Raw genomic sequence first — 143,820 nt, 5'->3', positions numbered from 1 at the left:
GGCTGAATTGGGCGCAAGGAAAGATACCAAATTGCTGTCATCCCATAGAGACTCACTCTGTCCTCCATGGCAGCTACCATTCCTGCAAGATGCATTAGAAACCTGGGGCCAGAGCCTCAGCTGGTGGTAATCAGTTTAGATTAATTGAGTTCAATGGCTGTGCCAGTTTACACCAGTTGAAGATCTGTTCTCTGGCCTCCATTACATCAACAGTGCAACTGATGAGATGTTTATGGCCATGTTCTATAAGATAGATAAGTATATCTCCATATTATATGGAATCTATCTCATAGAGCTGGAAGGGAGTTTGAAAGGTCATCAAGTCCAGTCCCCTGCCTTCACAGCAGAATTAAGTACCATCCCTGACAGATTTTTGCCCCAGGTCCCTAAATGACTCCCTTAAAGCTTGAATTCACAACCCTGGGTTTAGTAGGCCAATGCTCAAACCACTGAACTATCTAATAAGACTAATAAGACAGGAAAGAAAAGAGAACTGGGAACTATGGGGAAAATACAGGTCTGTCGCATCTTAAGCGCATTTAACATGCGCAATTTCAGCTTTATGCGATAGGCAAAAGTCAAAACAAAGAGAAAAATAACAATTTAAATGCTGTTTCTGAAGTGCAGGTGATTCTGCCCGCCATTCAACTCAATGTAATTTTGACTATACACGGTTTTCGCTTTACACGCTAACTGCGGAACGGAACCCCCGCATAAGATGAGACTCGCCTGTAGTCTTAAAAGTGTTTGTTTAAATGACAGCAGTGGATGAGTCCTATGAAAAGAGTACTATAACTCATGTGAAAGGTGTGGTATAATGAGATAAGATAGCCACCCAGAGAAAAGGATAGGAAAGGATCAGCTAATGGACACTAGAGGTAGAAGATGATGAGGTGTGGAGAAGGGGTAGCTATATTGCGTAACAACTGTGGGCCAGATTTTGAAATCAATGGGAGTTAGTCACCTGGGAACAGATGTTAAAGGTACTTAGGGACCTTATGGAACTTTCAGAAGTATCTAGGCACCTAACTCCCATTGATTTAAATGGGCATTGGCTCCTGTGTGCTTTTCGAAATCATAATAGGCTCTTAAAATCCTTTAAAAATCTGTCCCTGACTGCCTATCTGTTCAACTATGTGGAAAGATAGAGTGTGGGATTTTCAAAGCTATTTAGGACAGGGGGAGGTCGATTTCCTATTATTTCTATTTCATTTGTCAGGGTAGGAAGTTAGTAAAAATCCCATCAGGGAGCAGATTTAAAATAGTCCAATTGAGTTTGAGCTCAACAAGGCAAACACGTTAATAAATCCCTTTGAAATTATAATCCACAAAACTATAAAAGGCATTATACAGTGGGTGACTGGGAAGTGAGAGGAAATTGGGAGACACTGAGAAATAGCCTGTGCCTTTCTGGTCTCAAACCAAAGAAAAATAAATGGTATTAATGAGTTTATCTTGTTACTGATAGGACAATGTCCTAAAAGACCCAAAGGATATGAGAGTGTGCAGCCACTCAAAAGATATGTATCTTGATAGATAGATAGATAGATGCTAACAGAAGGTTTCATGTCAGAAGAAATATCATACAAACTTCTACATCAGGTAACATTTTCATTCTTTTTGTTAGTGTAAATTGATTGTTTTTCACCTGTTTTCAATCTGCACTCAAGAAGTCAAGCAACAGAAAATTAGGAATGGATTTATTGTATATCCAATGACAATGATTCAGTGACACGTGGTTCACCATCACACAAAGGTGATTTGTCAAGACAAGAGTTGTGTTCCTTTTAACAACAATTAACCTAGATGAACATGCACAGTTGTAAATGTCTAGACACTCACAAACGTTTGGGCTAGGACAACATTGGTGCCTTGTAACAAACATTTTTGTGGGGTAGCTAGACTGATTGGTGATCACTTGACTTGAGTTAAAAGATCCTACTCTCATTAATGTTGACTTCTGATTTATATCAGTGCAATAATCAACCCCATTCACTTTAATTTACACCTGGGTGAGTTGATAATCAGACCCATTGCATTTAATAGTTAATCATGCTTTGCAATGGTACAAGTGAGATAAGAAACAGGCACTAACGTCTTCAAGGCTAAGAGGAGGGCAGGCTGAAAATTTTCCACCAAAACTGCTTTTTTGATGTAAAGTTGGATTTTCAATTAAACTTTTTCTCTCCCACAAAAAATGACCAATTTCAATTTCTTTGTCCAAAAAACAAACCTGTGAAAGTGGAAAAGCTTTTGATTTTTCAGCCATTTGTGGCCCAAAACTGAAGAAATCTGATTTGGAAGTGCCACCATGGTGCTTCATGGGAGTTGTATTGCTGTGTCTTGTGTGCCCATTCTGCTTCATGCATGGCATTCCTCAGCCAAGGCGTCAGTAGCACAGCCAGGAATGCAACAGAAATGTATGCCTTTCACTGCTATCTGGAGTAAGGTGACATATCCTGGTTATGCCAGCTGAGAAGCTAGCCCGATTGTTCTGATCTGATAGTGTTTTACAAAGGTGTAAATGATGACACAAGGTGTAACACTGCTGATCTCTCTATGCCGCAGTTCCTGATTTATGTTGGTGGTGTGAGGATAAAGGAATTAGGGTTTGTGAAGCACTCATTACACTGTTGGTTTCCTGTAAGTACCTAGGTAGACAGAACCACTAGATCATATTGGCATCACAAGCAGTAAAGCACTTCTGAGCTTTCCAATGTGTTCGTAAGATTATGGAAATGTTGGAATGAAAAGGTTTAAGAGCAGGTGAGATAGTAGAAAAATTGGGGGCATCTTTTATGGCTAAAGATTAAAAGTCCAGTTGGACAGCTGCTTCACAGGTGATTGGGGGTAGTATGTTGGGAAGAGAACTGAGTTTGGGGGGTCAGGGATTATCTGATTACTAACTAGTGATGGTTGCTTTTAGTATAATTGATAGAAATCTGTAACCTTGGAGCTAAAGGGCCAGGATTCTAATCCTACTCTCTGCAGTGTGTGTGTTATTGTGTCTGTGTTCCACAGTACATTAATTATTTACAACACAACATTGTTTTTCTCTAGACAACAAATGGCTGGGCTAGAGAAGGTGAACCAAACCACTATCACAGAATTTCTGTTGGTTGGATTTGAGACCCGTCCCGAGCTGCAGATAACCCTCTTTGTGATGTTCTTCACTATCTACCTGTCAACCGTTGCTGGGAACATTCTCCTCATTCTCACAGTTTGGACTGACCATCATCTCCACACTCCCATGTACTTCTTCCTCAGCAACTTGTCCTTCCTGGAAACCGGCTATGTTTCCAATGTCATCCCCAGGCTGCTGGTGAGTTTTCTGACGCAGGACAAGACCATCTCTCTGCCAGGTTGTTGCATCCAGTTGTATGTTTTTAGCTTCCTGGGCACTACTGAATGTTTTCTCCTGACTGGGATGTCCTATGACCGGTACTTGGCAATATGCAGACCGTTACATTATGTAACTCTGATGAGCCCCAGGACTTGCCTTCTCTTGGCAGTTGCTTCTTGGACATGTGGATTTGTGGCTCCTTCCTTCACAGTAATTACGACGTCTAAGCTGGCATTTTGCAGCCAGGGTGAAATTAACCACTTCTTTTGTGATTTAACAGCAGTGTTGAGACTTTCCTGTGAAGACACCAGCATCGTTAAGGTAACATCCCTGATCTTAGCTTCCATCATTACCCTGGTCCCATTTGTCCTGACCATTACATCCTACATCTATGTCATCCTAACCATCCTCGGAATCCCATCCACTGCTGGGAGGAAAAAGGCCTTTTCCACTTGTTCCTCTCACCTCATTGTTGTGTCAACTTTCTATGGGGCTCTGATCATCATGTATGTGGTGCCCTCAGGAAACCAGTCTCTGGATTTCAACAAGGTGTTCTCCCTGCTCTACACAGTGGTGACTCCCATGTTCAACCCCATTGTCTACAGCCTGAGGAACAAAGAGGTGAGAGATGCCTTGGGAAGAGTAATCCATAAAATGTTGCTTTCTCTCTTGATGTAGCAAAGTTCTATGCCCGCATTTTCAAGTGAAATCACAAGGGAAGAAAATTCAGCAGAGAAATTCTAATGTCAAACACTCCAACAACAACATCCTAGGTTCTTGAATGCCAATGATTCTGTTTCACCAATGGTTTTATAATTCAAAGGTTACCTGAAAAGTGTGCAAGTGTGTGGATGTGGGTGGGTATGAAAGAAAAAGAGAGATGATGAGCTATTTTGTTCATTTTTCCTTCTTCTATGATGTAGCTATCCGAAATTCACATCTAGGGTAACCTGGATGTTTCTACAGACGGAGGTTTATGATTTCAGAGACACCAAGGAAATTCAACCCGGTTAACTGAGAATGCCTGGCACACATTAAAACTCCCTCCAGGAGAAATTTTCCAGGCTGCTGTGTTGGGTCCAAATCCACTGGACCTGTGTGCTTTACATTTCCTGAAATCTGAGCAGGCTACAGAACTGTCTCTTCCAGGGCACCTCAAGCACATATCCTGGGTGTAGGTGGTCCATCTGTTACCATTTTACCATATCCCAACTGCCCTAAACCCCCACCAGGAGCAAAAATAACCCCTTCAGCCTCCCGAGTTGCCTAAGTACATCCTCTTCCAGAACTCTCCATGGTATAGGTATACTGGGTTTATAGTTTAACTCTGCTGGGAAGTGCCTTGATGCTAATATCCAATTATATAAGTTAGGATAGACCACTGTCGGAGAAAAACTCAGTTCTCACTTGTTGGTTGGGTGCAGCAGAGTCAGATACTTTATTTATTCTCAAGCAATTGCAAAGAGGGAGAGAGTGCCCTAAGACACAGGGTTTCCCCCTCTTAGGCAGGTCTCTCTCCAAGTAAACAATTACAGCAAGCATTTATACTTTTTGTTACCTACAATAATGAGCAACAGCTGCATTTTGTTTATACATAGGCTATCTTGTTATCTTATTTTTCTCACTTCTATTTAGATGCCAATTTACATTCCTCATTATCGACACAAGGTCGCAATGACTTCTCCCACAGTTCTTTCCCACTCGCTTCACACAATCCTATCGACACAAGATTGCAACGACTTCTCCCACAGTTATTTTCCAGTCGCTTCACACAATCCTCGCTTCTACAAATCTCGCGTTATTAGGGTTAAAGCTAGCCTAACTCTTGCTAACAGAGACTGTCTTGCATTAAGATCCCCTATAAATCCCTGTCAGTTCTTTCTTTACTTCCACACCACAGTGATATTTATTCTGCCTTGGCTGCCTTTCAGCCAAGACTTTGTTTGGCATGGTTGTTGCTTTTCTGACTTGTTTTAATGTAAACTTGCTTAAATGACATTTATAAGCCACTGTGCAGGACAAGGGTGATATGTGCGGAGAAGAGATGATAGAGAAGACACCTGAACAAACTGCCAAAACCTGCTTGAGGAAAAAGAGGAAAATCCCTATATGGAGTAAAGGTTAAAAAGAGAAATAACAAAATGAAAATAGCATGGACAGCAAATATTATGCAAGCTGAAACATATGCATGCACATTGTATGAGTTGGACAAGACACATAATACTTCATCTTGATTGGAAAAGAGTAATGAATATGTAAATTGGAAGATGTGACTTCTGGAAAGTTACATGGCAGGCAGTGGTAGAACCCCTTATGGGTCTGAGTGATTCCCTATGACATCATGGATGGGTATATCTGTATTAGAATGTAAGGGGGTCGGTAGTGTGTTAGGAGAATGTCATTGCGACCCACCTACACCCCAGGAGAGGGTGACTGATGCCTGTCTTTTTCCGTACATCTGTTATTTCTCACTCTAATAGGAACTGCCATCACAAGGTGCGCTTTTGGTTCAAATAAAGATTTGAATGAAGAAACCTGAGTATCTCAGACCAAGAGTGTGTCATTCTCACACAACAGCTCTTATGAAGCACATGACAGTGACACAAACAGACACACAGGCAGGCTCTGCATAGGGTTGTTGAACTCTTCATGTATCACAGAAAATATGTAGATCCAGGCAGAAATAATAAACACACCAACATGCATTTCCTTGCCTCAGTTTCCTCATTATTCTGGAACATTCTCTGGGCTTATGACAGAGTCTTCTGGGGTGTCCAGGATCTACTGCACATCCACATGGCTGCATCTCTGAATCATGCAGTCTCTCTTTCTCTCTCTAAGTCAGCTAGCTTTCTTCTTCCTCAGTAGTCCCAGAGTTAAACAAGGACACCCTGGTAGGGAAGCAAGCCTGTCTCATCTTCTCTCCTGCCCAACATTTTCTGTGTGTCTCCTCCTGACTCACTGAGCCTCCATGGTTTCTAAAGGCTCGCACCACTGCCTGGATTTCTTTGTTCTGCTGCAGGGCATTTTCCACACTCCAGAGCCCTGCAGAGAAACTTGGGCCATGTCTATACATACAGGACTGTATCAGTACAGCTGCCCCACTGCAGGGCACATGTGGTGAAGATGCTCTGTGCCGACGGGAGAAAGCTCTCTGGTCGGCATAAAACCCCACCTCTGCGAGCGGCATAAGCTGTGTCGGGAGGAGAAACTCTCCCTCTGACATAGTGCTGTGCACACAAGCGCTTATGTTGGTGTAACTTATATCACTCGGGGGATGGGTGGAATAGTCACATCCCTGAGCAACGTAATTTTTACCAGCAGAGGATGTAGCATAGACAGGCTTGGCTGAACTGGTTTCCCAGTTCCTTCTGAATGGGTGAACATTACAATTTAATGACCCACCCTTGTACCCTGTCTGAAAGGGATGTGCTACAGTCCTGTCAACCATCTGCTCTGAGGCATTCCATGAGGCATTCCACTGAGGCATTCCATGATTCAACAATTTCATAACATCCACCAGGATTCATAAGCTGTGCATAGACAGATTCCCTGAATTGTGCGATTTTCAGAGTCATATTTTGAAGATTTAAGAGGGACTTAAGTACATGGGCTTTGTGTGATTCTGGTCATCTTTACAAGGATAAATTTACCCCAGCCCCAAGCATTCACTAAATTATTAGGCCACAATCATCTCTTGTTTTCATTGAAAGAAGCAGCATTAGCAATGTCTACATAAACAGCTGGAGTGCTGTATCCAGTTCTGTGCGCCAAATTGACAAATTGGAGCAAGTCTAGAGCAGAGCAACAAAAGTGATCAAAGGTTTAGAAAACCTGACCTGTGAGAAAGGATAAAACAGCTGGGCATGTTTAATATTGAGAAAATAAGTCTGAGGGGGGACCTGATAACAATCTACACATATGTTAAATGTTGTTATAAAGAGGAAGGTGATCAATTGTTCTCGATGTCCACTGTAGGGATGACAAGAATGGGATTAATCTGCAGCCAGGGAGATTTAGGTTAGGTATTAGGAAAAACATTTTAAGTCTCAGGGTACCTGAGCTCTGGAACAAGCTCCCAAGGGGGGTTGTGGAATCCCCATCATTGGAGAATTTTAAGAACAGGTTGGGCAAACACCTGTCAGGGATGGTCTATGTTTACTCAGTCCGGCCTCAGCACATGGGCTGGACTTGATGACTTCTCAAGGTACCTTCCAGCCCAACATTTCTCTGATTCTATGATCTGGTATTTCAGACAAATGTGAAACAATAAACCATGGTTTACATAGAAGATAAATCAAAATGAGCAAAACCTGTTATGACAAAAGTGGGGGAAGGGAACTCAGTGGTGAACCTTGATCTCTTTCCCAAAATATGGTTTATGTACTAGATTTCACAGTTGTCATATTGAAATGTAAGGGGGAGGATACAGTTACAGCACATCTCCCCCCACCAATCGCAAGAGCGATGATTGTAACCCATTAAGGCTGAATGAGTCTAATCACCAAACAACTGAGCAACCATCTGGCAGCAGCACGTTTGGCTGGCTGACTGTGAGAAACAGGTCTGAGACAGAAGAAAAGATTTTACACCTCAGGCCTGTAACACAGATCACTGAACAATATTGTAATTGGTGGCCAGAGAGACGTACTGAGGGTGTTTAAAAAAACAAAAAACAAAAAAACAAAAAAAACCCATAGCTTTTCTGAAAGACAGACTAGGGGGAGTCATGCTCTGGAAGACAAAATAGGACAAAAGCTCCTTGACTTACTAAGAGAAGGTGAACTGGTTCTGTTCTATTCCTGTAACTTAAGTGGAAAGACCATTGGACTTAGCTTTAGTGAAATGTAAGATTAGAGGAGTCAAAACATGCATGTGGTCTGGTTGTAGTTTTGAAATGATTTAATCTAAAGCTTTGTTCTGTTTGCTAATAACTGAACTTGTTTTCAAAAGGATGTTTATCACCATATCAGTGGTCATAGGCCCCCAAAGAGAGGAAACACACATGTCCAGTTGAACCTATTCAGTAATAAGAGGTTGGCATTTGATTAGGGGTTTGTACCCAGGTCCTGATCCAAGAGTAGAAGGAACATAAGATTCTACGGGCAAGAGACCAAACGCGTGAGCCAGTAGACTCGGAGAGACCACACGGTGGTTGGAGGTGCAATTAGCACTGTAACCATCTTCAGTGCTAATTGTGCCTTTTTGGACTGCCCACATCTTGGTTTTCCTGCTATGACAGACCACATGTTTGTAATCAAGGCAACTGTTTCATTGCTCCTTAGGTTGGTGCTCATGACAGAAGCTGGTTGAATGCTGCAAATGCCAACCAGAAAACCAAACAAAAAATAGGTTGATACAACAGTTAACCAAACTGTGGACTATGATCCATGGGACACTTGCTGTTGACATGCCTCAGGTTCCTCTGTAGTGCCATCATCTGGCAGAAAAAAAAACATTGGGTGGGTGAGGCCGTAGGTAGATCTGGGAAAAAAGTAGTGGTGATACTCTTCTGAGCTCCACCCATCAAATGAGCTCGGCACATGTGAGTCACCAAGTAGATTGTGGTCTCCGGGTAAAATGTACCTAGTGAAATTTGGCTGCTGCTTTGTTTGGGTCTGTCAGGCTCCAAGGGCTTGGCTCTTTCTTGAGTCGGGAGAAGGGAACATGGATGATACTTCCCTAAATGCCCTTGGGGGCAGCAGAGGGTAACGGATGGGAGTCAGATAGTTTGGAATCTAATCCTCAGATTTAACTATTCCATCCTGTCTGCCTACAATATACAAAAGCCATGCTGATATCTTAAAAGGTGGGGGGTTTTTTTGAGATCATGTCACTAGCTGCACACAACTAAAGGCTGACTTCAGATACCTCTAGAGAATTTGGCCATAAACTCTGAAAATAACCCAATCTCTAGATGACTCTGCTTCAAAGTTTCAAAGAAAGATAAAAGTGGCTTGGTCAAAAGAGATCTCATTTATGACATGAGATTAAATAGCCAGATTGTCTCCTCTGGAGTGACATGAGTAAAATTGCCTATGATCGCAGCTACTTAAACATGTTAATAGATCCCTTTTGTAGCACATGCCACAATATTTGTAAAATCCATGAAACAGGAAGGAGTGGGAAGTGGGAGGAGAGAGAGAGAGAGAGAGAGAGAGAGAGAGAGAGAGAGAGAATTCCCTGGGTCTTAGTGATCTGAAATAAACAATAAAAAGCCAAGGGATCTCAAAGCCAAAGAGTCTTTCGTGAATGAATGTTGTCAGTGGACCATTCTGAGGATTTACCTCGTTCTGTCTGATATAATCGTTTCAGACATGGCTGGGTGCATGCTGGATGGATGGAGGCTGTGTTTTATATGAGAGAGAGAGAGAGAGAGAGGTGGCCAATGGAATATGTCTGATTACTGTTCAAGACAGAATGGATGAAGTGTCAAGATTCACAACAGGTAATTTTTTCTTTCTTTTAGTTCTTTGTTTAGTCAAAATTGATATTCTTTTTTTTTTTGCAAAAATTTCTTTAGATGGGAAATAGCTTTTTGAGGAAACAGAAATTTCAACAAAATAAATTGTTTTAATAAAAAAAAGTGTTTTCACCGAAAAAAGAAAATAAAAAAGCGGTAAGTTTGTTTATTTGTTTGTTTTTGACAACCAATCTCTCCATCCCCCAAAATTGTGTGTGTGTGTTTTTTTTTCAGTGAAAACTCCAAACATTTCAATACAATTTTAGGTTTTTCTTTTTTTTTTTAATTTTCATTAAAATTGTTCATCGGGTAGAAAATAACTTCCCTGCTAGCTCCATTTACCAGTCCCTTTTGTTTCCATCTATCTTTTCAATAAATATTGTTTTCATTCTTTCAATCCTTTTTTTTCCCCCTGTCCAGATCTGAACTCCCTCTATTTCTGCTCTATCCTATTATGGGATGGGGAGATCAGTACCAGAACACAATATTCTAGAAGAAGACATTTATTAATTGATGGAATGGCACAGGAGTATTTTCAGTGTTATTCTCCATCACAATTCTTATTCATCATGGCTGAGGGTTTTTTTTCAACTGAGCTTAATTTTCTGGCTCCCACTGAAAGTTATAGCTTGTCCCTTTGAAAATAACAGACAGTAGGACACTTGAGTAGTAACTTTCCATTCCTGGGTAAAATATCTTATAGAATCATAGCTTCATAGACCATTGTGATCATCTACTCTGACATCCTGTATAACACAGGCCAGAGACCTTCCCCAAATTCCCACAGGCCCTACAATTTCCCCAACCTCCCTTCATGTCTCAGTTCCCCGTCTATGAAAAAGAGAGAAAAAAACACTGCCCTTTCAGCTGTGTTACACGTGGGGAGAATGAACTAATCAATGTTTGTCAGTGACATGGTGACAGGTCAGCTGCCCATTTCCCTTTTTCTGGTCTCTCTGAGCACACACTTCTTGCCTCTTCCCTGTCTTGGGATGGAATCTTCTTGCCGGTCTTCCACTCTTGGTGATGAGGATGTGGCCACACTGCCCTGTGTACCAACAACATATCAGCCTGCAGCTCCATCTGGGTTTCAGATAGACAATAAATATCTTTTATCGGATCAACTTCTGTTGGTGAGAGAGACAAGCTTTCAAGCCACACAGAGCTCTTCTGAAAGTCTGGGAAAGGTATTTCAAGGGTCACCACAAAATGCAAGGTAGAACAGATTGTTTACTATATGTAGTTAGCACATATTCTAAGGGCCCATTCAAGGTAGAGTGGCCCATTAACACCTCTGCAATCGCAGGACAAAAAGAAGGGTTAGTACACTACACATCTTTGTAATAAGCCATAAATCTAAGGTCTCTGTTCAATCCAGGATTTTTAGGGTTTAGCAAAGTTATGAATTTAAGCTCCCAGGCTTATCTTTCGAAAGTGTTGTGCAGGTCTCCTTGCAGGATAAGGATCATAAGTCAGCTATAGAGTGATAGCTTTGTGTAAAGGGTTTACTCACAGGTGACATGGTGTTTTTGTCTTCTATCATTTTCCTGTGTGAGTGTATCTGAGTGTGTAGTGATTGTCGATATCACCCACATAGCTGTTAGTGGGTCACTTAGTGCACGGGATGAGGTGCACCACGTGTTGTGATAGGCATGTGTAGGACCCATGGATCTTGAAAGGTGTGTTCTGGGGAGTGTTGATCATTGTAGCAGTGGAGATATGTCTGCGGGTTTTGCATCTGTTAAGTCAGGGTCTCTTGCTCCTTTGAGTTGGTGTGTCATAGAATCATAGACTTTAAGGTCAGAAGGGACCATTATGATCGTCTAGTCTGACCTCCTGCACAATGCAGGCCACAGAATCTCACCCATCCACTCTTGTAACAAACCCCTAACCTATGTCTGAGTTATTGAAGTCCTCAAATTGTGGTTTAAAGACTTCAAGGTGCAGAGAATCCTCTGGCAAGTGACCCATGCCCCACGCTACAGAGGAAGGTGAAAAATCCCCAGGGCCTCTGCCAATCTGCCCTGGAGGAAAAATTCCTTCCCAACCCAGGGCTGCCCAGAGGATTCAGGGAGCCTGGGGCAAAGCAATTTCAGGGGCCCCTTCCATAAACAAAAAAGTTGCAATACTGTAAAATACTATATTCTCGTGGGGGCCTCTGTGGGGCCTGGAGAAAATTGCCCCACTTGCCCCCCACAGACCGCCCTGCGGAAAATAAACATTTAAAAACCTTCTGCATCTCGGCACAAACCCAGAATTGAGAAAACTTCTTTTCAAGTCACCTTTACAAGGTATCACTGGTTCTCAGCATCAGCTAGTGCTAAAAGGCACTAAATCTCATTAAAAGGGTTGGACAAATATTTTCCGTCAAAACATTTTTTTGGATTGAAAACTAGGGTTTTTTTAAAAAGCAGAAAAAATCACGGACAATGTCTGCTTTCCTTCAAAATTTGTTGTGTTTTTGCTAAACCTGCTCAGAGGGTGCTCCAGTAGAGCAACCAGCAGGAGGCGCCACAGGGGTGACTTGACCAGTTTACACCTGCTAAAAATTAATCTGCTAAAACCTGAACATGGTTTGGGGTTTCAGAAGTGTGTCGCCAAATATTTGCTACCTGCTGTGTTTGATTGTTTAAAGAAACAATAAAAAAATTCTGCTTAAAAAAAATTCAAAATTTTTGAACCACCTCAGCTTGTGACCAAACGCCTGAGCCCATCCAGTCAGAGATTTTTTCCAGGTTTCTGATACTCTGCTGGCTTCCTTAACTCATATCTGTCTCCATAACTTTGGGTTCATTTAGGTCAGCCCCCACCTTAAACCTGCTTTGCCTCCAGCATTTATAATAGTGTTAAATATATAAAAAAAGTGTTTTTAATTTATAAGGGGGGTCGCACTCAGAGGTTTGCTATGTGAAAGGGGTCACCAGTACAAAAGTTTGAGAACCACTGAATCTGACCCCCACCCACTTCCTGCCCCCCCGACTGCCCCCCTCAGAATCCCCGACCCATCTTGCAACTTGTCTCCTGACTGCCCCAACCCCTATTCACCCCCTCTCTGAGTCCTGAAAGACCCCCGGAACGCCCACAATCCAACCCCCGTTCCCCATCCCCTGACCACCCCCCCACAGAACCTCTGCCCCCTCCCTGTGCCCTGACTGTCCCCGGAACTCCCTGCCCCTTATCCAACCCCCCCGACCCCATTACTATGCCTCTTACCCCTGCCTCCCCCCTCTCCCGGAGCCTCAGCGGCTGCATCCAGGAATGACCCTGGACAGCGCTGCAGCAGCGTGTCTCCGGCGGGACCTGAGCTCCCTCCGCTTGGCTGCAGCTCGCAGCCTCTCCTGCTTACCACGGGGCTCTGAGCGGGAGGTGCTCAGGCCTCACTGGAGCGACGCCACTGCAGCGCTGTCCAGGGCCGCTCCTGGATGAGGCGCGCTGAGACGCCAGGGGCTGGGGGGAGGCAGGGGAGAGCCTCTGACATTCTCATGGGGGCCCCTCTGGGGCCCGGGCCTGGGGCAAATTGCCCCACTTGCCCCCTTCCCGGGCAGCCCTGTCCCAACCCGGACCCCAAATATGGCAATCAGCTAACGCTGAGCATGTGGGCAAGACTCACGAGTCAGCACTAAGGAAAGAATTATCTGTAGTAACTCAGATCCCACCCCATCTAACATCCCATCACAGACCACTGGGCATATTTACCGCTAATAGTCAAAGATCAATTAATTGCCAAAATTAGGCTATCCCATCATACCATCCCCTACATAAACTTATCAAGCTTAGTCTTGAAGCCAGATATGTCTTTTGCCCCCACTGCTCCGCTTGGAAGGCTGTTCCAGAACTTCACTCCTCTGATGGTTAGAAACCTTCATCTAATTTCAAGTCTAAACTTGCTGATGTCCAGTTTATATCCATTTATTCTTGTGTCCACATTGGTACTGAGTTTAAATAATTCCTCTCCCTTCCTGATACTTATCCCTCTGATATATTTATAAAGAGCAATCATATGTCTCCTCAGCCTTCTTTTGGTTAAACAAGCCAAACTCTTTGAGTCTCCTTTCATAAGACAGGTTTTCCATTCCTCAGATCATCCTAGTAGCCCTTCTCTGTACCTGTTCCAGTTTGAATTCATCCTTCTTAAACATGAGAGACCAGAACTGTACACAATATCCCAGATGAGGTCTCACCAGTGCCTTGTATAATGGTACTAACATTAGCTTTTTTTCACTACTTTCTCCTTCAATTTTTTTCCCAAGACCTTGCATACTACAGATGTCAAACTAACAGGCCTGTAGTTGCCAGGATCAGTTTTCTTTCCTTTCTTAAAAATAGGAACTATGTTAGCAATTCTCCAGTCATACGGTACAACCCCTGAGTTTACCAATTCATTACAAATTCTTGCTAATGTGCTAGCACATTCTTGTGCCAGTTCCTTTAATATACTTGGATGAAGATTATCTGGGCCCCCCCAATTTAGTCCATTAAGCTGTTTGAGTTTGGCTTCCACCTCGGATATGGTAATATCTACCTCCATATCCTCATTCCCATTTGTCATCCTACCATTATCCCTAAGCTCCTCATTAGACTCATTAAAAACTGAGGCAAAGTATTTGTTTAGATATTGAGCTATGCCTAGGTTACCCTTAACCTCCACTCAATCCCTCTTCTTCGTTTTCTTCTTATTTATATGGCTATAGAACCTTTTACTAATGGTTTTAATTCCCTGTGAAAGGTCCAACTCTACATGGCTTTTGGCCTTTCTCACTTTATCCCTACATGTTCTGACCTCAGTAAGGTAGCTTTACCTTGTTGATCACTCCCATCTTCCACTCTTTGTAGGTTTTCATAGAAACATAGAATATCAGGGTTGGAAGGGACCTCAGGAGGTCATCTAGTCCAACCCCTGGCTCAAAGCAGGACCAATCCCCAGACAGATTTTTGCCCCAGATCCCTGAATGGTCCCTTCAAGAGCTGAACTCACAACCCTGAGTTTAGCAGGCCAATGTTCAAACCACTGAGCTATTCCTCCCCTCTTTCTGCTTTTTCTTAATCACCTCTCTGAGATGCTTGCTCATCCAGCTTGGTCTACGACTTCTGACTATGAATGTTTTCCCCTTTCTTGGAATGCAGGCTTCTGATAGTTTCTGCAACTTTGACTTTAAGTAATTCCTGGCCTCTTCTGCCTTTAGATCCACGTGGTCTTTAGTCCAAACCACTTCCCTAACTAATTTCCTTAATTTTTTAAAGTTAGCCCTTTTGAAATCAAACACCCTAGTCACAGATCTATATTTTGTTTATCCTTCCATTTAGTTTGAACTGAATTAGCTCATGATCGCTCAAACCAAGGTTGTCCCCTACAACCATTTCTTCTATAAGGTCCTCTCTACTCACCAAAACCAAATCTAAAATGGCATCCCCGCTTGTTGGTTCTTCAACTACTTGGTGAAGGAATCCATCAGCTATCACATTCAGGAAAATCTTAGTCCTATTATTACCATTAGCACTTGTCTTCCAGTCTATATCTGGGAAGTCCTGGTCTGTGGGGAGCTTGCTTCTGATGATGAGCTTGGAGAGGTTGGGGGGAGTTGCATGAAGGCCAGAAGTGGGAGTTCAGGAAAGATTTATTTCAGGATCGGGTCCCATTGAATATAGGTCATAGTTGTTTGATGATACCCTCTATGGATTCCACTGCGGAATGGTCTGTGACAACTATTGGTGTGCGGTCAGAGGGGGTGGTTATTTCTGTGTTGAAGCAGGTTGTCTCGGTGTATTTGGGTGGCCCGTTCCATGATGCAATCTACTTCTCTGGTGAAGTATCTGCCCACCACACTTTCAAAAGGTGAGTCTGGAAGCTTAAATTCATAACTCTGGTAGACACTAAAAATCCTGGACTGAACAGAGACACTGGATTTATGGCTTGGCTTATTACAACAATATGCAATGCACTAACCCCCTGTTTTTGCCAAATGACTGCAGAAGGGTTAATGGGCCACTTTACCTTGAATGGTCCTTTTTGATATGTGCTAATTACTTATGCTATACAATCAGTTCCACCTTGCATTTAGCTGTGACACTTTACCAGATCTGAATCCAGCACAAAACTCCTAGTTGAATCTGAACATTTGGAAGAGACATCCAATCTCATTTTAAAGACTAAAATCCACCACATCCCTGGGTAAGTTGTTCCAATGATATTTACTCTCACTTTAAAAAAAAAAAGTGCTCTCTTACTTCAAATCTGAATTTGTCTAGCTTCAGGTTCTAACCATTGAATTCTTTATCTGCTAGATCAAACCGAGTTCCACAGTCAGAACTCTTCTCCCTGTTTAGGAACATACAGACTGTGATCAAGTTGCTTGTTAACATTCTCTTGTGTAAGCTAAATAAATTTAGCTTCTTGAGTGCCTCACTGTAAGGCAGATTTTTCAAACCCATGATCATTCTCACAGCTCTTTTTTTAACACTTCCCAATTTTTCAAGATCCCTTTTGAAGTGTGGACACCAGCACTGGAAACAGTATTGCAGTCACGAACACAGTAATGCTGTATATGTATGCAATACCACCTCTCTATTCCTACTTGATATTCCTTTTAGATACATCCAGAGATTGATTAACTCTCTTAGCCACATCGTCACACTGGGATCAGAAATTCAATTGGTTATCTACCATAACCCCCAAGCCCTTTTCAGAGTAACTGCTTTTGATGGTACAGTCCTCAATCCTGTATATGCGACCTACTTTCTTCCAGATATATGACACTGCATTAATTAAAATTAATTAATTAATCAGAATGCCATGCAGTACTAAGTCAAATACCTCACAGAACTTTATGATATCAACACAGTTATCTTTATCAACTGATCTTGGAAATTCACCAAAAAATAAAAAAAGTATCAAGTTTGAAGTCTCCAAATCAAAATTTGAATCTCTCTCCAAGATATGTGCTCTCATTCAACCATAAGATATGGGTGTGATGCAAGAATCACTTGGGGAAATTCTCTAACCTGTGTTATGCAGGAGGTCAGACTAGATGATCACATTGGTCTCTTCTTGCCTTAAATTATATGAATTTTTATCAACCCTATTTATTCCCCTTTAGATAATCAATGGCTGGACTAGAGAAAGGAAACCATACACTCATTACAGAGTTCCTGCTTGTAGGATTTGAGACTCTTCCCGAGCTGCAGATAACCCTTTTTGTGGTGTTCTTTGTCATCTACCTAGCAACCATTGCTGGGAACCTTCTCCTCATTCTGACCGTGTGGACTGATCACCACCTACACACCCCCATGTATTTCTTCCTCAGCAATTTATCCTTCCTGGAGACTGGCTATGTCTCCAATATCATCCCCAGGCTGCTGGTGAGTCTTGCAACAGGTGACAAGACCATTTCTCTCCTGGGCTGTTTCCTTCAGTTGTTTGTCTTTAGCTTTCTGGGAGCTACTGAGTGTTTCCTCCTGACTGGAATGTCCTATGACCGGTACTTGGCAATATGTAATCCACTGCATTATGCAAGCAATATGAGCCCCAGGTTTTCCTTTCTGCTGGCCTTTGCTTCTTGGGCATTAGGCTTTGTGGCTCCTTCCTTCACAGTAATTATGGCATCCCTGTTGCCCTTCTGCGGTCCTCGTGAGATCAACCACTTCTTCTGTGATTTAACAGCTGTGTTGAAGCTTCCATGTACCAGCACCAGCCTGATAGAGATAACAGCTCTAATCTCTGCCTCTACTATATCAATGATCCCATTTGTCCTGACCATCACATCCTACATCTATGTCATCCTGACCATCCTGAGAATCCCATCCACCACTGGGAGGAAAAAGGCCTTTTCCACCTGCTCCTCCCACCTCATTGTGGTTTCAACATTCTACGGGGCTCTGATCATCATGTATGTGGCACCATCAGGAAACCAGTCTCTGGATTTCAACAAAGTGTTCTCCCTGCTCTACACTGTGGTAACTCCCATGTTCAACCCCATTGTCTACAGCCTGAGGAACCAGGAGGTGAAGGTTGCCTTGAGGAGAGCTATCAGTAAAATGTGGCCTTCCATCAAAATGTAGCTGACACTAAGTTTCTCTTTTTGAATGAACTTATAAGGGAGAAAATTTAGGAGTTAAATTTACATGTCAGACAGTCCAACAATGTCTTTCTTTCCCTCAAATTCTTTTTTCCTCTTCTTCCATGGTTTCGGTTGCCGTCTTAAATGTGATCTGAACATGGTCTAGAGAAGGGAGTTTTATTAATCATGCAGAACGAAGACCTAAATCGTTTTTGTAACTGCTCTTAGCTGTGATTTTAAAAGGGGCCTAGTGGAGTTAGGTACCCAACTCTTATTGAAAGTCCACGCAATCGTCCTGTCTCCAACAATACCAGCTACTTCAGAGGAAAGAACCAATACCATGGTGATCATGGCTGGGATTCTTTTAAGATGTCACAAGTAACACTGGTCTACAATTTTTGAGAAGTCGTCTGCTTCAGAGATAAAATGTGCTATTTATTATGTATTTTGATGTGCTGAATTCAAGTATGACAATTAAGACAACTGATTGGCTACTGTTTCTAAGATATTTAAGTTTTTACATTTTATGTCTATGTATATTGTGTAGATAGTAGAGTTTTAATCATAAATTGTAAACCTAGGTCTTTTCATGTGTTTATGGTTGCTTTACATGATAATATTTCACCTGTCCTGTTTATGTAACACTTTAAAAATCAGCAAAAGGGTTATATAAGTAAAATTTATTATGAAACAAAAGGCAAAAAACTATTATGTACGTAGTTTAGTCCTATTCAGTGTCTACTCGGCGCTTCTTGGCTTGTCTCTTGTATTCATTAAATGGAGCATCTCTTGTCACTGTCCAGCAATAGTCTGCAAGCTTTGATGGGCTCCATTTGCCCTGATAGCATTTCTCCATTATTGCAACGTCCTGGTGAAATTGCTTGCCGTGCTCGTCGCTCACTGCTCTGCAGTTCGGTGGAAAAAAATCTAGGTGAGTGCAAAAAATGTCTCTTTAGTGACATGTTGCAACCAAGGCTTTTGTATGCCTTGAAGAGGTTTTCCACCAACAACCTGTAGTTGTCTGCCTTGTTGTTTCCGAGAAAATTTATTGCCACTAACTGGAAGGCTTTCCATGCCGTCTTTTCCTTGCCACGCAGTGCATGGTCAAATGCATCATCTCGAAGTTCACGAATCTGAGGACCAACAAAGACACCTTCCTTTATCTTAGCTTCACTTAACCTTGCAAATTTTCCATGGAGGTACTTGAAAGCTGCTTGTGTTTTGTCAATGGCCTTGACAAAGTTCTTCATCAGACCCAGCTTGATGTGTAAGGGTGGTAACAAAATCTTCCTTGATTCAACAAGTGGTGGATGCTGAACACTTTTCCTCCCAGGCTCCAATGACTGTCGGAGTGGCCAATCTTTCTTGACGTAGTGGGAATCTCTTGCACGACTATCCCATTCACAGAGAAAACAGCAGTACTTTGTGTATCCAGTCTGGAGACCAAGCAAGAGATCAACAACCTTCAAATCGCCACACAGCTGCCACTGATGTTGGTCATAGTTTATGCACCTCAAAAGTTGTTTCATGTTGTCATAGGTTTCCTTCATATGGACTGCATGACCAACTGGAATTGATGGCAAAACATTGCCATTATGCAGTAAAACAGCTTTAAGACTCGTCTTCGATGAATCAATGAACAGTCTCCACTCATCTGGATCGTGAACGATGTTGAGGGCTGCCATCACACCATCGATGTTGTTGCAGGCTACAAGATCACCTTCCATGAAGAAGAATGGGACAAGATCCTTTGGACGGTCATGGAACATGGAAACCCTAACATCACCTGCCAGGAGATTCCACTGCTGTAGTCTGGAGCCCAACAGCTCTGCCTTACTCTTGGGTAGTTCCAAATCCCTGACAAGGTCATTCAGTTCACCTTGTGTTATGAGGTGTGGTTCAGAGGAGGAGGATGGGAGAAAATGTGGGTCCTGGGACATTGATGGTTCAGGACCAGAAGTTTCATCCTCTTCCTCTTCCTCGTCTGACTCAAGTGAGAATGATTCTGGTGCATCAGGAACCGGCAGTCCTTCTCCGTGGGGTACTGGGCGTATAGCTGATGGAATGTTTGGATAATGCACAGTCTACTTTTTCTTCTTTTGACACACCTTTCCCAACTGGAGGCACCATGCAGAAGTAACAATTGCTGGTATGATCTGTTGGCTCTCTCCAAATCATTGGCACTGCAAAAGGCAGAGATTTCCTTTTCCTGTTCAACCACTGGCGAAGATTTGTTGCACAAGTGTTGCAGCATATGTGTGGGGCCCACCTCTTGTCCTGATCTCCAATTTTGCAGCCAAAATAAAGGTGATAGGCTTTCTTAACCATAGTGGTTATACTGAGCTTTTGTGATGCAAAAGTCACTTCACCACAAACATAGCAGAAGTTATCTGCACTGTTCACACAAGTACGAGGCATCTCTGCTCACTTTGGCTAAACAGAAATGTGTCCCTTTGCAAAATCAAACACTGACAAAGAAGAGAGCACGACACTGTATGATTTCTAGAGCTGATATAGGGCAATTTGTTCAGCAGAGTGATGTAAGCTTTGTTATGATTATATCATCCATGACTTCTAGGAATAACATGATGCAATTCATATCATGTATGACGCAATACCAGCTTCAGATTGCATCATTCATTGTTTTGCCTAAAAAGCAAGTACTGTCCAAACCCAGTCATAGATTTATTCATAGATCCAGTCAAAGATGTATTTTAGTCATTTCTGGTTTAAAGTGAGATCTCTTCCCTTTATAACTCACTTATCCTCTACTATTCCCAAGTCAAGGGTCGTATATACTGACCTTATAGCATAACTTGAAAACTAGAGCCAATCAACAATTTTAAGCATCATTTTCGTTCTCAGTGACCCAGAATTAGTAAAGTTTGACTACATTTATTTCAGAAGCATTTTGCCTGTAGAGCAGTGTAATTAGGCACTCAAATTATTCTGACATTCAACAAGAATTTGGCACTTAGTCCTTTTAGCTTCCCTTGAAAATCCTAGGCCAAGTTTTCAATGTAGTGCACCATATTGAGTTGTGGTCGGGGTAATCTCCCTTGAGCACTTGTTTCTTAACACTTAGATCTCTTGAACATCAAGTGCTGACAAGATAATGTGCATTTCTAAGAATCAGAGTCATACTTTCATGATAGGTCTCATGCCTGCTGCTGTTGATACATTAAAGGACCATGGGAATGTGATCAAGCCCATATATTTTAGATTCTTAGGGAAACACCAGCCTCAATGGAAGTGGGCAAAGAAAGGTATTCCATTTCATGGAGGAGTTTTTGAGCTTCATTTCGACTAAGAGCAAAAACCACAATATTAAAACTTCTCCATGAAGGGGGATGGAGATGTAACTCCAGGGCAGTCTAACCAGCTCTCAGCATGAGCTGCAGGTATTTCAAACAGAAGTGAAATAATAATCAGTAATGCATGTGAAAAATAAAATGAGTTGTTCAAACCCTTTTCAGGGTTGTGGGAAATCATGGGACGTTCACACAACAGGGGGATGTCAGACAATAGTTGTTTAATGGCAGTAAATGTTGAGATTTAAAGAGTTAACGTTTTATAATCATTAAAACAAATTGTCAACATAATGTCAAAATATACAAAGTCAGTATCCTTAAATCAAAAACTATTAAGTTCTCAAGCAGCATTTTTCTTACTTTGCCTAGCTGTAACTTTTCATAGAATTTCATAGAAATAACTTTTGGTTATTATTGATAGAAATATTTTTCATTGCTTTGTGTGCGCACATTGAAATCAATATTTGCCAACATTTACCAATAAAAATCTAATCCTTCCAAGGCCAATTATAATTAGAGCTGGTCAGGGAAAAAAATCTCTGTGGGGAAATATATTTTCTTTTAAATCATTCAGATTTTAATAGAAATACCAAAAGCCTGCAAAGATTAAAAAAACCAAACAAACAGGTTTTGGTTTCCATTTTTGTTTTGTTTTATTTTTTTCTATAAACCCCCCAAATAATTTGATGAGAATTGATTTTCTTCCCCAAGAAAATTTCTGTTTTCTTGAAAACTTCTTTCATTCCAGTAAAGATTTCAACAGAAAGTTTTCAATGCACAGCAAGATTTTCAAAGGATCTAACTAGGGAGCTAGGCACTTAGAAAGATTTCCAAAACTGCCAAAGTGAGTTAGTCACCTCATTGTTTACAATGGGAGATAGCTTCATAGCTTAGGTGCTTTTAAAACTCCCACCTTTGTAATTCTGACCTCAGGTCTAGTGATGATAAACTCTGGTCAAACACAGATTCTAAGAGGCTCATTTCAGCCTTCTTGTTAGTTGAAATACTCACTTCTGTAGCAAAACAACTACCATTGAGGTCAACACATTTTCTTGCCCAGTGTTTTCCTCAGGGGCCTTCACCTTGTTCTTCTTCAGGCGGTAGATCATGTGATTTAGCATGGGCATGAGGATGGTGTAGGTGAAAGATAGCAGCTTTTTGGTATCTGGGGAGTAGCTGGACTTAGGTCATAAGTAGGTCAAGCTGTCCTTACTGTAGAAGAGAGTCACTACAATGAAGTGTGGAAAGCATGTAGGGAAGGCTTTCTGCCTGCTGCCTCCTGACGATTAGGCTAAGGGCCTATTTCTCAGTGAAGGCCTATTATCAGGTGATCCAAACGCCCAGCAACATTTAAGAATAATTTGTAGTAATAATGCTAAATTGTATCACCTTTATTCAGAGCAGAAAAATTGAATTTAGTGAGAATGAGAAGTTTAGTCATTTAATGTTTAGTGCAATATTCTCTTTAACAGAAAGAGTGTTCTGAATGCAAGACGGACTAGTCGTGTTAGTATGGGAAGAATGGCTATTGCAATATCTGTATCAGAGAAAGCAGATTATAAGTAATTATCCTGAGGGTAAAAAGGGAATGTATAGACTGTCAACACATCTAACTATAAAAGAGTGTATGTTTGGGTTATTAATTGGATCAGACCGAATTGGGATTAGATTGCCTTGGGCTGCAGCCTTTGGTTCCATTAGGATTGGGTATTACAGGTCTCCCTTTGTTATGCACTATTCTTAAATAATAAAGGTAACTTTATTAATAAAGGCAACCAAGCTTGACTACTCCTGTCTCACTATTTTATTGTTACCTTCTAAGACTGGACCACTAATCAATTTTCTATATAAAGGTAAGAGCCAGGATGGTGTAGATGATATGAATGTAAGAGATGAGGATCAGCATAAAGGGGGACAATATTAATGGAGCCCATCAGGGCATACATCTGAGAAAAGCTTTAGCATGAGGGGGACGGAGGCTGTTGCTGAAGTAATAGTATTGATGTACTATATTTAATAGTCTGTAAGGCGTTTGACTTAATACCACACAACATTTTATGTGTGTTGTAGTGCGGATGCCTCACACTTCCATTCTCATTTGACCAGAATTCCTGATCAGGACTACAACTCCCTTATCACCCCTCTTGTAGATTCCCTCTGTCCACTGGTATATCATGGGAGATGTAGTACAGCTTGGTGCATGGCCCATAAAGGAAAATGGCCCATGAGGCAATTGAACTACAACTTCCACAAGTCACTGAGGAACGATATCCAAATTTAAATATTTCAGACTTCAGCTTAATATACTTGTTTGGGACTGAAATATGTCCAATTTTTTTATTTAAAAAATCGAAATTTTCTGCATAGAACAGACTCTTTTTGTGAAAACCTTTAACTGAAAACCCAGGTTTCACTGGAAAATTTTCAATAAGCCTTACTTTTTTTGGTCAAAACTAGTACTGGAATAGATTTTCCAAATTTCAGTTTAAATTAAAAACAATTGATAGAATTCTCTCTCTCTCTCTCCCTCCCTCCTCTAGTGGGTCTGAATGAATGCTTCCCTGACAGCTAGCTGGGAGGGGGAGAGACTTTGGGTGTGTTTATGTAAATACAATTTGCTCCTGCTCTGGTTACATATTCAGCAGATAGAGCCATGTCAAAGTTATCAACTTTGGCAGGTGTTGGGTTACAAATCACCTTAGTAATGAATGCAGGGGTAGTGAAATATGGTTACCAATGTTGTAATTATTTTAGGAATACAGAGAAGCAAGTCTATGCTTAACCTGTCCCAAATGAGGGAGTAACACTCAGTTGTAAAAACCTCATTAAGCCAGGGACTTGAATGCCAGGACCCTGTGACAGTAACAGGGGTGGGGACAGGCTTCTTAGCTAGGAGGCTGCACCCCTGCACCAAGGGTCCTCCCTGGACTGGTTTAACCAGTTCCTCACCACTCTTTAAAGAACAAGCTAAGTGAACTTCATTAGGAGTCTCTTTGTTATTTTAAATAGAATCATAGAATCATAGAATCTCAGGGTTGGAAGGGACCTCAGGAGGTCATCTAGTCCAACCCCCTGCTCAAAGCAGGACCAAACCCAACTAAATCATCCCAGCCAGGGCTTTGTCAAGCCTGACCTTAAAAACCTCTAAGGAAGGAGATTCCACTACCTCCCTAGGTAACCCATTCCAGTGCTTCACCACCCTACTAGTGAAAAAGTTTTTCCTACTGTCCAACCTAAACCTCCCCCTCTGCAACTTGAGACCATTACTCCTTGTTCTGTCATCTTCTACCACTGAGAACAGTCTAGATCCATCCTCTTTGGAACCCCCTTTCAGGTAGTTGAAAGCAGCTATCAAATCCCCCCTCATTCTTCTCTTCTGCAGACTAAACAATCCCAGTTCCCTCAGCCTCTCCTCATAAGTCATGTGCTCCAGCCCCCTAATCATTTTTTGTTGCCCTCTGCTGGACTCTCTCCAATTTATCGACATCCTTCTTGTAGTGTGGGGCCCAAAACTGGACACAGTACTCCAAATGAGGCCTCACCAGTGCTGAGTAGAGGGGAATGATCAGATCCCTCGATCTGCTGGAAATGCCCCTCATGATGGCTCTCCCTTTTCTCTGTTCCACCCACTTATAGATCTTTTGCATAAGGCGGGAATTGTGTGTCCCTCTGGATCCCCTCCCCCACCCCAATGGAAAAGCACCAGGTTAAAGATGGTTCCAGTTCAGGTGACATGATCACATGCTACTGTAAGACTTCATTACCCACTTGCCAGCACACAGGTATACAGGAAGACTTACAGGTAAAACATACCCATCTGCAGTCAATTGTCCCAGTTAATGGGAGTCATCAAGATTCCAAACCACCATTAATGGCCCACACTTTGCATAATTACAATTGGCTCTCAGTTATATTTTTATTTTCAGATATGAGTGGTACATTTATACAAATAGGATGATCACACCCAGTAGATTATAAACTTATAAACCCTCAGCAAGAGAGGGTGCTTGGGTCCCGAGCTGGCAGGGAAAGCAGGAGCAGAGGTAGTCTTGGCACATCACTTGGCAGTTCCCAAGGGGGTTTCTGTGATTCAACCTGTCACACTGTGTTTCTGCCCAGAGCTGAAAATCACTGAGAGCTGAAATCACTCAAGTTGGAGTGTTTCTGCCCAGCCTGCAAAGAGCTGAAAATCGCTATGAGACTTATGTGCAGAGGTCACAGCAGAGAGGCAGGTGGCAGCAGAAGGTGACTGACAATCAGCTGGTGATGAACAGCTGGTGAGGTGGCCAGGTGGCACAGCGAGCGAGCGGTTGGCAAGGTGGCCAGGAAGCACAGTGAGTGGCTGGTGGAGAGGTGCAGCAAGTGGCCAGCAGGGCGGCTGGCAGAGAGGGGCCATGGAGCAAGTAAGGTGCCTCCTTACTTCCACCCAGGGTGGGAGGTGAACTCTGCCGATGCACCTATGAACTCTGGGTCTGCACTGACCAAGGACAGCAACTGTGAGTGGGGTGCAGAGAAGGGATGGGCACATTAAAGGGACTTAAACTTATTTGGGGGTGGGTCTTTTGCTTAGAGTTTATGTTTTATTAATCCTGTTTGCGGTGTTTTCCCAAATTAACATCAAGTTACTTCACTACTTTCATTAAAATTTTCTTTTCTACACCAAGACTCTCTGCTTGTGAGTGGGGAAGTAATGCCTCTCAGGGGTGGTGTGTAATCTTCCTAGGTTACTGGGTGGGGGCTTGAGACGGTTGTGTGTTATATCAATAGAAAGGAATGCCTAGATGTTGAACCCGGCCCTGATTGCTGATGGCTCTGCCTGGCAGAATGGTTTATATATATATATACACATTTGGCAGAATGGTTTATATATATATATACACATTTTCAGCAATCAGAAAATGTTATTGATTTTTTTTTTTAATTTTTAAAATTTTGATAAACCAGTAAAAATTTCCCTGTGAAATATTTTACTGTTTTTACTGTTAGACAAAACCAACATCTTAAAACAAACCAAGAAACCAGTATATAGCCAGTGGAGATTATTTCATATGGCATGTGTTTAATACAGCCCTGAAAAGAAGTGACATCTAGGCAGTTTAGAAACACGACTGCAGACAGGAAGTCAGGACTTGTCTAGATGACTAGTTAGTGGGTGTCAAGCTGGGGTGAAAATGCACAGCGCTGTGTATTAACTTTCAGTGTGGACACTGCTACCATGCACTAACATTTCTCCAGTGTGCATTGACCTACTCCTGTTTCAAAGAAGAGTATAACAGAACACAATAGGGAACCTTTAGAGCTCAAAACCAGGGTCCACATGGACTGGTAGCATGTGGTACATTTTCATCCCAGCTTGCTGCACACTAACTGTTCATTTAGACAAGCCCTTGGATTCTGATCTTGGTAACAGCAGGGTAAATCAGGAGTTAGTCACCATAAGTGAGGCTGGAATACGATCCCGATTCCCTTCTTTGAAGGCTGACATACATAACAAACAGAATTGTGTTCATTTTATGATTTCAGATCAAGGAGACATCATAATATCAGAGTTTCAGCTACCTAAAATATTCACCTCCTTATCAAAACACATTTCTTTGGTCCAAAATTCTCTGGAGGGCCCCTCATTGTTCCTCAGGCTATAGATAATGAGATTTAACATGGGTGTGAAGACTGTGTAGGAAAGAGAGAGCAGCTTCTTGGTATTTGTGGAGTAGATGGATTTGGGTCGGAGATAGATCAAACTGGCCGTGCCATAGAATAGTCACCACAATGAAGTGAGAGGAGCAGGTGGAAAAGATTTTGGGCCTGCCTCTGGCTGTTGGCATCTTTAGGATGGTGAAGATGATATGGACATAGGAAAAGAGGATAATCAGAAAGGGTGGAGAGGTAAGTATAGTGGAGGCAATTAATGCATACATACAAAAAGGTAGGAGTCTGCACAGATGAACTCTAGAACTTGTGGATGCATCACAGAAGAAGTGGTTCAATTCACTGGACCTGCAGAATGGGAAACTAAATAACTACGTTGTTTGCAGAGTTCCCACGGGAATCCCTGAGATCCAAGAAGTCACTGCCAGCTTTTACAAAATGTCTTGTTCATGATGGTGGTGGAATGAAGTGGGCCACATATAGTTGCATAGCCATGGCGGACAGGAGGAAGGACTCTGTGATGTCAAAGAAGAAGAAATACATATATGTCATGTCACCAGAGAAGCAGATGTCTTTATTCTTATAGAGGAGGTTCATCAGCATCTTTGGTACAGTGACTAAATCGAGTAAGATGTCCACAAAGGACAAGTTCTGGAGGAAGAAATACATGGGGCAGTGAAGGGCAGGGTCCACTAGGGTGATAAAGATGATGAGAAAGTTTGCCATCAGTGTTAGCAGATAAATAACCAGAAATGCCACAAAAAAGCAGAAGCTGGATCTGGGGCAGATCAGAGAACCGCAGGAGAATGAACTCAGTGACCACGATCTCATGCCATTTTTAAAAAAAAAAAGCATTTCTAATCTGGAGTCATAATAAAGAAAGATCTAGGAATAAATTCTGCCCTGTGTTTTTTCTTGAACAATATCAGAGCTTCTGTATATATGTAACTGAGAGCATAGCCTGGGTCTTCTTGAATTCGATCTGTTGGGGAGGTGGGGTTTGCTGTCTCCAGGATTCTAGTATAAGAATACGTTATTTCAATTCCTCTTCAAAAATGTTTTTCTCCAGTTCCCAGTTCAAGTTAGACAACAGTGGGTATGGCTAAGACTTGGCAAAGATCCACAGTGTCTCAAAACATCATCAAAATGCAGCGTGATGCTCGTTCTCTTTTACACTTTTCGGGTAATAATGGAGGAAAGGAGAAGATACCACCCAGAAGTATGTGTTCTGCATGAGAGAAGCAAGCACAGAAATGGGAGAGGGGGGAGACTATCTTTCATATAATTCCCACCAGCAAACTTAATTCAGTTGATGTTGCTTAAATGTGTAACACACATCTTTGTCCCCCTGTCATACTTGCTCCACTTAAACGGAAAAGAGTCTACAACTGCTGACTGGCAGAGGCACATGTAGAAATTAAATACTCTTCTTTATTTGTTTTCAAAAATTACAACATGCTACTAGGTTGACAAGTCAGGATTGCTGGTGTCAGGCCCTAGAAAGAAAAAGAAACAAACAACACCCCCCACCTCCACCCCAAAAAAACAGGATGGTGAAAAAAACAAAAAAATAAAATAATGAATGATACAACCATAGAGCAATAGATTTCATGGCCTGAAGGTCCCATCAGATCATCTAGTGAGAACTCCTCTCTAACACAGCCCTGCAACATCAGCCATCACCTGCCCATCTAACCCAACAATGACTGGAGTCTGAAAAAAACACAAAATACAAAGAAAACAGTGAAACAAAACAGAAAAGGAGGGAAAGAGGTTCAGTGTTACAACACACACAGAAACATGCACACCGCCCACACCGCCCCTGCCCCATCCACACCCACGCACACCCACACACTCATTGGGAAGACAAAAGCGTTATGAAGAACATGAAACGCACAAAAATAAAGAGAATGACAATGAAGACCCAGGGCCGGCTCTAGGTTTTTTGCTGCCCCAAGCAAAAAAAATGTTGGCTGCCCCCCGCCCCAGCCCTGGGCTCCCCACCGCACCTCCCTGCTGCCCCAGCCCTGGGCTCTCCCCCCCGCAACCCACACCCCCTGCTGCCTCAGCGCTGGGCTCTCCCCTTTCCCCCCCACCAGTGCCCTCCCCCAACCCTACTGCTGCCCCAGCCCTGGGCTCATCCCTTCCCCCCCACCAATGCCCCACACACACACCTCTTGCCGCCCCAGCCCTGGGCTCTCCCCACCACCACCTGCACCCTCCTTCCGCCGCAGCCCTGGGTCACTGGTAACTCGTTCCCAGGGCGAGTCATTCAGCAGGAATTTTGGATGTGCACAGAACACAGACAGGATTGGTTCCCATATGGTTACAGAGCTGCAGTAAAGTGGAACAATTTTCAGCTTGTGTGATTGGAGGATATCTGGATGTATATTATAAGACTGTCCTCCATAAATGAGGAAAAGTTGAGGTGCCTTTATTATTCTTTTGTTCCACTCTTTCTTTCTATGGGGAATTTGCCAATGCAGTATCACTGTCTTCCTTTTAAACAAACAAACAAAAAGGCAATGGCTGTTGAAAATAGCAACAGTAGCAATTTTATCCTACTTTTTCTACAGCAAGTTACAGTGGATCAGTATATTTGATTTGGGAGAAATGAAGTAACAGCTGCCGAAACTGAGCTTGAGCACTCCTGAATTTTGAGGTGTTAAAATCTGGAAGGCAGGTGCTGGGTGTGTGTGTGGGGGGGGGCTGTGGGCTCCGTGGGGGAGCACAGCAGCATGTATGCAGCAGGGTGTCTGGGGCTGCGTGGAGCCAGACACGCTGGTCTGAGTGGCATGATCAGGGGGCTGGAGAGTTGGAGAAGGGGTAGGGGGTTCCGGGGGGCAATCAAGGGACAGGGAGCAGGGGGGTTGGATGGGGTGGAGGTTCGGGGGGCAGTCAGGGGACAGGCAGCGGTTGGATAGGCATGGGAGTCCCAGGGGTTTGTCAGGGGACAGGTAGGGGGTGAGGTCCTGGGGGGACATTGGGGGGAGGTCTCAGGAGATGGCAGTTGGGGACAAGGAGAAGGGAGGCTTAGATAGGGGGTGGGGTCCCAAGGGGCAGTTAGGGGCAGGGGTCCCAGGAGGGGGTGATCAGGGGATAGGGAGCAGGGGGGAGTTGGATGGGTTGGGGTTTCTGTGGTGGGCAGTTGGAGGGAGTGGATGGTGTCAGGATGGGGCTTCCCTCCCCCTGGAGTGTCCTGTTTTTTGAATGTTAAAATATGGTCTCCCTACCACTCTCCGCTCACAGCAGGCAGCCGCATGAGGTCCACCTCCTTCCTTTCCAGTTGGTAGTGGCCAAGGGAATGCTGGGAAATGTAGTTCTTTCCCTGCTCCAGGGCTGGCTCTATAGGCAGAGAGCTAACTAAGGAACTACAGCTCCCAGAGCCCCCTGTTGGTTCTCAGCTCCCATGCCGCCCCTGCAAATGGGCTGCCCCAAGCAGGTGCTTCCTTTGCTGGTGCCTAGAGCCGCCCCTGCTGAAGACCAAGGACTAATCATCATGAAGAGCAGTAAAAATGAAAACATGAAATAAAACACAAAATAGATAATTTCCCCCCATCAAATGAATAATTAAAAAACAAATTAAAAGAGCCCAGCTGATGGAACAAGTCTCATTGTCTCATTGCTTCCTTGCACTCCTCCTTTTGTCTCTCTGTCTCCAGCTGTTGTCGCTTGTCTTATATTGTAAGATCTTTTTTGTTCTGAGCTTGTACAATACCTAGCACAATGGGGTCCTGGTCACAGGCTAGGGCCTCAACCTATTATGGTGATACAAAGAAATAACAATAAAAACAAGTGGGGCGGGATGTGGGAGTTGTTATAGGTTCGACATGAAGTCAGCATAATCCCTTAACAAGAAAGAAATTACCAGTTCAGGATAAATTCACTAACTTAACAGCTACACAAAGAGCTGGGCAGGACCTGAAATTTCTGTTTGGAAATTCTTGGGAGGTGGACAGGCTGGTGGGAAACCAGAGAAGCAGATTCAGAGCAAGCCTGCCTTATTACCATTGAAACCTTAGAAAGAATCAATATATTCCTGTAGAACAATTTGATTCTGTCAAATCAGCATTTCCCAATGGAAAACGGTTCAGGGCAGGAAAAGCTATAATTAATTTAAAACAGGAGGGAATAACTCAGGGCCTCTGGCTCCCATCCAGGACACTCTCCACTGGTCCACTCCAGACAAACCATCAGTGACTGCATCGCTGAAGCAAATCAGTTTTCAAAGGTACCTAAGGGAATGTGTCATCCAACTCCCATTGAAAGTCAATGAGACCTGGTTGCCTGACTCCATCTGGTGCCTGTGAAAATCTCTGTCTAAATGTACAAGGAGCCTAATTCTTAGCTGTGTAGCTCAGGGCAGCTCCACTTATTTTCAGTTTTCATCATCTGGAGATTGAGATCACACGCTGCCATTTTTGGAGGCAGGAGAGGGATAAACTTTCCTGTCCACCTAAAAGTTGGCATGCTTACTGTTAGGCAATGGGTTTAAAACAAAGGGAAGTATTTTTTCACACAACGCACAGTCAACCTGTGGAACTCCTTGCCAGAGGCTGTTGTGAAGGCCAAGACTATAACAGGGTTAAAAAAAGAACTAGATAAGTTCATGGAGGATAGGTCCATCAATGGCTATTAGCCAGGATGGACCGGGATGGTGTCCCTAGCCTCTGTTTGCCAGAAGATGGGAATGGGCAACAGGGGATGGCTCACTTGATGATTGCCTGTTCTGTTCATTCCCTCTGGGGCACCTGGCATTGACCACTGTCAGAAGACAGAATACTGGGATAGATGGACCTTTGGTCTGACCCAGTATGGCCACTCTTATGTTCTTATCTTCGTCTGGAGGACAGTTTGGGGAAACAGCTGGAGAATAGTCAGATAAAGCAATTTGGAGTTAAAAAAAATGTATTTCATCTTTTTTTTAACTTGTTTAAAAGTCCTCACTTTCTTTCTCATCTAGGCATGTGTCACAACAGGTTTGGTCTATACACACTATTTTTGTATGCATTGTTCTGCACTGACCAATCGATGGGATCAGGGCACATAAACCCATCAGGATCCTTTCAGAATTCCAGCCATCCACTTTGCTACAGTGCCTAGCCCCATAGAATGAAATGTGACCACTCTTGCTACCAAATGAGTGACAACATTTACAGGATTAGTCACTAAAGAATTGCTGCTCTCAGATATAGTTCTTCAGTGTCAGAGGCTTAAAGCCTGATCTTTCAAAGTTGGAGTTTGTCACTCAAAAAAAAAATCCTTCATGGGAAAATTATTCATTTGAACGAGAATTACTCATTGGATTAGGCCCAGACTTGTATGATCATTGCAGACATGAATTATTATGATTAATAATAATAATTTAAGTAAAGAAGAAGATAGAGGCTTAGAAGGAATGTGGAGTGGCAGGGAAGCCAACAAAGAGATAGAGCAGTGAGCAAAGTGTCTATATTGCTCAGGGAAGCTGGCACATCAGGAAGGATGAGAGTAAAGGCAGCATCAATTGTATTTAGCTATAAAGAGGTTATTAGAGTCTTCAGTGAGGAGAAACTGGGTCCAAACTGGAGGAAGTCAGTTAAAGGTAAGGGGATAAAAGAGCTGTTGTTCCTGTTTCAATAGAACACAACAGCTGGGAGTATCAGCTGACAAAAAGCCTCCTCCCATAGACCAATGAGGCTCCAGCTCCGTTACTTCCACTGACTTTAACTGTGGCAGAGGGTAACCTATGGATCTATTTGATAGAGTTTTATGGCAGGGAATCTGAGTTGGTTAAAGGAGTAAGGTGCCTAAATACCCTTGGAACTCAGTCAGAGCTGGATGCCTAACTTCCAGCCCACATGTCAAAATGGTCATCTTAGAATCAACCTGGAAGCCAGCAGAGAGCTCATGTAGAAGAGAGAAACAAGATATGGTCATGGGAAAAAACATCACATGGACACTTTACAGGTACACCAGGAAAGAAGAAGCTTCGTTCTCATCTCATTTTGAGCAGTATAAATCTGGAGTTACTCTAGATATTCAGAGGTGTATCTGAGCTCAGACTCCCATTCATGGTCCTTGTTTAAAATATAAGCTGAGGTTTTTAAAGGGGACTAAGAGACTTGGGCACCCAAATGTCCATTGAAATTGGATCCATGATGCGCGATGTATTTATATTAAAACTAAGTGTAGGATTTGCAATGGACATAAGGAATTTGGGGACCTATCTCCTGTTGACCCCCGTTACACTTTTGAAAGTTCCAACAAAAACAATACAGTTTGAGATCTGTATTCTCTCCATGTACAATACCAAAGGCCACATGGTAACAGCCTTTGAGTTATCTGAAACATTCACCTGCCTGGGGAGAAAAAAAATCACAATTGCCTTGAATATATTTGCCAGCCCAGCATTTTCCTGAGGGCCCCCTTCACCTCTTTGTTCCTCAGGCTGTAGATGATGGGGTTTAACATGGGTGTAAAGACCGTGTAGGAGAGAGAGAGCAGCTTCTTGGTGTCTGGAGAGTAGCTGGATTTAGGTCGGAAATAGGTCAAGCCAGCTGTGCTGTAGAACAGAGTCACCACCATGAGATGAGAGGAGCAGGTGGAGAAGGTCTTGAGTCTGCCTTCAGCCGAGGGTATCCTCAGGATGGTGGAGATGATGCAGATGTAGGAGACCAGGATGAGGATGAAGGGGAACAATACAATTACAATGGTGCCAGTCACAGCATACATCTCAAAAAGGTAGGTGTCCCCGCACACCAGTTTCAACACTGGGGGGCTGTCACAGAAGAAGTGGTTGATTTCAGTGGGACCACAGAAGGGGAAACTGAACAGCCAAGCCGTCTGCACTGTCCCTACAGGAATCCCTGAGACCCATGAAGTCACTGCCAGCTGGATGCAAATCCTTCTGTTCATGACGACTGTATAGCGCAGCGGGTTGCATATTGCCACATAGCGGTCGTAGGCCATGGCGGCCAGGAGGAAGCACTCTGTGCTGCCAAAGAAGAAGAAGAAATACATCTGCAAGATGCAGCCATGGAAGGAGATGGTTTGATTGGCAGACAGGAGGTTCGCCAGCAGCTTAGGGACGATGACTGAGATGAAACAGATCTCCAGGCAGGACAAGTTCCGGAGGAAGAAGTACATAGGACTATGAAGAGCAGGATCCGCTGTTGTGATGAGCATGATGAGAATGTTACCCATCAGGGTTATCACGTAAGCAGCCAGGAATACTGCAAAGAGCAGGCACCAGAGCTGGGGGAGATTGGAGAACCCTAGGAGAATTAACTCAGAGACCACAGTCTGGTTGGCCCAGGTCATTCTGTCACCATTCAGGGCAACTTCATCTATATTTCCCCTCTTTTGTTCCACCAAGGGCACCCACTCTACGCTCTCAGTTCCTCAGTTGTCACCTCTCCGGGGTAGAGACTCATGTCTCTCCCTCTTTACCAGAGGGTTTTGAGCCCTGCCTACCTTCTGATTTCCTCAGTAAGCCTTAGCAGGCCTACGTCTGTGCTTTCTTTTCTCTTCCAAGCCTACAAACGGATTCATTCCCCCCCCCAGCTATCTGTTATCATGCAATTCTTTCCAAGCAAGAACGTTTACTCTTAAGCTGAAAGCTTTACAGAGAAAACATATTAAAATAATAAAAGAACCTATATGCATGCTCATAAGATAACCAGAGATCACCTCAACTCCAGCAAGGGCTCTGCTAGGAGTTGATCCTTCCAAACCCACCAAAGGGTTTTTCCCAGGTTACAAGTTCATAACAGCATTAGCTCAGAACTCACACATTCATGAAAACTTTTGCCTCTCCTTTATACAGCCTGGACCTTTGCTTTTCAGATTCCAGGAATAGGTAATCAGCCGAGAATAGCTCTCTCCTCAGGACATAGCTTCAAATGGCTGGAGCTTTCAGGAAGGCACTTATCAGTGTATGTTCTAAAAGTATATTCTTGTCTGGCCCATTCCTAAGTACAATCCTTTGAAGCTCATACTACTGCTAAGGGTTCACCACCCCTCTCCCACTCTGGACAGGTTATAGATAATTCTGGCCCACAATAAAGTATAAACCATTAATTTAATACAATGGACTCCAAAGATACTTAAACTTAATTCAATAAGGGTTTTCAAGGATATTGCAGGAAATTGCCATATCTGCAACACATTCTTCTAAACATTCTTAATCTGAGTCTGAATGACGTTATGAAGAGAGTAATCCAGTTCTCCTGAAGCCTTCAGATTTCCTGTCCTCTTTGGTAAGTTTAATTATGTTCAGTGGAATTCACGCTGCAGGCAAGGTAGTATTTCCTCTCAGTCTGATTGTCATGGAAAGTGGTCAGAAGTGTCACCTTCTGGAATACCCTATTTATGATCCACCTTCTGTTCCTGAGGCAGCCACTGACTATGAGCAAGATAGTAAAATCTCTGAGAAATATAGTGTGATGGAAACTCTCTGTTATTTCAAGCCAGTGTCAGAGTACAAGTGGAAGCCAGTAGAAGTCTGTGATCTGCAAAACATACACAAATGAAAAAAAAAACACAAAAGTAACTAGGAAATTGTTTGGACTATGGTTCTCACAGCCTCTAACTGGGGCTGGGTGTGAAATGATTTTCCCATCCAGCAAGAATTTTTGAGATTTCAGAAAAAAATATTCCCATCTTGAATCAGGCCAAAAAATATTTTGAGAACCAACAGATCAAATAATTCAATTAATGAATGAATTGATCAACCAATCAAACAGTTTGAGGCAATAAAAATGTTTTGTTTTGATAATTTTGAAAAATGCTTCATTTGAATTTACCTTTTTATTCTTTCTAAATAAAGTTTAATTTTGAAATAAAAAAGTCATTTTCAACTGATCTGTTTTGTTTAGAAGATGTCCATTTTTTGAGCAGAGAAATTCATTGAAACCCATCAGAAATGCATTCATTTTCCCATGTATGCATTCAGTTTACACAAATCAGCATTTTTCAGCAAAAAATATTTTGTAGAAAAATTTGCAGAGAACTCTATTTCAAAGGGAATTAGGTGCCCAAGATCCATTGAAAGGCAATAGAAGTTGGGTCTCTAAACCCTTGTCAAATTCTATCCATACTTGAAATATAAATATTGTATTAGCTAAAGCAAGAGGATGGCTGAAAATGCTACTCATATACACATTGTGCCTGCTTCACTACTGTGTTGTTCCATGCAGCTCCAGGGAAACCTATGGAGTTTCTCCAGAATAATGGAACCAGAGTAGTGAAACCAGCCTCTTGACTCCAATGGGTTGTCTGCTGGTATAATTAAGAGCAGAACTTGTCAATCGTCTTTATCCATTTCCCACATGACCTCCAAATCAGATCAATTGTGATCCATTTTTCTCTGTTTTATCACAGAGGTCTGAACATTATAGATGTTAATCTTACAGTTCCTTGCCATTCGTAACATCTTGTGATACTGAGGGGAGAGTTTCAAAGGCAAAAAGGAGAATTAATTGATTACTTCTCATGTCTTGCTTAGTGCTCCTGCTAATAAATCCCAGAATGATGTTCATCTTTTTGCAACAGTGTTACACTGTTGACTCATATTTTGCTTGTCATCCACAATATGTAACTCCCAGATCCCTTTCCGCAGCACTCCTTCTTAGGCAGTCATTTCCCATTTTGTATGTGTGCAACTGATTGTTCCTTCCTAAGTGAAGTACTTTGCATTTGTCCTTTAAATTATATATTTAGAAAATGAATTTTTACCAAACCTAGTTATACAGGAGGCCAGAGGAAAGCACTGAAGAGCTAGTGATGCACCATGTGGAAGGCTGTTGACAAATCAGGAAGAGTAAGCCTAAAGAAACACCTCTTGGATGAAGCTGGAAAAATATTCATCAGAGTCCTTTAGTAAAGGATAGTTTCAGGGGGAGTGAAGGGAGGAGAACTCACTGTGGAGGCAACCAATGGGGTGGGAAGGAAGACAAGACAACAAAAATGAAGAGTGCATGAGACACCAAAGGTGTTAAAAGTTTCTCTTAATCTTTCAACAGTGCACTACAAAAATATAATAGATTAGATAGATAGAACAGTAACCAGGATTAATAATGAAGCAGGTTTCACATCTCTGGAAATATGAACCTGCTAGATATTTCATCAGTTTAAGAAAGTAAATTACCGACAATGGTGTGTAAAGTTTGCCTTTTGGAGCAACACAGAAATAGGTGAAAGAATGTCAACATCTGGAGGGAGAGAATACTGCTAAACTCATCTCATGAAAACCTTTACCTTCCTCTGCCAGAGTGAGGGTTTCCTACTGACAGCGAAACAGGGTTGGTTTAGTCTTCTTATCTGGATTTACGCATCAGCACTGGGACATTTCAACAGAGCCATCTGATGATAGCAATTACAGGCAAACTGACTGTTTACACATTACCTTAATCATACCATAAAACTTGCTAGTATAGCTTTAGTATTGGGATTAAGTTAGTTGATGTGATCTGGCAATTTTTCATTCCCCAATGCTGTCCTTCTCTGAGTTGTCTGGTAACATATTTATGGCATCATGAGATGTTTATGTGGCCTTCTCCCCAAGGGGCTTGTTTCCCGGGGACTCATTATTACCTAGTGCAACTATACACACATAGTTGGCTTGACAACTATTACCTCATTTATTGGTGGGGTGTTCTGAATGGTGATGGGCCTGAGCCAACCCTGCAGGATAGAGTGCTCCTACATTTAGGAGAGTTTAGAACCCAAAAACCTGATAATGATGATGATGATGATGATGATGAAGAAGAAGAAGAAGAAGAAGAAGAAGAAGAAGAAGCTGCTGAAATATCACCTATCAGGGATGGTCTAGATCAGAGGTCCTCAAACTGGAGAAATGTTCAGGGGTGCATGGCTGGGGCTCAGGACAGCACCCACAGGGGGTGGGAAGGGAGCACCACCCAGATTCGGTCCTGGCCCTGGCCCTGGCTGCTGGCCCTAGTTACCAGCCCCATGCCTGGGGACCTGCCAGCCCAACACCTAGGGTCCCTGCCGCCAGCCCCATGCCAGGGGCCCCAGCTCCTGGCCTGGTGGAGACACTGCTCCCAGCCCTGCCCCCAGCTGTGGCCCAAGTCTAAGCCTCCTTACCCCGTCTGCATCTCCCTTCCCAGAATTGAGGCCCCACTCCTGGTCCTGGCTCTGGATTAGGTGGGAGGATAGAGGCAAGGGTGTGTGTGAAGTAAAGGGCTTTGGGACTACTGGTCTAGATGATAGTTAGTTGTGCCACGAGTGCAGGGGACTGGACTAGATGACTTCTCGAGGTCCCTTCCAGTCTTTTGAGTCTATAATTCTATGACTTATATTACATCAGTGGCTCAAGGTCTCAGTAGAGATCAGGTTCCATTATGCCAGGCACTGGACAAACACACAGTGTGGATCAGTTCTTGCCTGGAAGAGCTCAAGGTCTAAATAGACAAGAGAGAAATTTCAGGAGGGAAAGCGTAAGAGAGCAGTATGACTGCTCAGAGCTCTGATATGAAACTGCAGAAAAACCTGAGAGTCTCTGGATTAAATTTAGAAGTATGAACAACAAGGGTAATGTCGTGGTGGGAGTCTGCTACAGACCACCGGACCAGGGGAATGAGGTGGAGAGGCTTTCTTCCAGCAACTAACAGAAGTTGCTAGATCACAGGCCCTGGTTCTCATGGGTGACTTTAATCACCCTGATATCTGCTGGGAGAGCAATACAGCAGTGCATAGACAATCTAGGAAGTTTCTGGAAAGTGTAGGGGACAATTTCCTGGTGCAAGTGCTGGAGGAACCAATTAGGGGAAAAGCTCTTCTTGACCTGCTGCTCACAAACAGGGAAGAAATAGTAGAGGAAGCAATAGTGGATGGGAACCTGGTAGGCAGTGACCATGAGATGGTCGAATTCAGGATCCTGACACAAGGAAAAAGGGAAAGCAGTAGAACAGAGACCCTGGACTTCAGAAAAGCAGACTTCGACTCCCTCAGGGAACTGATGGGCAAGGTCCCCTGGGAGAATAACATGATGGGGAAAGGAGTCGAGGAAAGCTGGCTGTATTTCAAAGAAACCTTATTGAGGTTGCAGGAACAAACCATCCCGATGTGTAGGAAGAAAAGTAAATATGGCAGGCGACCAGCTTGGCTTAACAGTGAAATCCTTGCTCGTCTTAAACACAAAAGAACAGCTTACAAGAAGTGGAAGATTGGACAAATAACCAGGGAGGAGTATAAAAGTACTGTTCAGGCATGCAGGTGTGAAATCAGGAAGGCCAAATCACACTTGGAGTTGCAGCTAGCCGGAGATGTTAGGAGTAACAAGAAGGGTTTCTTTAGGTATGTTAGCAACAGGAAGAAAGTCAAGGAAAGTGTGGGCCCCTTGCTGAATGAGGGAGGGAACCTAGTGACAGAGGATGTGGAGAAAGCTAGTGTACTCAATGCTTTTTTTGCCTCTGTCTTCACAGACAAGGTCAGCTCCCAGACAGCTGCACTCTGCAGCACGGTATGGGGAGGAGGTGACCAGCTCTCTGTGGAGAAAGAAGTAGTTCGGGGCTATTTAGGAAAGCTGGACGAGCACAAGTCCATGGGGCCGGATGCGCTGCATCCGAGGGTGCTAAAGGAGTTGGCTGATGAGATTGCAGAGCCATTGGCCATTATCTTTGAAAAATCATGGCGATCGGGGGAGGTCCCAGATGACTGGAAAAAAGCTTATGTAGTGCCCATCTTTAAAAAAGGGAAGAAGGAAGATCCAGGGAACTACAGGCCAGTCAGTCTCACCTCAGTCCCTGGAAAAATCATGGAACAGGTCCTCAAGGAATCAATCCTGAACCACTTAAAGGAGGGGAAAGTGATCAGGAACAGTAAGCATGGATTCACCAAGGGCAAGTCATGCCTGACTAACCTAATTGCCTTCTATGACGAGATAACCGGCTCTGTGGATGAGGGGAAAGCAGTGGATGTGCTATTTCTGGACTTTAGCAAAGCTTTTGATATAGTTTCCCACAGTATTCTTGCCAGCAAGTTAAAGAAGTCTGGGCTGGATGAATGGACGGTAAGGTGGATAGAAAACTGGCTAGATGGTCGGGCTCAACGGGTAGTGATCAATGGTTCCATGTCTAGTTGGCAGCCGGTATCAAGTGGAGTGCCCCAAGGGTCGGTGCTGGGGCCGGTTTTATTCAATATCTTCATTAACGATCTGGAGGATGGTGTGGACTGCACCCTTGGCAAGTTTGCAGATGACACTAAACTGGGAGGAGTGGTTGATACGCTGGAGGGTAGGGCTAGGATACAGAGGGACCTAGACAAATTAGAGGATTGGGCCAAAAGAAATCTGATGAGGTTCAACAAGGACAAGTGCAGAGTCCTGCACTTAGGACGGAAGAATCCCATGCACTGCTACAGACTAGGGACCGAATGGCTGGGCAGCAGTTCTGCAGAAAAGGACCTAGGGGTTACGGTGGACGAAAAGCTGAATATGAGTCAACAGTGTGCCCTTGTTGCCAAGAAGGCTAATGGCATTTTGGGTTGTATAAGTAGGGGCATTTCCAGCAGATCGAGGGATCTGATCATTCCCCTCTACTCAGCACTGGTGAGGCCTCATTTGGAGTACTGTGTCCAGTTTTGGGCCCCACACTACAAGAAGGATGTGGATAAATTGGAGAGAGTCCAGCGGAGGGCAACAAAAATGATTAGGGGGCTGGAGCACATGACTTATGAGGAGAGGCTGAGGGAACTGTTTAGTCTGCAGAAGAGAAGAATGAGGGGGGATTTGATAGCTGGTTTCAACTACCTGAAAGGGGGCTCCAAAGAGGATGGATCTAGACTGTTCTCAGTGGTAGAAGATGACAGAACAAGGAGTAATGGTCTCAAGTTGCATAGGGGGAGGTTTAGGTTGGACATTAGGAAAAACTTTTTCACTAGTAGGGTGGTGAAAAACTGGAATGGGTTACCTAGGGAGGTAGTGGAATCTCCTTCCTTAGAGGTTTTTAAGGTCAGGCTTGACAAAGCCCTGGCTGGGATGATTTAGTTGGGTTTGGTCCTGCTTTGAGCAGGGGGTTGGACTAGATGACCTCCTGAGGTCCCTTCCAACCCTGAGATTCTATGATTCTATGAAAGCAGAGACCTGGAGGAGAAATGAAGTGAATTGTCCAAGTTCACAAAGTAGGTCAGTGCCAGAGCTGGCAATGGTTTCCAAATGTCCTAAATCCTATTCAAGAACACCTACAGCAATGAAGGCTAGGGTTGTAAAATTAGCCTAAACTAAGGCACCCTACTGGCGCACCTAACTCCCTTGGGTTCCCTTGAAACATGCAAATGAAGAACTGAGGAGTAGATAGGTAGATCAATAGGAAGAGGAGGTTATTGGATAATTATGTGGATGGATGGAAGGATACAGTAGATAGAGGGACTGATACTTAGAGCAGCTGGATAGATATAATAGGTGGATGGATGGATTATTTAAATGGACGGATAGACACCCTCCTCCCCCGATGAGCCCCACTCACATGAGCAGCCCTACTAATGCCCAGAGCAAACCCATTCACATGAACAATCACACATGAATAGAGCTTGCTCACATTATCAGTCCAAGCCCCAGGCCCTGTTCACATGAGCGCCGCAGTCTCACTTTCTCATCACTGTATTCACAGAATCACAGAGTATCAGGCCAGAAGGGACCATTTGACCAACTAGTCTGAGCTCCTGCAGTGCACAGAGCATTACATTTCACTCAGTTACTCCTTTATTGAGCCTAATAACTTGTGTTGGAGTGAGGTATGGTCTACATGGTGAATAATGCTCACTTACAGTGGTGTGATTTCTAACGCTCACATTAACTGGTCTGCATAGACCCTGCTGGTGTGCTCCCTGGTGTGCTTTAACACAGTGTTGTTTGAAAGAGAATTAAGTTAAAGTGCACTAGGGACCCTTTAGTGTGTGCCAGCAGGGTCTACATGAATGAATTAAAATTCAACATTTTAGTGAGCTTCAGGTATCACACGCTTATAAGTGTGCATTGCCCCACCAAGTAGACAAGCCCTAGAGCATGATTTGTGTTTCTCTAAAGCACGTCTTCCAGCAAGGAATACAGACTTAATCTGAAGACATCAACAGATGAAGAATCCACCCCTTCCCTCAGTAGTTTGTGCCAAAGGTTAATCACTGCCACTGGTAAAAATGTGAGCTTTATTTGTAATTTGATTTTGTCTGGCTTCAGTTTCTAACCATTGGCTCATATTCTGCCATTCTCAGATAAATAGACCTATTTACTGTTAGAGATATACTGTGCTTATACACACACAGATACCTTTCTCCAAGCTTAGTGGCACAAGTAGTCACTATTGGTATTGACACACATAGTCTCATCCTTACTCAAAAGAGTTGTTCCATGTCCTCAGGTGAATAACGTTGATCACATCATGACATCACACGTACAATACCAGTGCAACTCAGCCAGAAGATTTCCTCATGTGAGTACATTTTACTCATGGACTTAATCCATCAGGGTGCCTAACTCTATTAAAAGTGGTTTCACCACTGAGAATTACAAGCAGAGGGAGTCACATAACTCTTGAACTGGCTAGCTTAGCGGCTCCCAGCCCGGCTTTTGTGACTCGCAGTCTAAGGTACCTAGCTTTCCCCATTCATTTACAGGGAGTCTAGGCACCTAACTCAGGTGTTGTGAATCACAGAATTGCTCCTATGATTGCCTAGGCACCAAAAAGTGAATTGAGGCCTAAGTAAGCACTGAGTACGTAATGAGTAAAAACTGAGTAGGCACTTCAGGCTCTGGTCCATTATTTTATTGCATGTTATTTTATTTTTGTTTCATGTTTGCATGACAAATGCACTTCCATTCTTCAGCTATATGACTTTAATTAAGGGGAAAACCCACCTTGGTTTGGATGGAGAAACTGAAACCTTCTTATAAAAAAAAAGGAGTGGAGGGACAGATTAAGAGAGAGAGAGTGAATTTTCTCATTGCCTTCAGTGGGAAAAGGATCAGACCAAAAGAGACAGCAAGAGACAATCACAGAGAGAAAGAGATAATGTTGGAATGTGAAATGAATGCGAACCCCACACACTATAACTATTGCACTAAAAAGCATTATGCTCCCAGGAGACCCAGGACTCTGAGGATCAAGACAACTTCAGCGTCCCAGCTCTTACAGTTACAGAATATATTTCACAGACACATTTCAAGAAGAAAGCAGAACTGAAACCCAGACCCTGTTCTCATTGTAGTCAGTTGTAAAACTGTTCTTAAACTCACCCTAACCTGAACTGTAACCCTAATGGCCTCATTGGTGAAAGATCAGGGGGCAATAAATTTAATCTCTTCCACTAACACTGGTCAGCTGTCTAGCACTGAACAGACACATGGGCCAGATTTCTCCTACAACACTTAGGAACCAAGTAATACAAAGAAGCTGAGAGTTTGAGCCAGCTCTACTTAGGGGAACCCATGAGAAGTGAATTGGAGATTTGTCATTGATCTCACTGGAAGCAACAAAAGACTCTTAATGATTTCAGTCAACTGTTTTAACCTAATAAATACTGTAGTATGATTCAGAGATGTTATCCCTGTGCTCACTACTGAAAAGGCAATGGAGACAGCATAACTTCATTAACACATGGATTCTTCCAACTTCAAGAGGTCGGTAAAGAATTTCTTACAGCATTTACAGGTTGTGGTATGTGGTGTGCAGATACTATGCAGCCAATGAAGGAAGAAAGAAAGAAATGTAGATAAATAGACTGACATTCTCATAAATGATAAGAACTATTCTACAGGATTTTGATACCAACATCTAGACTTATATAGCAGAGATATACTTTTTTTCTTCTGTTCTATGGGATTTTACAAGGGCAGTTTTGGTTTGATTGGTGTGTGTTTGTTTTTCTTCTTGTTACAGTTAAGCCATCTTAAGTAATAGATGGACAGTTTTTGGTATATTTTACTGGAAGTCCAAATAAACACATAATAATAATATATGAAGCAAGTTTTCCCATTGGCTGGCGTTTTCCAGAGTTCCTAAGTGTCTATTGGATTTGTGCTCCTAACTCAGTTAGGTGCTTTGGAAAATACTACTCTGTACAAAAGGAGCCAACCTCATTTTTGATGTGATTGCAATGAATTCAGCAGTGTTGCGCTAGAAAATTTCTTGGCTCTTTTCTGTCTAAAGATCCTGTTAAAGAGAGGCAAACAGGGCCAGATTGTCAAAGGTATTTAGGCAGGTTAGGAGGCTAAGTCCCATTAACATCAATGGGAGTTAGGTAGGTATCTAAACTGCCTAGACTTTTTAAAATCCTACTAGGTATCTATCTGAATCTATAGCCAGTCAATTAGACTCAGTCATTTAGAATTCAAAGTGATATTGATAAACTGGGGAATTGTTCTTCAATCAACATGATGAAATACAATAAAGACAAGGGTAAACTACAGGGGTTGCTTTGGCTGGAGCACTGTGTCCAGTTTTGGTGCCACATTTTAAAAAAGCTGGGAACAAACTGGAGATAGTCCAGAGGAGAGCACCGAAAACGATCAGAGGTTTAGAAAACCTGATATATTGAAAGAACATTGAAAGAACTTGGCATGTTTATCTAGAGGAGAGACAACTGAGTGGAGACACAATAGCAGTCTTCACATAAACAACAAGGAGTCTGGTGGCACCTTAAAGACTGACAGATTTATGTGGGCATAAGCTTTCGCACGGAAAAAAACACTTCTTCAGATGCATCTGAAGAAGTGGTTTTTTACCCATGTATCTGAAGAAGTGGTTTTTACCCACGAAAGCTTATGCCCAAATAAATCTGTTAGTCTTTTATGTGCCACCGGACTTCTTGTTGTTTTTGTGGATACAAACTAACACGGCTACCCCCTGATACTTGACAGTCTACACATAAGTTAAGGGAATTTATAAGAAGGATGATGCTCAATTGTTCCATGTCCATTGAGGGCAGGATGAGAAGTAATTGGCTTAATTTGCAGCAAGGAAGGTTTAGGTTAGATATTAGAAAAAAAAATTCTAACTATGTGAGTAATTAAGCAGTGGAATGGGTTACCTAGAGAAGTTGTGGAATCCTCATCTTTGGAGTTGGAGGTTTTTAAGCACAGGAAAGATAGATAGACAGACATTTGGAAATCTCAGCCTAAATTCTCCAGCTCTGTCAGTATAATGACTCCCAGCAAAGTTTGGAACTCCAAATCCTCAGCAGATTGCTACACTTGTATAACTTAGTCTTCTATCAGCAGTGATAGGCTTTTATCTTCCAGAGGATCAGTCAGTAGCAGGCTATCTGACACTCATTTTTCAAATAACTTACTTAAACCACTGAAGGTGTAACCTACACACACACACACATTCACCAGGTGTTGTCAGTAGCTACCGATGTGGTGCTCTGCTCTTGTTCGATGATGATAACAGTCGGCTGTGTGCGTGTTCCCTCTGTGTGCTGCCCCGGTTCTGCGCAGATAGCTGACACAGCAAACCCTGAGAGAACCCCCAAAGACCACAGACTCTAGTAAGGTACAAAGGAACCCAAGCCAGGTTTATTGTCAAACGAAACACAGTAATAGTTTCCAGTAGACTCTACAAGACATACTACGAATTTGTGCCCCCTGGCAATGGACCCGCTCAGTCAGTGGCGGGACTTTCCACTGCCCATTAGGCCAGACAAAGATGTGCACTCTGGGACCTACTTTTATACAGTTACAGGACAGATTACTCATCCCTACTGATGTATTGAGGTACAGCCCCTTGGCGCATTAGGGTGCTGTCTCCCTCTTTGATCATGTTGTTTCAAACAAACAGATCTATCCATCATGCTCTCCTTTTGACCCTGTCTTTAAGATACACCTGCCTGTTCCTTGTTATCTCTGTGGAGTGTCCTTGTATCGGGATGTCCAGGTGCCATATTGGCACAAGTTCCTCTTATTAACACTTATATGTGGATGCACCTGCTTCTAACAAACCTCTTCTCGCCAACTTCTGTGAGTGGGGCCTGCCTCTGGCTCACAGCCCAGCTTTTACTTAGCAATGCCTGGAAGTACTTTGGTTCAGGCTTCAGGCCTCAGACTGGGCCTCTGATACAAGAGTTTATGTTTCAGGGCCTCATCTTACTACACCAGGTATGGGGTAACCATAAATATAAAGGATGCTTCTTCCAGCATTTTAATGCTCATCCTCTTTGTAACTGAACACAAAGAGTTATTTTATTCTTGGAAGAAAAGGCTCCTGCTTGGAAGGGGGATTAGTTACCCAGTAGTGTGACATAAGCATCCACCATCTGAATGTCAGACCCCTTCAACGTGTCTCAAGTTGGGCAACCAAAAATTGACACAACAAAAATACCTGGGTCACTTTTGAGAATAATTAGAGGATTAGAAAACATGCCTTAAAGTGTGCTCAGCTAAAGGGATGACTTGATCACAGTCTATAAATACCTACTTGGGGAACAACTATTTGATAGAGGCTCTTCAGTCTAGTATACAAAGGTAGAAAAAAGATCTGATGCCTGGAAGTTGGAGTCAGACAAATGCAGACTAGAAATAAGGAGTTAATTTTTAACAGTAAGAATCGTAAACCATTGGAACAATTTACCAAAGATTGTGTTGGAGTCTGCATCTCTATTTTTAAATCAAGATTGCATTCTCTTTCCCCCTAAAAAGTCTGCTCTAGGAATTATTTTGGGGCAGTTCTCTGGCCTGTGTTATACAGGAGGTAAGATTAGACGATCACAGTGGTATCTTTTTGCCTTGGAATCTATGAAATTTCTACAGTGTATCCAGATAACCCTTTGCTGCCTTCATTGCCTCTGCAGATGACACCCACTGAGGAAGCGCAATGGAGGAATCAAACCCTCATAACTGAATTCATCCTGCTGGGGTTCTCCAACCTCCTGCACCTTCAGGGTCTGCTGTTCTGCATGGTCCTGTTCATGTATATGGGGACAGTGATGGGACACACCCTCATCATCCTTGTTGTCACAGTTGACCCTGCTCTCCACTCCCCTATGTACTTCTTCCTCAAGAACTTGGCCTTCATTGAGATCTGCTTCACCTTGGACACGGTGCCCAAGATGCTGGTGAACCTCCTGAAGGAGGACAAGAGCATCTCGTTTGCTGCCTGCGCGTTGCAGATGTACTTCTTTTTCTTTTTTGGCTGCGCAGAGTGCTTCCTTCTAGCAGCCATGGCGTATGACCGCTACGTGGCCATCTGCTACCCGTTGCGCTACAACACTCTCATGAACCAACCAGTCTGCCGCAAGATAGTGGGCGGTGTCTGGGTGATCGGAGTTCCTGTCTCTCTACTGCAGGCAGCCTGGATATTCAACTTGCCCTTCTGTGGCTCCAACCAGGTCAACCATTTCTTCTGTGATGCTCCAGCAGTGCTGAAGCTGGTCTGCACTGACACCTACCTCTATGAGATGCAGGCTGTTGGCTCCACGCTGCTGTTCCTCATGTTCCCCTTTGTGCTGATCCTGGTCTCCTATGTCCACATCCTCACCACCATCCTGAGAATGCCATCAGCCGAGGGCAGGCACAAGGCCTTCTCCACCTGCTCCTCCCACCTCATTGTGGTAACTTTGTTCTATGGAAGTGGCAGTTTGGTGTATCTACGGCCCAAGTCTAGCTACTCCCCAGATGTCAAGAAGCTCTTATCTCTGTTCTACACAGTCCTCACACCCATGTTGAACCCCATCATCTATAGCCTGAGGAACAATGAGGTGAAAGGGGCTCTGAAGAGAGTGATAGGGCGGAAATTGTTCTTGCAGAATTAGTAGGTACTTTGATTAGATGTGGCAGCATGGAGGATTTTGACTGGTATCCTGCAATCCCCATAAATACCTGGGAGGAGGAAAATTGCAGTCTGAGAGGGGAGTCAATGAAGGGACAAAGATGCAGTTAAAATATTGATAGTCTTGCATCTGGAAACAATTATTGTAAAGTATGTGGAATGGAACTCGGTAGACCTGGCTTCAAATCCTGGCTCTATCACAGAATCTCAATGCTACTTAGACTGGGATTTTCTAAGGGAAATAGGTGCCCAAATCCCATTGATTTTCCATAGGACTTGAGCATCTAATTCCAGCCTCTACCCCTCACTTTCCCATCTTTAATGTGGGAAAAGCAATGACTCAACAGTGACAGATTGGAAATGATCATGGCTTCTGTGAGAAAAAAAATAGATTTTTCCCCAGAAAACCAAGACCCCCAAAATTTGTAATTTTGGGCTGAAAACTGGATATTTTAGCAGTTTTTGGCTAAAAAATATTCAATTTTTGATAGTTTTCTGCACTTTTTTTGTTTTGCGGTGGGGGGGTGCTTAATATTTCATGTGAAATATGCCAAAAAATTTCAGCTGAAAATTGCTGAAAACCTTTGGACAGAAATAACTGCAAACATTAGTTGCTGCACAAGAAGTCTTTGATTTTCAGTTTTCCCAGTGGAAAAAAAAATAAAGAAAAGCATGCATTCCCATTAAAGTCTCTGTTTTGATGAAAATCCAGTTATTCACCAAATGTTTTTGACCAGCACTGTACAGTAATGTAAGCAGAGTCAGGATGAGCTCTACCCTGACATCTGGTGGTGAAGTATGGGGAGTGTGGAAAGGAATTTCAAGTATTTGCATTGGCACACCCAACCCAACTAGGATAGTTCACGGCAGCCTGGGATGATTATTTTGACAGCTCTGGGATCCCCAATTTCTTTGTTATTGGGGCAGGAGGAATAAAGTGTTGTCACCCTGATTATGTGAATGAGGAACTATGGGTACGTCTACACTACGGGACTATTCCGAATTTGCATAAACCGGTTTTGTAAAACAGATTTTAAAAAATCGATTGCGCGCGGCCACACTAAGCACATTAATTCGGTGGTGTGCGTCCGCGGTCCAAGGCTAGCGTCGGCTTCTGGAGCGTTGCACTGTGGGTAGCTATTCCCTAGCTATCCCATAGTTCCCGCAGCCTCCCCCGCCCCTTGGAACTTCCGGGTTGAGATCCCAGTGCCTGATGGGGCAAAAATCATTGTCGTGGGTGGTTCTGGGTAAATGTCATTAGTCACTCCTTCGTCTGGGAAAGCAACGGCAGACAAGCATTTCGCGCCTTTTTCCCCTGGATTGCCCTGGCAGATGCCATAGCATGGCAATCATGGAGCTTGTTTTGCCTTTTGTGACTCTCACCGTATGTGTACTAGATGCCGCTCACAGAGGCGATTCAGCAGCGCTACACAGAAGCATGCTTTTGCTTTTGCATGACAGCAGAGATGGTTACTAGCCATATTGCACCATCCAACCCTTCCATAAATTGGAACTAAGATGATCATGGCTACCAGTCCTTTTGTACCATTTGCTGCTGTCATAAGTGCCCCTGGCTGCTCTTAGCCAGGGGCGCAAAAGCCAAAATTGGGAATGACTCCCTGAGTCAATCCCTCCTTTTTGGTATCTAAAAATAGAATCAGTCCTGCCTAGAATATAGGCAAGTGTACTAGATAACCACTGTATCATAGAACCAGAGAGCACAGCTGCTCTGTGTCAGATCCTGCAGAAATTATGATCTGTATGCTATTCACAGGGGGTGCTCCTGTAACAACATCACCTGTTCATTCCGTTCTTACCCCAGCCTTTCTGGGCTACCGTAGCATTGTCCCCCCACTTGTGTGATGAAGTAATAAAGAATGCAGGAATAAGACATGGTGACTTGTTAGTGAGAAATGAGTGGAAGGCAGCCTCCAGCTGCTATGATAGTCCAGACAGGACATTAAGCAGTGTGTAGGAGAGAAGCCCAGCATCCCTCTGCTAGTCCAGGGGCAACTGAATCTTTTCTTTACACATGAAGGGTGGGGGCTGATGGAGCTCAGCCCCCTGTTGCTATGATGACGATGGTTACCAGCCATATTGCACCATCCACCAGAAAAAATTAGGGCCAGGTGCCCTTGATCGACCTGACGGATGCTAGTCAGCATGGTTACTGCCCCATGTGCCAATAGGCTGATGACGAGGATGGTTACCAGTCCTTTTGTACCATCAGCCACCCATGGCAGGGGGGGAGTGAGGATGTTGGTGTTGACAGCTGCAGCATCGTGTCTATCTGCAGCATTCAGTAAAGATAGGGTGACATGTAAAAGAGTCAGAGGATTGTTTTCCCTTTCGCTTCTGGGGGTGTGTGTGGGGGGTGAGTAGATTGCCAAGCTATGCCCTGACCCACCGCGGACACTGTGTTTGACCCTAGAAGCATTTGGAGCTCAGCCAAGAATGCAAATACTTTTCGGAGGCTGCAGGAACTGTGGGATAGCTTCAGTCCTCCAGTCCATGAGCGTCCATTTGATTCTTTGGCTTTCCGTTACGCTTGTCACGCTGCAGTGCGCTGAGTCCCTGCTATGGCGTCTGTCTGGAGATTTTTAAAAAAAGGATTCTGAATTTCATCTTCTGTAACGGAGCGCTGATAGAACGGATTTGCCTGCCCTTACAGTGATCACATCTGCATGGTCCGTGCTGGAGCTCTTTTTTTATTTTGATTTCGGACTGCATCGCCACCCGTGCTGATCGGAGCTCCACGCTGGGCAAACAGGAAATATTCAAAAGTTCGCGAGACTTTTCCTGTCTACCTGACCACTGCATCCGAGTTCAGATTGCGGTCCAGAGCAGTCACTGGTGCACTGTGGGATAGCTCCCGGAGGCCAATACCGTCGATCAGCGTCCACACTAACCCTAATCCGATATGTTAATACCGATACTAGCGTTACTCCTCTCGTTAGGGAGGAGTACAGAAACCGGTTTAAAGAGCCATTAAAATCGATATAAGGTGCCTCCTAGTGTGGACGGTTGTGGCATTAAATCGGTTTTACGCTCCTAAAACCGGTTTAAACGCCTAGTGTAGACCAGGCCTATGAGACTGCGTTAGGACAGAGATGTCTCACTATCCATTAAGTAGCACTTACTAGACAAGGGACATGGGTGCCAAAACCCACTGAAGGGAGAGAGGTTGGGGACTGGTGTGAGTACCTGATGGTATGGGCCCCTTTTGAGGGCCTGGAACACCAATTGCACTTCCTTCTCTCTCCACTGTTGAAGAGCAAAGCTAATTTTGAATCCTTTAGGCGTCCATCTAGAGGCTGCTGACCAATGGTGCACCAGCACTGGGGCTCCCCTACTAAAAGCTGAAATCACTAAAAGAGCTAAGCTTACTAAGCTGAGATTACTGAGTGCTGTGTTAACTAGTGGGGGAGCCTGAAAATCTATAGCTAAGCGGCTGACAGAGCGGAGCAGTTTGCAGCATGTTGGAGCAGCCCATGGAACAGTGAGCGGAGTGGAGCGGTTTGTGGCGATGGCTGAAGCGGTTCATGGGTCACCTGGAGGAGCGGCACAGCTGGTGGAGTGGAGCCAGTCATGGTGAAGGCTGCAGCAGAACTCCACGGAGAGGCGGAGCAGTCGGCCCTGGCCCACGTAAGGTGCCCCTTAACACCCTGTGTGCACACACCCCATTTCCACCCAGGCTGGGGGGGTGTCATAAACAGATAGTTAAGGGTTAAGGTCTCTTTTTACCTGTAAAGGGTTAACATGTAGTACCTGGTGACCACCTGACCAAAGGACCAATCAGAGACGAGATAATTTCAAATCTCTGTGGAGGGAAGCCTTTGTCTGTGTTCTTTGTGAGAACTCTTTTTGGATCTAAGAGAGGACAGTCATGTCTCCAAGTTCTCCTGGAGTAGTTTCTACTAATTAATAGTGAGTATTAATTAGAAAGGTGAATTAGTCTTATGATTTGATTTCTATATTTGCAATTGTGTGTTTGCTAAAGGAAATGCTTTATTCCTGTTTGCTGATATTGCTTTTACTGAGAAAGGGGGAGGGGGAATTCTCTCCAGAGATTGATAAGCTTAGACCCTGTATTGTTCTATCTTGAATTACAGAGACAAGTTACTTTCTTTTTATTCTTTAATAAATTCTTTTCTGTTAAGGACTTGTTTGGTCTTTCCTTGGGTGGATTCTCAGGGAAAGAGAAGGGGGAGGTATCCCTCTGTAGTTAGATCCCGGTATCTCTCCTAGGAAAAGGGAGGGGGGAGGAAGCAGGGGGAATGGTTTGTTTCTCCTGGGTGTAAGAACTCCATGGATTTGGGGCTCTTGGAATCCCCTAGGATTTTGGGGAAGGACTGTGTCTCAATCCACATTTCCTGATTGAGTGGTGGCAGCTTACTAGATCTAAACTAGGATTTTAGTTTAGAGGGAAACCAAGTCAGGTCCCCACATTGGAACCCAACAGCTCCAAGTGGGGGTGAGACCTATGACATGGTGGCAGCGAAAAGGAAACCTACCCTAAGGGTTAGGGTGGGGGGAGAATACATGCGGGTCCCCATCTTTGAACCCAAAAGCTCAAAGTGAGGGTGAGACCTTTGACAGGGGGTAAAACTCTGCAAATAAACTTTTGAACTCTGGGGTGGCACTGACCAGGGACAGAGACTTTTGAGTTGTTGGACTTTGGGGTGATTGGACCCTAAGGGGGAAAGGACATTGCCAAAAGTACTTGGAGGTGGCTTGGTTTTTTTTTGCTTATGGTTTGTGTTATAATCTGGTTTGTGGTATTTCTCCAATGGTGATGCCGCATTGTTTCCCTCCTTTATTAAAAGGATTTTGCTACACTCGGACTCTGTGCTTGAGAGTGGGGAAGTATTGCCTCCTCGAGGCGCCCGGGGGGCGGTATGTAATTGTCCCAGGTCACTGGGTGGGGGCTCAAGCTGGTTTTGCATTGTGTTATTGAAACGGAACCCCTGGATACTAAACCAGGCCCTTGTTGCTGCCAACTCAGAGGGGCAGAAGGGTTACAGTAACAAGCACCATATAGCACTGAGCTGAATCCAAAGACACTGCCCAAAAGTTAGAAGGCGAACTGGTCAAAAATGTCAATGGGAATTTTCCATCAGAAACAACAGTTTTGTTGAAACTGAAACTTTTTCACAGGCAGCTGTAGATTTCAACTAATGTTTTGATGGTCAAATTTCAAAATGATTTATTCTGACTTTCTCATTTGCTTTCATTTAATTTTGATTTGTATAGCATATTTTTATGATATTATGCAGAGCTAGGGTGACCAGATGTCCCGATTTTATAGGGACAGTCCCAATTTTGGGGTCTTTTTCTCATATAGGCTCCTGGCCCCGATTTTTCACATTTGCTGTCTGGTCACCCTATGCACAGCATCTATCACAATGGTTCATGACTACTTGTTCCTAGACATCCTCAATCACCATCACCGAGAAAATAATAATGGTGGCATGATTGAAACCGAATGGTTTTAGCTTTTCAAAATGAAAGGTTTTGGTGTTTCTGAATTGAACATTTTCAAAATTTCTGTTATGCAGGAAGTTTCAACACTTTGTTTTTTTTTCCAGCAAAAATGCCCACCAGCTCTAGTGAAAAGGCACAGGTTGCTATTAAAATATTTGGAGGGACCTGATCCAGTCAAGTGCTGATTGTCTGCTGTAGCTGTTGATATAAATCTAGGTGCCTCATACAACTGGGCAAAGAGTCTTTCTAGGAGAGGGATGCAAACCCTTGAGATAAGAGTAGAACCCTTGGAGGAGAACAGAACAAACAGGATATCTACATTAGATGAAATTCAGAGGGGCCAACAGAACATTCTGAGCATTGTCCCTCTGCCTAGGATTGACTGCCATTCCCATTAAGCACTGTGATTCTGCAGAGAAAGATTCTGAGGACACAACAGGCTTGGCAGTGGGCATGGGGGTTCCCACTGGCCTTTAGGTCTGCAAAGAATTGATACTCAACAAATTACCTGGTGGTTGGATGCTGAAAGGTCTCAAAAGCTATGAGGGCTGGGGTAGGTAAGTATGGGAGAAATCCTGGAGGATACCCAGAAATAGTCCCATGCACACCATGTTATTCCATTTCATTTACGGGAGACAGTGTCCTGTGATCAATAGAAGAGAGTCTTTTATCTAAATCATCGGTTTTTTATTCAGAAATATGCAGTTAACATTGTCTGTGTGTCAACGTTGGCCAATCTCATTACCTGTGAGATAACATTGCAGTTAACTCAGTCACATAGCTAGGCTTGGCACTTTTAAAAAAATAGTTCCCACAGATAATATCAATGATTATTTTAAAACAGTTTTTTTTTATTTCTATTGATTTAAATTTTTACAATTGCATGACATTATGGGTTTTAAGTATTTTTATCAATTTAAATTTTCACAGTGGTAGGAAACTTTTCGGGAGGTGTCAGACATTAATTATTTAACAAAAGTAGATGCTGAGATTCAAAAAGTTAAAGCTTTAGAACTGTTACAACACAAATTGTCAACATCACATGTCAAAAGAAACACAGCACATTCCTTCACTCTAACTCTGATAAGTTCTCCAGCAGCTTTTGCCTATCTGTAAATGTTGCTTATAATCGATGGAGATATTTGTTGTTGGTTTGAGTGTGTGCGGCGAAATCAATGTTTACCTACATTTACCCATGAAAAGCTAATCTTTCTGTAGCAGGGTGGATCCCTGTTCCTGCCCTGAAGGGCTTAAAACAGCCCTGGGGGAAGGTTGTGGCTGGGAGTTACTAAGCTGGGCTGATTGGGAAGTGGCTGCAGCTGGGCAACACCCCAATCAGGCCACAGCTGACGTGTTTAAGAGGCTGTGAGCCAGAAGCCCAAAACAGTCTCTCTCTAGCTGTAGAGTGAGATGGGCCTGGCTGCAGGGAGCTGGACACAGGGTACCTAAGTGAAGCAGGGCTGGGGAAAGGCTGAGGAGCTGGGGAGCTCTAGCCTGGAAAGCCCCAGGCTGCGGTCTAGCATTGGGCTAAAAGGTACTGGGGGTTGCAGAGGGCAGCCCAGGGGTAGGCCAAGGCAGCAGGTCCAAACCCAACCTTGCCAGTGATGAGTAGGCTGACACTGCAGTCTGCCCCAGGGCGTGGGGCTAGACAATGACTGGCAGTAGCCATATACTGAGGCAAGGTGGGGATAGAGGGTGGGGGTTTCCCAGGGAGGGGAGACCCTGAGAGAAAGGGGTTACTGCCAGGGAGCAGCACCCCTGGTAAAAGGGTACTGGGGTCCAGGGAGGGACACAGGGGCCAGAGGACAGGCGGATCACTGGCCTGCAGAGGGCGCTCCAGAGCTGGAACGGAGCTAATTCCCAGGAGTCACCAGCAGGAGGTGCCGCAGGGGTGAGTCCACTTGTCTACACTTTCCAAGCCTGAACAAAGCCAGTGAGCTCTGAATACATGGGCCTGGAATGTTAAAATGCCATTTGTTCCTGTAGAAAGGGAATGTGTCTCTAGTACTGAGTTCCTGTCAAAGTCAACTAATTCACTTTGCAGGGCACAATGCATGTTGTTTCTATAGGAAATATTTTTCAAAGGCTGATATGGGACCTGGGAGCCTAATACCATTTGGTGCCTTTGAAATTCTCTTTCTAGAACTACGTGAAGTGAAATAATGATTCATCCCTTAAAAAACATAACACCTAGGAAGCTTGCTTACCAATCATATTGAAGGGTTAAAATACATGTGCATTCTATATAACAACCTGGTATATGGATTGTGCCAGCTCTTTTTTTAGACCCAAAGTCCAGAGTTTGGTCAAGAGACCAGAGGCCTAGCAAATAGTGATCAGCTAAGAGAAAGCTGCAGTAAACAGATAATCTTGTTTTGCTAAAATAGGCCTGGTCAGCAAATTGCCAGGTGTTGGAGCTAAGAACTAAATAACTGTGTCTTATTCAGAGTTGCAAATTGAACAAATAATCCCTGTTCCTATTGTGTCAGTCTCTTCTGTAGGGAACGTTCTTCCCACAGATCCAACCTTGAGTCTATGAAAAGTTGGCACATGTCAGTATAAGATATGGCATCCTTCCACCTCCCGTCCCAAGGACCAATGCCTGCCTTAAGACATAAAGGAGACAATCTGTATTGTCATATATGCTCACTGTTTCTTTGCCCTAGGAATGTACCTGTTGGACAATCAAAGGAGTTGCTCCATTCCTATGGACCCCAAATCAGAATTTCAACATATATATAAATTTTATACTAATAACATTTTATCAAAGTATTAATTAAATGTTAACTTGCTAACTTGAGACCATGGGCAGACACATTATGTAACCTTTTAACCATTGGCTAATGTGCTATCTTGTCTTGCTGCAAAACCTATCCCGGGGTGTGGAACTGCCTACCCAGTCATTTTCCCCCGCCCATGGAAAATCTATATATTCTATTGTAATCAATTGATTGGCAGTGTCTCTGAGCCTAATAAGCAAGGTGACACTCCACCAGCTCTGTGTGTAATAAACTCCTATGCTTGACCTCTACATGGTGTGGATTTATTTCCTTCACATATTAATAACCCAAGAATTTATTTTTGCTGGTATTTGTAAAGTTGTGTCAGGGTCTGACATTCCGGGCTGCAAGCCAGACCAGGGAGGGGCTGTGTTACTCATAACCTGCAATCTGGGTACCTCACAATACTTTACTGCTGTAGCTCCCACATGAGCTCCGCACAAACAGCCTGCCAGCCTGCAGGTCACACCCCAAGTGTCTGTGTATAGACACAGTCCTGGTCCAGCAGCTTTGACCCTTGCAGCTTGTCAGCAAACACCACCCACACTCTGGCTTTCAGCCATCTTGGTTCCTCTTTACAGGGTGATCCCAACACACTCCGAGTCTTGAATTCCCCCTCCCCCTCACAGAAATGTGTGTTCTGCACTATCCAGCCCTCTCCTGGACAATCCAGATATATTAGGTCTGTGGCTCCTCTAAGAGGATCAATATAGAATAGCCAGCTACCTTAAATGGAGTCACCCAAACAATTCACAACACTGGATTTGTTTTAATTATAGAATTAAACATCTTTATTTAACTACCAGGAGTTAGATTTTAAAAGAGTACAAGCATAAGGCATTAAAGTCAGAAATGGTTACAAGAGAAATAAAGATAAAATGCTTCCTTTTATTAAAACATAACAAGCTAGACTTGGTTGAAGGTAAAATTTTTGTCCCATGCTTCCATCATTAGGGTTGATCAATTTTCAGGTCAGGAACTTCTCCCGAAGTCAAATGGGCTGATTTCTTTTGTCGTCTTAGGTGAAAGAGCAGAGATGGATAGGGAGAGGTAACTTGGGTGTTTTGCCCCTCACATTTATAGTTCAGTCATCCTCTGAAATGTATTTCCCCGAGGGTTACCTCTAGATAAAATTCATTCCCACCGTGAGGTTGAAGTCAAGGACTCTGGTGGTGAAAGAGGGCTCGTGCTGTTTGCTACGCTGCATATATGTTTGTTCCCACCTGCTTCCTTACCAAAGATCAACCATTTGACAGGTCATGGCCTATCTGCTTGAATAACACCTGGCTAGAGGTGTCAGCTTTGTCCTTTTCTTTGAGAAACAGGTTTACCCACTCCCAGGCATGTCTGGTAAACACACTTCAGTTATGATTTCAGATTATGTCTATAACTTTATATATAATGTTGCTATACAAATTTCTCCATACAATTGTTGACCAGCTAGTTATTAGTTTTCAGAAGATACCATAAGAGGCATATATAGTACAAATATTATTACAATGGTGTGTAGAGTGTGAATACAGGGGTACATTCTGTCAGACAGGGCTATTACTGTTGCCAACCCAAATATTCAAAAAGCATGTGTCAGTTCCCTGGAAAATCCTGAGTTTTGCTTAAAAATGATGAGATTTTAAAATTATAAATTTTGATTTTTACTTGCTTTTCTCAAAAACCCACAAAGGCCAGAAACTTACTTTTTTATTAAAGGAAAGTTGAGGCTCTCAGGTAATAATCCAATTCCAAGCAGACAGGTTTTATGAAAAAAACACCAGATATCACAAGACTCACAATAAGATCTCAGGAGTTAGCAATACCCTATTATTCCAGGAGGGGGCGACTGCACTTGCCTTATACCGATGTTTCACCACTGTCATCCTAATGCAACACACTTCTGTTTATGAGCAAATACCTCCTCAGATGCAATTCATTGTTGAAATGTCCAAGGTCAATGCACCATTTCAGTGCTTTCACAATGCTTAATGGACATGGAACTCATGAAATTAAAGTTGAAGTGGGATTGAAGTGATATTTATGCCTTGTTTTCTACCTCTGCACATGGGTGAATTTCACCATTAGCTTGCAGCCAACAGCATTGTAACTGATGTCAGTGATTGTAATCACTTGGCCAAAAAGTGTGCTTTGGAAATATTCTCAGATAAAATAATAATTTGACACATTCAGAGTCTCTTCTCTGAATTAGAAGACCCATAACCCTGGTCAAAAAAGGGGTAATATTTTAAATGAAAATATTCATCAAAATAATTGACCCTTTCTCATTTAAAAATCTTGAAATTCAAAATGTTTGATACCTAAAAGGGGCACTGCCCAGGAAAAATAAATGCAGTTCCTAACTCCCCTTTCACTAACCCATGCACAAACCAGGAGTAGTGTCACTGAAGTGTAAATCAGGAGTAACACAGCTGAAATAACTTGAGTGAAATGAGAGGGAGACTAGGCCAATTGTCAGAATGAAAGATTGGAGAACTCAAAGTCATTCCAACATGAGAACAGCTTTATTCGATGTAGGATCATTCAAATAGAGTCCAATATGACTGTACTAGAATATCAAAGTGAGGAATTCAATAATTTTGGTGAAAACATCCTCCCAAATAGTTTGCCCAGAGCCTACTTTATCTCCTTGTTTCTCAGGCTGTAAGTGATGGGGTTCTTTACTGGTGGTTCCACAGAACAGAGAACTGCAGCCAGCAGGTCCTGATGCAAGGAAGAAGCAGACCTTGGCTGTGTGTATGTAAATGTTGCGGAGCCAAGGAACAAACTCAACACAGTGAGGTGGGGCAGGGAGGTGGAGAAGACTTTATACCTACCCTGTCTGGAAGGGATTCTCAGCACAGTGGAGAGAATGTGATTGTAGGAAAAAATGATTAAAGTAAAGTGGCTCATACATATAACTGCTGCTTGGGCAATCATCAAAATATCATTAGCATCTGTATCGGTGCAAGAGACTTTTAGCAGCTTGTGGATATTGCAAAAGAACTGGCCAATAATATTGGATCTGCAGAAGAACAATGTAAAGGCCTGGTGTATAACAATGAGTATTGCTGAGCCACCAGCCATCTGGGCACATGATCACCCTGTAGTGAGGAGGTTGGCAGATTGCAACATAATGGTCAGATGCCATCACTGTGAGAGAGCCCGGTTCTGAAGCTGCCAAGGTGGGAACCAGAAAGACTTGGACAACACATCCAGAGGAAGGGATGGGTCTGGTATTGGTTATGAAGTTAGCCAGGGATTTGGGGACAGAGATGCAGCAGAGGTTTAGAAAGGACAAGATGTCTAGAAAGAAAAAAACATGGAGGCGTGAAGGTGGTGGTCAAAGATTATGACTTTGATGATGACTAAATTCCCCATCAGGGCTGCAGGTAAATGACTAGAAACATAAGAACAACCATGTTGACTATTGCTCAAGAGTTTATGTTTATCTATGTGTCTGACAATTTTATTCTTTACTATTGTTTCAACTAATTTGCCCGGTACCGATGTTAGACTTACCGGTCTGTAATTGTCGGGATCACCCCTAGAGCCCTTTTTAAATATTGGCGTTACATTAGCTAACTTCCAGTCATTGGGTACCGAAGCCGATTTAAAGGACAGGTTACAAACCTTAGTTAATAGTTCTGCAACTTCACATTTGAGTTCTTTCAGAACTCTTGGGGGAATGCCATCTGGTCCCGGTGACTTGTTAATGTTGAGTTTATCAATTAATTCCAAAACCTCCTCTAGTGACACTTCAATCTGTAACAGTTCCTCAGATTTGTCACCTACAAAGCCAGCTCAGGTTTGGGAATCTCCCTAACATCCTCAGCCGTGAAGACTGAAGCAAAGAATCCATTTAGTTTCTCCGCAATGACTTTATCATCTTTAAGCGCTCCTTTTGTATTTTGATCATCAAGGGGCCCCACTGGTTGTTTAGCAGGCTTCCTGCTTCTGATGTACTTAAAAAAACATTTTGTTATTACCTTTGGAGTTTTTGGCTAGCCGTTCTTCAAACTCCTCTTTGGCTTTTCTTATTACACTCTTGCATTTAAGTTGGCAGTGTTTGTGCTCCTTTCTATTTGCCTCACTAGGATTTGACTTCCACTTTTTAAAGGAAGTCTTTTTATCTCTCACTGCTTCTTTTACATGGTTGTTAAGCCACGGTGGCTCTTATTTAGTTCTTTTACTGTTTTTCTTAATTTGGGGTATACATTGAAGTTGGGCCTCTATTATGGTGTCTTTAAAAAGGGCCCATGCAACTTGCAGGGATTTCACTTTAGTCACTGTACCTTTTAACTTCTGTTTAATTAACCCCCTCATTTTTGCATAGTTCCCCCTTTTGAAATTAAATGACACAGTGTTGGGCTGTTGAGATGTTCTTCCCACCACAGGGATGTTGAATGCTATTGTATTATGGTCACTATTTCCAAGCTGTCCTGCTATAGTTACCTCTTGGACCAGCTCCTGCGCTCCACTCAGGATTAAATCTAGAGTTGCCTCTCCCCTTGTGGGTAGAAGGGTAGAATCTGCAGCTCCTGAATGTCAGAGCATCCCAGGAGAAGGAACTTGGTCACAGTAATTTGGTTGGGCATGTCCTGCTCTTCATAGGCACTGACTCCATGGGTGCTCCAGGGCACCGACCAAAAAATAATGGGAGGTGATCAGCACCCACAGGGCTGGATTAATCTTTTGTGGGCCCAGAGCCCAGACCTTGGCCCCATCCCCAAATGGCCTCTTCCCCCCAAGGCCCATCCGCCACTCTACCCCAAAGGCCCGTCCATCGTTCTACTCCAAAGGCCCATCCACCATTCGCATGGGGTGAGGCGGCAGAGAGGAGAACCCACTAGCAAAAACAAAGGTCAGCCCCTGTGCTGCCCACTGCAAAGGGAAGAAAAAGGGAAATGGCTTCTTAAAATATTAACAAAACTAAATTCTACTAGTTTTCACTCCCCTGAGCCCTGCAGATCCCAGCACAGTCTCTGGATGCTGTTCTGGTGTGAGCCTCTTCAGCACAACTCTTGACAAATATTCAATTTCATGCCCTATTTCTGCCCTCACTTACTCCTGTGTATTCCTTCTGCATTCAGACTCTGCTTCCGTTTGCCATTCTGCCTTCACTGACACCGGTTCATTTCTAGAGGGCTAGCGACTCAGCTGATGTTAACTGGCATAGCGCCATCAAAGTCCGTGGAGCAACATCAATTTACACTAGCTGTGAGCCTGGCCTAGTGACTTTCATCCTGACCTGAAACAAACATTTGCTTCCACATTGTTCTTCTGTTCTACCATTATTAGCACCATTAATAACCCAGAGTTTTCCCCTACAATTAAAATGTAACTAGCATGTCTTGATGATACATTGAATGAAAGAGACCCAACTCCACCCTCCCACAGCTATAGTCACTGATGTTCTGAAGAAATCTGTAAATAATGTCTGAAATTGAATATGTGGATAAACCCATCACCCTTCTCTTGTGACCAAAAAAGGTCAGTGGTAGCAGGCATCATCTACAAGTTGAGAGTGGAAACTGAATCATAATGGAACCACTAAGAGCCAGCTCAGAGGTGGGGACAGAATTCATTTCATATCGGGACCCAAAACCAGCCAGGGGATCCACCACTAGCTATGACACAAATGTATGAAAAGCCTAAGTGTGCACAAAGCATGGCCAACTCACTGCAGCCAACTCATGGAGATGAATGGTTGAAGTTTCACTAAGAAAATTTATTTAGGTGGCTTCTTCTAAGGGCATTTTGGTTGCTGTTCCCTGCAGAGGTGAAAGGCAAAACTAGTGAGGGGGAAAAATCAATTCATTACTAAGCAAATGTAAAGTAGTCTCTGTGGTGCAATAGAGAGCACTCTGAAATTTTAGCAAGCAAGGCAGTGTTTCTGTGGCTGTGGCTTTAACTCTTATTAGGAGATGGAGAGGGCCAGTGATTGGGGCATTGTGCTGGGCACTCAGGAGAGCTGGGTTCAAGACCTTGGTCCATCACAAGCTTTCTGTGTGACCCAGAGTAAGTCACCTGGAGTTAGGTGCCTGAGTCTTAGGTCTGCATGTGTAAATGTGGGCTGATATCACTTTCTTCTCTCACAGGCGTTCTGTAAGAACAATACATTGGAGATTGCGTGTTGCTCAGGATCTCTAGTAACAGGGGGCAGGTAAGCACAATAGATAGGTTCTGAAAATAAACAAACAGGGGTTGTCATTTTTTTCCAGGAGAGTCCCACTGTCTGAATGGGATGACCCAGTTTAAACAAGAAGGAAACCCACCGCCTTTGAATGTTGGTGGTGGATGGTGATGTAGTCTTATAAGAGACCCAAGAGTCTGTCCGGCCCCTGTGCTTGTACTGATGGATCATGCCACAAATGTAGGAGGATATTTTCCCCCTTCTCAGGGCATGATCTGTGTCAGATGGCATCAAGGGCAAAATCCGATGAGTTGAATGAGAATTACATTGGGACTTGAATTATTTATATGTAACCTAGATAGGTCTGTGCCACACAGGAAATCAGACTAGAGGATCTCATGGTCTCTTCTGGCCTTAAAATCTATGAATAGGATGTGCCTGGGCTGTGTAACCACAACACCAGCATCACAGCTGCCAAAAGAGCCCAGAGTGAGCTAAGGAACAGTGATATCACCACCTCCTTAACAGGTGGACTTAGTGATAAATGGAACAAATTCAGCAGGGCAATCTCCATTTAGGTCCACTCACCAAGATCAATTAACGGCATTCTGTTCAACACAATTTACTGGCCCTGTTTTTTGACTCCTTCATTATCCCAGTTCTATGTCAGTATCACCCAACTTATTAAAATGCTGTTATATTGCCCGAAAGTGGAGTAACACTGTGGTTAACCTGGTCCATTGGTTTCAGAGCATTTGTGATAATTTTACCACGTCTTGTAAGTGTCCATGTGTTGAACAGTCTTAGTTCAGCAACTCTGACTCCAGCAGCCTGCCTGTTAAACCACAGCCCTTGGTTACTACTAGCCAAGTGACCCCCAATGCACTGCCCAGTGCTGAATTTCAACAAACCAGTCTGCTCTGAATCATCCAGCCCTCTCATGGAGCATTCAGAGGAGTAATCAGATTAATTGCTCCTTTAAAGAGACAAAACCACACCAGCTTGTTGCTTTAATTGGAGCTGATAGTCACTTCAAGTCAAACCCAGCACTGGGTTGGTTTAGAATAAAAGTAAATCAAGTTTATTTAGTCAAAAAGAGAGAGAGGTTTTAGGTGAGTTCAAATGTAAGGGATAGAGTCAGAAAGGGTTACAAGGAGATATAAGTGAAATAGCGACTAAGACTTAACAGAATGACAGTATTGGTTCAAGGTCAGAGTTGTATCACACCTCCTTCCAGGAAGACGGCTGACCAGCCCCTTGGTCAGGATCTCCCACAAAGCCCAAAGTGCTCAATCCCTTTGTAGGAAATGTCCATCCACATCAAGGTTCAATTTCCTAACATGTTCATCTACCAGTGGGTTAGGATTCAAGCTGTTGGTCCATTCCCTGTGCTAGAGCTAGATCCCCAACTGGCATCAAGTGATGCAATTCAATTGAACTTAATGGGCCACATCACAGCTAAAGTGAATCAACCATAGCTACACTGGACTTAATGCGGCTGGTGTAAATCAGGATTGCTACAGGAGCCTATTAAGCTACATCAATTTGGCCACCACAGGTGTAATATTAATTAGCTAGTCTAATGAACATTCAATTGTCCATTGATACTCATAAGCTCCAGAATTGTCTTTTACAGATGGTTTATTTGTCATCATTTTTTCCATTTATTTTTATTAAAACTTGTACATATAAATGTTGAAACCCATAACAATGTAGATGTCGGGAAAGACAACACACAGTTCTCTCAATGTTAAATCCATCTTATGCATATTGGACCAGGCTGGTGAGCGATTAACATTTTCCTGAGCGCACCCCTTATCTCATTGTTTCTCAGGCTGTAGATGATTGGGTTCACAGTTGGTGGCACAACAGAATAGAAAATAGCCGCTACCAGGTCCGAAGCTTTTGAAGACTTTGATCTGGGACCCATGTACGTTAATGTTGAAGTGCCAAGAAACAAACAGAAAACAATCAAGTGGGGCAGGCAGGTGGAGAAGGCTTTGTACCTGCCCTGCTTGGAGGGGATTCTCATCACCGTGAACAAGATGTGAATATAAGACACAAATATAAATACAAAACAGGAAACAGCTGAAACAGAACCAAGAACAAGCATTACTATATCATTAACACGTGTATCTCCACAGGAGAGCTTTAGTAGCTGTGGGATATTACAGAAGAACTGGCCAACCATGTTGGAGTGGCAGAAGCGTAACCTAAATGTGTTACCAGTGTGTATCACGGCACACATCATGCTGCTGAGCCAGGCCCCAGCTGCCATCTGGGCACACCTGCCCTTGTTCATTAACATCCTATAATGGAGGGGATGGCAGATTGCAACATAGCGATCGTATGCCATCACTGTGAGTAATGCTAGCTCCGTAATGGCAAAGGTGACAACCAAGAAGAGTTGGGCGACACACCCTGAGAAAGAAATTGTTCTGCTGTCCATGAGAGAGTTGGCCATGGATTTGGGGACAGTCACAGAGATGTAGCACAGGTCTAGGAAGGATAAGTTGACCAGGAAGAAGTACATGGGGGTGTGAAGTTGTCGGTCAAAGGCTACGACTATGATTATAAGGAGGTTCCCTATCAAGGCTGCCAGGTAGACCACTAGAAACGCTGTGAAGTGTAGAATCTGCAGCTCCCAAATGTCAGAGAATCCCAGGAGAAGGAACTCGGGCATGGAGGTTTGGTTGTTCATAACCTGCTTCAGACACACTCTGGGGAACAAGACAAGGGGAACGGTCAGCAAAATAGTGACAAAAGGAAGGAGGGAGAAAGAGAAAGACTATCATCATCCTTCAAAAACAGATATTGGAGCTGCTTAAAATGAGCCGTGATCCCATTCTGTCAGGCTGTGCAGATAAATGCTTATTATTCGAGTCACTGGGCCCCAGAGGGAAAATGACTCTATAGCCTGGTCAGTAGGGCTCTCATATGGGAGACAAGGATGCCAATGACTCTTTAATTATTTAATATAGAGAACCCTTTCCCCACCCCAGGAGACTGTCCCATGCTCCTGGGAAGTGGAGGACCCATCTTCAAATCCTTTCTCCTCATCAGCGGGGAACTGAATTGAGATGTCCCACATCCGAGGTGGGTACACTAACCATTGGGCTAAAGATTATGGGGGACATCTGCTTCCTCCCCTACATAGCCATGTCGTGTGATTTTGTGTGCCGGCCCACTCTGGTAAGTGGCCTCTGAACACACCTGTCAGATCAGGCCCTGCAGTTGAATAAGGCAAGGGAACAGCTATCTTCCCCTTGTTTGTGGATTTCTCTGGGCTTAGCTATCCACATGCCTAAAGCGAGGCTGGGGTGCTCATGCCCAGAGGCAGAAATGTAGCATGTAAGAAATATTTACATCAAAAGAAAGGAGGTACAGAGCGAATTTAGGCACCTACAGGGTAAGGTAGCAGCTGAGCAGTAAATACTAGTGGTGCGTATATCTGGGAGTTAGGTGCCTAAAGTAGTAGTGACGTGCCTAAGTCGCTAGGAGAATCAAGCCTGAGGTAGCACCCAACAGCAGTTCTACCTGTCTCTATTCATAAGACCATAAGAGCTGCCATACTGGATCATACCAATGGTCCATCTAGTGTATTATCCTGTCTCTGACAGTGAGTAGTACCAGACCTTCAAGTGCAAGGTACAGAACAGGGCAATTTTGGAGAGATCCACCCCTATCTTCTGACAGTCAAGTTTTGGGTTTCACCAGCCATGGGGTTGCAACCCCTGACCCTCCTGGCTAATAGTCTTTGATGGTTTTATCCCCCATGAACTTATCTAGTTCTTTTTTGAACCCATTTAAACTTTTGGCCATCAAGACATCTCATGGCAATGAGTTCCACAGATTCATTTTGCATTGTGTGAAAAAGTACTTCCTCTTGTTTGTATTACACCTGCTGTCTAATAATTTCATCAGGTGACCCCTGTTTTATGTGTTGTGAGAAAGGGTAAATAACACTTCTCTATTCACCTTTTTTCACACCTGTCATGATTTTATAGACCTCTATCACATCCCCCCCATAGTCATCTCTTTTCTAATCTGAACAGCTCTTATCTTTTTTAGTTTCCCCTCATATGGAAGCTGTTCCATACCTATACCAGCTTCTACTCACTGGCCTTTCTCAATTAACATGAATTATTTATATTTCTGCTGGCCCAGAAGAGCCAACACAGCTGCAAGAGGGTAGACTGGCTCTGTTTCTGTCTCATTATCCATCACTTCTGTTTTGAATTAAGGTAATTGTAATTATTGTCTTTTTATTTGTGTTTAGAATAATAAAAAAAATGCCTGGCAGAGACTCCAGGTGCCCCCGCATAATTAATAACACAATGAAAGCCCAGCAACATTAAGTAATCATAGAATCATAGAATCTCAGGGTTGGAAGGGACCTCAGGAGGTCATCTAGTCCAACCCCCTGCTCAAAGCAGGACCAAACCCAACTAAATCATCCCAGCCAGGGCTTTGTCAAGCCTGACCTTAAAAACCTCTAAGGAAGGAGATTCCACTACCTCCCTAGGTAACCCATTCCAGTTTTTCACCACCCTACTAGTGAAAAAGTTTTTCCTAATATCCAGCCTAAACCTCCCCCTCTGAAACTTGAGACCATTACTCCTTGTTCTGTCATCTTCTACCACTGAGAACAGTCTAGATCCATCCTCTTTGGAACCCCCTTTCAGGTAGTTGAAAGCAGCTATCAAATCCCACCTCATTCTTCTCTTCTGCAGACTAAACAATCCCAGTTCCCTCAGCCTCTCCTCATAAGTCATGTGCTCCAGCCCCTTAATAATTTTTGTTGCCCTCCGCTGGACTCTCTCCAATTTATCCACATCCTTCTTGTAGTGTGGGGCCCAAAACTGGACACAGTACTCCAAATGAGGCCTCACCAGTGCTGAGTAGAGGGGAATGATCAGATCCCTCGATCTGCTGGAAATGCCTCTACTTATACAACCCAAAATGCCATTAGCCTTCTTGGCAACAAGGGTACACTGTTGACTCATATTCAGCTTTTCGTCCACCGTAACCCCTAGGTCCTTTTCTGCAGAACTGCTGCCCAGCCATTCGGTCCCTAGTCTGTAGCAGTGCATGGGATTCTTCCGTCCTAAGTGCAGGACTCTGCACTTGTCCTTGTTGAACCTCATCAGATTTCTTTTGGCCCAATCCTCTAATTTGTCTAGGTCCCTCTGTATCCTAGCCCTACCCTCCAGCGTATCAACCACTCCTCCCAATTTAGTGTCATCTGCAAACTTGCTAAGGGTGCAGTCCACACCATCCTCCAGATCGTTAATGAAGATATTGAATAAAACCGGCCCCAGCACCGACCCTTGGGGCACTCCACTTGATACCGGCTGCCAACTAGACATGGAACCATTGATCACTACCCGTTGAGCCCGACCATCTAGCCAGCTTTCTATCCACCTTACCGTCCATTCATCCAGCCCAGACTTCTTTAACTTGCTGGCAAGAATACTGTGGGAAACTGTATCAAAAGCTTTGCTAAAGTCCAGAAATAGTACATCCACTGCTTTCCCCTCATCCACAGATCCGGTTATCTCGTCATAGAAGGCAATTAGGTTAGTCAGGCATGACTTGCCCTTGGTGAATCCATGCTGACTGTTCCTGATCACTTTCTCCTCCTTTAAGTGGTTCAGGATTGATTCCTTGAGGACCTGTTCGATGATTTTTCCAGGGACTGAGGTGAGACTGACTGGCCTGTAGTTCCCTGGATCTTCCTTCTTCCCTTTTTTAAAGATGGGCACTACATTAGCTTTTTTCCAGTCGTCCTGGACCTCCCCCGATCGCCATGATTTTTCAAAGATAATGGCCAACGGCTCTGCAATCTCATCGGCCAACTCCTTTAGCACCCTTGGATGCAGCGCATCCGGCCCCATGGACTTGTGCTTGTCCAGCTTTCCTAAATAGCCTCAAACTACTTCTTTCTCCACAGAGAGCTGGTCACCTCCTCCCCATACCGTGCTGCAGAGTGCAGCTGTCTGGTAGCTGACCTTGTCTGTGAAGACAGAGGCAAAAACAGCATTGAGTACACTAGCTTTCTCCACATCCTCTGTCACTAATCATTGTAGCTGGAACTTGGCCAGCCAGACATCTACAAAATCTCCTTTTCCTCCCCTTCCGCTCTTTCAGCAATGACTCTATTAAAGATTTGGTGGCTGTGGTAGCTATGTTGAACATGAGCTCCCAGTGTGACACTAATGTGATCCACAGATGCATAAACAAGGAAATTTTGAGTCGGGGTAGACAGATTATATTACCTCTGTATTTGGCACTGGGTGTGACCACTGCTGGAATATTGTGTCCAGTGGATGTCCACAGTTCAAGAAGGATGTTGTTAAATTGGAGAGGAGTCAGAGAAGAGCCACAATAATGATTAAAATATTAGAAAATATGTCTAAAAATCATGGTTTTAGTAAAGCCCTGGATATATGGTTTGCTACAACAAACCCATTAATCCCCTTTTTTGTCCCATGACTACAAGGGTGTTAATGGGTCACTTCACCGTGAAAGGTCCCTTAGAATATGTGCTAACTACTTCTGATAAGCTATCTGTTCCATGCTGTGACACTGTGAGTACCTTTCCCAGAGGTGAGGAAGAGCTCTGTGCCACTCGAAAGCTTTTCTCTCTCACCAACAGAAGTTTAGTCCCATAAAAAACATTATCTCACCCACCTTGTCTCTCTAATACCACACTACAGTTATTATACCCAATAATGATATAAGCCTTTTTTCACAATTGCAGACATGGGGAACCGATATTTGATAATGGGCTTTTCAATAGCAGACAAAGGTATACCAAAATGCAATGTTTGAAAGTTGAAGCAAGACAAATTCAGACTGGAAATGAGGCGTACATTTTTAACAGGAAGAGTGATTAACCATTGGATCAATTTACCAAAGTTTGGGGTGGATTCTCCATTACTAGCCATTTTATAAATCAAGACTGAATTCCCCCCCACCCCGCAATGTAAAGCATACTTCAAACTTGAATTGTTTTGGGGAATTTCTCTTGCTGTATTATATAATAGGTTGGAAGAGATGAAAAAAAATCAGGGGAGGGATAGCTCAGTGGTTTGAGCATTGACCTGCTTAAACCCAGGATTGTGAGTTCAATCCTTGAGGGAGCGATTTGGGGAACTGGGGTAAAAATCTGGGGATTGGTCCTGCTTTGAGCAGGGGGTTGTACTAGATGACCTCCTGAGGTCCCTTCCAACTCTAATCTTCTATGATGATCACAATACTCCCTTCTGGCCTTAGCATCTATGACTCATTAGGGGAAGCAAGCCATTATACCTCTCCAAAGATATGTCTATACTACCCACTGGATTGATGGGCAGCAATTGTTCCAGGAGGGGTCAATTTATTGCGTCTAGTCTACACATGATAAATCAACCCCTGAACAGTCTCCTGTCGACTCCTCTACTCCATCGCTGTGAGAAGCGCAGGCAGAGTCGATGGGGAAGTAGCAGCAGTCGACTCACCGCAGTAAAAGACACTGTGGTGAATAGGTCTAAGTACGTCAACTTCAGCTATGTTATTCATGTAGCTGAAGTTGCATCACTTAGATAGATCCCACCCCTCCCCCCAGTGTAGACCAGGCCCAAGAGCTTTGTCAAACAGATCTGCATTCTGCAGCATGGCCAGATAAGGCTGTTTAAGATCAAACTGGGGAGCAAGTTCCAGCTGCCCAGAGCCATCACACAGGAAATCCTCTCAGCTATACTGACGGGGAGCCAGCTTAGGAGCTCCTACTGACTACAGCTGGATGAATTATTTCAGATAAATCAAATGCAGATATGGGTCAACTGAAATATTTTCCCAATTCATGTTGCATTTGCTGAATTGTTTTGACTGAAAAGATTATATAAAACCCTCTCAAAAATCAAAATGATACTTTTGAAACAAAACATTTAAATTTTTCAATTTGAAATTACTTTGCCTTTGAAATTTTACTTCAATTTTATTTAAAAATATGTTTAAAAGTACTCAGAAACCACAACATTGTTTCTCTATTCTAGTCTACATTGTTTTCTTGTACTTCACTCATCACTGTGGTATCTGAGCACTTTGTTTTAGTTTGAACATAACACATTTTTCCCAAAATATTGTATTTTTTTTTCTTTTTGTTTATTACTTTTGTGTTGTACCAAAAATAATTTTAAAAAAATCTATTTCAGGTCAACCTGAAAGGATTTTTTTGAATTTTTGGTTCAGCCAGCAAACTAACAAATGACTTATTTGAACAGCTCTGCTGCTGACTAAAGTGATGGTAGCATGGCACAAGGAGAAAGACAATTTCTCAGATAAGCCAGACACAGCAATTTATGGGTCAGGTGTAAACTCCATCCGGAGAATGGCAGGCAGCCCATACCAATTTCACTGCACTGGTGCTATATCCTCTCAGCCAGATGCACTGTTCACTAAGTTAGCCACTATATTCTGCACTGGTTTTTGCCTCTGAATGATTTAAAGTTGAGCTCCATGTTGAGTGAATTGCAGTGGTCTAGTCCTGTGGTAACAAAAGCATGGATCAGAGACAGAGAAAAACTTACGAAGTATAATAATGATGATAAAAGTAACAAGAGCTGACCCAAAGTCTGCCTTCCATTCCAACAGAATTACCTGTTGTCTTCCCATTTGTCCTCAGTCACAAATCTGCTATCCTACTCCCTTTACTCTCTGCTCTCAGTGGAACCTAAGTGACATCTGTTAAAAATTGCTGGCTTTTGACCCGAAACCTGAGGGACAAAACAGATGAGGAACTGTGAAAACTGGTGAAATGACGGCTCAGTAGGATTGTAACTGTGTTAACTGAAATTGGTTTGACCTGGGTTTAGTTTGAACTGGTTTTCACAAAGAATATGATTTGGTCCTTCACAGAATTAATCAATATATTATGGAACATTCTGAGATAAAACAGATCCACACAAACCTTTTCCTTCCCAAAGAAGCGATTTGTTTAAAGACCCACATTGTTTCTAAAAAACGTAATGGTAAGTGAGACAGTCGAAATGAGATAAGAACTGGTTTTGAGGAGGACAGAGGCGGAAGTTGCCTGGAAAGGAGACAGATAGAGAAAATAAAAGGAAATAGAATGTGAGAGAGAGTTTGAGCTTGAAAGGAAGAGGTATAAAAAGAATATTGAGGAAGAAAGTGAGGCTGGAATTTGTAAGTGTTTCTAAGACCTTGCTCATCAGAAGTAGAGGACTAACAACCCTAACGAGAGTCAGAATTATTGTTAGGGAATAGAAAGGCATCCCTGTATCTTAAGAGGATAATAAAGGACACATGAGTGGCTACCAAGTCCTGTAGAGTCAAGGGATTAAATTTTGGCCTCTGAAAAGTCAATGACAAAACTCCCATTTACTTCAATAGAAACAAGTTAATCCAGACTACACAATTGAAGGATCCTGTTCTACATCTCCAGCCAGTTATGCTCCAGCTATCCCACACTCCTTGGGTATTATCAGCTTACCTGGAATAACAACTGCTTTGCCCCTTAATATCCAGCTAAGAATCCTTTCAGATACACCGATTCCAAAGCTATTATTGGAAAGCCCCTGCAGTCTGCAGGGAAAAGACAGAGTAACTTTTAGATGTCAGCATCTCACTTGAGTGACATTATAAGTCACTTTGTCCTAAATTGAGCTTGTTCTTTCTGAAACTGACAATGGAGACCTATGAATGACTGGACTATGAAATGCTCCGGAATCTGAATTGTTGTTGATTTTGCAGGGCAATGTTTGGAAGTACTGAACTTCATAACCTGTCTTTTCTGATTGTTTGCTTGGAATAGGAAGCAGTGAAAGAAGAATTTTTCTTACAGCATGTCTGGAGTGCTGAATACTGAATGATCATTTTCTTTCCAGAAAGCTACAGAAACAGTTTGGGTAGTGCTGATTTTAAGGGCTTGTCTACACTTGGACATGCAGGGAAATTAATCCAAGTTAACTAATATTGGTTTGAAGTGGATTCGTTAAACTGCACTAACTCTGTGTGTAGTTGCTGTTATTCACAATTAAAGCATCCCAATTCAGCGTCTCTTAAGTCACACTGGAAGTCAATTAAAATAAACTGAATTAAGGCTACTCAATTGTGAATGAGGATATTTGCACAGGGATTTAATGCGGTATAACAAGTTCACATCAAATTCCCTCCTTTAGTCAGTTTGGGTTAATTTTCCTGGATGTCCCTGTGCAGACAAACCCAAACCAAAGCAATCCAGTGCCCCCACACCACATTTGGGGTACTGGTGGAAAGGGGCCTTTTTCCTATCCTAGAAAGGCAGGAGCAGTGGCATGGAGTCCCACTCAAGAATGGGAGCAGAGACACCTCAGTATTACCTAGGTAGATGAGGTGTCTCTGATTGGGCTTCAGGGCACATCAACTGTGGATGTCTGAGAAATTGAAGTCTTATTGCACCAGGGCTACAGAGATCCTTTCTCGCTAAAAACATCTCTTTGTGTTGGGGCTAGTTCCTTATCAGTGAATTAAATGGAGATTGTCTTGAATTTTTCTCTAGTCATATAATTGTTCCATTTTTGTTGGCTTTATCTGACTTCAATGCAGTCGCTCCTGGTTTGCATTTGAAAGCAGAGAGTGTGATTTCACAAACTCCTCCAAGGCATTCAATGTGCATTTTACAGGCATGAAGGGGGAGATAGCCATATGTTTGAATGAGGGTTTGGCACTCAACTCCCACTGTCAATTTGAATGTCTGCTCTCCCTTAGAGAACATCTACATTGTAGCTGGGAGGTGTGATTCCCGGCTCTGACAAATGGACCTATGCTAGTTCGGCTGAAGTTAGTGCCTAAAAATAGCAGTGTGGCCCAAAACCAGACCTATTTTTAGGCATTAGACCTCCCAGCTTCTGTGTTAACATGCCCTAAATCTCTTCTCTCCTAGCCATGCACCCTACCAACCCGGTCACAGTACCGTCCTTATCTGAAACAGACAAAAAAAAGAATTCACTCCACTGTCACTTGAGGAATCATTCAAGAAGCTGGCATATATGGGCAAGAACATTGGGGAAGAGAGTTTACTGGTTATTCAGATTTTTGCTACTAAATTTGCTCTTTTCAGAACCACAGATATTAAATAAGAGCTGGATACTTACTGTGCACTTCCTTCTTCCAGTTCCAAGATGCTTATAGGTATGATCTAACCTGTATGTAGTGTATTCAAAGTAAAGTCAGTGCCAGGATATTATTTTGAGACAAGGTGGGCGAGGTAATATCTTTTATTAGACCAACTTCATATCTAAACTATCCATAGAAATTTACTTGTTTACTTAGATAGATGGATGGATGGATAATGCTGTATATCTATCTAATCGATCACATCTTTGTCCATAGAATCTATATGCCAAAGGCACAGCTATCTTAGATCCCTTTACAGAGAATGAACGTAGACTTAGTCCTATTGCTTTCTTCAGATGAACTGTGTGTAGCTGACTTTGGGCTTCACAGACATGAACAGATTGGTGCTGTGGGAACATGATTTATCCAAGTCTGCTCCCTAAGGCCTTTCAGGGGCTCACTCCCTGGAGCCCTGCACAGCTCAGAAGTTGAGGCCGAGAAGCAAACATCTGCTCTGCTGCTTAAGAACGTTGATGCATTTTCACCAAACTAAATAAAGAGCAAAGACCAGATGAGATCAGGGCTTAGTGGTCTGAGGGCAGGGCCAGGAGTTCTTGAGTTTGAATCCCAAGGGTGCAGAGAGGACATATAACTGTTCCCTGTCCATTCTCAGTGTATGTTCCCTGTCTGGTTAATCATAGAATGATAGAATATCAGGGTTGGAAGGGACCTCAGGAGGTCATTTAGTCCAACCCCCTGTTCAAAGCAGGAATAATCCCCAACTAAATCATCCCAGCCAGGGCTTTGTCAAGCCTGACCTTAAACACCTCTAAGGAAGGAGATTCCACCACCTCCCTAGGGAACCCATTCCAGTGCTTCACCAGCCTCCTAGTGAAAACGTTTTTCCTAATATCCAACCTAAATCTCCCCCACTGCAACTTGAGACCATTACTCCTTGTTCTGTCATCTGCTACCACTGAGAACAGTCTAGATCCATCTTCTTACCTTTACCTTCTAGATCCATCTTCTTACCTTCTTATTATTACCTTTACCTTTCTTTGTAACCCCACTTCAGGTAATTGAAAGCATTTATCAAATCCCCCCTCATTCTTCTCTTCTGCAGACTAAATAATCCCAATTCCCTCAGCCTCTCCTCATACGTCATGTGCTCCAGCCCCCTAACAATTTTTGTTGCCCTCCGCTGGACTCTTTCCAATTTTTCCACATCCTTCTTGTAGTGTGGGGCCCAAAACTGGACACAATACTCCAGCTGAGGCCTCACCAATGTCGAATAGAGGGGAATGATGACGGCCCTTGATCTGCCGACAATGCTCCTCTATTCGGCAGCTAATGCTGTTAGCCTTCTTGGCAACAACGCACACTGTCAAATCATATCCAGCTTCTTGTTCACTGTAACTCCTAGGTCCTTTTCTGCAGAACTGCTGCCTAGCCACTCGGTCCCTTGTCTGTAGCAGTGCATGGGATTCTTCCGTCCTAAAAGCAGGATTCTGTACTTGTCCTTGTTGAAACTCATCAGATTTCTTTTAGACCAATTTTTCTAGGTCCCTCTGTATCCTATCCCTACCCTCCAGCGTATCTACCACTCCGCCCAGTTTAGTGTCATCTGCACACTTGCTGAGGGTGCAGTCCACTCCATCCTCCTGATCATTAATGAAGATATTGAACAAAACCAGCCTCAGACCAACCTCTAGGGCACTCGATTTGATACCAGCTACCAACTAAACGTGGAGCCATTTATCACTACCCATTGAGCCTGATGATCTAACCAGCTTTCTATTCACCTTATAGTCCATTCATCCAGCCCATACTTCTTTAACTTGCTGGCAAGAATACTTTGGGAGACCATATCAAAAGCTTTGCTCAAGTCAAGGAATAATATGTCCACTGCTTTCCCCTCATCCACAGAGTCAGTAATCTCATCATAGAAGGCAATTAGGTTAGTCAGGAATGACTTGCTCTTGGTGAATCCATGCTGACTGTTCCTGATCACTTTCCTCTCCTCTAAGTGCTTCAAAATTGATTCTTTGAGGACCTGCTCCATGATTTTTCCAGGGACTGAGGTGAGGCTGACTGGCCTGTAGTTCCCCAGATCCTCCTTCTTCCCTTTTTAAAAGATGGACACTACATTAGCCTTTTTCCTTTCATCCAGTACCTCGACCAATCACCATGAGTTTTCAAAGATAATGGCCAATGACTCTGCAATCACATCTGTCAACTCCTTTAGCACCCTCAGATGCAGTGCATCCAGCCCCATGGACTTGCGCTTATCCAGCTTTTCTAAATAGTCCTGTACCACTTCTTTCTCCACAGAGGATTGGTCACTTCCTCCCCATACTGTGCTTCCCAGTGCAGCAATCTGGGAACTGACCTTGTTCTTGAAGACAGAGGCAAAAAAAGCATTGAGTACATTAGCTTTTTCCACATCCTCTGTCACTAGGTTGCCTCCCCCATTCAGTAAGGGCCTGTGGAAGAAACAATATCCACTCTCAGGCTGGAAGCAACAAAATCAGAGACAGCTTCATTGAAGTAATTTCAAGGGAAGAATACAGCTGGCAGAGAGCATCTCTGCCTCAGTTTCTCCAAAGTACAAACAATATCACACAAGCATGTATACCACTTGTGACGTGCATTAATTAAAACAGCTGCAATTTATTTAGGCTATGTGCTATCTAGTCCAGTATTTTCTCACTTTCTCTTCTCTAAACATGGTTATCTCAAGACCAGGTCACTCTGACTATTCTGCTGTTTTTCACTGACTTCTGACGTGAGAACTGCTTCTACAAGTCTCGCGATATTAGGCTAAGACTTAGCTCAACAGTTGCTCTGCCTCTGCTGTTAAATGGCTGCACTTAAACCCTATCTTCTTTCTCAGCTTCCACAGGGCCCACACTTTCCCTGACCTTCTTCTTGTTGCTAACATACCTGAAGAAACCCTTCTTGTTACTCTTAACATCTCTTGCTAGCTGCAACTCCAAGTGTGATTTGGCCTTCCTGATTTCACTCCTGCATGCCTGAGCAATATTTTTATACTCCTCCCTGGTCATTTGTCCAATCTTTCACTTCTTGTAAGCTTCTTTTTTGCATTTAAGATCAGCAAAGATTTCACTCTTAAGCCAAGCTGGTCGCCAGCCATATTTACTATTTACTAATATTTAAGTTGTACTCTATGCTCATTCCTGATTTAAAGTGAGTCCAGGTCACAGACAGTCAAGCCCCCGACATCCCTCACCAGGAAGGAGTTGGTTGGGGATGGGGAATGGGGGCATATGCATGACCCTGTCCTTCATCACAGTAATGAGGTAGCTGCTATCCCCGGGCCCCTCTCCTAGGTCTCATTCCTGAGGCTCAGCCAAAGTAGGGACATGGGCAGCAGCCTCTTGCTAATGCAGGATCGCGAATCCCAGTGTTCCCTTTCAGCAAAGCTGTTTTTAACCATATGTGAAACTCCATCCATTTGCAGACAGTCCCTTTCCCTGAACTGGGCTCACCTGCCTCACTCAGAACAAGATTTGGGACATTTTCAGAGACTGGCTTGAATTTAGTGAACAGCCATTGTAGTCTGCAAGGAGCCCTGAATTTCCAAATGCGCATGCACGCACGCACGCACGCACGCACACACACTGACATTAACAGATGGCACCAACACACTCATCTTAATCTGTTCACATGCTATAATGCACATTAACAGATACACTCCTAGTAATATGTGCGCACACACTTAGGGCCAGATTTTCAAAGGTATGGCTTCATTGCTTCATTTAGCAGTGCTAGGTTCAGAGCCAGATTTTCAAAGGCATTGAAGTAAACAGAACTGCAGATAGACATCTAGTGGAATTTTAAAAATCAGCCAAGGGCCAGATTTTTAAAAGGTATTTATGTCCCTAGTGGGATTTTCAAAAGCAATTTGGTGCCTTAACACACGTAGAAATCAATGTGCCTAACCCCCATTGTAAGTGCCTAACATCCAAAAGCAAAAATTTAATGCACCCTCTCATTTTTCTGCAATTTCACTAGCCTAAAGTGACAGCAAAGTCTTTGTCAAACAGAAAAGTTACAATAACTAACAAAGACACCTGCATATAATAATGTGCATGCCCATTCGCCCTCCCCCACCGCTGAGTAACATAACTTCACAAAACAGACTATGTTTGGGCTAGGATTTTCAAAGGTAACCAAGGGAGTTAGTGCCTTTGGATCTTATCCTGGTCCCACTGAAGTTACTGGGAATTTGCCCTTTGACTCAAGTGGCATCTTCCTGGTTAGAGCTGGACATTGACAAACTTAAGTAAGATGGATATTCCTGACCAGAATGCATCCCCACAGCAGTGATCTGCCCAGATCAAGACATTATCAGGAGACGATGGGGCAAAAAGGATAAATGAGGGCTTGGGCACAGTCGCTGACTTTCAGCTTTCTCCAGGGGTGCTCCACCCCCGCTCGGCCCCACCCGCACTCCACCCTTTTCCCCAAAGCCCGACCCTCACACCACCTCTTCCCACCCCTGCCCATGAGGCTCTTCCCACCCCTGCTCCTCTCCCTCTTCCAAGTGCCTCCCACCTAACAACTGATCGACAGTGAGCAGGAGGCGCTGGTGGGGAGGGGAAGGAGCTGATCGGTGGGGGGCTGGTGGGTGCTGAGCACACACTATTTTTTTTCCATGGGTGCTATGGGTCTGGGTATGTGGATATGACCCATCTCTACTAAAATCACTTGAACTACCTAATGACCCCTTAGCAGAGTCCACAGAGAGGCCAGGAGTGAATTCCCCTGCCCACTTTGAAAGTGTCTTATACAGTTCAAGGCTGAGCCTGCCCAAAGGGGACAAGTAGTGCCAGCTGGGATGGACTGTTTGCCATGTGCTGTGATTGTTGGTGCAGGAACCAGCAAAACCAAATTCTGTTTCTTGACTAAATGAATGGGGTATTTTTTTGTTGTTTTTTGAAAACCTGTCTGCTTTCCCCCATGGTCCCATTCTGCTCTACAGGCTGGACTCCCTATCCAGACTACATCCCCCATGATGCACTGAAGCCATTGGACTCCCATGATGCACCACAGTTGCTTAGGAAGAAGGAATTCCATGGTGCAGATGTTGTCCAGTAAGGGAGCCTGTCCTATAGATAGGCTTGGCTGAATTTGATTTTAATGTTTTTATAATTTTGATGGATAATATCAATGCTTATTTTTAAGTGTTTTTCTATTTTTATTGATTTAAATTTTCACAGTTGCCCAACATTATAGGGACTTAAGACAATGGGTGGCTCTGACAAAGCAGTTTAATGACAGTAGCCTCTGAGATGTAAAAAGTTAAAAGCTTTATACTATTAACACACAGATTGTAAAGATAACATGTCAAAACACACACACTCATTAAATACTCATAAATCAAATTCTTACAAGATTTCAACATGTGTTTTTTCTTACTTTGCCTTTTTATACATTTTGATGATTATCAGTTGAAATATTTTTCTTTGGTTTGCGTGTGTGTAGTGTGAAATTGACATTTGCTGACACTTACTGATAAAAATCTAATCTTTTGAAGCCTAACCATGGAAGAAAATGTGGCCATGAGATACCACAGTGGCATTTCCAAATAGACATTTTCATTTTCAGCTGAAAGTTTGAGTTTTAGCTGAAAATTGTAGGGGGAGGGAGCTTGTTTGTTTGTCTGGCAGCCATTCCAAGGCTCAATCTATGACTGCAAAGTTTATCCAACGCCTGCAGCCATTCCAAGGCCTGCAGCTATTTCAAGACCTAATCAGGACATACAGCTATTCCAGGGGCTAATTAAGGCCTGCTGCCATTTCAAAGCCTAACCAAAGCCTACAGCCATCCCAAGATGTAACTAAGCCAATCTAAGGCCTAATCAATCTAAGGCAACTGTTCCAAGGCCTAACCAGGGCTGACATAAAATTCAAGGCTCAGCCAAGAACTATAGCCATTTCAAAGCCTAATCAGTGTCTATAGCCTTCCAAGGTCTAACTATGGCCTACACCCAATCAAAGGCCTAACCACAGCCTGCAGCTATTCTGATACCTAGCCAGGCCTGCATGCATTCTAAGGCCTAATAAGGACATGCAGCCATTATACAGGTTAATCAGGGTCTCCATCTAGTGTGACCACATTTGAAATGAACCCCCACCACAAAGCAAGCCTGCCACAACCACAACCCCCAACCACAAGGCAACTCTGGAACCCCTCACCCCTCTCCCTGCTCTTCAACAACAGCCACTTATAGTATCTAGAGCGCTAACACATAAATACAATTCATAACATCCCACAACTCCACACTCTTGCATAGTCAAACCCTTTCTCTCTCACACACACAGACACACACATACGGTGCAGCTTCTGTGTTGGTGGGCAGACAGCTGCTGTATTTTCAATAATTTTTATCTGTTATCACTTAAATTGTGGAAGTTGGAACACTGCAGCATCTTTAGCTGGACACAGAAACTTTAAACATTAGCTGTCCAGGTGAAGTGTGATAATAATGCAAATCTTTAGACCCACATAAAAAAAACCCAGCAGATTAAATTATTTTTCTGTCAACTGGCAAATCTATAAAAAACCGAGCAGGCCAATCAAATAATGGCCAGGTGATAATCCTATTTGCAGCCTTTCCAAGCTCTAGCAAAGGCCTGAAACTATTCCAAGGTCAACCAAAGCCTGGTGTCTTTACAAGGAGTAGCCAAGCTTTACAACCATTGCAAGACCTAACCAATGAGAATGGTGAATTCCAATTACCAGATACACACATTGTTTTAGTTTAAGGACAGAAGGAATCATCCAATCAGATCATCTGACCAGCTCAGTATCACAGGCCATATATTTCACCCAAATTGCCCTAGTCTGAAAAGATAAATAATACTCAAGACATTGTCAGTGGATAGGAAATGAGTATTGGTTGTACCCATGGCTGGGATCATAATTCAAGCTACTTTGGATGCCAGCCCTGAATTCAGTCTTCAAGGCTTGCTCTCTGTTTGTCTTTTTTTCACATTTTATTTTGATGAATTTCAGACACACATGGGACAGAGAAATTAGCAATATATTGACTTGGGGCCTCTGCTTCTGAGCTGTGCAGAGCTATAGAGAGCAAGTCCTCTAAAGCCCTTAGAGAACAAACAACAATAAATCTTTCTACAGCACCAACACCAGCTGATGGAGCATGGAGTCCCAAGCCCGCTGCACACAGCTCATTTGTGGAGAGGAATGAGTGTCAATATTTCGGTCACTTGAGTCTCAGTGTCTGGGGTGAAAGGGTGTTAGAAAGCTGTGCCTTTGGTATCTACGTACAATAGCAGTAGGGGCATCGGAAATCAATAGAGAGATTCAATGCAATGACATCTTTTCTTTATTGACCTGAAACAATCTTGAAGGAGGAGCAAAGACACCATATAGTGTGAAAAATCCACACGCGTCTGCAAAGTAAGTGTCCTGCACTCATTTAATCTGGGATGTATTGATTTAGTGGTATATTTATTTAATTTTAGTGAGGAAAATTAACAGGAGAAATCCCAGTGAAAGTGTAAATGATTTCCTGGTTTTAGTGCTAAAAAAACAACAATAGCCCTCCTTCTTAAACGGAATGTGATATGACAGACAGGAAAATTCATTTTTCCTAACTTTGATCCCATTCAAATAAGGGGGACAGTCTGTTCCAGTCAACAGACACAGGTGTCAAGGAGAACAGGTTTCCTGGATTTTGTTTCTGTGTAACCTATCAACAAATCATTCGGTCCCTTCAATCCAGTGTTTCTCATGGAGTTATTGATACTAACTTAATGTTTCCTCTCACTGGAACAGATTCAACTTGACCATGGTTAAGCTGCTGGTGCTCTGAGACCACTACCTGTCATGCCATCCAAAATGGTCTAATTGTTTGTTTGTTCTACCCTGTCTGTATCTATCTGTTGTCTCTTGTCTTATACTCAGATTGGAAGCTCTTTAGGGCAAGTATTGTCTTTTCATTCTGTGTTTTCACAGTGCCTAGCACAATGGGGTCTTGGGTCATGACTAGGGCTCCTAGGCACTGCTAGAATAAATAAAGAACAAAAAGTTCTGACACATTTACTCACAAAAATACTGGTTTCCTCTGTGAATAACCCTATTGGAACTACTTGCAGAATAAGTTACTACTCAATATGATGAAGGGTTTTAGAATATGATTGTAGTGGGGTGAGCACCCGCTCCAGCCCTGAAGGGGTTGGAAAAGCCCCGCAGGGGGCTGGGGCTTGGGAAGCAAAACCCTAGCTGACTGGGGGAAGTGGCTGCAGCTGGGACCATGCCTCAAACAGACTAACTGGGCCATATAAGAAGGCCAGGGAAGCCAGAAGCTCAGGAGTCTCTCTCTGCTTGTAGAGAGAGAAGGGCCTGGCTGCTAGGGAGCTGAGCAGGGTACTGGGAGTCGAGCAGGGCTGGGGGAAGGCTAGAGGAGCTGGGGAGCTCTGGCCTAGGAAAGCCCCAGGCTGTGTGCCTAGCTGAGGGCCTAAGACCAATACTGGGACTGCAGAGGGGCAGCCCAGCTATAGAGAGACACAGCAGGTCCAACCCAACCTTGCCTGTGGTGAGCGGCATATACTGCAGTCTGCCCCAGGGAGTGGGGCTAGATGGTGACTGGCAGTGGTCTGAGGTAAGTTGGGGTTAGTGGGTGGGGGTTCCCCTGGGTGGGGAGACCTAGAGTGTGGGGGTACTGCAGCAACCCGGAGAAATGGGCACTGGTGTCCTGGGAGGGACACGGGGGCCAGTGGTAAGGTGGATCACTAGCCTGCAGGGAGCATTCCAGGATGCTGAAAGAGCTAATTCCCATGGACAACCAGCGGGAGGCATCGCAGGAGTGAGTCCGCTCCCTTACAATAATCCCAATATGATTCTGAAGTCTGCCATTGGGAAAAGTAATGTACATGCTAACTGTGGGTAAAGTGAACTGCGAGGCAAGGCAGATGAGATAATACTTTATTGGAGTAACTGCTGCTGGTAGAAGAGACAGAGACAAACTTTCCACAACCAAGGCTGGTCCACACCTTGTCTCCTTCGTATCCTGGGAGCAAGACAGCTATCGCAACTGAAACATTCCTGGGTTTGCATTCAGTTCATTAGGATTTTTTAAATACAATGTGGGGAAACAGCAAACAATAAATGAAAAATAGAGCCACTTTGGTTTAGAGTGATGACAACTCATGGGCACTTTGCAAGAATGGGGAATGATAAATCTCTAATGGAATAAACAAACCCAGTCTCTGTTCTGTGTGTGGAGCAAGTGCATTTGTCTTACAAATTTAACTTTTCTTTCTGATCACTGATCCAGCCTGCAGGTCTCCATTTTACAAATAACTTGATTTTACTGTTCAATTGTATCTCCTTTGAATTCATCATGAAACTATTGAAACTAGAACATATTTGAAATATTGTGAACATTCTTTTAATTTTTTTTAAACTTATAGACTCATTTGTTACTTTCTGCAAAGCTTAAAAAGGTTAGGAATGACTAACCGGTTGCCCTCAAATTATGTGTCTTTGCTGCAGTGGTAAAAAAATAAATAAAAAACATAGCAAAGGTTTTCAGCCCTACCAGGGTCATGTCCCTTTCTCTCTGCTGTGTCCATGTGATTATCTAAGACATTAATTAGGGCCAGATTTCAAAAGGTATTTGGGCACCTAATGGGATTTCCCAAAATATGTGAGCCCTAAGTCACAATTGAAGTCAGTGAGTTTTGGTGCCGAGATGGATTTGAAAATCCCACTAGACACCTTAATGTCTTTCAAAGTCAGGCCCTACCCCTAGAATGTGCCATGCCAATCACATGTCCACAGGAGATTTGAAGTATGAGACATTGAGCCACACTAAATAATAACTGCTCAAAAAAATCACCCATTTCTCAAATACCAAGTAGTGTCTCAGCTGTAGCTCATCACAGTTCACCTGCCCCTGTTCCAGCTCCAGCGATCAGACACAATAAGGAGAATGAAAAGCAAGGCATCTCCAAGCTGTGATTCTGCTCTGCCTTCCACTGCCTGTGCCCCATAATTAACTCCCACCTCCTCCTTTCCCTGGCAGACTTTCTCATCTCCCCTCACAAGCTCAACTCTGCATGTGTTCCATGAACACACATTGCAAGTCTTAGCTTGAAGAGAAGGACTGACTTTGCAACATCAATTAGATGAATGTGCACAGAATTGTGTTTGGCTGTCACGCTGCAAAATGGAGGGCGTAGGAGTGTGTTGAGATGCAAAACAGTGTCTGATTCACAGGGAATAATTGGGAGTAGGGAGGTTGCAGGAAGGTAGAGGTTAGACTTTCCCCTTAATTCATTATTAAGTCTAATTATCTGCAATAATTAATGTAACTAAGAAAGCATAAACACATTTTTAGAGCAGTATTTTTCTGAATGTGAAGCATTAAGACCACCAAAAATGACTAATTAAATGTACACAGATGCTCTAGAAATTCTTAAATTGTGACCAATATTGAACAATTATATTTAATGGAACTGTTTAGTAAGCACTTACTTCAAACAACAAGATAAATCAATGAAGTCTTCCAAAATAAAATATTTTATTTATTATTCTATCTACAGCAATGCCCAGATAACCAAATTATCTCCATGTTTCCATATACAATGTAGGCACTATGCGATGTGCATATTGAATTATATTGTATATTTACAAGCAGTTATTCTACTGAGGCTTTGCGTATGGCAAGTGATGCTCTGTGTCTATTAAAGAGGATCATCAAGCTCAATAGGAGGAACATTTTCTGATATTACAGGTACATTTCTCTGTCATTATCCCACTTCAGCAGCATTAGTTGTATCTCCTTTCTTTATGTTAAATACTTCAGCTATACATTTGGTGTTCACATTGTTACTATTTAATCAAACAACATAATTTTCATAATCAACATAATCTTCAACTCTCTCTTTAAACATCAACAAATCCAGCCTTTGAATTCAACTTTCATTGCTCTTCTCTGAACTCAGTCCAGGGGCAGAAGATGAAGAGAACAGGGCTGTAAAGGTGTCACTGAGGGCAGGGTGAGAAGGGGTTGGGGTGCACAAGGGCAATGAAGCTTGAAATAGAGACAAGAGGATTGTGCTCATGATAGTGCAAAGATTTACGACAACTTGTGTCTAGGTGTAGAAAGATCGCGGTCACTTTGGCTTTGTAAAGTTCCAATGTCTTTTCTGAGGCATATAAAAGTAAAAGAACATAAGAATGACCATACTGGGTCAGACCAAAAGTCCATCTAGCCCAGTATTCTGTCTTCTGACAGTGGCCAATGCCAGGTGCCCCAGAGGGAATGAACAGAACAGGTGATCATCAAGTGATCCATCCCCTGTTGACCAGTCCCAGCTTCTGGCAAACAGAGGCTAGGGACACCATCCCTGCCCATCCTGGCTAATAACCATTGATGGACCTATCCTCCATGAATATATCTCGTTATTCTTGAACCTTGTTATAGTCTTGGTCTTCACAACTCCTCTGGCAAAGATTTCCCCAGGTTGACTGTGCATTGTGAGAAGAAATACTTCCCTTTGTTTGTTTTAAACCTGCTGCCTATTAATTTCATTTGGTGACCCCTAGTTCTTGTGTTATGGGAAGGAGTAAATAGCACTTACTTAGTCACTCTCTCCACAGCAGTTTCCCTCTTCTTTGTAACCATTTACCTTACCATTCCTCTTGTTCTTCCCTCCGCAGAATGTACCTGAGACAGGAAACATCCAACCAAACCATCCTGACTGAGTTCCTTCTCCTGGGTTTCTCCGACATCCGAGAGTTGCAAATTTTACATTTTGTGGTGTTTCTAGTGATTTATCTGACAGCTCTGATTGGGAATCTTCTCATCCTCATAGTTGTAGCTGTGGACCGCCACCTGCACACCCCCATGTACTTCTTCTTGGGCAACTTATCCTTCCTAGACCTCTGCTACATCTCCGTCACCGTCCCCAAGTCCATGGCCAATTCCCTAACCAATGACAGACACATCTCTTTCTCCGGATGTGTTGCCCAAGTCTTCTTGGTGGTCACCTTTGTTATTACTGAGATGACCCTGCTTGTGATCATGGCATACGACCGGTACGTTGCAATCTGCCATCCTCTTCATTACAGAGTCATCATGAATACAGGCACCTGTGCCCAGATGGCAGCTGGTTCTTGGATTGGCAGTGCGATCTATGCAGCCTTTCACACTGGTAACACCTTTAGGTTGCCCTTTTGCCAGTCCAATGCAATTGGTCAGTTCTTCTGCGATATCCCACAATTACTGAAGATCTCTTGCGCTGATACTCACCCTAATGAAACTTTGCTTCTTGCCTGTGTTATATTCTTGTGTTTCATTTGCTTTGGTTTAATTATCGTGTCTTACACTCGCATCTTCTCCACTGTGCTAATGATCCCTTCAGCGCAGGGTAAGTCTAAAGCCTTCTCAACCTGTCTGCCCCACATGTTTGTAGTTGGTTTGTTTCTTAGCTCCGGAATGTTTACATACATGAAACCAAACTCAGGGTCTTCTACATACTATGACCTGCTCGCAGCTGTTCTCTATACCGTGCTTCCTCCAGCCATGAACCCTCTCATCTACAGCCTGAGAAACAAGGAAATTAAAAAGGCTCTAAGGAAAATAGGAGACATGAAGAAAATATTAGTTTTAATAACTCTCGGGAACTAAGCCCATCTTAGTTTGAGGAGCCACAGGTTCAGAAGAAAAATTTAGCGAACAGTGTAAGAATAACCAGCAGTTAGCTGGTATTTGCCTGTAGACTTTCGGAGAGCGCAAATGGAAGAGTTAAAAGTAGAGTTACATTCCCAGATAATGATTCAGAGAGAGACTCTATAATCTCTTGTATGACAACATGGGAAGACAGGGGATCTCTACAATGTGGAGCACAGTGAGTCCACAACTGAGGTTGTCTTTATAGAAAATACTGTCAAATTCCTGGACTGCCTGGGCTAGTTCTGACCTTTCCCCCACCGTGAGGTCTTGAAATTGAATTCTAAGTTATTCTTGGAATTCAAGATATGGGTCTTTTCTGTCTAAACCAACCCTAGATCCCGCAACATCTAGTGACTCTAATTGTATCCATGAGGAGATTTCAGGACTCCTAGTGTTTCTTCAGGTGCCAGCTTTCCTGGGAGGATAGGTTGCATTTTTCATATTTCGCAGTGCAGTGAGTATGGATCAGGATTAACAGGAAGAAGAGTGCTGTGTAAATTCAAAAGCTAGTCTTTCACCAGTAGAAGTTGGTCCAATAAAAGATATTACCTAACCCACCTTGTCTCTCTAAGAAGGGATAAAGAGAGATATAGCTTGTATGGAGTAACCCAAGTGGCTCCAGTCTGTTACCATGGGATAACTAAGTACTAAAGGCCAGATAGTTGCAGGTATTTAGGAACCGAGTGGGACATTTAAAAGCATGTAGGTACCTAATTCCCATTGATTTAAATGGCAGTTAGGTGCTTAGATATTTTTGGAAATCCTACTAGGCACCTAAAGACTTAAAAAATATGGCCCTAAGTCATTTCCATCTGAGAGCAGTTCAATGAGCCTGATGTCTCAGCCCTGATATGAACTCAGGAGGTATTCTCATAGAAATGAAAATGATGGACAATCAGCCATACTGGGTGGCCTTTACCAGTCATTTTCCTAGAAACTCAAACACCACACAGCTCAAGACAGAATGCCTTGGGATAGACTATATTCCTCTTTCAGCACTGGAAGTGATGTCTCCATAAGGGAGTTTGGGGGTCATGGGCAGGGCCATCTGGTGGAGCTGCCATGGTCTGTGTTACATCTGATGTGTGGCTACTGAGAGCATGTTCATCCTCCAGGGCTGTCAACCCAGCACCTTTCTTAAAAAACAAAACCAAACAAACAAATTAAAAAGAGAGCTAGAAAAAGCTTTAATTTAGTTGTCTGTCAGATTGTCATACATCAACATCCCCCCATTCACTAGAGTTGTTACCCTTATTTTACTGCATCCTCAGAAATGGCTGTGACCCTGGGGAGAAGAAACAGTCTAAAGTTTGGCTTAGATTAAAGGGAGTGAATTATTCCTCCCACTCAGCTTTGCATGCCATTTGTTGTAGGGGAAAATGCTGCAGGAGTGTTTGCTGTCTTGCCTTTAGGAGTTTTGCTGTCTTGCCTTGAGTTCTGATTGCCAGTGCTTGAGGCAAATTTTCTCCCTAGGAAATGGGCATTGGAGTTGGAATGAGATTCTTGGAAAAGGAGATTCCCCTGCGTGCTCCTTGATCCTCTTATTTCGGGACTTGAGCATGTGTAAAAGTAAATCACCCTGAGAATATATCACTAGTTTCTCTCCCTCTGGAAACCAATTTGTAAAGCCCAAGGCACCTACAACCACTTGGCAGCAGCGGGGGTGGGGGAGAAGTGGTAGTATCAGAATGGGATGCTGGTGTCAGAAGAAAGGGAAACAGTACTTTGAATTTCATTTCACTGTGGAAATGGTGAGGAGGAGAAGGGAAGGGGAGAAAAAGAAGAATAGAGAGGAAAGTTCATTGCTCTAGGATAGAATTTTCAAAGATTGGAGGGTCAGTTCCCAGTAAAGATAATAGGAGCTGTGGACTCAGCTCTCATAGGTCTCTTTGAAAAGCCCGGGCATCAGATGGCCTTTCAAATTCCTCTATCAGCTTCATTAACCGCAACTGTCAGTCCATTATCTGTGTACCAGGGTGCAGCTATGCATTACTCCCCAGGCGAAACTCCCATAGAAGATAATGCATGTTTCAGGTGAGTAGAAAATGAGTAGGGGCTGCAGGTTGACTTATGCTCCAAAAACCTTAGAGTGACATCTGCAGAGTTTTACAAACCACAGCAGCTTCAAAGCCCAGGTCTACAGACTCATGCTATGATTCAGGGTCAGACAAGGTGCGCTTTATAGCCCTAGCTCCAGCCGCAATCCAAGTCTTTATGTCTACACAGCTTTTCTTAGCACCTTAGTGTGACCCCTGTTACGCTGAGTCTGTAGATCCAGATTCAAATTTGCTTCCATGCATTTTAACACAAGAGTATAACTATAACGTAGGATACTTGGGGGAAAATGTCCATCCTGAGTTCTTTGAAGATTATGGTGAGGAATAATAATCTCCAGATCTGCAGATATGACCCCTCTGAGGGTTATAGACAACTACAAATTCTATCCTTAGTATGATAGAAACCCCTAAAATTACAGCTGATCAAAATTTTCCTGACACAAAGTTCAGAAAATGTGATTTCATCTCAATTGAAACTTTCCAGGGGAAAATTCCAGTCTTACTGATTGTTCACAGTGTTGTTGTAGTTGGGCCAAGAGTATGAGAGACACAGGGTAGGTGGAAGGTAGAAACTTTCAAGCTTCACAGAGCTCTTTTTCAGGTCTGGAGCAGGAAAGTAGAGTGTCTGAGCTAAATACAACTTGGGACCAATTGTTAAGCATATGTGGAAATCAGTATTGCCAACTCCAAATGTTCAAAAATTGTGAGTCAGTCTCCCCAAAAACCATATCAGCTTTAAAATAATGAGATTACATAAAAATAGAGTTGGTATTTTTATTTGCTGTCTGCTTTTTGAGTCTTTAGAATGCACTGGGGTCATGGGTTGAAGCTCTCCCCCACAGCCACACATACTTTTTCTTTTAAGAATGAAGGCTGAAGTCATCAAAGATCCACTTGATTCCAGGAGATGGGGCTTTAAGGAAAACACTAATAATCATGAGATCAGACAAAATCATGAGATCTGGCAACACAGGATAATGCATGTTGGAGGAGGCCCCTGGGCAAAATCTAACTTCTCTATCCCATGTGTTATTGCAGTTCATTAAAATAAAGTGCGAGCAAGGACAGAGACCAAGGTCTAGAGGACTGAACTCAGGGCTTGTACCCCAAGCATCCCGAGTTATAATCCCAGTCATCAGTAAAATAAATGTGTTTGCTATCTACTGACAGAAATGTTCCAACTTTCTACTGGCACAAAACTGAACACTCTTGCCCACCCCTCCTCCACGGCCTTGCCCCTCTTCGGAGGCCCCGCCCTCCACTCACTCCATCCCCCCTCCCTCTGTTCCCCACTCTCCCCACCCTCAGTCACTCACTCATTTTCACAGAGCTGAGGCAGTGGATTGGGATGCAGGAGCGGGTGAGGGCTCCAGCTAGGGGTGGAGGCTTTGGGGTGGGGCCCAGAATGATGGGTTTGTGGTGAAAGAGGGGGCTGTGGGATGAGGGGTAGAGCCGTGGGGTTCAGAGTATGGGAGTGGGCTCTGGCTGAGACAGGAGGTTGGGGTGTGGGAGGAGATATAGGCTCAGGGCTGGGGGTGTGGGTTCTGGAGTGGGGCCAGAAATGAGTGGTTTAGGGTGTGGAAGGGAGCTCCAGGATGGGACAGGGCATTGGGGTGTATTGGGGGTGAGAGATCTGGCTGGGGGTGTGTGCTCCGATGTGGGGCTGAGGAAGAGGGATTTGGGGTACAGAAGGGGGTTACAGCCCTCTGGATCCTATGTGGAGGCGCGGCCAGGTGGCTATGCACTGGAGCTGTTTCTCAAAGACCAAGAACAAGTTGACACCTGGCCAGGTGTCATCAAAGCTGATGAGCCATCCCCTATCAAGTGGCCATTCTTTGGCAAGGAATGGGGGTTGGCACAAACAGATCTGCATCTGAGGTTTGGTCTACGGAACAAACTTATGGCTGTACAAGTACATTGATCAGGGTTGTGGATTTCTCCTGTTGACATAGCTTCCATCTCTTGGGGAGGCAGAGTACATATGCTGATGGGAGAAGCTCTCCTGTTGGCGTAGGTAGCATCTTTGCTAAGTGCAACACTTATGCAGACCTTTGTTATCTGAACTGTCTGGGAGAGGGCTGGACAGTGCAGTACAGCATACACAGTTTTGGCGGGTGGGAAGTCCAGGACTGGAAGCATATTGGGGTCACCCATCATGTGGTAACTAAGGCTGGCATAAGCCAGATTGTGTGGCAGAGTGCAGCTATACACAGACCCACAGGGTGTGATTTGCATGCAAGTGGCTATTTTGTGATCGGCCTAGGTGGGAGCTACATCAGCAAGGCATTGTAAGGCACCCAAGGTTGCAGGGCACAGGTGTCCTAGGCCCTCACTGGGCTGGATTACTCCCCAAAATGTCATTGCCCCCATGGGCCTCTGGAGAAATATGTAATTGATTCTGGCGTGTGCTATGGAATCATAGCTGAAATAACATGCTGCAGAATGTAAAAATAGAAAACTGATTAATATTGCTCCAATGTAGAATGAACTCACTGATTTGTCACTATTCCACATCTTGACCATTTTTTTAGGGCACTGGGATTCTTACCAGGATCTCTGTATCTGCACTAAATCCACTATCCACTATCCCCATCCCTCTACCCCATCCCACTCTTCAGTGCATTTCAGCCGCTCCCTAGAGGGTGCCCTTCTGCTCCTAGATGAAGGAATCCATCCAAGTTGCATCAAGGACTTGCCCATCTTGATGTAAATGTTTGTAAATAACAGACAACTTTGGGTGGCTTGTCCTTGTGCTCAAAAAGAACTTAATACAGACCACCCAAAATAAGCCAGGTTTTTTTTTAGCACATTGGCCTAAATTTTCATAAGTGACTGGAGATTTTGGAAAAAGAACAGGAGTACTTGTGGCACCTTAAAGACTAACAAATTTATTGAAGCATGAGCTTTCGTGAGCTACAGCTCACTTCTTCGGATGCATAGAATGGAACACACAGACAGGAGATATTTATACATACAGAGAACATGAAATGGTGGAAGTATGCATACCAACAGGAAGAGTCTAATCAATTGAGATGAGCTATCGTCAGCAGGAGGAAAAAAACTGTTTGAAGTGATAATTAAGATGGCCCATAGAAGGTGTGAGGAGAACTTAACATAGGGAAATAGATTCAATTAATGTAATGACCCAACCATTCCCAGTCTTTGTTTAGACCACAGGTAATTGTGTCTAGTTTGCATATTAATTCGAGTTCAGCAGTTTCTCTTTGGAGTCTGTTTTTGAAGTTTTTTTGTTGCAAAATTGCCACCTTCAAGTCTGTCACTGAGTGGTTAGAGAGGTTGAAGTGTTCTCCCACTGGTTTTTGAATGTTATGATTCCTGATGTCAGATTTGTGTCCATTTATTCTTTTGCGTAGAGACTGTCCAGTTTGGCCAATGTACATGGCAGAGGGGCATTGCTGGCACATGATGGCATATATCACGTTGGTAGATGTGCAGGTGTACGAGCCCCTGATGGCATGCCTGATGTGATTAGGTCCTATGATGGTGTCACTGGAATGGATATGTGGACAGAGCTGGCATCGGGCTTTGTTGCAAGGATAGGTTCCTGGGTTAGTGTTTATGTTGTATGGTGTGCGGTTGCTGGTGAGTATTTGCTTCAGGTTGGGAGGCTGTCTATAAGCGAGGACTGGCCTGTCTCCCAAGATCTGTGAGAGTGAGGGATCATCTTTAAGGATAGGTTGTAAATCCTTGATGATGCGCTGGAGAGGTTTTAGTTGGGGGCTGTAGGTGATGGCTAGTGGCGTTCTGTTATTTTCTTTTTTAGGCCTGTCCTGTAGTAGGTGGCTTCTGGGTACTCTTCTGGCTCTGTCAATCTGTTTTTTCACTTCAGCAGGTGGGTATTGTAGTTTTAAGAATGCTTGATAGAGATCTTGTAGGTGTTTATCTCTGTCCGAGGGATTGGAGCAAATACGGTTGTATCTTAGAGCTTGGCTGTAGACAATGGATCGTGTGGTGTGTCCGGGATGGAAGCTGGAGGCATGTAGGTAAGTATAGCGGTCAGTGGGTTTCCGGTATAGGGTGGTATTTATGTGACCATCGTTTATTAGCACAGTAGTGTCTAGGAAATGGACCGCTTGTGTGGATTTTGGGTGTCCAAATTGAGACCCCTTAAAGGGTCTTGATTCATAGAAAGTGCTGAGGACCTGTCCTGAAAATCAGGCTCATTTCAAGGTGTCCCATTATTTGGCGTGCCCAACTTGAGGGACCCCAAATCACTAATCACTTTGAAAAACTTATGCAAGGCCCCATTTTCCTGTGTTCATATTAGTAAGGATGCAGCTTTTTCCCACAGCTATGTCTGTTGGGTCAGAGTGGAGCACCCTAGTGAAAGACCCAATGAGATGCAATCAACTTTGTTCAATCCTCAGCAGATGGGCTAGCCTGAGCCCATGTGTCATGAGTTCTGGGTTCAATTCCTGCAGACTCCCTGGATGAGCTCAGGACCTTTGCTTCTCCTCTTAAAGTGCTTCACTCTGTGCATTATCCTGTTACAAGCACTACTGAGGGGGTGAATCTTTCCTTTTCATACTCTTGCTCACGGAGCATTGCATAGAGCCAGGGCCACCCAGAGGATTCACGGGGCCTGGGGTCTTTGGCGGTGGGGGCTCCCCACTGCCAAATTGCTGCTGAAGACCCAGCACTTTGGCAGCGGGTCCTGGGGTGGAAGGACCCCCGCCATGGGTCTTCGAGGCACTTCAGCGGCGGGTCCCAGAGCGGAAGGATCCCCCACTGCCAAATTGCCGCCAAAGACCCAGAGTGGAAGAAGCTCTGTGAAAATGAGTGAGTGACTGAGGGTGGGGAGAGTGAGGAACAGAGGGAGGGGGGATGGAGTGAGTGGAGGGCGTGGCCTCCGAAGAGGGGCAGGGCCGTGGAGGAGGGGCGGGCAAGAGTGTTCAGTTTTGTGCCAGTAGAAAGTTGGAACATTTCTGTCAGTAGATAGCAAACACATTTATTTTACTGATGACTGGGATTATAACTCGGGATCCTTGGGGTACAAGCCCTGAGTTCAGTCCTCTAGACCTTGGTCTCTGTCTTTGCTCGCACCTTATTTTAATGAACTGCAATAACACATGAGATGGAGAAGTTAGATTTTGCCCTGGGGCCCCTGCTTGGGGCCCTGCTCTGTGCAGGGCTCTGGAGAGCATGTCCCATAGTCCCTGGAAGAATAGACCTGGATAAATCTCCTTCCCCAGCACCAGGAATTTTTTACTGATAGTAGAGGTGTGATTACAGATTTTTTTTATTGACCGTGAGGTTGGAGGAGGAAAGACACCATACACTGGAAGAAACCCACATACATCAGCACAGTAAGTGTCCTGGAATCCTTTAATCTTGGCTGTATTAATTTGTTGGAAATTTATTTAATTTCAGTGAGGAAAATTAACAAGACAAATTCCAGTGAATACGTAAACGACTTCCTGTTTTTACTGCTAAAAGAAAATCACTTTCTTAAACGGAATGCATTCCTTTAAAATCATTATTTTTATTGTATGTTTGATCTTTGGCATTATAACTATAATTACAATTCTCTGAAGTGGAAGGTGTATCTCTCTCTCTCTCTCGCTCGCTCTTTTTCTCTCTCTATCTGTATGTGTGTGTTGGGATAGTCCCATTCACAGTGAATAATTTGATGATTTTTCTCCAGGACGATACAGAACAGACTTTCCCCTTAACTCATCATTTCCTTGCTTTTAAGTTTTGTGTTGGTTAAATTAGGGTTAATTGTCTGAAATAACTAATGTATCCCTTAAAAAAATGCACAAATTGCAGCATTACTATTAAAATAACGTGAAGCATTAAGACCACAGGAAATTAGTAGTTAAATCAATTTATGCACATGTGCTATGCAATATATATAAACAGTTTATCTTCTTCTTCTTTCTTTCTTTCTTTCTTTCCATGTCCATTCCTCTACAGAGTGTGTCCCAGGCAAGAAATGTCCAACCAAACCACCCTGACTGAGTTTCTTCTCTTGGGGTTTTCTGATGTCCGGGAGCTGCAGATTCTACATTTTATGGTATTTCTAGTCATTTATGTGGCAGCCCTGGTGGGGAATCTGGTCATCGTCATGGTTGTAGCCCTCAACCACCAACTTCACACCCCCATGTACTTCTTCCTTGGAAACTTGTCCTTCCTAGATATCTGCTACATCTCTGTCACAGTCCCTAAATCTATGGCCAATTCCTTAACCAACACCAGATTGATCTCTTTCTCTGGTTGTGTTGCCCAAATCTTTTTGGTTGTCACCTTAGTTTTTGCAGAGATGCTTCTTCTCGTGGTCATGGCGTATGACCGCTATGTTGCTATCTGTCGTCCTCTACATTACAAGGTGATCATGAACAAGACAATGTGTGCCCAGATGGCGTCTGGGTGCTGGATCAGTGCTGTCCTCTATTCGGTGATGCACACGGGTAACACATTTAGGTTACCTTTCTGCCGTTCCAATGTTATTGGGCAGTTCTTCTGCGATATCCCACAGCTACTAAAGATCTCTTGCTACGATACATCAGCTAATGAAATTTTGGTTATTGTCTGTGTTTTATTTTTTGGTTTCCTTTTTGTTGTTTCAATATTTGTATCCTATATTCACATCTTCTCCACCATTCTAAGAATCCCTTCCACACAGGGCAAGTACAAAGCCTTCTCCACCTGCCTGCCCCACCTGATTGTATTTTCGTTATTTATGAGCACCACAATGTTCACCTACATAAGACCAAAGTCAATGTCCTCACTGTATCAGGACCTGCTGGCTGCTGTGTTTTACTCTGTGGTGCCACCATTGTTGAATCCGATGATTTATAGCCTGAGAAATAAGGAGATAAAAGATGCCCTGGGGAAAATGCTACATAGGGTAGTCTTGATCAAAAATTCATCATGAAACCATGTCAAGGCAGCAGCATGTGCAGTGAAAGCAAATCCAGGCCAGACTTCCTCTAGCTCTCCGCAGCCAGAAGGATGGCAGAGGTGCATTAAATTACCTTTTCAGGTAGTGTTAATTTCCCATCACGGTCCAGGGCACACTTTTGTTCTCAAACCCCATCACTTGGAGCAAGGGCTTACACACTCACAAGACATTATCCCTTCATTATAGCCTGTAATATCCCATGGCTGAGTGTTATGAATTGCAAGTTTCTTCGTGCAATATTGAAGCTTGAATAATATTGAATAGTAAAGCCATTACCATATTTCAGTAACGAAATAATCTATGCTGGCAAATGTGTCTAGGGCTTTAGCACCCCTAACTGACATTGATACACCTGCAAAAGTTTCTAATGTATGTGATGCTGTATGATTGAAGTATGACCATTTGTATCATTGATATTGCCACTGTTATACAATACAAAGTATCTTGTGCAAAGTATATTATGTACCATGTCAATAGAAAAGTTATGATTTGCTAAACCCTGGATTCCATCTTAGGTCAGTAACTTTCCACAAACAGAGACTGTGAGCTGTGTTTGAGCCAATAAATTTACAGGCACATGGAAAAGGGTATAAAAAACCCTGAGATGATTGTCAAGTATCAGAGGGGTAGCCGTGTTAGTCTGGTTCTGTAAAAGCAGCAAAGAATCCTGTGGCACCTTATAGACTAACAGACGTTTTGCAGCATGAGCTTTCGTGGGTGAATACCCACTTCGTCGAATGCAAGAGTGGAAATTTCCACTCTTGCATCCGACGAAGTGGGTATTCACCCACGAAAGCTCATGCTGCAAAACGTCTGTTAGTCTATAAGGTGCCACAGGATTCTTTGTTCCTGAGATGATTCTATTTTGCTTCTTTCCTGCCCTGATTCTCTGGATTGTGGATTTACAGCAAAAAGGAGCATTTTGAACTATGGACTGAGGACCTTCCAGTCTTTTGGAAGCTGCCAGAGAGACTTTACAAGCCAGCAGTCTAAACCATCGCTGCTATAAACCTGATATAAAGACTTTGCAATTATTGTATGTGTATGATCTATTAACCATTATTAACACTCTTATTCTTTCTTTTATTATTAAACTTTTAGCTTTTAGTTACTAAAGGTTTGGTACTAACGTGATGATTGGGTAGATCTGAGGTGTATATTGACCGGGCTAAGTGGCTGATATCTTGAGATTGGTAGGACCCTATGTTTCATGAAATTGGCTTTCAGTAACCACTCATTATAGAATCCAATCTCTATATGCCTAAGGAGACTGCATTATTGACTTCTTGTTAACCAAAATGTGGTGAGACAGAAATTTACTTATGTTCCTGGCCTGCTATAATCTAATGATAGAATAACCTCCCGTTTGGGATGAGTCTGCCCTATTTCTCAGCAGTTTCTCCTGAATCCGGTGTTCTCAGCTGTGACTCACTGAGGCAAGGTAACAATGTTGACCCAGCCTAAGGACTGTGGGAAACAAGGAGATAAAAAAGCGTGCTGAGAAAATTGACAGGGAAGGTATTTTTCACGAAGAAAAAATAATTCCCTGTGTCGCACTCTCTGGCTACATCTACACAGCACAATAACATATGTGTAGCTACACACAGCAGTGAAAAGCAAGTGGTGTGTAGCTTCACGTGTCAGTGACAGATAGTCACTGCTTGGTATAGTTGTGGGAGGTACTGCTTGGGCATGTAGAGAGCTGTGTAGGCAGACCCTAAGATTCTGGTCTGTCTTTATTCACCTCAACAGGGCCTCACTGTCTACTCTACCTGTGTGCACTTGTCATCAACATATAGTTAAAGGTTAATTCCTCTTTTACCTGTAAAGGGTTGAGAAGCTCACACAACCTAGCTGACACCTAACCAGAAGGACAAGGAGACAAGATACTTTAAAATCTGAAAGGGGGAAAAAGTCTTTTGTCTGGGTGTGTGGTCTTCTGCCAGAGACAGAAAAAGAAGGAGCCATCCCACTCCTATAGGGTAGTAAGTATTTAGAGAAGGAATGCATTAGATTACTTTTATTTACTTGTTTGTTCGTTCTTTTGCAAATAAGTGGGAGGATAAATTTGGGTTCTTTGTGTAACTTTAAAGTGTTGCCAAGAGGGAAACCCTCTGTGTTTTGAATCTGATTGTGTGTGAGATTATCTTTCATTCTAATCTTACAGAGGTACTCCTTTCACTTTTTTTTGTCATTAAAATTCTTCTTTTAAGAACCTGATTGATTTTTCATTGTTTTACGATCCAAGGGTTTGGATCTGTGTTCACCAGGACTAAGTGATGAAGGGATATTCTCAAGCCACCCCAGGGAAAGAGATGTAGGGGTTTGGGGAGGAATATTCTCAAGCCTGGCGAGGAGAGGGGGATTAGGGACTTGGGAGGTATTTGGGAAAGGCAAAGTTCCAAGTGGCTCTCCCTAAATATTTGGTTAACTCGCTTGGTGGTGGCAGCGTACTGTTAACCTAAACTGGTAAAAATAAGCTTAGGGGGTCTTTCATGTGGGTCCCACAACTGTACTCTAAAGTTCAGAGTGGAGAGGGAACCTTGACAGCAGTGTATGTGCCTCTACATGCCATTGTAAGGAGTGTACAGTGTAGACCTACTGTCTGGGTTGTGCACTAAAATTCTCTCTGTGAAAAGCCATATCTTGTCTCCCCAGAGATGATAAATTATGCTGATGTTATCTGGGGACTTAACATGGGGATTTAAGAGTAGGAAGCTTGGTTCTTTTGGCAGAGCCTGGTGTGGAAATGATGGCCCACTTGTTAGGGTGCTATCCTGGGTCTTAGGAAAACAGGTTTCAGTTCCCACCTCTGCAGTAACCTTCTTGTGTGACCTTGAGTGAGTCCCCAAGGGTCAGCTTTTCAAAGGTATTTAGGACTTTACTGGTATTTTCAAAAGTGCCTAGTTGCCTAAAACTCACTGATTTCAATGGGTGTAAGGTGTCAAGACTCTTTTGAAAACCCTATTAGGCACCTAAATACCCTTAACAATCTGGCCTGTAAATCTGTCTCAGTTCCCCAAGTGTACAATGGGGATAAAATTAATATCTGTGCCTGCCACACCGGGCTAGTATGGGGATAAATATGGTAAAGACTGTGGGGTGCTGAGAGATAGCATGGCAATATGAGGGGCATACGCACATGAGCTACATAGCCTGAAGTCTGGTCAACATGCCCACTATAGTTTCATGACATCTTAAATGACTGCTTCTTGGAGCAGCTAGTGCTGGAACCCACAAGAGGAGAGGTATTTCATGATTTAGTTCTAAGTGGAGAACAGGGTCTGGTTCAAGAAGTGAATATAGCTGGACCGCTTGGTAATAGTGACCATAATATAATTAAATTTAACATCTCTGTGGTGGAGAAAACACTACAGCAGCCCAGCACAGTAGCTTTTAATTTCAGAAAGGGGGATACACAAAAATGAGGAAGCTAGTTAAACAGAAATTAAAAGGTACAGCACCAAAAGTGAAATCCCTGCAAACTGCATGGAAGCTTTTTAAAGACACATAATAGAGACTTAACTTAAATGTATACCCCAAATTAATATATATAGTAAGAGAACCAAAAAAGTGCCACCGTGGCTAAACAACAAAGTAAAAGAAGCAACGAGAGACAAAAAGGCATCCTTTTAAAAGTGGAAGTTAAAACCTAGTGAGGAAAATAGAAAGGATTATAAACTCTGGCAAAAGTAGTGTAAAAATATATTTGGCCCCTTTAAATCTTTTTCCTAGTGGGGAGGGGAGAGTAAGAAAAAAGGAGGGAAACTCCAGGGGGCGGCTCTGGAGCTCTGGGGAAGAGAGAGGCAGCAACCCGCAGGTCCTTGCAGAGGAAGCAGCAGAGAACCTGCCTGAATCTTGCAGGGGCAGCTCCAGGCTCCAGCATAGCAAGCGCGTGCCTGGGGCGGCCTGGCGGGCGCTGTGAGGCAGCAGGCAGGCAGCTTTCGGCGGCGCGCCTGCGGGAGGTCTGCCGGTCCCATGGCTTCAGCGGCAATTCGGCGGCGGGGACGTCGATGGCGAAACACTTGCAGACCTCCTGCAGGCGTGCTGCAGAATCCACCTGACCAGTGGACCGCCCACAGGTGCGCTGCCGAAAGCTGCCCGCCTGCTGTGCTTGTGGCGGCAAAAAACAAAGAACCACCCCTGGAAACCTGGGAAGGAGAGGGCAGCCGATCGGGGACACCCCAGGACACTAGCCAAGACAAGCACTGTGCCAAGGAGGAATCGCCTGAGAAGGACAGGCCAATCCAAGAAGGACAAGCTGGACCCAGTATCACGGCTGCCCAGAGCTGCATGGGGCTGTGAGTACTGGGGCTCGTGACTCTGCACTGGGAATAAAGAGGGAGGCTGCTAGCTAGTTAAATGGGGAGGTGGTCGCTCTGTGTGGCTTTGTAGAGAGCGGCAGAAGAGGGCACCAGAGGGGTTTGTTGGGGAAAGTTCACTGGCACCGAAGACAACCAGGAGCACCCAAGACTCACCACTGGACTGGAACTTTGCCCTTCCAGACTGTGCTACCACTGGGCCCGTGAGGCCTTGGTTTGGATGCAACCCTGATTTACTGCTCCCCCTATATTTCTTCTTGTTGTATTTCTCCTCTCATCCCTCTGTAAATAAATATCTCCCTTTGTCATATCCATTGTACTTTTCCTGTGAGGGTGTGTGTTCACTCTGGGCGGGGGTTGGAACAGGTGCCCCTGGGGTGGAAGGGATTTTCCCTGCTGCATTCCTGCGTGCACCTTCTCTTGGCCAGAGCTGCCTGCAGAGTAGACTCCATCTTGGCAATGAGGGCGCTAAAGATAGGTACATGAGAAGCAGGAAGCCTGCTAAACAACCAGTGGGGCCATTGGATGATCGAGATGCTAAAGGAGCACTCAAGGATGATAAGGCCATTGCAGAGAAACTAAATTAATTCTTTGCATTGGTCTTAACTTCTGAGGATGTGAAGCAGATTCCCAAACCTGAGCCATTCTTTTTAGGTGACAAATCTGAGGAAGTGTTCCAGATTGAGGTGTCATTAGAGGAGGTTTTGTAACAAACTGATAAACTAAATAGTAACAAGTCACCAGGTCCAGATGGTATTCACCCAAGAGTTCTGAAGAAACTCAAATGTGAAATTGCAGAACTACTATCTGGGGTCTGTAGTCTATCATTTAAATCAGCTTCTGTACCAAATGACTGGAGGATAGCTAATGTGATGCTCCAGAAGTGATCCCAGCAATTACGAACTGGTAACCTTACTTCAGTACTAGGCAAAATGGTTGAAACTATAATAAAGAACAAAATTGTCAGACATATAGACAAACATAATTTGTTGGGGAAAAGTCAACATGGTTTTTGTAAAGGGAAATCATGCCTCACCAATCTACTAGAATTCTTCAAAGGGATAAACAAGCATGTGGACAAGGGGGATCCAGTGTACTTAGATTTTCAGAAAGCCTTTGACAAGGTCCCTCACCAAAGGCTCTTAAGCAAGGTAAGCTATCATGGGATGAGAGGGAAGGTCGTATTATGGATCAGAAACTGGTTAAAAGACAGGAAACAAAGGGTAGGAATAAATGGTCAGTTTTCAAAATGGAGAGAGGTAAATAGTGGTGTCCACCAGAGGTCTGTACTGGGCCCAGTCCTATTCAACATATTCATAAATGATCTGGAAAAAGGGGTAAACAGTGAGGTGGAAAAATTTGTGATGATACAAAACTACTTAAGATAGGTAAGTCCCAGGTAGGCTGTGAAGAGCAAAAGGATCTTCAAAACTGGGTGACTGGGCAACAAAATGGGAGATGAAATTCAGTGTTGATAAATGCCAAGTAATGCACATTGGAAAACATAATGCCAACTATACATATAAAATGATGTGGTCTAAATTAGCAGTAACCACACAAGAAAGAGATCTTGAGGTAATTGTGGATACTTCTCTGAAAACATACAGTCAATGTGCAACGGCAGTCAAAAAAGCAAACACAATTCTTGGAATCATTAAGAAAAAGATAGATAATAAGACAGAAAATATTGCATTACCTCTATATAAATCCATGGAATACCCACATCTTGACTGCTGCATGCAGATGTGATAGCCCCATCTCAAAAAAAGATATATTGGAATTAGTAAGGGTTCAGAAAAGGGCAACAAAAATGATTAGGGGTATGGAACAGCTGCCATATGAAGAGAGATTAATAAGCCTGGGACTTTTCAAGTTGGAAAACAGATGACTAAGTATATGCTACACATTTAGAAAATCATGACTGGTGTGGAGAAAGTCAATAAGGAAGTGTTATTTACTCCTTCTCATAAGACAAGAACTAGGGGTCACCAAATGAAATTAAGAGGCAGCAGACTTACAACAAACAAAAGGAAATATTTTATTCACACAACGCACATTCAACTTGTGGAACTCCTTGTCAGAAGATGTTGTGAAGGCCAGAATTATAACAGGGTTAAAAAAAAGAACTAGATAAGTTCATGGAGGGTAGGTCCATCAATGGCTATTAGCCAGGATGGGCAGGGATGGTGTCCCTATCCTGTTTGTCAGAAGCTGGGAATGGGTGACAGGGGATAGATCACTTGACAATTACCTGTTCTATTCATTCCCTCTGAGGCACCTGGCATTGGCCACTGTTGGAAGACAGGATACTGGGCTAGATGGACTTTTGGTCTGACCCAGTATGGCCATTCTTATGTTCTCTTGGTAATATTTTTTTCAACATCCCAAAGTTACTAAATTTCTTCTGCTCTGATACACATGATTTGGATGATTCCCTTGGGATTTTTTCTGATTCATCTGCGTCTTTTTAATATTTGTGTTCTGCATTTGCTGCTTGAGTTCCTTCTATATAAGACCATTACAAACCTTTTGCCACCTGCCCATCACATCTTGTCATTCTTTTTATTTTCCTTAGCATTGTTATATCACATGATAGTCAAGCTTAGTATAGTCTCTGAACCATGAACTGTTATATATATTTCTGTGTTCTACTTTAATATAATATAAAAGTGAAAACAAAATTAATCAGAAAGACATAGTTGAAACAAAATGTTCTGCCATAATCAAAGCAAAACAAGAGAGTTAAAATATTCCTCAAAAGTGTTCATGAGATGGACACTTTCCAACAAACATTTGTGTTTCGATAGAACTGCATTTCCCAGTGGAAAACTGTTCCAGCCAAAGGATTTTTCAAAACCATTTCTAGTAAATCTAAGTGCCTTATTATGATGAGGAAGGTCACATTTAAATTGTCATCCTATTTTGCACTCCCTCCCAACCGTACTTTCATGCTAAGCACTTATGCATAAAGAACTGGGCCTACACGAGGTCTGAGATGTCCTGTGCACTGGCCTCACCAGACATCATGGGCAAGCATAGGACACGGATTGCATATTTACAATGCCTGGATAGAGAAATGATACGAACATACTGTCAGTGTGTAGGAACCACATCCATTGTTTCCATCCAACCAGGGTTAGAATTCAGGAGTCCCTGGCTTCCCATTCTGCCTTGTGTCTCTGTTTTCACATTAGTTTGATGAAACTTTAGAAACACACAGCAAAATCAAGTTAAGTGTTTCCACTGGTCCTCTACTTCTGAGTTGTGCAGGGCTGTAGGGAATGATTCCTCAAAAGCCCTTAAAGAATGGACATGTATAGATCTCTTCCTCAAAGGTATACCCCTTTGCTGAAAATGAAGACCACAATTGCTATACACAGATCATAGGAAGAGAGCATAGAATCATAGAATCAAAGAATATCAGGGTTGGAAGGGACCTCAGGAGGTCATCTAGTCCAACCTCAGGCTCAAAGCAGGACCAATCTCCAACTAAATCATCCCAGTCAGGGATTTGTCAAGCCTGACCTTAAAAACCTCTAAGGACGGAGATTCCACCACCTCCCTAGGTAACCCATTCCAATGCTTCATCACCCTCCTAGAGAAAAAGTTTTTTTTCCGAATATCCAACCTAAACCACCCCCACTGCAACTTGAGACCATTACTCCTTGTTCTGTCATCTGCTACCACTGAGAACAGTCTAGATCCATCCTCTTTGGAACCCCCTTTCAGGTAGTTGAAAGCAGCTATCAAATCCCTTCTCATTCTTCTCTTCTGTAGACTAAATAAGCCCAGTTCCCTCAGCCTCTCCTCATAAGTCATGTGCTCCAGTCCCCTAATCATTTTTGTTGCCCTCCGCTGGACTCTTTCCAATTTTTCCACATCCTTCTTGTAGCGGGGGGCCCAGAACTGGACACTGCACTCCAGATGAGGCCTCACCAATGTTGAAAAGAGAGGAATGATCACATCCCACGATCTTCTGGCAATGCTCCCACTTATACAGCCCAAAATGCCTTTAGCCTTCTTGGCCACAAGGGCATACTGTCAGCTCATATCCAGCTTCTCACCCACTGTAACCCCAAGGTTTTTTTTCTGCAGAACTGCTGCCTAGCCACTCAGTCCCTAGTCTGTAGCAGTGTATGGGATTCTTCCGTAAGTGTAGGACTCTGCACTTGTCCTTGTTGAACCTCATCAGCTTTCTTTTGGCTCAGTCCTCCAATGTGTCTAGGTCCCTCTATGTCCTATCCCTACCCTCCAGCGTATCAACCACTCCTCCCAGTTTAGTGTCATCTGCAAACTTGCTAAGGGTGCAGTCCACACCATCCTCCAGATCGTTAATGAAGATATTGAATAAAACCGGCCCCAGCACCGACACTTGGGGCACTCCACTTGATACTGGCTGCCAACTAGACATGGAACCATTGATCACTACCCGTTGAGCCCGACCATCTAGCCAGTTTTCTATCCACCTTACCGTCCATTCATCCAGCCCATACTTCTTTAACTTGCCGGCAAGAATACTGTGGGAAACCATGTCAAAACTTTGCTAAAGTCTAGGAATAACACATCCACTGCTTTCCCCTCATCCACAGAGCCAGTTAGCTCATCATAGAAGGCAATTAGTTTAGTCAGGCATGACTTGCCCTTCGTGAATTCATGCTGACTGTTTCTGATCATTTTCCTCTCCTCTAAGTATTTCAAAATTGATTCCTTGAGGACCTGCTCCATGATTTTTACAGGGTCTGAGGTGACACTGACTGGCCTGTAGTTCCCTGGATCCTCCTTCTTCCCTTTTTAAAAGATGGACACTACATTAGCCCTTTTCCAGTCATTTGGGACCTCCCTCAATCACCATGAGTTTTCAGAGATAATGGCCAATGGCTCTGTGGTCACATCAGCGAACTCCTTTAGTACCCTCGGATGCAGTGCATCCGGCCCCATGGACTTGTGCTCGTCCAGCTTTTCTAAATAGTCCTGAACCACTTCTTTCTCCACAGAGGGGTGGTCACCTCCGCCCCATACTGTGCTTCCCAGTGCAGTAGTCTGGGAGCTGACCTTGTTAATGAAGACAGAGGCAAAAAAAACATTGAGTACATTAGTTTTTTTCCACATCCTCTGTCACTAGTTTCCTCCCCCATTCAGTAAGGGGCCTACACTTTCCTTAACCTTGTTCTTGTTGCTAACAACAGAAAAGCAACAGATAGTAAGACTCATAGATAATGTTGGACAATCCATTTCCCTTATTGATCAGCAGAACCTTGAAGTTGGAGGAGGAAACATATAAATCTGGGGTCATCTACAAACTCCATCCCAATAAGTTTAATTTAAGTCATCACATTTTATTCTATTTTACATTTAAAATAAATGAAATTAAATTAAATACTGTACATCTCAAAGATAGCAATAACTCGTTCCTACTTAAATATTGATTTAACTCTGACCTCCTGACAGTAACTTTAGTTTAATGAGGGAGTACATTACTTTTGTCCAATTTTGATTACTTTCAAAGAAGGAATATAGAGTATTCCAGTGGAGAGGGATTAAAATGCTTTTTAACCTATAGGGCTTAAGCAAAAATTTTAGGTGGAGCAATTTCTTGTTGGAAAATGATGTTTTGTTGAAATCTCAGTGTTTTGTAGGTATGTCTCTAGATTAATGAAATTTTTGATGGGAAAATTTTGACATGATTTGAAATGAAGATGGAGTATTTTATTCAACTTTCTCATGCTGTTTCATTCTAAATTGAATATGATATTTAATGAGACCCAAGGCCGCATTTCCATCGTCTCAGGAACTTCTGGCTGCTGTGTTCTATTGAGTGGTGACTCCAATACTGAATCCAGGTATAGCCTGAGAAACAAGGAGTTAAAAGCATCTCTGAAGAAAATTATAAGCAAAATATTTCAATTAGTCCCTCACTTTAGTCTTAGCATGTGTGTCTCTCTCTGGAGGTACGTTGATACTGCACATTTCTTTCAGCAGTGTGTAGAGTATATACATGGCTGCTCCCTCTCCCCCCACAAGCATGGTTATAAATACCGGTGTAAATGGTGAGGCACTACATGGCCCTCTACTCACCAAAGCAGTGCCTCTCTCATCTTTACGGCTTCTTTTAGCCAGGTTGGGTCCCACTGCCTCCCTGCTGCTATAGTCTTTCACTGCTGCTGAGCCTTTCACTGGCATGTATACACACCACAGTGTGGAAACAGACTTGTTTTTCACTATGGCGTGTAGCTACACATACTCTACATGCCACTGCAAGTGGTCTGCAATGTAGACGTAGCCAATGTGTGAATTCCTAACCACAATAAAGGTGTTATCTTGAAAGATGTCTATCTGACTTTAACTGGGTCCTGCACATCTTAACTTTAAAAATAGAGGTTGGCATTCACAAAGGAGTGCAAGGAAGTAAATTGTCTAAACCCTACTGAAATCCAATGGGAGTTAGACAACTAGCCACATTTTGAAAATCCCTGTATTTATTTTTGTAGATGCCTAGATGAGGAGGGATCATTGGGATCACCTAGTCTATCCACCTGTATAACAGAACTTCCTCCAAAAACTGTTGATTGAATGAGAGCAGATCTTTTATAGAAACATTGCATATTGATTTAAAAATTGACAGTGATGGAGAATCCATCAGAACCCTTGGTAAATTGTTCCAATGGCTAATTAGTCTCATTGTTAAAAAATTATACCAAATTTCGAGTCTGAATTTGCGTAACTTCAATTTTCAGCAATTGAATTATGAAACTATGGGTCTTCTGGATCTGAAAACCCATACCAATTTTTTTTAGATTTCAATTTCTGGGGATGCAATTTTCCTAGCTAAGTTCCATCTCTAACTGAGATCCTACCGGCTTCCCTAAATTTGTATTCAATCTTTATACAGGCAAAACTCCTATCAACTCCAAAGAGACATTTGCCGGAGTACATCTAAAAAAAATAACTTTGAGTTTTAGCCCGTTAGGAGGTGGCGTACATAGAGAGAAAGAAAATATCTTCAGTCAAAAGAAATCAGATGCCTCTTAAACATTTTGCTAGCATTTTCAAAGGAGCTTAAGAGAGTTAAGTGAGCAATATGAGTGCAATAGTAAAATGAGTGAGTGACTGAGGGTGGGGAGAGTGAGGAACAGAGGGAGGGGGGATGGAGTGAGTGGAGGGCGGGGCCTCCGAAGAGGGGCAGGGCCGTGGAGGAGGGGTGGGCAACAGTGTTCGGTTTTGTGCCAGTAGAAAGTTGGAACATTTCTGTCAGTAGATAGCAAACACAGTTATTTTCCTGATGACTGGGATTATAACTCGGGATGCTTGGGGTACAAGCCCTGAGTTCAGTCCTCTAGACCTTGGTCTCTGTCTTTGCTCGCACTTTATTTTAATGTACTGCAATAACACATGGGATAGAGAAGTTAGATTTTGCCCTGGGGCCCCTGCTTGGGGCCCTGCTCTGTGCAGGGCTCTGGAGAGCATGTCCCATAGTCCCTGGAAGAATAGACCTGGATAAATCTCCTTCCCCAGCACCAGGAATTGTTTACTGATAGTAGAGGTGTGATTACAGATTTTTTTTATTGACCGTGAGGTTGGAGGAGGAAAGACACCATACACTGGAAGAAACCCACATACATCAGCACAGTAAGTGTCCTGCACTCCTTTAATCTTGGTTGTATTAATTTGTTGGAAATTTATTTAATTTCAGTGAGGAAAATTAACAAGACAAATTCCAGTGAATACATAAACTATTTCCTGTTTTTACTGCTAAAAGAAAATCACTTTCTTAAACGGAATGCATTCCTTTAAAAATCATTATTTTTATTGTATGTTTGATCTTTGGCATTATAACTATAATTACAATTCTCTGAAGTGGAAGGTGTATCTCTCTCTCTCTCTCGCTCGCTCTTTTTCTCTCTCTATCTGTATGTGTGTGTTGGGATAGTCCCATTCACAGTGAATAATTTGATGATTTTTCTCCAGGACGATACAGAACAGACTTTCCCCTTAACTCATCATTTCCTTGCTTTTAAGTTTTGTGTTGGTTAAATTAGGGTTAATTGTCTGAAATAACTAATGTATCCCTTAAAAAATGCACAAATTGCAGCATTACTATTAAAATAACGTGAAGCATTAAGACCACAGGAAATTAGTAGTTAAATCAATTTATGCACATGTACTCTAACAGTCTTAAATTATTCTGACCAGTATTGAACCATAAAAATTTAGTGTACACCTTTTAAGAGCAACTTTAACTAGGAACAAAAAGACATATCAATTCACTCTTTCAACATCAATATTTTATTATATATTTGATCCGCAGCAATGCTCAGATATACAATATAATTCAATATCTGCATCACATATTTTCTAATTTGCATATGGAAACATGCAGACATATAGCAGATATTTACCACTGATTTTGTCTCCTCTGGTGCTTAGCATGCCCATGATGCTCTAAGTCTATTTTAGAGGCTCATGGGCCTCAATATCAGGAATTTTTTTCTGATATTCCAACTACATTTCCCTGTCTTAATTCTGTCCCATCAGTTCTACTTGTCCCTCCTTTCTTTGTGTTAAATAGTTCATCTTCCTGTTTGGTGTTCACATTCTGAAGTTACTATTTACTACATACTTCAGTTCGCTAAATTTTCTTCCTAAATCAACAAATACAGTCTTCAAGTTCATTTTTTATTGCTCATCTCTGAACTCAGTCCATGTTTCCAAGATATTTCTGACACTGAGTTGCCAAGAGGACTATTAATTTCACTGCATTGGGTTGTACCAGAGGAATTGGCCTGAAGCTATAAACAGCTAAAACACATGGAACAAATATTGAAAATCCTATTGCTTCATATTTCACAAACAACACTGGACATGAGATAAGAAAATGTCCTAGAGGTAGAACCCAGGAAGATGGGTTAGATGATCTAATAGATTTTTCCATCCTTTACTTCTCTGAATCTTTGATTAAGATCATAAAGAGACAAAGTACTAAGTCTTCCATGTGGGATACAATGCCTAAAGAGATACACAGATATTCTTCATTGAGGCATATCTTTGTCTGCAAAAATATAGACTGAGATTTTCAAAGTCATCTAATGGATTTGGATGATCAATTATTAATTATAATGCAGAATGGACTTCTAAACCTCTTTAGCCACTTCGAAAATCTCAACTTTGGTCACACAGATGTCACTGAGGGCAGAGAATGAATGGAGTTGTATGGGGGAGACTGTAAAATAAGTGTTTAGCATGTGTGTCACTGGGGGAGGAATTTGAAGGCAGCTGGGTTGCACAGATGTCAGTAGGTGTGTGATACTTCAGGTGTGAGGGCAAAACTGTGCTTGTATTTGAAACTTAACTAAGAATGCTCTTGCTGAAGCAGATAAATGAACCAGAAGACCATACATGCTAATCTGCTATAGCTGTGTTGCTTCTACAATTTTAATAGGAAAAGAAATAATATAACTCATTATGGTCATTAGAGTCAGCAGATATAATTTGGAATATATACAGCTAGTCAGTCTGTTGAATAAAAGATACATTTTCTAAATTGTCATCTTTCAAAATAAAACCTCCTCTTAACCATAATAAAAAATGTACATCCATATAGCAAGTATAAAAGAATCATAGAATCATAGAATATCAAGGGTTGGAAGGGACCTCAGGAGGTCATCTAGTCCAACCCCCTGCTCAAAGCAGGACCAGTCCCCAGAATGGAGAGTCCATTTGTAGTTCTTCAGTCCCCTGTATCTTTTCTGCTATGCAATATATATAAACAGTTTATCTTCTTCTTCTTTCTTTCTTTCCATGTCCATTCCTCTACAGAGTGTGTCCCAGGCAAGAAATGTCCAACCAAACCACCCTGACTGAGTTTCTTCTCTTGGGGTTTTCTGATGTCCGGGAGCTGCAGATTCTACATTTTGTGGTATTTCTAGTCATTTATGTGGCAGCCCTGGTGGGGAATCTGGTCATCGTCATGGTTGTAGCCCTCAACCACCAACTTCACACCCCCATGTACTTCTTCCTTGGAAACTTGTCCTTCCTAGATATCTGCTACATCTCTGTCACAGTCCCTAAATCCATGGCCAATTCCTTAACCAACACCAGATTGATCTCTTTCTCTGGTTGTGTTGCCCAAGTCTTTTTGGTTCTCAGCTTAGCTTTTGCAGAGATGATTCTTCTCGTGGTCATGGCGTATGACCGCTATGTTGCTATCTGTCGTCCTCTACATTACAAGGTGATCATGAACAAGACAGTATGTGCCCAGATGGCGTCTGGATGCTGGATCAGTGCTGTCCTCTATTCGGTGATGCACACGGGTAACACATTTAGGTTACCTTTCTGCCACTCCAAAGTTATTGGGCAGTTCTTCTGCGATATCCCACAGCTACTAAAGATCTCTTGCTACGATACATCAGCTAATGAAATTTTGGTTATTGTCTGTGTTTTATTTTTTGGTTTCCTTTTTGTTGTTTCAATATTTGTATCCTATATTCACATCTTCTCCACCATTCTAAGAATCCCTTCCACACAGGGCAAGTACAAAGCCTTCTCCACCTGCCTGCCCCACCTGATTGTATTTTCGTTATTTATGAGCACCACAATGTTCACGTACATGAGACCAAAGTCAATGTCCTCACTGTATCAGGACCTGCTGGCTGCTGTGTTTTACTCTGTGGTGCCACCACTGTTGAATCCGATGATTTATAGCCTGAGAAATAAGGAGATAAAAGATGCCCTGGGGAAAATGCTACATAGGGTAGTCTTGATCAAAAATTCATCATGAAACCATGTCAAGGCAGCAGCATGTGCAGTGACAGCAAATCCAGGCCAGGCTTCCTCTAGCTCTCCGCAGCCAGAAGGATGGCAGAGGTGCATTAAATTACCTTTTCAGATAGTGTTAATTTCCCATCACAGTCCAGGGCACACTTTTGTTCTCAAACCCCATCACTTGGAGCAAGGGCTTACACACTCACAAGACATTATCCCTTCATTATAGCCTGAAATATCCCATGGCTGAGTGTTGTGAATTGCAAGTTTCTTCGTGCAATATTGAAGCTTGAATAATATTGAATAGTAAAGCCATTACCATATTTCAGTAACGAAATAATCTATGCTGGCAAATGTGTCTAGGGCTTTAGCGCCCCAACTGACATTGATACACCCACAAAAGTTTCTAATGTATGTGATGCTGTATGATTGAAGTATGACCATTTGTATCATTGATATTGCCACGGTTATACAATACAACGTATCTTGTGCAAAGTATATTATGTACTATGTCAATAGAAAAGTTATGATTTGCTAAATAAGATTATCCTATTTAAATACAAGTATCATCACTGTATCTAAAATTATGAATATTGGTTATACATCTGTATCTCAAATGCATTTGTTCCTGAGGTAACGCCCACATCCAATTTCACCACTCCATTGTGAATGGACTATTCAAGCTTGATGGCCTCCTAAAGGCACTTCACTCTAAGGCCTGGTCTACACTACAGGGGGTGGTGGTGTTGAACTAAGGTACGCGACTTCAGCTACGTGAATAGCGTAGCTGAAGTCGAACTACCTTAGTTCGACTGACTTACCCGTCCTGACGCCGCGGGATCAAAGTCCGCGGCTTCAAGGTCGACTCCGCCACCGCTGTTTGCGGTGGTGGAGTTCCGGAGATGACCGGAGCGCGCGGGGAGTTCGAACTATTGCGTCTTGATTAGACGCGATAGTTCAAACTCCGAGAAGTCGAACTCTCCGCGTCGACCCACACGGTAAGTATAGACCTACCCTAACAGTGGGCCATAGAAGAAACTCATCCCTCCTAGTAAGCCTTCCTGTGGATGCCTCAGCCACAATACGGGTAATGGCTGGCTCTGTGAGTCACCAAAGCACATAAGGATATGTGATATGCTCATATGACCCTGGATTCCATCTTAGGCCAGTAACTTTCCACAAACAGAGACTGTGAGCTTAAATTTTTTTAAAAAAATAATGGAGATATCCTAGCTGCTAGAGCTGAAAGGGACCTTGAAACATCATCAAGTCCAGCCCCCCGCCTTCACTAGGCAGGACCAAGTACTGATTTTGTCTTAGATCTCTAAGTGGCCCTCTCAAGGACTGAGCTCACAACCCTGGGTTTAGCAGGCCAATGCTCAAACCACTAAGCTATCCCTATATTTGAGGAGTTATGTTTACAGGCACGTGGCAAAGGGTATAAAAAATCCTGAGATGACTCTATTGTGCCTCTTTCCTGCCCTGATTCTCTGGACTGTGGATTTACAGCAAAAATAAGCATTTTTAACTATGGACTGAGGACCTTCCAATCTTTTGGAAACTACCAGAGAGACTTTACAAGCCAGCAGTCTAAACCATCGCTGCTATAAACCTGATATAAGGACTTTGCAATTATTGTATGCGTATGATCTATTAACCATTATTAACACTCTTATTCTTTCTTTTATTATTAAACTTTTAGCTTTTAGTTACTAAAGGTTTGGTGCCAACATCACGATTGGGTAGATCTGAGGTGTATATTGACCGGGCTAAGTGGCTGATATCTTGAGATCAGAAGGACCCTATCTTTCATGAAATTGACTTTCAGTAACCACTCATCATAGAGTCCATTATTGGCCTCCTGTTAACCAAAATGTGGTGAGACAGAAGTTTACTTATGTTCCTGGCCTGCATTCTATCTAATGATAGAATAACCTCCCGTTTGGGATGAGTCTGCTCTATTTTTCAGCAGTTTCTCCTGAATCCGGTGTTCTCAGCTGTGACTCACTGAGGCAAGGTGACAATGTTGACCCAGCCTAAGGACTGTGGGAAACAAGGAGATAAAAAAGCATGCTGAGAAAATTGATAGGGAAGGTATTTTTCACCAAGAAAAAATAATTCCCCGTGTCGCACTCTCTGGCTACATCTACGCAGCACAGTGACGATGTGTAACATATGTGTAGCTACACACAGCAGTGAAAAGCAAGTGGTGTGTAGCTTCACGTGTCAGTGACAGATAGTCACTGCTTCGTATAGTCATTGGAGGTACTGCTTGGGCATGTAGAGAGCTGTGTAGGCAGACCCTAAGATTCTGGTCTGTCTTCAATCACCTCAACAGGGCCTCACTGTCTACTCTACCTGTGTGCAGTTGTCATCAACATATAGTTAAGGGTTAATCCCTCTTTTACCTGTAAAGGGTTAAGAAGCTCACACAACCTAGCTGACACCTAACCAGAAGGACAAGGAGACAAGATACTTTAAAATCTGAAAGGGGGAAAAAGTCTTTTGTCTGGGTGTGTGGTCTTCTGCCAGAGACAGAAAAAGAAGGAGCCATCCCACTCTGATAGGATAGTAAGTATTTAGAGAAGGAATGCATTAGATCACTTTTATTTACTTGGTTGTGCGTTCTTTTGCAAATAAGAAGGAGGATAAATTTGGTTTCTTTGTGTAACTTTAAAGTGTTGCCCAGAGGGAAACCCTCTGTGTTTTGCATCTGATTGTCTGTGAGATTATCTTTCATTCTAATCTTACAGAGGTACTCCTTTCATCTTTTTTTTTAATTAAAATTCTTCTTTTAAGAACCTGATTGATTTTTCATTGTTTTAAGATCCAAGGGTTTGGATCTGTGTTCACCAGGACTAAGTGATGAAGGGATATTCTCAAGCCTCCCCAGGGAAAGAGGTGTAGGAGCTTGGGGAGGAATATTCTCAAGCCTGCCCAGGAGAGGGGGGTTAGGGACTTGGGAGGTATTTGGGGAAAGGCAGAGTTCCAAGTGGCTCTCCCTAAATATTTGGTTAACTCACTTGGTGGTGGCAGCGTACTGTTAACCTAAGCTGGTAAAAATAAGCTTAGGGGGTCTTTCATGTGGGTCCCCACATCTGTACTCTAAAGTTCAGAGTGGAGAGGGAACCTTGACAGCAGTGTATGTGCCTCTACATGCCATTGTAAGGAATGTATGGTGTAGACTTACCCTCTAGGTTGTGCACTAAAATTCTTTCTGTGTAAAGCCATATCTTGTCTCCCCAGAGATGATAAATTATGCTGATGTTATCTGGGGAATGAACATGGGGAATTAAGAGTAGGAAGCTTGATTCTATTGGCAGAGCCTGGTGTGGAAATGATGGCCCACTTGTTAGGGTGCTATCCTGGGTCTTAGGAAAACAGGTTTCAGTTCCCACCTCTGCAGTGACCTTGAGTGAGTCCCCAAGGGTCAGCTTTTCAAAGGTATTTAGGCCTTTACTGGTGTTTTCAAAAGTGCCTAGTTGCCTAAAACTCACTGATTTCGATGGGTGTACGGTGTCAAGACACTTTTGAAAACCCTACTAGGCACCTAAATACCCTTAACAATCTGTCTCAGTTCCCCAAGTGTACAATGGAGATAAAATTAATATCTGTGCCTGCCACACCGGGCTAGTATGGGGATAAATGTGTTAAAGACTGTGTGGCACTGAGAGATAGCATGGCAATATGAGGGGCATATGCACATGAGCTACATAGCCTGAAGTCTGTTCAACATGCCCACTATAGTTTCATGACATCTTAAATGACTGCTTCTTGGAGCAGCTAGTGCTGGAACCCACAAGAGGAGAGGTATTTCATGATTTAGTTCTAAGTGGAGAACAGGGTCTGGTCCAAGAAGTGAATATAGCTGGACCGCTTGGTAATAGTGACCATAATATAATTAAATTTAACATCTCTGTGGTGGAGAAAACACTACAGCAGCCCAGCACAGTAGCTTTTAATTTCAGAAAGGGGGATACACAAAAATGAGGAAGCTAGTTATACAGAAATTAAAAGGTACAGCACCAAAAGTGAAATCCCTGCAAACTGCATGGAAACTTTTTAAAGACACATAATAGAGACTTAACTTAAATGTATACCCCAAATTAATATATATAGTAAGAGAACCAAAAAAGTGCCACCGTGGCTAAACAACAAAGTAAAAGAAGCAACGAGAGACAAAAAGGCATCCTTTTAAAAGTGGAAGTTAAATCCTAGTGAGGAAAATAGAAAGGAGTATAAACTCTGGCAAAAGTAGTGTAAAAATATATTTAACCCCTCTGGAGTTTAGAGAGCATGGCCCCGTTAAATCTTTTTCCTAGTGGGGAGGGGAGAGAGAGAAAAAAAGGAGGGAAACTCCAGGGGGTGGCTCTGGAGCTCTGGGGAAGAGAGAGGCAGCAGCCCGCAGGCCCTCGCAAAGGAAGCAGCAGAGAACCTGCCTGAAGCTTGCAGGGGCGGCTCCAGGCACCAGCACAGCAAGCGCGTGCCTGGGGTGGCAAGCCGTGGGGGGTGGCCTGGTGGGAGCTGTGAGACGGCAGGCAGGCGGCTTTCGGCGGCACGCCTGTGGGAGGTCTGCCAATCCCGCGGCTTCAGGGGCAATTTGGCAGCGGGGATGCTGATAGCGCAACACTGGCAGACCTCCCGCAGCCGTGCCGCAGAATCCACCTGACCAGCGGACCGCCCGCAGGAGCGCTGCTGAAAGCTGCCTGCCTGCTGTGCTTGTGGCGGCAAAAAACATAGAGCTGCCCCTGGAAACCTGGGAAGGAGAGGGCGTCCGATCAGGGACAGCCCAAGACAGGAGCCAGGAGGAGCACTGTGCGAGGGAGGAATCGCCCGAGAAGGACAGGCCGGAGCTGGACCCAGTATCATGCTGCCCAGAGCTGCATGGGGCTGTGAGTACTGGGGCTTGTGACTCTTCACTGGGAATAAAGAGGGAGGCTGTAGCTAGTTAAATGGGGACGTGGTCGCTCTGTGTGCCTTTGCAGAGAGCAGCAGAAGAGGGCACCAGAGGGGTTTGTTGGGGAAAGTTCACTGGCGCTGAAGACAACCAGAAGCACCCAAGTCTCACCACTGGACTGGAACTTGGGTCAGGACTCCTGAACTCTGTGCACTGCTCCCCCTATATTTCCTCTTGTTGTATTTCTCCTCTCATCCCTCTGTAAATAAATACTTCCCTTTGCCATATCCATTGTACTTTTCCTGTGAGGGTATGTATTCACTCTGGGGGGGGGGAGGGTTGGAACAGGTGCCCCTGGGGTAGAAGGGATTTTCCCTGCTGCATTCCTGCGTGCACCTTCTCTTGTCCAGAGCTGCCTGCAGAGCAGACTCCATCTTGGCCATGAGGGCGCTAAAGATACATATAATTAGGAAGACCAAAAGGGAATTCGAAGAACAGCTATCTAAAGACTCAAAAAGTAACAGCAAGGTTTTTTTTAAGTACATGAGAAGCAGGAAGCCTGCTAAACAACCAGTGGGGCCACTGGATGATCGAGATGCTAAAGAAGCACTCAAGGATGATAAGGCCATTGCAGAGAAACTAAATTAATTCTTTGCATTGGTCTTAACTGCTGAGGAGGTGAAGCAGATTCCCAAACCTGAGCCATTCTTTTTAGGTGAAAAATCTGAGGAAGTGTTCCAGATTGAGGTGTCATTAGAGGAGGTTTTGTAACAAACTGATAAACTAAATAGCAACAAGTCAGCAGGTCCAGATGCTATTCACCCAAGAGTTCTGAAGAAACTCAAATGTGAAATTGCAGAACTACTATTTGTGGTCTATAGTCTATCATTTAAATCAGCTTCTGTACCAAATGACTGGAGGATAGCTAATGTGATGCTCCAGAGGTGATCCCTGCAATTACGGACTGGTAACCTTAATTCAGTACTGGGCAAACTGGTTGAAACTATAATAAAGAACAAAATTGTCAGACATATAGACAAACATAATTTGTTGGGGAAGAGTCAACATGGTTTTTGCAAAGGGAAATCATGCCTCACCAATCTACTAGAATTCTTCAAAGGGATAAACAAGCATGTGGACAAGGGGGATCCAGTGGATATAGTGTACTTAGATTTTCAGAAAGCCTTTGACAAGATCTCTCACCAAAGGCTCTTAAGCAAGGTAAGCTATCATGGGATAAGAGGGAAGGTCCTATTATGGATCAGAAACTGGTTAAAAGACAGGAAACAAAGGGTAGGAATAAGGGTAGGAATAAAAAGGATGTTCAAAACTGGGTGACTGGGCAACAAAATGGGAGATGAAATTCAGTGTTGATAAATGCCAAGTAATGCACATTGGAAAACATAATCCTAACTATACATATAAAATGATGTGGTCTAAATTAGCTGTAACCACACAAGAAAGAGATCTTGAAGTCATTGTGGCTACTTCTCTGAAAACATGCAGTCAATGTGCAACGGCAGTGAAAAAAACAAATACAATTCTTGGAATAATTAAGAAAGGGATAGATAATAAGACAGAAAATATCTCATTGCCTCCATATAAACCCATGGAATACCCACATCTTGAACGCTGCATGCAGATGTGATAGCCCCATCTCAAAAAGATATATGGAATTAGTAAGCGTTCAGAAAAGGGCAACAAAAATGATTAGTGGTATGGAACAGCTGCCATATGAGGAGAGATTAATAAGACTGGGACTTTTCAGCTTGGAAAAGAGACGACTAAGGGGCCATATGCTACACATTTAGAAAATCATGACTGGCGTGGAGAAAGTCAGTAAGGAAGTGTTATTTACTCCTTCTCATAAGACAAGAACTAGGGGTCGCCAAATGAAATTAACAGGCAGCAGATTTACAACAAACAAAAGGAAGTATTTTTTTCACACAACGCACATTCAACCTGTGGAACTCCTTGTCAGAGGATATTGTGAAGGCCAGAATTATAACAGGGTTAAAAAAAAACTAAATAAGTTCATGGAGGGTAGGTCCATCAATGGCTATTAGCCAGGAAGGCAGGGATGGTGTCCCTAGCCTCTGTTTGCCAGAAGCTGGGAATGGGTGACAGGGGATGGATCACTTGACAATTACCTGTTCTGTTCATTCCCTCTAGGGCACCTGGCACTGGCCACTGTTGGAAGACAGGATACTGGGCTAGATAGACGTTTCATCTGACCCAGTCTGGCCATTCTTATGTTCTCTTGGTAATATTTTTTCAATATCCCAAAGTTACTAAATCTCTTCTGCCCTGATACACATGATTTGGATGATTCCCTTGGGATTTTTCTGATTCATCTGCTTCTTTTTAATATTTGTGTTCTGCATTTGCTGCTTGAGTTCCTTCTATATATGACCAGAATAAACCTTTTGCCACCTGCCCATCACATCTTTCCATTCTTTTATTTTCCTTAGCATTGTTATATCACGATAGTCAAGCTTAGTATAGTCTCTGAACCATGAACTGTTATATATATTTCTGTGTTCTACTTTAATATAATATAAAAGTGAAAACAAAATTAATCAAAAAGACACACTTGAAACAAAATGTTCTACCATAATCAAAGCAAAACAACAGAGTTAAAATATTCCTCAAAAGTGTTGATGAGATTGACACTTTCCAACAAACATTTGTGTTTCGATAGCACTGCATTTCCCAGTGGAAAACTCTTCCAGCCGAAGGATTTTTCAAAACCATTTCTAGTGAAGCTAAGTGCCTTATTACCATGAGGAAGGTCACATTTAAATTGTCATCCTATTTTTCACTCCCTCCCAGCCCTACTTTCATGCTAAGCACTTATGCATAAAGAAGTGGGCCTACACGAGGTCTGAGATGTCCTGTGGACTGGCCTCACCAGACATCATGGCCAAACATAGGACACGGACTGCATATTTACAATGCCTGGATAGAGAAATGATACGAACGCACTGTCAGTGGGTAGGAACCACATGCGTCGTTCCCATATGACCAGAAATAGAATTCAGGAGTCCATGGCTTCCCATTCTGCCCTGTGTCTCTGTTTTCACATTAGTTTGATGAAACTTTAGAAACACACAGCAAAATCAAGTTAAGTGTTTCCACTGGTCCTCTACTTCTGAGTTGTGCAGGGCTGTAGGGAATGATTCCATAAAAGCCCTTAAAGAATGGACATGTATAGATCTCTTCCTCAAAGCTATACCACCTTGCTGCAAGTAAAGACCACAATTAGTTATACACAGCTCATAGGAAGAGAGAATAAAATCATAGAATCATAGAATATCAGGGTTGCAAGGGAACTCAGGAGGTCATCTAGTCCACCCCCCTGCTCAAAGCAGGACCATACCCCAACTAAATCATCCCAGCCACGGCTTTTTCAAGACTGACCTTAAAAACCTCTAAGGATGGAGATTCCACCACCTCCCTAGGTAACCCATTCCAGTGCTTCACTAGCTTCCTAGTGAAAAAGTTTTTCTTAATATCCAACCTAAACCTCCCCCACTGCAACTTGAGACCATTACTCCTTGTTCTGTCATCCGCTACCACTCAGAACAGTCTAGATCCATCCTCTTTGGAACCCCCTTTCAGGTAGTTGAAAGCAGCTATCATTCTTCTCCTCTGCAGACTAAATCATCCCAGTTCCCTCAGCCTCTCCTCATAAGTCATGTACTCCAGCTCCCTAATCATTTTTGTTGCCCTTCGCTGGACTCTCTCCAATTTTTCCATATCCTTCTTGTAGTGCGGAGCCCAAATCTGAATACAGGACTCCAGATGAGGCCTCACCAATGCCGAATAGAGGGGAATGATCACATCCCTCAATCTTCTGGCAATGCCCCTACTTATACGGACCAAAATGCCAATAGCCTTCTTGGCAACAAGGGCATACTGTCAACTCATATCCAGCTTCTCATCCACTGTAACCCCTAGGTCTTTTTCTGCAGAACTGCTGCCTAGCCACTCAGTCCCTATTCTGTAACAGTGCATGGGATTCTTCCATCCTAAGTGCAGGACTCTGCACTTGTCCTTGTTGAACCTCATCAGATTTCTTTTTGCCCAATCCTCCAATTTGTATAGGTCCCTCCTATCCCTACCCTCCAGCGTATCAACCACTCCTCCCAGTTTAGTGTCATCTGCAAACTTGCTGAGGGTGCAATCCACACCATCCTCCAGATCATTAATTAGGATATTGAACAAAACCAGCCCCGGGACTGACCCTTGGGGGACTCCGCTTGATACTGGCTGCCAACTAGACATGGAGCCATTGATCACTACCCATTGAACCTGATGATCTAGCCAGCTTTCCATCCACCTTATGGTCCATTCATTCAGCACATACTTCTGTAAATTGCTGGCAAGAATACTGTGGGAAACTGTGTCAAAAGCTTTGCTAAAGTCAAGGAATAATATGTGCACTGCTTTCCCCTCATCCACAGAGCCAGTTATCTCATCATAGAAGGCAGTTAGGTTAGTCAGGCATGACTTGCCCTTGGTGAACCCATGCTGACTGTTTCTGATCATTTTCCTCTCCTCTAAGCATTTCAAAATTGATTCCTTGAGGACCTGCTCCATGATTTTTCCAGGGATTGAGGTGACACTAAGTGGCCTGTAGTTCCCTGGATCCTCCTTCTTCCCTTTTTTAAAGATGGACACTACATTAGCCCTTTTCCAGTCATCCGGGACCTCCCTCAATCACCGTGAGTTTGCAGAGATAATAGCCAATGGCTCTGTGGTCACATCAGCTAACTCCTTTAGCACCCTTGGATGTAGTGCATCTGGCCACATGGACTTGTGATCATCCAGCTTTTCTAAATAGTCCTGAACCACTTCTTTCTCTACAGAGGCGTGGTCACCTCCGCCCCATAATTTGCTTCCCAGTGCAGTAGTCTGGGAGCTGACCTTGTTCGTGAAGACAGAGGCAAAAAAAGCACTGAATAAATTAGCTTTTTCCACATCCTCTGTCACTAGTTTCCTCCCCCATTCAGTAAGGGGCACACACTTTCCTTAAGCTTGTTCTTGTTGCTAACAACAGAAAAGCAACAGAAAGTAAGACCCATAGATAATGTTGGACAATCCATTTCCCTTATTGATCAGCAGAACCTTGAAGTTGGAGGAGGAAACATATAAATCCGGGGTCATCTACAAACTCCATCCCAGTAAGTTTAATTTAAGTCATCACTTTTTATTTTATTTTACATTTAAAATAAATGAAATTAAATTAAACACTGCACATCTCAAAGATAGCAATAACTCTTTCCTACTTAAATAGTGATTTAACTCTGACCTCCTGATAGTAACTTTAGTTTAACGAGGGAGTACATTACTTTTGTCCAATTTTGATTACTTTCAAAGAAGGAATATAGAGTATTCCACTGGAGAGGGACTAAAATGCTTTGTAACCAATAGGGCTTAAGCAAAAATTTTAGGTGGAGCAATTTCTTGTTGGAAAATGATGTTTTGTTAAAATCTCAGTGTTTTGTAGTATGTGTCTAGATTAATGAATTTTTAATGGGAAAATTTTGACATGATTTGAAATTAAAATGGAGTATTTTATTCAACTTTCTCATGCTATTTCATTCTAAATTGAATATGATATTTAATGAGACCCGAGTCCACATTTCCATCATCTCTGGGTCTTCTGGCTGCTGTGTTCTATTGAGTGGTGACTCCAATACTGAATCCAGGTATAGCCTGAGAAACAAGGAGTTAAAAGCATCTGTGAAGAAAATTATAAACAAAATATTTCAATTAGTCCCTCACTCTAGTCTTAGTACGTCTTTCTCTCTGGAGGTACATTGATACTGCACGCTTCTTTCAGCAGTGTGTAGAGTAGATACATGGTTCGCCCCTCAGCATGGGTATAAATAGCGGTATAAATGGGGAGGCACTATATGGCCCTCTACTCACCCAAACAGTACCTCACTCATCTGCATGGCTTCTTTTAGCCAGGTTGTGTCCCACTGCCTCCCTGCTGCCAGAGTCTTTCACTGCTGCTGAGCCTTTCACTGGCATGTGTACACACCACAGTGTGGAAGCGGACTTGTTTTTCACTGTGGCATGTAGCTACACATACCCTACATGCCACTGCGAGTGGTCTGCAATGTAGATGTAGCCGATGTGTGAATTCCTAACCACAATAAAGGTGTTATCTTGAAAGATGTCTATCTGACTTTAACTGGGTCCTACATATCTTAACTTTAAAAATAGGGGTTGGGATTCACAAAGGAGTGGAAAGAAGTATATTGGCTAAACCCTACTGAAATCCAGTGGGACTTGGACAACTAGCCACATTAGGCACTTTTGAAAATCCCTGTATTTATTTTTGTAGATGCTTAGGTGAGGAGGGATCATTGGGATCACCCAGTCTGTCCACCTGTATAACAGAACTTCCTCCAAAAACTGTTGATTGAATGAGAGCAGATCTGTTATAGAAACATCCCATATTGATTTAAAACTCGACAGTGATGGAGAATCCATTGCAACCCTTGGTAAATTCTTCCAATGGCTAATTAGCCTCATTGTTAAAAATTTATACCAAATTTCGAGTCTGAATTTGCCTAACTTCTATTTTTAGCCATTGAATTATGAAACTGTGGGTCTTCTGGATCTGAAAACCCACACCATTTTTTTTTAGATTTCAAAATCTGGGGATGCAATTTTCCTAGCTCAGTTCCATCTCTAACTGAGATCCTATGTGCTTCCCTAAATTTTTATTCAATCTTTATATAGGCAAAACTCCTATCGACTCCAAGGAGACATTTGGCTGAGTACATCTAAAAAAATAACTTTGGGTTTTAGCCCGTTAGGAGGTGGAGTACATAGAGAGAAAGAAAATATCTTCAGTCAAAAGGAATCAGATGCCTCTTAAACATTTTGCTAGTATTTTCAAAGAAGCTTAAGCGAGTTAAGTGAGCAATATGATTGCAATAGTAACCTATTTTATTAGTGTTATAAATGCTCAGTATAGAATCATAGAAGTGTAGGACTGGAAGGGACCTCAAGAGGTCTTCTAGGCCTGTCCCCTGCACTCAAGGCTGGACTAAGTAAATATAGTATCTTTCATTGTAGCATTTGTGATTTTCGAAGTAACTAGAAGGTATCAGCAAAGTAGAATTGACATTTTCAAAGGAGCCTAAGTGAGTTATACACCCAAATGCCATTGAAGTTCCTAATTCCCTAGGTGGATTTGCAAATTCCAGTCTAAGTCTGTGTAAGGGGTTTGTCAGTAATGAAGAATCTGAGTCAAAGAAATCTCAGTATAGGAAAATTTCTCCCTGAATGCTGTCTTCACTACAATTCCATGCTATGATTTGCCAAGAAATGAGTGCAGTTCAGAAAAGGATTGGATATTTTTATTGTTAATAGCGGCCATGAATCATAGATGTGGTTAAAGCTGATGGGTGCACTAGCAATCCTTTGTTCAGGCTAACTGGAAGAAGCAATGAAATGTGCCTTTATGTAGTAATAGCTGGAAACAGTAGGAAGCCACTGCCCAAGGCAATGGGATGCATGGCAAGGCCAACCAGAAACTATGCCGTGTGAGCTTTGTCTGTGTCAGCCTCATTGCTTGCAATCACCTCTCCCTTCTCTTTCCGCTGGGACCACCTTTAACAGCTCACTGTCTTGTGATCTCCAGATTCTTGGCCTTGGCTGAGCCCTGTTGCTGGTTGGAGCTGAGGAATCCCTCTTCATGGTTATCAAGTTGGCTATTGTTTGATGAGCTACCCTTATCTAAGCGATTGTTTTGCTTTTCCCTTAGCAATCCCTTTTGACCTAACTTTATGCATTCAGTCAAATACCACCACCACACTGAATAGGGAAATGGAATTGCACATAAAAAAGCAATACAGACATTTCCACGGTTCATCACACATGTGACATCATCTGCCTAACAGTTTTCTCAAAGCCAGCTTCACATCCTTATTTTTCAGGCTGTAGATGATGGGGTTTAACATGGGCGTTAAGATGCTGTACTGCACGGACACTAGTTTGTCAAGAGCAAAAGAATATCCAGAGGCAGGTCTCATGTACCTGATGAATGCCGTCCCGCAGAACAGCAGAACTATGGTGATATGTGAGGCACAGGTAGAGAAGGCTCTGCGCCTGCCCTCCGAGGATCTGATCCCGAGGATGGTGGAGAGGATACAAATATATGAAGTCAGGATGAGCAGGAGAGAGGCAAAGCCTAATGTCATGCTGAAGCAGAGTATCACCATCTCATTAGCAAAGGTGTCAGTGCAGGAGAGCTGCAGGAGAAGCGGAAGTTCACAGCTGAAATGGTTAATTTCACGGGGACTGCAGAAAGTCAAGTCGGTAAGGTAAAGTGTGTTGACCAAGGAATCTAGGAAACCAGATATCCATGCACCCAACACCATCTTCACACAGACCTGGTGGCTCATGGTGGTGCTGTATCTTAAAGGATTGCATATGGCAGCATATCGATCATATGCCATCACTGAGAGGAGAAAAATCTCTGTCCCAACCATGAAAATAAAGAAGAATATCTGGGCAATGCAGCCACTGACTGAAATCGTCTTCTGCTCTGCCAGGAAGTTCTCCAGCATCTTTGGAACGGTGACTGAAGAGTAACAGACATCAAGAAAGGATAGGTTGCTCAAGAAGAAATACATGGGGGTGTGGAGCTGAGGATCAACCTTTATTACCAGCATGATCAAAATGTTTCCCACCAGAGTGATTAGGTAAATAACTAAAAACACCAGGAAGAGTGGAATCTGGAGGTGTGAGTCATTTGAAAGTCCCAATAGAATAAACTCAGTCACTGTGGTTTGATTTTCCATCATCCTTTATTCTTAAAGGCTTTGACCTGTTAGAGCTAAGAAGGTAAGATAGTGAGTTCATTAAACAAAGTAGAATGTGGTAAAGCTAATGCATTAAGTAGATCTATCTATCTATCTATCTATCTATCTATCTATCTATCTATCTATCTATCTATTAATGTATGCTGGCTAGCATATATATATATATATATATATATATATATATAATCATATGCATTATCAGAAATATGATTAATATGATATATATGTACAAGCTATGGAGGTACCTTCACTGACCAGTACCTGGAATGCAAGTATCCAAAACAAAGATAAGAAAGAAATAGAACTACAAGTTAGGGAACTGGAATGAATTGAAGGGTTGAATTATAGTAATGTATAAAGAAATGTGATACTTGTAAAATCATATAAATAATAACTGAAATGTGTAACCTTGGGAGAACACTTTCTGCGTAAGGCGAATGTAACATTGCTGCACGGGACTGCTCTTTGAAGACTGGTAACATATAAAAACTTTTCCCTGTGCTATATTGATAAACACGACTGACTTTGGTTATTTGCTCTCTTGAATATATTTCATAACGTACCAAAGTGTAGTCAAGCAATTGACTATCTATCTATCTATCTATCTATCTATCTATAGTACCATGTCCATAATGGTGGCATCCAAGTGTTTATATGTTTGCTAGTATTCACTGACATTTTTGATGGAACATAAACCCAAGAGTGTTTGACTGTCATTAACAACGATTTTTCTGAGACTCCATTTAATGTATGCATTATTGATATTGTATAGAGGTGAGTTTTCAATTACAATGTTATGCAATATTAAAGAGAATGCCTTACAAATGTCTAAGTATATTGCATCCATGCAATTATCATGATCAACCAAACTTTTACTTTTATGAAAAATGAGGTGTTTGACAAGACCTCTTTTTCATAAAAAGCATGTTCACTAGCATTATTAGTATCCTTGTCCTTTAATTCATTTTTAAGTGAATCATGTATCACCTTTTTTATTATTTTTTCCCACGATTAACGTCAGGGTAACTCTAATTACCTGGGGCAGCCCTTGTGCCCTTTTTGAATACTGCCACAATATTAGCACTCTTGTACTCTTTTGGAATCGTATGGTGTTGTGAGATTAAATATTGCTGGTAGATGTTTGGCTCCTACCAATGTAAGACCCTTGTATGCTGATAGGTAAAACCAAAGCCCTGACTTTACACTCCCATGGCGTCATTTACTGTACTTTCCACCAAAATGCACCAAAGTAAGGAATACATTTCCACATACCTGATGCTTGTAAATAATTTTTCAATATTCACAACTGTCTCTGGCATTCGGAGGCTCTCTCTACCTTACTCTGTATGTTTGATGAAGAATGGAGAATATTGTGTTAGTTATGCAAACTAGCAAATATAGTGGCAAAGAGCTAGAGATTTAATTAGAAGGGATCTACATTAGGAAAGCCTTCTAATACCCAAGAGATTAATTATTTTTATTTATGCTGTTAACTTATCAGGAAATATTCTGTTACTGTTGGGACACACCACATGAACTTTCTCACACTCCATAACCAGAAATTGCCTTTTTTCCCCACAAAGCATGGCCTTTCTGTTATTGCTGTTATATATAAATAGACAATGTAGACCTAGGTTAGAATCATAGAATCATAGAATCTCAGGGTTGGAAGGGACCTCAGGAGGTCATCTAGTCCAACCCCCTGCTCAAAGCAGGACCAAACCCAACTAAATCGTCCCAGCCAGGGCTTTGTCAAGCCTGACCTTAAAAACCTCTAAGGAAGGAGATTCCACCACCTCCGTAGATAACCCATTCCAGTGCTTCACCACCCTACTAGTGAAAACGTTTTTCCTAATGTCCAACCTAAACCTCCCCCTCTGCAACTTGAGACCATTACTCCTTGTTCTGTCATCTTCTACCACTGAGAACAATCTAGATCCATCCTCTTTGGAACCCCCTTTCAGGTAGTTGAAAGCAGCTATCAAATCCCCCCTCATTCTTCTCTTCTGCAGGCTAAACAATCTCAGGTTGTTACTTATTTCCCTGTTATTTTTATAGTATATTTTCTCCTTGAGATCTTCATAACTTTTCTTAAAGCAACTCTCCCTAAGGATTCTTTTGTATCTTCTACTCATCTCAAGTATTTCCCCCGCATCCTTACTTTCCTGAACATTTGTTTTGTGTTTTGTAATACGGCGGTATAGGGTCTGGTCTATTTCCGACTGACATCAATCAACCTCTGGGGGAATTGGATTGAGAACTTGTGTCAGGGGAGGCTGCACTGAAGCAGCCTATGGGACCATGGTTGGTACTGCAGCCATTTCCCTGCCTTGGTCCACAAGTTTTGGCCACTTGCTTGGAGCAGGGTGAGCCGTGCCATAAGCTCAGCATCCATCTCTTAACAGTTAAAAAAAAACCAGAATTTGTCTCTCTGTGCTTTTAAATAAAGAAAAATTAACTCAAAGGCAAACATTTAGTTGTGGGCCTGCTGGATCCCAATTGGTTAGTGTCTCCTGCTGGTACTTTCAGGTGTCTATATGGGTATATCAACACACACCATAACAGTAAACGTCACAGCCCACGTCGATAGCTAGTGCTATTTCTCTAAAAATAGCCGTGTAGAAAGTGCTGTTGACCTCGGCTAGGAGGCTCGCTTCTGTGGAGTGTGTCACCCTTGTGCAGGGGACTGGACTAGAAGACCTCTTCCAATCCTACAATTCTAGGATGGGTTTTGTTTGAGGCAGAAGTGGCAGAATGATAATACTTTGCTACAACCCTTAATGTGTCAGAACATGTTTCCATCAATAACATGCCACACCAGTAAACTGGTACCCTTCACATGGGATGAATTTCAGAAAAAGGCCTATTCACCACTTATGTCCCAATAAAACCATGTGGCCCAGAGACCATATCTTAGCCACTATATCATAATGTCTCCATCTCTCTCCATCTGCAAAACAGGGCTGGTATACTTATCTATGGGAAACACATCTCAGTTGCTGTTTTGGAACGTGAACTAAATTTGTAAAACTTGGTCAGACTTCTCTACCATTGGGAAGACCAATAAAATATAAAGCGATAAAGTCCATCACCTTGTTCTGAGCTCATTCACAGTGCTGCATTTCAAAACTCATAAACTGAAATGGGAGGTGCCATGTTAGTCTTGGGTATTTAAATATTTCCCATTTCCAAGCAATGTAGTGAGGGTTGGATTTATCCACCAGAATCATTTGGCCCAGGGTGTTACTGGAAAGAACCTAAGGGCTGCTAAATGGCCATAAGCCCCTCCATAATGGGTGCATATTGAGGCCTTCTGTGATATGTTGCCCTGCTCAGTCAGTCAACAGTAGAATGCATAGGTTACTGAAAAAGGCTTTTCTCCATAGTGCTCTGGAGGCACCAGCCCAGAAAACAAAAGGCTTTGAGCAGACTTACTCTCCTTTGGGATATAAGCTGATCATGAACTGAATTCATGGACTGTTTGTTCAACTTCTGAACAATACTACCCGTGTGTTTTCTTTGGACTTTAACCATTATATTGACTCCTGTGCTCATTTCTCTCTCGCTTGCGCTCTGTTTTCCTCGTATTTTTTTTTTCTGGTGTGAAATTGATCTCCTCTAAAGCAATGATTCTCAACCAGGGGTATGCATATCCCTGAGGAAATGCAGAGATCTTCCAGGAGGTACATCAACTCATCTAGATATTTGCCTAATTTTACAACAGGCTACATAAAAAGCACTAGTGAGGTCAGTACAAACTAAAATTTCATGCAGACAATGACTTGTTTATACTGCTCTATATACTATACATTTAAATGTATGTACAATATTTATATTCCAACTGATTTATTTTATAACTATTTGGTAAAATGAGAAAGAAAGCCATTTTTCAGTAACTGTGTGCTGTGACATTTTTGTATTTTATGTCTGATTTTGTAAGCCAGTAGTTTTTAAATGTAGTAAAACCTGGGATGCACCACCAAACCAGACTCCTGAAAGGTTGAGAGACACTGCAGGAGGGGGTGCCCAATTTCCATTGACTTTTAAAAATCCCCCTTAGGTTCCTTTGAGAATCTCAGCCTAAATACTCCACAGTGGGACTAATTGTACTTTCAGTGTGTCCATTGAATCCAGTGGACATACTCCTGACCTATGCCAAGATGAGTGAGAAGAAGATCAGGCCCATTGACTGCAATGGCGCTACTCCTAATTTATCCCAGGCTAAGTGAGAGGAGAATCACCCCACTGATTCCAATGTAGTGATTCCTGATTTACACCTGTGCAAGTGAGATGGAATCAGCCTCATCATTGCCAGAGGAGTTACTCCTCATTTACACTTGGGTGAATGAGATGAGAACCAGGCCATCTGTGTTCCTTATTTATTGACAGCAATTTACACCTGTGGGAAGTGAGGGCAAAATGAACCAGAGACTGTGCTCACAGTGATGACAGCTTTTTAAGCAGTCAAGGATCCTCATCCTTAGCTGTAGGAAACCAATTTACATCAGGTGAGGAGGTTGGGTTTCCAATTTTCAAAGGTGTCAATGACTATGCAAGGCACAAGGTAGAGAAGAATCAGTCTCATCATCTTTAGCCTACATATATTGTCCACACAGTCTAGTGTAACTAACCTCAGCAGCTTATGTACAGACAATGTGGTCATCTGAGAGGATTGACAACTGTACCTTCAGCACAAACATCACAGACCCCCTACCAATTGGTGGTTCACTAGATTTGAGGAAATAGCAGAAGTTGGTAAAAAACAAACAAACAAACAAAAAAAGAGGTGGGAGGAAAGCAGCATTATGGAGACACTTGTGATTTTTCATGAAAAAAAATAGCTTTTTTTGTTTAACAATAGAAAACCAAAGATTTTCAAAATGTACAGCCAAAAACTGCCACCAGTGATTTTATTATTCTTGTTCTTATTGCCTGAAACCTGTAGCTAATTATCTTAGATCCCATCCTCTTGCATATCCTAGTCAGGCTGTACAGAGAGAAATGAATTTCTGCTCCAAAGCCTGTTTTAGTCAATAGAATGAGATAGAGGTGCAAAGAGATTCTAGGATTGAGCTGTGCAAAGGGAGCACCCTTTTTCAGCCACAGTAGTGAGAGAAATCAGCTGTTGGGTCACTGGATGCTTCAAGCTGAATGGAGCCCAGGCACTGCCCCAATCTTGGGGGTCCTTTGGCACACCTTTGTCTAACACCCTGTCCTGAGAGCTGGAACCCATGGGCTCAGTGCAGACCCTTCAACCACCACCCCCAGTCCCCATAGCTTAAACACACCCTTTCCCAGAATCCTACCAAAGGGATGAGCTGTCTGGGGCACCATTTAACTATTTCAGGACACATGTGGAAACCAAAAAGCATATAACATATACAGAAATGCCCTTCACTAGCTCACCCTTCCCTTGGGAGTTCTTAGGGGACCATATGGGTTCAGGAGGGTAGACAGGGTCCCCTGCCTCATCAAGCACGTACATGCGGGATGCTTCTCTGAGCTGGAGGAAAATGGCCCTGAAGAAGAGCAGTTCCTGCTCTTTTATAAAATTTAGCCCCTTCTGCTAGGTCAGGTCCTGCTCCCCATTCTCAGGTTATTTCAGACCCTGTTCCCAGATAAACCAGTTCTCCTGGTTGGAAGCCAGTCTATTATTTAGAGATATTCCATTTCAATGGGAGGGCAATTAACATCAGTGACCTTCTTTTGTTATCCATGTGCCAGCACCCCTCTGGTACTCTAGTTCAAGATGGAGGTCAAAAGACAGTAGGAAGCTAAAGACCAGTTCTGCAATCAAAATGGAATTTGTGGTCTGACACAGACATATACAAAGCTCATAATCTCATCCAGAATTCCTAAATTCTACAGACAGATTCCCCAAATCATCACACAGGTGCTTGAATTTTACTCTTAGAACTGGTAAGTTCTTAGTTCCCCTATACCAGAGCACTCATCTCATCTTACTGGCAAACAGAGTGATATCCCTTCAGGTTAGCTGTTCTCTCTCTAGTGCTTTCCCCTTTAGGCCAATTATTTGTGCTCCCATCACTCCTGTTATTCTCCAGAAATAAATATGGCTGAGATTTACAAAGTCCCTACAGGAGCTTGATGCCCAGTTCTCATTTTAGTTATTGAAAATTGGAAATCCACATCTCCCGGTGACTTTGAGAATCCCACTCAATATTATTACCCTCCTCCTTTCACAGTCATGTAAAATTCCCAGCCACTGAACTGCCAAGGGAAATTCCACTTTTTCAGCAGGGAATAAATAATGCTGCAGGAGAGAGATTTATTCTTCGCTAAGATGCAAAATGCACCAATCAGGGTAGAAGAACCAGAAAATCATCTCAGACACATATAAGTCCCTTTATTGAAGGATCCAAAGCAGAGGAAGGAGGTGTGAATAGAAGATGAGCTCTGACCGTTGCGGTTCCTGAAACCCTGAGTGAAGACGCGACATCAGGGAATCCAGCATGAAACACACCTGCCTTAAAGGTAAATCAATTGACCAATACTCTTTGATTGTTTCCCTACATACCCCATCTGTCTGTTTCTATCTTTTATCTGTCTTAAACTGAGGCTATGTCTACACTAAAGCAGCTACAACAGCACAGCTACAACATTGCAGCTGTGACACTGTAGCACCATGAACTCTTTCTACAACAACAGAAGGGGTTTTCCACTGATGTAGCAAATCCACCCCTTCAAGAGGCAGTACCTAGGTGAGCCCAAGAATCTTCCATCAGCCTAGCTGCACCTACAGTGGGGGTTATGTTGACCTAGCTACATTGTACAGCTCATGACTTTTTTCACAGCCCTGTGTGAAGTCGCTAGGTTAATTTCAGTTTTTGGTGTAGACCAGGCTTTAGATTGCAAGCGTTTTGAGACAGGGACCATCTTTTTGTTCCATGTTTGTATGGTACTTAGCACAATGGGGTTCCGGATCCAACACTAGGGCTCTTAGGCACTAGGATAACATAAAAAATAACAATAAAGATGGAGAGGCCTTGGAATATCAAGTGCTGAGAAATCTATCTACCAAAGTGTAGGTGCTCAGTAAATGATCAGCACCTCTCAGGATTCAGCCTATAGTGTTCTGTAAGGGTTCTGAACAAGTTTATTAACATTTCTACACTTGTTGAGGATTAAAATATAAACCACAGAGGTGATCAAGAGAGGGAGACCGTTTCAGCTTCATTTCTGAATGTGTGTCTAGAAAGCTGTGCTTGGTCGCATGGCAGAATAATGCTATTTGTTTATGAGCCTCAAAACACAATATCAGATCAACTCCCAATTCCACCAGCCTTACCCATCTCAACAGATTCAGGCTATTTCAGATCAAATGGGGAAATTAATTCCAGCAACGTATGTCCCCTATGGAGAATACACTTCCAGCAGCTTCCTCTGTATTATATTGAGGAGGTGGTGGCATGAGGCTCTCCACTGACTGTGGTTGAATCAATATGGGGCAGGGAGACAGACTCAAGTTTATAGGTCTTACTTGTGGACAGTATAGGAGTAGAGCAAACATCTTAAATTCTACCCAGAAAACTTGATGATGGAACACATGTACCTTCTACTGTCGCTAGGGGTGACAGGTGGTATCAGGTCTCCATGTCCCACTTCATTTAGGGCTTTAGAGGTTAGAATAAATTCTAGCAAGAAGTTAAGCAACAGCCAATGTACATAACAGAGCATGGCTGACCTACATTAGGTGTCTCAGGGTGTTTCAGATCAAAATAGCTAACTCAGTTTAGCCAGCTTTTTTAAAAAATGGGAGTTTTTTACATCATTGTCACAATCATAGACTCATAGAAGATTAGGGTTGGAAGAGACCTCAGGAGGTCATCTAGTCCAACCCCCTGCTCAAAGCAGAACCAAAACCAACTAAATCATCCCAACCAGGCCTTTGTCAAGCCAAGCCTTAAAAACATTTAAGGATGGAGATTCCACCACATCCCTAGGTAACCCATTCCAGTGCTTCACCACCCTCCTAGGGAAATAGTGTTTCCTAATATCCAACCATTACCTCCCCCACGGCAACTCGAGACCATTGCTTCTTGTTCTGTTATCTGCCACCACTGAGAACAGCAGAACTCCATCCTCTTTGGAACCCCTCTTCAGGTAGTTGAAGGCTGCTATCAAATCCCTCCTCACTCTTCTCTTCTACAGACTAAACAATCCCAGTTCCCTCAGCTGCTCCTCATAAGTCATGTGTCCCAGCCCCCTGATAATTTTTGTTGCCATCCGCTGGACTCTCTCCAATTTTTCCACATCCTTTCTGTAGTGTGGGGCTCAAAACTAGATGCAATACTCCAGATGTGGCCTCACCAGTGCTGAATAGAGGGGAATAATCACTTCCCTCGATCTTCTGGCAATGTTCCTACTAATAAAGACCAATATGCTAATATGCCATTACCCTTCGTGGCAACAAGGGTATACTGCTGACTCATATCCAGCTTTTCATCCACTGTAATCCCCAGGTCCTTTTCTGTAGATCTGCTGCTTAGCCAGTTGGTCCCCAGCCTGTAGTGGTGCATGGGATTCTTCCTTCCTAAGTTCAGGACTCTGCACTTGTCCTTGTTGAACCTCATCAGATTTCTTTTGTTCCAATCTTCCAATTTGTCTAGGTCACTCTGGAACCTATCCCTACCCTCCAGCATATCTACCTCTCCCCCCAGCTTAGTGTCATCTGCAAACTTGATGAGGGTGCAATCCATCATCCCCCAAGAGTGCCTCCACTTTTTATACCAGTTACCTATCCCTGAAGAGACAGTGATGTAGGCAATGGGAGCGAGAACCCTAAAAGAAAATGCTATCTGCTCTTAGCAAGAATTAGGCAGAGGAGAGTTGTCTGGGTCACTTCTATTGGGTTATGTAAACACGGGTTTCAGTCCAACCACATGCCTATTTTAGGAAGTTGGGTAACAAATTGTGGGCAGTCCCTTATTTGAGGTTGATTTTTTTCTCCAAATACCCTAACATTTAATATAAAAGTAACAGAAAAAAAACTGTATCAGGAATACTTGACAAAGAATAATTGATCTTGAAGTGTTTTTATATATCCCTAGAGTCTAAGGCCAGAAGGTATCATGACCTCCTTTATTACACAGGCCATAGAAATCCCCAAAAATGATCCCTGTTTGAACTACATCAGATCTTTTAGAAAAACAAACAATTTTGATATAAAAATTGCCAATGATGGAAAAGTAAATCATCTCCAAATATTGGGGCCTGGCTCCATCATATGTCTGACCTCACAGCTATTGGATGTAAAGGAAATGCCCTAAAAATTAAAAGCAATTTGGGCTGACTTTTTTTCCCCTCTAAGATCTCTTTCCAGGATTTATTTTGGGGAAGTTCTAAGGTCTGTGTTATCCAGGAGTCAGGCTAGAATAAATGATCACAACTGTCCCTTCTGGCCTTGGAATCTATATATCTATGAATATATAAAATACATAAAACCAAAGTTCAGATGTTTCCACCAGCAGAGTCACTAGAGAATTATCCTTCCCAGTCCAGCGCCTTGAGCCAACCATTTGGCTAGTAACCCACAGCTTTTGAACAACTTGGAATTAAAATGTTAACATTATATTAAAATACAAAGGTTTTGCTTTCTTGTCTTTTGTTTCAGAGTTTGTTTTATTCCCTCAAGATGCAAAACATAACAAATATTGAATCTGGAAACCAAACAACCATCACAGAATTCATCCTCCTGGGATTTGGGACTCTCCTTGATCTGCAGATTCTTCTCTTCCTGGTGTTTCTAGTAATCTACATTGTGACCATGGCCGGGAACATCCTCATTGTTGCACTAATTGTGGCTGATCGGCACCTTCATACCCCTATGTACTTCTTCCTGGCGAACTTGTCCTGTTTGGAGACCTGCTACTCCTCCACCATCCTGCCCAGGATGCTGGCCAGTCTCCTGATGGGGGACAGAACCATTTCTGTTAACGGCTGTTTTGTGCAGTTCAATTTGTTTAGCTGTCTCGTGTCTACTGAATGTTATCTCTTAGCCTCAATGTCTTATGATCGGTATTTTGCAATATGCAAACCACTGCATTATTCAACCCTTATGAATTTCAAGTTTTGCACTGAGCTAGCAACTGGGTCATGGATAGGTGGCTTTCTGGGTAGCTCTGTGACAACATATTTGATATCACAGCTAACTTTTTGTGGCCCCAATGAAATGGACCAGTTCTTTTGTGATCTCACCCCAATGTTAAAACTGTCCTGTACTGACACCCATCTGATAGAACTTGTGACTCTCATCTTATCCTGTGTGTTTTTATTGCCCCCATTTCTACTAACCCTGACATCCTATATTTGTATCATCGCTGCCATCCTGAGAATCCCTTCCACCATTGGGAGGCAAAAGGCCTTTTCCACCTGCTCCTCCCACCTCTTCGTGGTGACAGTTTTCTATGGGACTCTCATAATTGTGTATATGCTACCAAACACAATGAGAGATCTAAACAAAATATTCTCTGTCATCTACACAGTCCTGACTCCTCTGGTCAATCCATTCATCTACAGTCTGAGAAACAAAGAGGTCAATGAGGCCATGAGACAAGCTGTCAGGAAACTGTCTTTCACAAGACTGAAGATAAACTAAGGTCTTAGTTATAGATAGATAGATAGATAGATATAGATATAGATATAGAGATATATATAATGAAACAGAGACAATCTGAGCTAATGCTATATAGTTGAGAATCCTCATGTGAATTCACATGAGTATGACTCATGTGATAGGTCATGAGGTTAGACCATTCCTTTATCAGAAAGCACACATTAGGTGGTCCGTTCTTCTGTGCATATGATACAGTATCAGTGCAAAATGAGGACAGAGGGTGAAATCCCACAGAATGTAAAAGAGCGAGAGTGAGAGAGAGCCTGGAGCACTGTGCCTGATGTAAGACATGAGGCTTGAACCATAGTCAGAAAAGTCCAGCCATGATGTCAACTAAACTCAGGCCATGTATGAAAGCAGATGCTTACAAGTTCACTGTTCGATACATGACCTTGGCAAGGGCACTGCTAGCACTGCTAGAACACAGGAACTCCTAAGAAGAAACAGATACCGTGTATGTGTGTGTGAACACACTTCAAAAGATTAATCCAGATATATCCTGACCTAACATCAAATAAGAGGGCTTGACAAAAGTAATGGACAGGGATGTTTTGTCCAAGACACCTGGAGCAAGGTACAAGGAGAGGTAACAAGCTGAGGGTCATGAAACACGTAAGGTGGTACATATGTTGTTTGTCTCAGTCTATAAACATCAGGGTACCTCTCTTTAACCCTTTGTGAAGCCAAGGGGACAGCAGACCATTCCTGCTGCTGACTGAGCCGCTCCTTGCCATGGGGCACACATATGTTAGCATACCTGTAGCTTCTATGGGAAGCTAGGGCTGTGTCATGAGGACAATAAACCTTAACAAGTGCCTTTGCCACTGAACCATGCCTGTGGTCTTTCTTTGTGAGTAACATCGAAGTCTGCTGAATGAGGGACGGCTCCAGACCCCAGCACGCCAAGCGCGTGCTTGGGGCGGCATGCTGCGGGGGGCGCTCTGCCGGTCGCCGGGAGGGTGGCAAGCGGCTCCGGTGGACCTTCCACAGGCGTGCCTGCGGAGGGTCCGCTGGTCCCGCGCAGCTTCAGTGGAGCCGCGGGACCAGCGGACCCTCCGCAGGCACGCCTGCGGGAGGTCCACCAGAGCCATGGGACCAGCAACCAGCAGAGCGCCCCCTGCGGCATGCCGCCCTGCTTGGGGCGGCGAAATGTCTAGAGCCGCCCCTGTGCTGAATTAGCTTGCTGCACTGTCTGCTAGTGTAGCTCACATAAGAGCTCCAAGAACAGTAATATCATTAAGCACTTAATGATGCTAACTTTATTGGATATCTTTTCCTCTGAAAACAATGGGTAAAACAGGTATTCAGCAATTGCTCAGCACCACACAGAATTGAAAGTTCAAGGTTCTCACAGCCGTACTGCTCCCATCTCTGTGATTTGGCACAATTGCAAATACCTGAGTGTCATAAATAGATAGTTAAAGATTAATGCCTCTTTCGCCTGTAAAGGGTTAAGAAGTTCACCTAGCCTAGCTGACACCTGACCAGAGGAACCAATGGGGGAACAAGATGTTTCAAAAGGAAGGAGGGAAGTTTCCTTTGATTAGAGTCAGTTTCAGATGGAATGGAAAAGATCAAGGAACCAGCCTCTTATCAGAGTAGTAAGTTTTAGAAAAGAATAAATAGGTTTATGTTTATTTTCTTTTTGTGACTTTGTCTTTGCGCAATTAAAGGAATAATGAAATTAGGAATTCTTTTGTGTACTAAATTTTGCCCAGGGGAACATCCTCTGTGTTTTGAATCTGTTGTCTGTGAGATCAGCTTGTATGCTATCTCCCAGAGGTTTTTTTTTTCTGTTACCTTTCTTTTCTTTAATTAAAAGCCTTGTTTTTAAGAACCTAATTGATTTTTTCCCCCCTGCTTTTTTTAGATCCAAGGGGATTGGATCTGGACTTACCAGGGATTGGTGGGGGGGAAAGGGGAGGGGGAATGAGTAATTCTTCCTTGTTTTAAGATCCGCAGGGAATTGGTGGAGGAGTCTCTCAAGGCTACCCAGGGAGGGGAAGGTTTCTGGGGGGAAGACAGAGTTTTCCAAATGACTCAAACATTTGGATGGTGGCAGCCCATTGATCTAAGCTGATAATTAAGCTTAGGAGGTTCACATGCAGGTCCCCTCATCTATACTCTAAGGTTCAGAGTGGGGGTGATACCTATGACAATGAGCATTTTCAAACACAACATATTTCCTTTTACAGTTAACCTACCAGTGAAACATTATTTTCTCTCCAAGAGAGTATGTGTGACTGTTTTTAAGGCATTTCTGGTCACCTCATCTCTGAAAAGATATATTAAAATTAAAGAAAGATCAGAGCAGGGCAACAAAAATGATAAGGGGTATGGAACAGCTTCCATCTGAGGAGAGATTAAAAAGATTGAAACTGTTCATCTTCGAGATGAGACGACTAAGGGGGGATATGACAGTGGTCTATGAAATCAGGAATGGTGTGGAGAAAGTGACTAAGGAAGTGTTAACTCTTCACATAACTCATGAATCAACAGTCATCTGATTAAACTGTTTGGCAGTATGTTAAAAAAAAAGGAAGGAAGTACTTCTTCAGAAAACACCCAGTCAATATGTGGAGCTCGTTGCCAGGGGAAGTTGTGCAGGCCAAAAATATAACAGGGTTCAAAATAGAATTAGATATGTTCATGGAGGGTTGGTCCATCAATGGTATTAGCCAAGGTAGTCAGGCACTTAGGTCTCATGTTCTGAGTCTCCCTAAACCTCTGATTGCCAGAGGTTGGGACTCGGCAATATGGGATGGATCATTTGGTAGTTGACCTGTTCTGTTCATTCCTTCTGGGGCATCTGGTCTGGGCCACTGTTGGAGGATGGGATACTGGGCTTGGTGGACCATTGGTCTGACCCACCATGGCCGTTCTTATGCAGTTAGTACTCACATTATGATAAATAGAATATAATAAGCTGCTTCTCATGCACATTGAATCTCACTGCAGAGAACTTCTCTGTCACTGTGTCAGAGAATGGGAGAAACTAGTAGAGTCTAATCTTACCCTGACCCCCATGGCAGGTTGTCCAGACAGGTCTGTGGAATGAAGTTAAATGTTTCATCCATTCTAGGCAGCCCTAGGGGAGGGATAGCTCAGTGGTTTGTGTATTGGCCTGCTGATCTTAGGGTTGTGAGTTCAATCCTTGAGGGGCCCATTTAGGAATTGGGGCAAAAATCTGTCTGGGGATTAGCCCTCCTTTGAGCAGGGGGTTGGACTAGATGAGGTCCCTTCCAACTCTGATCTTCTATGAAGTGTTATACATGAGACTTGAAAGAAGATGACTAAGACAAATCTGAATGGAGAAAAGGGATAAATCTCACAATATAATAAAAGTGAGCTGGGATCCTCCAAGGAGCCTATGTACCCAACTCTTACAAAACTCAGCCCTGGTTAAAAACTTGAATTTTCTCCTAAGAAATTTTAAGTGAAGGATGTTCACCAGTTTTTGACCAGATCCAGAGATTTGGATATTAAGGAAGGAAGAAGGAAGAAAAATAAAATATATGGAAGATATGCCAAGACATGAAGACACAGTTGAAAGCAATCTCCATTAAAAAAGTGGAGATACCATGAAGTTAGGCATTTTTCAATATCATACAGAATATCAATACAGAATATCAAGAAGAGAAGACATAGTCCAGCATGGACTGCCAACATGTATGAATGATTCCATATTATTCCTAGGAGAGAGAACTTCAATGAATACATAATCCTGTGGTACACAAGAATGAATTGAAAGACATGATATCTTAAATTTGGATCAGGAATAACAACAATAATAATAAATATATGTTACTCCAAGATGTAAGAATATTTAGACATGTGTGCCTGTGACACCAGCACTGACTAAATCAAATTGGCACAGCCTGAATTAATTCAAAAGGATATATGATAAAAATAAAAATAATAAAAATGTTAGGGCAGGTCTACACTATGGGGGAAAATCGATATAAGATACGCAACTTCAGCTATGTGAATAATGTAGCTGAAGTCGAAGTATCTTATATTGAATTACCTACCGTCCTCATGGTGCGGGATCGATGTCCGCGGCTCCCCATGTCGACTCCGTTACCGCCGTTCGGGTTGGTAGAGTTATGGAGTCGACATGAGCGCGTTCAGGGATCGATATATCGCGTCTAGATGAGACGCGATATATCGATCCCCAAGAAATCGATTGCTACCCGCTGATACAGCGGGTAGTGAAGACGTACCCTTAGTAACAAAAGTTCAGCACAGAACAACAGCTGAGATGTTCAAAGCCACCCAGGTAATTGGATGTACAGTTCTGATTACTCCTGCATGGTTAGTAGTAGAAACTCCAGAAATACTTTTATACAGACTTTGAGGCCACCTTCAGTGGATTCCTAGACAATTCTTAACTGGCAAGTCCTCGGTTTGAAATACAGTCTCCTGTACAATGCAGTCCACAGGAAAACTATGACAATAGTCTGAAAGGTAAATAAGTAAATAAAAAGTAAAGAAAGTAAATAAGGAAGTGTTATCTACTCCTTCTCATAACACAAGTGTAAGCAGAGTCAGAATGAGCTCCACCTTGACATCTGGTGGTGAATTATGGGGAGTGTGGAAAGGAATTTCAGGTGTTTGCATTTGCACACCCACCCCACCTAGCATAGCCCACGGCAGTCTGGGATGGTTATTTTGACAGCTCTGGGATCCCCTTTTTATTATTGAGGCAGGAGGAATAAAGTGTTGTCACCCTGATTATGCGAATGAGGAACTATAAGACTGCTTTATGACAGAGAGTCTCACCGTCAATTAAGTAGCACTCGCTAGACAAGGGACATGGGTGCCAACTCCCACTGAATGGAGAGAGGTTGGGGACTGGTGTGTGTACCTGATGCTATGGGCCCCTTTTAAGGGCCTGGAACACCAATTGCACCTCCTTTCTCCACTGTTGAAGAGCAGAGCTAATTTTGATTCTATTAAGAGTCCATCTGGAAGCTGCTGAGCTGAATTCACTTTGGGCCAATGGTGCACCAGCACTGGGGCTCCCCTACTACAAGCTGAAATCACTAAAAGAGCTAAAATCACTAAAAGAGCTAAACTTACTGAGCTGAGATCACTGAGTGCTGTGTTAACTACTGGGGGAGCCTGAAGATCTATTGCTAAGCGCCTGGCAGAGTGAAGCAGTTTGCAGCACAGTTGGAGCAGCACACAGAACGGGAGCAGAGCGGAGCAGTTTGCGGGGATGGCTGGAGTGGCTCATGGGTCGGCTGGAGGAGCGGCACAGCTGGTGGAGTGGAGCCGGTCGTGGTGAAGGCTGCAGCAGAACTCCACGGAGAGGCGGAGTAGTCGACCCTGGCCTATGTAAGGTGCCCCTTAACACCCTGTGTTCTCCCCCACACACATTTCCACCCAGGCTGGAGGGGTAAAACTCTGCAGATAAACTTTTGAACTCTGGGGCGGCACTGACCAGGGACAGAGACTTTTGGGTTGTTGGACTTTGGGGTGATTGGACTTAAGACCCTAAGGGGAAAAGGACATTGCCAAAACTTACTTGGTGGGTCTTTTGCTCATGGTTTATGTTATGAATCCTCTTTGTGGTGTTTCCCCAATATGATGCCACATTGTTTCCATCTTTTATGAAAAGGATTTTGCTACACTCAGACTCTGTGCTTGCGAGAGGGGAAGTATTGCCTCCTAGAGGCGCCGGGGGGGTGATATGTAATTGTCACAGGTCACTGGGTGGGGGCTTGAGCTGGTTTTGCATTTGCGTTATTGAAACGGAACCTCTGGATACTGAACCCGGCTCTTGTTGCTGCCAACTCAGAGGGGCAGAAGGGTTACACAAGAATGGGTTACCAAATGAAATTAATAGGCAGCAGGTTTAAAACAAAAGGAAGTATTTTTTCATACAATGAACCTGTGGAACTTCTTGCCAGAAGATGTTGTGAAGGCCAAGACTATAACAGGGTTAAAAAAAGAACTAGTTAAGTTCATGGAGGATAGGTCCATCTATTAGCCAGGATAGGATGGACAGGGATAGTGTCTCTAGCCTCTGTTTGCCAGAAGCTGGGAATGGGTAACAGGGGATAGATCACTTGATAATTGCCATGTTCTGTACATACCCTCTGGGGCACCTGGCATTGGCCACTGTCAAAAGACAGGATACCCGGGTAGATGGACCTTTTATTTGACCCAGTATGGCCATTCTTATGTTCTTATGTAGTTTCAAAGAGGACAGGATCCATTCTTCTCCATGTCCACTGAGGTTAGGACAAGGAGGAATTGGTTTTATTTGCATCTAGACAGTTTCAGGTTAGATATTAAGAAAAAAGTCTAACTATAACAATAGTTAAGCACTGGAACAGGTCACCTAAGGAGGTTGTGAGATCCTCATCACTGGAGATTTTTTAAGAACAGGTTGGGCAAACACCTGTTAGACTTGATCTAAGTATAGTTGGTCTTGCCTCAGCACAAGGAGCTAGACTAGATGGGCTTCTGAGATCTCATCCAGCCTTACATTTCTGCAATTCTGTGTCTATTTATATCTGAGAATGGGTTTGTGTCAGATTGTTGTGCTTGTATGTTGATGACTAAGGCCACAATTTTCAAAGAAAGTGATTGGCCAGATTTTTAAAGGTATTTAGGCACCTAGTGGGATTTTCAAACATCTACGTGTCTAACACACATTGAAATCGTTTGGACCTTAGTGATTTTGGATGCCTCCATTTTCAGTGGTCTAATCTGTGATGCCTTTAAGGGGGCAGATTTTCAGACACTACTGAGTACCCACCTGCTGAAAAATCATGTCTGTTTACGATGACTTAAATTGGGCCACTCAGAATCTTTTAGGCAGCTTTGAAAACCTTTCTCAGAGGGGGAGACTTTTCAAAGGCACAAGGGGTAGCTAAGCATCTGACTCCCATTTCAAAGGCAGCCCGTGTCTTTAAAAATCCTCCCCCTTCCCCAGTGCCAACTCTGAATGCCATATTAAATATGTTATCTGGGCTTCTGCTCATCTGGGCAGCCCCATATTCTACAGTTCCATCCCTCCCTTATGTCTGCCAGGCCTCTGCATCCCAAGGCAAATCCACAGTTCCTGGGAACTCAGTATAACTTGACTAAGCGTGTGAATCAGGGCTTCTCTAAATAAACACTTAGTTTGCCACAAGCTGGGGTGTTTTACCATGCACAAAATATCTAAATGGATGCTGCTGCCATGCAATAATATCTCCTGCACTTTGAGCTACTCCCTTTGCAAAGGACACTAGGGGAACTGTTAGCGTGTGGCAGCAATGTCCAGACATACTCTGGGTACACAGCAGGCTAGTGTGCAGTAGGTTTACACCCCATCACTAAGTGTCCATGTAGATAAGCCCTTAGTGGCTGTCTGAAAGTCTTGGGGCTTGCGTGGTTTATGGCACAGGTGGGACAGGGATAGTAATTAGGTAAGGAGGTGAGAGTAGGGGGTGGCCCCAGACAGGAAGGACATAGAAAGTGAGCAAAAGAGAAACAGATTATTATCCTTCAGTATTACACCATGAGAATGTTCCTTAAAAAACAAATAGCCTTCACAACATACAAGATCTTTAAGCTTAAAAAGGAGAAAGCTACTGTCTAAATCTATCCCCACAAGTCAACAATAAATGCTGACCACAGATCAATGCCGTTGGTTTGGGTAGTCTGGAATGTTGTTAAACCTTCTGCAGAATTCCTGCATTTTAGCTGCTCATCTGCACACACTCTTCTTTTACTCACCTTGAAATTCTCATAGTGTCTGTCTTGAGGAGGTCATTGATCATGATGTCTTGCACCCCCGATATGTTCTTGAGCCACTATTTCATAGCCAAGTGCTCCAATAATCACAAGGATCATCTTTGTTCTAATTTTCTGTAGTCATTCCACTTCATACTTCACACCCTTCACTTCTTGTTCCTTTTAATGTTTCTCTCTGCTGGGTTGGCAAGACTAATAAACATGGGCTTGTTTGTCATAATGAGTTTTATTTGTATGTTATTGAGCACAGAATCTCTCTCTTTGGCTCTGTGTGAGGCTATCATTCACACTCTCATGTGATCCTAGAAATCAGAAAACAGAATAAACTTCCCTTTCTTCAAAATTAATATCATAATAGCTGTGACCATGTGAAGGTTAATATATTAAGATTCAGACTGGACTTTGCATTTACTGGACATGATACAACACCTTCCTGTTTAATGGCTTTGACTTTAGTGTGTCTACATCAGTGTAAAATCACTGTAAGTGGGAAGGATCAGGGAATGGCCGAATGTTAGTTTCCAGCCCCAGTGACTTGGCCAGCAGCAAATAACAACTACCAGGGAGCCAGGGGGGAGCAGAGAGGAGGGAACTGCACCTTCCTGAATCAGAAACCTTCCCCTTGGCTGGTCCTGGGACTGTGTAGCAGAGACACACCACCACTATGATGAAGCACAAGGGCAGGTAGCTTGTGTGAATAACACTCATGGGGGCCAAGGTGTCAATGAGAACTCTTGGCCCACCTGCACATTGACCTTCCATTAATCAGTCATTTCAGATAACAGAACTGCAACATTCAAATTAGCAGGAGATGAAGAGTGGGAATTGGTTGATTTACTTCTGATGTCACTGGGGTCCCATTTAAAAGTGACCTGAGCTATTGACCTGAGCTTGGCAATGTGCAAAATGTGTTCCTAATTTAATGATTTGGAAGAACTTCTCTTAACAATTTAGCTGCATTATAACCTAATGTTTTCAAATGTGGCCTACACGCATATTTCAAATGAGTTTTAACATTATGGAAAGTGAGAAGAGTAAGTTTTATTCCACTCTGAAGATCTCTCATGACAAAGCTACAGATTACAAATGCCAAATTTCTTAAGGATCCCAATTATAAAATGTTATTCTCATGAACTAATTAAAATATTTATTTGCAAAGCCATCCACTTGCAGAGAATAAGAATCCAAATTCATCAAGGATGCACAGTATTCTTCTCATCTTACAGTGGGAGTGAATGAACAGTGAATGTCTAAGCATATAGCTTTGTTTCCTAATTTTCCTCCAAAACAAGTCTGATGGCCACAGGTAGGCAACACCCAGATTCTACACATGTCATGATTCTGATGAGTTCAACAGTCACACAAAGATAAATATGGGCTACTCATGTGAAACAGAATTTGCAAGATCATATACCCTGATTGGCCCATTAATATACATATATATATTAGCTTAAAATCACTGAATTCGTGTAAAGTTGTCAATGAGAACTCTTGCCCGCCTGTATAGTTACCTTCTCTCAAGGAGTCATTTCAGGTAGTAGAACTGCCGTATGGAAATTACCAGGAGAGAAAAACTAAGAATCCGCTGAGTTACCTCTGATGTTACCATGGCCCCACTTAAGAATGAATCTCAGCTATGACATTGCTATATGCACCAGCTAATCCAAATCTAATGATTAGACACAACCTTTCTTAACAATTTAGCTTTATTAAAACAAAATGAAGCCTACATACATATTTCAAATACGTTCTAATTGAACTGCATTTTGATTCCAGTTTTACAATCACTCTGGACAAATCAGGAGAGAGGATAAATGTGAA

The 143,820-nt window shown here is 43.0% G+C and overlaps 10 protein-coding genes across 12 annotated transcripts; 7 read left to right on the top strand and 3 right to left on the bottom strand.

Annotated features, from left to right (window-relative positions):
• Positions 1–3,067: 3,067 nt before the first annotated feature.
• On the top strand, positions 3,068–4,021 carry LOC123347877 (olfactory receptor 6M1-like). The gene has a single exon (XM_044985066.1). The coding sequence runs from the start codon at positions 3,068–3,070 to the stop codon at positions 4,019–4,021; it is 954 nt and encodes a 317-aa protein (XP_044841001.1).
• A 12,886-nt stretch (positions 4,022–16,907) lies between these two features.
• LOC123347876 (olfactory receptor 2AP1-like) lies at positions 16,908–17,861 on the top strand. Its single transcript, XM_044985065.1, has one exon. The coding sequence runs from the start codon at positions 16,908–16,910 to the stop codon at positions 17,859–17,861; it is 954 nt and encodes a 317-aa protein (XP_044841000.1).
• A 15,316-nt stretch (positions 17,862–33,177) lies between these two features.
• On the bottom strand, positions 33,178–36,498 carry LOC123348437 (olfactory receptor 10A4-like). 2 transcript variants are annotated; one of them, XM_044985970.1, is made up of 2 exons: positions 36,463–36,498; positions 33,178–34,104 (listed from the first exon to the last, which is right to left on the bottom strand). In XM_044985970.1, the coding sequence occupies exons 1-2, from the start codon at positions 36,496–36,498 to the stop codon at positions 33,178–33,180; spliced, it is 963 nt and encodes a 320-aa protein (XP_044841905.1). The 2 variants fall into 2 exon arrangements, with proteins under 2 accessions (XP_044841905.1, XP_044841904.1); XM_044985969.1 differs by lacking the exon at positions 36,463–36,498 and having other exon boundaries at positions 33,178–34,122.
• Positions 36,499–44,746: 8,248 nt separating this feature from the next.
• LOC123348575 (olfactory receptor 10A7-like) lies at positions 44,747–47,565 on the top strand. Of its 2 annotated transcripts, XM_044986107.1 has the most exons (2): positions 44,747–44,787; positions 46,635–47,565. In XM_044986107.1, exons 1-2 carry the CDS (start codon positions 44,747–44,749, stop codon positions 47,563–47,565), a joined length of 972 nt encoding a protein of 323 aa, XP_044842042.1. The 2 variants fall into 2 exon arrangements, with proteins under 2 accessions (XP_044842042.1, XP_044842043.1); XM_044986108.1 differs by lacking the exon at positions 44,747–44,787 and having other exon boundaries at positions 46,606–47,565.
• Positions 47,566–63,720: 16,155 nt separating this feature from the next.
• Positions 63,721–129,110, bottom strand: LOC123347874 (olfactory receptor 14A16-like). Its single transcript, XM_044985064.1, has 8 exons — positions 129,018–129,110; positions 128,243–128,339; positions 124,884–124,953; positions 73,109–73,157; positions 71,467–71,558; positions 70,614–70,729; positions 70,363–70,500; positions 63,721–64,690 (listed from the first exon to the last, which is right to left on the bottom strand). Exon 8 carries the CDS (start codon positions 64,669–64,671, stop codon positions 63,721–63,723), a length of 951 nt encoding a protein of 316 aa, XP_044840999.1. The 5' UTR covers positions 64,672–64,690; positions 70,363–70,500; positions 70,614–70,729; positions 71,467–71,558; positions 73,109–73,157; positions 124,884–124,953; positions 128,243–128,339; positions 129,018–129,110.
• LOC123347873 (olfactory receptor 14A16-like) lies at positions 81,665–85,758 on the top strand. The gene is made up of 2 exons (XM_044985063.1): positions 81,665–81,723; positions 84,789–85,758. The coding sequence occupies exons 1-2, from the start codon at positions 81,701–81,703 to the stop codon at positions 85,756–85,758; spliced, it is 993 nt and encodes a 330-aa protein (XP_044840998.1). The 5' UTR covers positions 81,665–81,700.
• LOC123347872 (olfactory receptor 14C36-like) lies at positions 93,817–94,758 on the top strand. Its single transcript, XM_044985062.1, has one exon. The coding sequence runs from the start codon at positions 93,817–93,819 to the stop codon at positions 94,756–94,758; it is 942 nt and encodes a 313-aa protein (XP_044840997.1).
• On the top strand, positions 108,940–109,881 carry LOC123347871 (olfactory receptor 14C36-like). Its single transcript, XM_044985061.1, has one exon. It carries the CDS (start codon positions 108,940–108,942, stop codon positions 109,879–109,881), a length of 942 nt encoding a protein of 313 aa, XP_044840996.1.
• LOC123348646 (olfactory receptor 5V1-like) lies at positions 122,673–124,830 on the bottom strand. Its single transcript, XM_044986226.1, has 2 exons — positions 124,817–124,830; positions 122,673–123,594 (listed from the first exon to the last, which is right to left on the bottom strand). The coding sequence occupies exons 1-2, from the start codon at positions 124,828–124,830 to the stop codon at positions 122,673–122,675; spliced, it is 936 nt and encodes a 311-aa protein (XP_044842161.1).
• A 4,156-nt stretch (positions 129,111–133,266) lies between the features above and the next one.
• Positions 133,267–134,229, top strand: LOC123347870 (olfactory receptor 6B1-like). Its single transcript, XM_044985060.1, has one exon. The coding sequence runs from the start codon at positions 133,267–133,269 to the stop codon at positions 134,227–134,229; it is 963 nt and encodes a 320-aa protein (XP_044840995.1).
• Positions 134,230–143,820: the final 9,591 nt, after the last annotated feature.

This window comes from Mauremys mutica, chromosome 13, assembly GCF_020497125.1.
Source record: "Mauremys mutica isolate MM-2020 ecotype Southern chromosome 13, ASM2049712v1, whole genome shotgun sequence".
In the NCBI taxonomy this organism is placed as follows: Eukaryota; Metazoa; Chordata; order Testudines; family Geoemydidae; genus Mauremys; species Mauremys mutica.
This window is presented reverse-complemented; position numbering and strand designations above follow the sequence as displayed.

Coding starts and splice junctions, on each gene's coding strand:
- LOC123347877 (XM_044985066.1), top strand. CDS start 3,068: ATGGCTGGGCTAGAGAAGGTGAACCAAACCACTATCACAGAATTTCTG.
- LOC123347874 (XM_044985064.1), bottom strand. CDS start 64,671: ATGAACAACCAAACCTCCATGCCCGAGTTCCTTCTCCTGGGATTCTCT.
- LOC123348437 (XM_044985970.1), bottom strand. CDS start 36,498: ATGCAAAGTACTTCACTTAGGAAGGAACAATCAGTT. Junction 34,105..36,462: donor TTAGGAAGGAACAATCAGTT/GCACACATACAA, acceptor TGGGCCAACCAG/ACTGTGGTCTCTGAGTTAAT.
- LOC123347876 (XM_044985065.1), top strand. CDS start 16,908: ATGGCTGGACTAGAGAAAGGAAACCATACACTCATTACAGAGTTCCTG.
- LOC123348575 (XM_044986107.1), top strand. CDS start 44,747: ATGAGAAGTAATTGGCTTAATTTGCAGCAAGGAAGGTTTAG. Junction 44,788..46,634: donor TTGCAGCAAGGAAGGTTTAG/GTTAGATATTAG, acceptor AGCGCAATGGAG/GAATCAAACCCTCATAACTG.
- LOC123347870 (XM_044985060.1), top strand. CDS start 133,267: ATGCAAAACATAACAAATATTGAATCTGGAAACCAAACAACCATCACA.
- LOC123347872 (XM_044985062.1), top strand. CDS start 93,817: ATGTCCAACCAAACCACCCTGACTGAGTTTCTTCTCTTGGGGTTTTCT.
- LOC123347871 (XM_044985061.1), top strand. CDS start 108,940: ATGTCCAACCAAACCACCCTGACTGAGTTTCTTCTCTTGGGGTTTTCT.
- LOC123347873 (XM_044985063.1), top strand. CDS start 81,701: ATGGTGACTGGCAGTGGTCTGAG. Junction 81,724..84,788: donor GTGACTGGCAGTGGTCTGAG/GTAAGTTGGGGT, acceptor TTCCCTCCGCAG/AATGTACCTGAGACAGGAAA.